The sequence below is a fragment of the Vipera berus genome, assembly GCF_964194415.1.
Source record: "Vipera berus genome assembly, chromosome: 1".
NCBI lineage: Eukaryota > Metazoa > Chordata > Lepidosauria > Squamata > Viperidae > Vipera > Vipera berus.
Window position 1 is genome coordinate 81,833,906 of NC_138202.1, and position 144,179 is coordinate 81,978,084.

Genomic DNA, 144,179 nt, shown 5'->3' on the forward strand with positions numbered 1-144,179 from the left:
ATCTCTGCAGTTTTATTTAAGGGGACATGTTAAATAAGATTTTTTTTAAAAAAAGTAATCATTCCAAATATCAATTTCTCAATATAAGTATCTTGGAGAATGATTGTTTTATTTTTATTTTTTGTCTAACTCTTCTATTTCCCTAGCTTTTGTGTCACCATTGCTGCTCATTGCAAATCTGCACTTTGCAATGCTCATTAAATAACAGCTTTCTTGTATTATGTGTATTATGAGCATAGCAATTCATAGGAAAAACAGTAGTATGGGAAATATATAGTAAAGTGGAAGAACACTATTTCAGTGTGTACTAGAAGAATCAAAGAAGCAGTAAAAAGTTGTATTTTCACAGCTGACTCACACAGCTTCCTCACTGAGTTCTAAAGGCAAAGGTAAAGGTTCCCCCACACATGCATGCTAGTCATTTCCAACTCTAGGGGCCGGTGCTCATCTCCGTTTCAAAGCCGAAGAGCCAGCGCTTGTCCGAGGACGTCTCCGTGGTCATGTGGCCGGCATGACTAGACGCCAAAGGCACACGGAACGCTGTTACCTTCCCACCATAGTGGTCCCTATTTTTCTACTTGCATTTATACATGCTTTTGAACTGCTAGGTTGGCAGAAGCTGGGATGAGTAACAGGCACTCACTCTGTTACGCGACACTCAGGATTTGACCCACCAAATTGCCGACCTTCTGATCGACAAGCTCAGCGTCCTAACCCACAGAGCCACCACGTCCCTTTACTGAGTTCTAGAGGAATGTTAAAGAAGTTAGTCTAGCATAAAAAGGGAGGAGAAAGAAACAAATCCATGTAGCCTTAAGTCATGAAACATTTAGCAGGATTTCTTCATATGTGCAAATGTTTACCTTCTTTTCCTTAAGGGAGGAAACTATGCATGTCATAAAGAAATACAAAATCAAGGAAGTTGCATTATACCATCTTAATAAAGTGTTTCTAAATGCTTTCTGTTGGTTTGGTGTCATCAGATTGTGACACATGTTCTCTGCCTTTGCACAATAAAGTTTTATTAAGATTTATTTTAATATGAAAATTAAACATACCGTGGAATTCTTGGAGTTCCCTCCTCTTTGATTTAATCCAGTTCCAAGCTACCTGTACAAAGACAAATTCCATTGACTGAACAGAAAAAAGAGTGCCCCTACAGTTGTTTCTCTTTGTTTCCTCTACGTAGAACTCTGTGGTATGTGAAGAAGGGTGTATTTTATGCTGCATGAATGTTTGCTGCTCTCATCCTGATAATCAATGAGATGTAAAATTGCAGCAATTCCATGCTGCCTAAAGCCTCTGCTGATAAACCTCATTTGGTTTGTCAGAAGGCATAAACCACTCATTAGACCACATCATTAGCTAAGCTTGCCTTTAATGTGAAGGAAATGTGAATGAGGCCTTTTTTCTCCCCCAAGACAAAGTTTTACTGTTATAACTTTAAAGAAAGTGCATTGAGAAGCTGCCTTCTGCATTCAAAATACAGTGTAAGATGGTGCATGTGTACCCATTTTTTTTCTTTGTCCTTCCAACAGCCTTTACTAGCAGGTAAAGTCAGTCAAATATGTGAACAACCGGTTCTCTGTGTGGACGCCATTTCCGGAAGTCCATTCTGGGCCTGGGCAACAAAAAAACTAGCTACTGTTTGTGCAGAACTGGTGTGAAGTGGCTGAATCCCACCACTGGGTAAAGTCTAGGAAGAATGTGAACATGTTCCTGGGATGCTGGCTACAGCTAATAGTATGACAAGAACTGACTTGCAATTTCCTGAAAATTTTCTTTTTTTTAAAGCTGTGTAAAAGACATCTATTTCTCCTCCTTGTTTTCGGATGCTTTAGAATTTCTTGCTGCACTCTCAGTAACATCTCTCATTTTCTGATCAGAGGGGGGAAAAAGATTCATAGGAGGAATTTCCGTAAAATTCAGTTCACATCTGAGCAGGAAAAAGGCTGCAAAGTGTAGGACAGGTGATTGCTCAGTGAAACACAAAATCTATTAGTACCCCTTTTAATGACTGAGCCATTGCACCACTTGTAACAAAGGGGAGTGTAAGAACCTTTTCTGTTGAGGGAGGGGATGGCTATTTTTTTCCTCCTCCTTTCTGTTAAAGAGTTGAAAAAATGCAAAAAGCAAATTGGAAGAGCAGGAAGAGTATGTTGCAGTTTAACTGCCTCTCTCCCCCCCCCTAATTTTTTTTAAAACACATTGTATTTGACACAATCACAATCTTGTCTTCCAAAGATTAGAACACATCCTATAACTCTTATTCCCTTGGCTGTTAATATGCTCCTGGGTTGGATTCACATGTTCCATTGTATTTTGTTCAGATATTCCCATTGATGTTTTCTAGGAGGTGGTGCAGTGGCTCAGTGATTAAGAAGCTGGGTTTGTCAGCTGGAAACTGACAAACCCAGGTTCAAGGGCCAAGGATCACATGACAGGGTGAATTCCTTTCATCGTCCTACCTCTTGCCAACCTAACAGTTCAAAAGCATGCAAATGCAATTAGATAAATATGTACCACTTCAGTGGGGAAGGTAATAGCGCTATGCAACGTCATGCTGGCCACATGACCACGGAAACAATTTTGGACAGCCCTGCCTCAATGGCCCTTGAAACAGAGATGAGCACCATCTCCTAAAGCAGGGGTAGGCAACCTTGGCTCTTTTATGACTCATGGACTTCAACTCCCAGAATTCCTGAGCCAGCTGTGCTCAGGAATTCTAGGAGTTGAAGTCCACGAGTCATAAAAGAGCCAAGGTTGCCTACCCCTGCCCTAAAGTCAGCAACAACTAGCAGAGTAAAATCCATAGAGGCTCATTTATCTTTACTTTCTTTTATTTCCATCTCTGTTTCTAGAAGGATGGATATGGCAAGAAATCAAAGTGATCTGGGACTGTTTGAGTCCCCTCAAGGGCTAAGCTGTAATGGACCCTAGGTTATAAACCGAACATAAGACAGTATTCACTGAGTCTCTGAGGAGAACCTAATGTTCCGTTTAAAAAGCTGAAAAGTGACTAATCACACACAGTCAATCACTGTTTTCCATAAGTTATAAGCGTTCATCAAATTATTCATGAATTCATGAATCATTATGAGTGAGGAAAAATGTTTGGATATTAACAGATTATTTCGTGGAAATATATCAGCTGGGGCAAATAGCTGAATCCCCTGCATAAATACTTGGATAATTTCATTCAGACTATTGATGCAGAATGATATATAAAGATGTTCAGGCATATGGAGAAACACTTTTGATCTTCAGTACCTGGGAATTGATTGTGGTTTCGATGGGTAATTTTTCATAATTTGTTTTACTTCTTACAGCCTTTGTCTTCTTGTCTGTTGCTTCGCTGTTACAGAGTATATTGAGGGTTATTTGGTAGCAGTTTATAACAAAAAAAGATTTAACCTTTGCTTTCTTGATCCTCCCTGAAGCACTTCTTTCTTGCTTTGCACAAAGCAAGCTATTGTATAGTGCTACTGAAATACTGAAGTTTTTACTGCTGCTATTTATTTTAATAAGAACAATATGTTTCATCTTTTTTGTTGTTGTTGTCCCTAACCTACTTGAATGGACTAGCTGCATTTTGATGATGAATTACCTGCAGTCTGTAACTCTAAACACATTTACCAGGAAATAAATCCCACATAGATTGTATAAACTGCTCCTTAGGACAAACCATTCATTCATTTTCTGAGGTGAAGAAAAATTGATCCAGTTTTTGAATCGGGATATTTTTTGGAACACCCTACATTTTTTTCTTGGAAGTGAGCAAATATGTTTAAATGTATAGTTTTACTGGGACTAACCTAGTATTCTTGTAGCAGTTCGAGATAGTAGTTAAGGCATCAGGCTAAAAAGCAGCAGACCATGCGTTAAAAGTTCTGCCTTAGTCAGGAAAGCCAACTGGCTGACTCACTCAGTCACTGGCCAGTTACTCTCTCTAGCCCAACTCACCTCACGTGGTGGTTTTCATGAGGAAAAGAGGAGGAAGGTGTGTTGGATATGTTCACTACCTTAGGTTATTCATAAAAATAGTAAAGGCAGGATTCAAATAAATAAATACTATAAACCTTTTCTGGACCTGATCACTAGCAGGGTACAGCACTAGCCAGTGGTGGGATTCAAATATGTGAACAAACAACCAATTCTCTGTGTGGATGCCACTTCCAGAAGTCTGTTCTGGGCCTGGGCAACAAAAAATTAGCTACCGGTTCTGCCGAACTGGTACAAACCAGCTAAATCCCACCACTGCGCAGAATCCAGCTTGCTTAGGGCTTGGATAGATAGAAGAGCTCCACTCTCCCATATACCACTCCTCTAGGCTTGTTTGGAAAGTCCAAAAGCATCTTAAGAAGAAAGCTGGGGCAAATCACTTCTGACAAGATGCCAAGAAAATATCCGGACACCTCCATAAAGTCACCAGAAGTTGAGTTGAATTGAAAGGGACCTTAATTTTTTAGTTTTACTGGAAAAAATGTTGCTATATAGACATGAAATAAGTTCATCTTTGCATTACGGAGCTCTCTGTTAACTACATTGATGCCCAAAGTGACTTGTGAATTGCAAAAGCTATTCATGGCCTATAAAACCCTTCATGGGATAGGGACGGGTTATTTGTGAGACCATCTATTTCAAATTGTTTTGCCCACAGAGAATGTACAAAGAATGGTGTATGTATCATGCCCACTCTCCGGTGATTCTGGAAGTCCTTCAAGCCTGGTTCTGTTCTCATTTGGGAACAGGGTTAGTGTGTTTGTGAAACCCGTGTTCTAAGGTTTTTTTAATTATTATGGTTGTTCTTTTTAAGGTAGGTGGTTCTGTTTTTAACAATTTTAGTTGTATAGTCCAATACTATAAGGTGAACAGAGCATTTTAGAATGGGTGATTATAAAGTTTTTATAAATATTATTATAATTATAATAGCAAGCGGTACCTTGGGTGCATTGCCAAAACAACTGGAGCACCACTTGAACAACATTAGCATTAGCAAATTCACTATCAGTCAATTGTAAAAGGCAACTTTGTTTGAAATAGCATACATCCTGCAACAATACTTAACACCATCAGACATCAACATCTGCCTATCACGGATCCTTAGAAAGGACTCAATAGGTGGATAAAAATGCTGATGCAGTCTAAACATCTGTGCAATAAACCATAATAATGAATAATGAAAATGGTCCTTGATACTAGTGGAGGAGACAGAAACCTCACATTCATATTATTTGACATAAAATACCTAAATATCCTTACAATAAGATAAATTATTAAATAATAGTTTGATTTTCATTCATGGATTAACTGAATTCATTTCTTGGATAAAAAAGGATTATTATTATTATTTTTTAAAAAAGATAACTAATTCTTTGACTTACAGACTTCATTTTTTTAAATGTGTGTCATTGATTTTTAATTAGAACCCATGCCATAAAGGGAATGTTCAGATTTTAAATCCATTGGTTCACTGTGATGGTGGTAGTGGGGCTGACATGATGATAGTAGTGATTGATGAAAACTTAATTGTGTTTTGAGTAGACACATTTAAACTGATTTAATTTTGCTAATAATTTTAAGTTTGCTAGTTATTAACTTAGTCCAAATTATTTCAATGAATTTAGTGTAGCATTTCTTTTGAATTTGCCTGCTTTGCAGTTTAATGAAAACTGCACTTCTACACAAAATATTCAATTTTTTCCAATTTTTGAAATGTATCTTAGATATAAAAATATGTACAAACATGTATTTGCTAGGAAACTGGAATTCTACAACAACCCTATTCTTAACTGCATCTATTTACCAGATTTCAAGCTTTTCTTAACCGTAAAGAACAGCTGATAATGGTCAAAGGTTTTTTTCTGGTTATCTGAGAAAAGCTTTTTTTGTTGTTCTTAGTGCACATGATTTCAATGTGGTTTCTAATACAAGAATGGACAATAAGCATGGACGATAAGCCATTTGTATGCAACTGCTTTCATATTAGGTGTGATTTTTTGAATTTTTGTGGTTGTAATTTTCTTAGAGAAGAAAAGAGATACTTAATAGAATATGATTAATGTCCCCCTATTAAACTGTGCATCTTAAATTTACCAAAGATTAATATAATGCTAATTTTGTTTTATATAAGCCAGTTTTGCTTTTATGACATGCAGTATTCTGTTAATCACTTCCTCCTTCCTTTTTTTATTGAAAAGTTTTACAATAGATTTTTGAATACAAAAAACCCCCCTCCTCCCCCTCCCCTCTCCCCAACCCCTCCCTCCCCTCCCCTCCCCCCTCCCCGACTTCCCAGAGCTGAATACAGGGTATAAAAATACAAACAAGCATAATCTAAAATATGCTAACAACAATAAAACATTAGATTCTATCGCACTTTAACTCTCCATCGTCAAAATATTAATAAAATAACTACTAACTACTTATACATCATATAGATCCACTACTTATTCAAATGCTAAATGAAACTTTTTAGTCCCATATTTATTCTGGATATAATCAATCCATCTCCTCCATTCCACAGTGTATCTCTGTTGCGATTGGTCTTTCAAATACGCTGAAATCTTTGCCATCTCCGCCAAGTTAGAAACTTCCTCCTTCCTTGATCAAATACAAATATAATTCAGTCTTTATGGATTCTTATACAATTTGCAGTGAATATTATTTTGTACACAATATTGAACTCAATATTCTCTTCCTGTTTCAAACAGATTAAGACTATGAAGAAAGACTGGCACTTTGACACAAGCGGGTTGGCTTCAGTCTTGCTAGTCCCCCCAAAAGAAGTCCTTTGTGTGTGTGACTCAAGCAAGTAGAATTACTTCTAGAGTACCTGCTTTACGGGCCAGGAATTAAGAAGGGTAGAAGATGGACTAAGTATTCTGGTAGGTTGTTTGCTTACTCTAGCAATTTCTATGAAATCTCTTGTTTAATTGCTGTACATAATATAATGTCCCAACTTTATCATACCGGTTGTATAGACATATATAAATCATTTACTCATATTATGAGAGAGCCCCTGCCCACCCTAATTTAGTGGCAATTTGGCATTAAGGAAAAAAATGTTCTTAATGCTTCTCTCTCTCTCTCTCTCTCTCTCTCTCTCTCTCTCTCTTTCCTCCCTCCCTCCCTCCCCCCTCTCTCTCTACACACACACACACACACACACACGCAATAAAACAAAACAGTGTAGTTTTGTAGCTACATTGTTTATTTGGAAGAAAACCCTACTGAGCCCAGTTTTGACTAGAATATGACATATTTTGAAATTCAGCAAGCATTTGAAGCAAGTATTATATGTTGCTTCATATGAAGCCAATCCTTAGTGATGTGATTGTTCAGCAACTGAAATATAAGGCGTAAGGAGTAACAATACAGGGATCATCAAAGCTTAGAATTGACATCCTGTGGATCTGACACAAGTCTCTGAGATGGACTCTGAAATGATGTTGTTAACAAATGAGAAACAAAACCTCTGCAATTGATGCTACTTTCTCCTCTTGAATCATCTACTCTGGTGGCAGTGATTTCAGCATCTGCATCTTTATGTATTTCAGTATGATCTCTAGTTTTTGAATTCTTCCTGGAAAGCAGACAAGAAAACCATGCCAACAGAAAACTCTCTCTCTGTGTGTGTGTGCTTGTGTATGCATGCACATTAGATGGCTTTTATCTGAAGCAGATGCTAGCATGGAATGCACATTAAACGGGAACAGAAATCTGTAGAGAATACTGACAGATTTGGTTGATGATCTCTTAGAGAAACGAGCATTTTATGTTGTAGCATTTACATGCTCCTTTATCTCATCCTCAGATTAGTGTCATTGATAATAGGTCCAACTTTATTTATTTGTTTGTTTATATTTCATGTTTCTTAACTGCCCATCTCCCTCAAGAGGGTGATGTACCACAGTACATGTTTTTTATGAAAAAAGATTCTAAGGTTGATCCCTAGCATCTCCATGAAAAATTGAGGGGGGAAATTGCATGCTGAAAATTACTGATAATGGTAATTTATTGGTAATGCAGGGCTAGATGAACTAAAGGTCTTCATCTAAACCTTATGTTGTGTTCAGTTGTCCTTGTTCCTTGGCCCCTCCTTCAATAGAAAAACCTCATTATGTTGTACAAGCCTATCAGGAGTGGAAAAAGTGAACATTTCTGTTTGTTTGCATCATCAATATATTTATGCAAGAATGAACATTCTTGAGGGTACACAAGAACAAAATCGAATTAAAGATGGAGGAAGGAGATGATCAAGGAAGGAGTAACATTAAAGGAGGATATGGCTGAAGGATCTGACCTCCTTTATATTGTTTCGAGGACCTGAATAGGTTGAGAGTTGTTGTGCCTAAATGTAAAACCAATATGCTCAAGTGGAGGCTCTTAGCAGATAGCAACATGCTATGTGAATGTGCAGAGCATGGAGCCCAGGCAATGTGCTGATAGCTCAGCTATTACCAGAAACATGTACTGATAATTACTTACTTTTGGCCAATGACAAAGCCAAGAAGGTGGCTTCATTCTGGCAGTTTAAAGTTTGATTTAGACAAGAAAGAAGAAGAATCAGTGTATTTACATCAATAAATATGTCTGCACTACCAACCCTTTTGAGTAAAAACAGGCTTCTGTATCTACTTTGTCATATACTTGGGAGGAAGCAAATTTTATTACCACTGATTTGGTTTTGGTCAATTAATAACTTCAAAATAATTCAGCCCTAAGGTTTATACTTATAGACAAAGATAGTCTCCTTTTCCTGAGCTTCCCTTTAATTTTCTGGAAAGCCAGCTAAATGTGTATTATCAGCAGTCTGACTTATGAAGAAGAATACTCCCCAAGCAATGCAAAAGGATAAATTAACTCAGATTCCAAATTAGTACATTTATTAAAAGATCCAGCAAAGAGGCACTACAAATGTTTAGCAGCTTTTTAAATTAAAAAAAACAACAACATTGATTCTGCAAACTAAAACTCAACTAATATTTATTATGAGCTATAACTTTTAAGGATCTTTGCAAGGTAAGAACATGGGTTTTACTGCTTTTTAGTGTAACAATAGTGAAATTATCTTGAGATATGGATTCATGTATAACCCTGGATATATGTTTCTTTAGAAAAATTATTTAGCAAGTGGCTAAAGAAGTCTGGGTTATTCATGTATATGGATTACATAGGTATCGAGCTGATCCATTTTGAATAGCTACATTTTTCAATGATAATGATCTTACAAGAGCAAAGAAAAAGAAACTCAAGATTTTAAATTGGTATCCTTCATAATATTCATAAAACATCTAGAACCCGTATGCCAGCCTCCCTACCTGGCTGTTGCTATGCCTAAGAATCAATAACAATTCGATGGAATCAATCAATCAATCATATGACCATCTTCCTCTAAGCCTTCACAATCTTTGCTCAGAGTGAGCAACCTGAGGCTTTCTATATATATTGCTGAATTATAACTAAGAAGCATGGCCAAAAGCAAGAATTATTGAAAACTGTCATTCATTAATATATGGTATACCATACCACATTCCTAGTACTCTATGTTGCTTCTATGAATAGTTAACCAAATCTGCCTCCCACCACTAGAGTTGTAAATGTAGGATCAGTAAACATAGATTTGCCTTGTGTCAAGATTAGTACCTTGACTGAGGTGCTGCTGATTTTGTAGTCATGGTCCTATACAAAGTCATCTCAGTGGATGTTGGGTTCCTATTCAACAGTATTGGTTTAAGGAGGAAGAATTCACAAATGTTTAACTGTTTCTTTTTTATTTAAAACATGGATTTTTTTTAAAAAAAGTACTGAACAACAGGTTTTTTTTTCCTTTCAAGTTACAACATGCTTGGTTATTATCAAAAGTTCAAAGATTTCTTGAGAAACAGCAGATATGAGATGTGTTCTTGCCATCAAAGTTTAATTTCAGTACCTTTTACTAGAGCTGAAACCCAGCAAGGCCAGCATAAAACAAAAGTTGTCTCTCTTGCTCTTTCCTTATAATTATAATTCTTATCACTTCTTGATTGGAGATCACAGCATAATGTATGTCCCAAGCTTTCCTATTCTTGGAGATTGTGCAGCATAGTTTTTACTTCATAAAAATAAAATAAAGTCCCCTCATAATCTGTACTTTAGAATTTACTTCATTGCTCAGATTCAGAGAACTAAATTCAGGAAGAAGCACAGATCCTTCATATCCATTCTTTTTAATAGATATATAAGGTCTTAGTATTGGATTATCCCGTGGCTATTTCTGTCTATTCAATGGGCGAACCTAATAAAAATGTAAAGTTTTAGTAGAGAATTGCCCCATGGATATTTCATTTTGGCAATAGGTGAACATTCCACATATTAAATCAGTGGGTGGAGACGTGTTTATGTGTGTTAATAAATGTATTTGAGTTGAATTCCATTATTATTTATTTAGCATATGGTGATATTACATTATCCAGGAGACTACAGTGTTAATACTGTTACTGGCTGCTAGTTCATTCAGTTTACTCTGACCAGAGTGTACCACAGGAGGCGAACTAGCTCCACACTTAGAAAGGTTTATCGGCCTTCAGCAGTGTCATCTGGGGCTTCTCCAAAGTCAACTTGCATTCAGGTGTCGCCTTTAGGCAGATCCGGCCCCTGTTGAATTCAAACTGCCACTTGAGGTGCCATTTTCCCCACCAAGTATCTATTTATCTACTTGCATATAACATTCCTTCAAACTGCTAGGTTGGCAGAAGTTGAGACAAGTAATGGGAGCTCAGTCTGTCACATAATGCTAGAACGTAAACCACCAGAGTACAGACCTTCTCTAAGCCCCCATGCCCCTTCTGTCAAACTCTATGATATAAAGCTATAGTTTTTTATCACAATTAGTGTTTTTCTCCTTTTTTGTGTGTGGTGAATTTGCCCAGGTTCGCCTGGTGCGCTAGTTGCGCCCCTGTCTGGACCGAGATGCCCTATGTACGGTCACTCATGCACTCGTTACCTCCCGTATAGATTACTGCAATGCTCTCTACATGGGGCTGCCCTTGAACACCACCCGGAGGCTCCAGCTGGTGCAGAATGCGGCTGCGCGGGTAGTGATGGGAGCATCCCGATACTCCCATATTACACCCCTCCTGCGTGAGCTGCATTGGTTACCAGTTACCCTCCGGGTGAGATTTAAGGTGTTGGTACTTACCTTTAAAGCCCTACGTGGCCTAGGCCCAGGATATTTGCAGGACCGTCTACTGCCGGGAACGACTTCCCATCGCCCAGTGCGCTCACACAGGGAGGGCCTCCTCAGGGTGCCGTTGGCTAGACAATGTCGGCTGGCGACCCCCAGGGGGAGGGCCTTCTCTGTGGGAGCGCCAGCCCTGTGGAACCAACTTCCCCTTGAGCTCCGGATGGCCCCGGATCTCCGGTCCTTTCGCCACAGCCTCAAAACATTCCTTTTCCATCAGGCTGACCTGGACTGACAGGGATTTTTAAAATGTTTTTAACTTATTATTGGGGCTGCTATTTTAATTCTTTTTTAACTTTTGTATTATTGTATTTTTATTGTTGTTAGCCGCCCTGAGTCCTTCGGGAGATAGGGCGGCATATAAGTCCCAAAAATAAAAAAATAAAATAAATATTGTTGAGTTTGTCAAACAATATCAGTCTATAAATGCTATAGTGAGACTAGGTCCCATTTTAATAAGAAAAGAATGTGACAGTCGGTATAGGGTCTCCTGCTTGACAGGGGGTTGGACTGCAAGACCTCCAAGGTCCCTTCCAATTCTGATGTTCTGTATTCTGCATATTGAAGTAGTGATTCAGTTACTTAAACAAGCTAACATCCTGTCAGCCCTTTGAGGTAGGCCATGTCAGTAGCACATGCAGCAGAGATTCCAAAAATGCTACTTTATCATTATAGACCATATTAACAGAATCTTAGAATTAAGTCCAAAATCTTTCTTCCCCTTTTTAAGAACAAGATTAAGGGGGTAGGGGAAGGGATAGGCTATTCTGAGGTGTTTTTTTTCCCCTCACATGTTCAAATCTCTCAGGGCTGAGCAACAGTTTCTTCTCTCCCAGCGTCTTCACAAGACAGATCTAAATTTCTTTTACCATCCCATCTAACAACAGGAGTTCTGAGCAATTGCAGATTATATCTCTTAATCCCCAGAATGATACGAACTGATTTGCATTTTCTTAGTGTTATATCAGGATCCATAAACCGAAGCTAACTGGAAGAATTTGTACCAAACCATGACTGTTGTAGTAAGGACGAAAACATGAGAGATGTCAGAGTTAATTTACATATGAAACTTTGGATAGTTTGTCAGTGAAGGAATGTCATGAATTGTCTTCAACAGCTTGAAAAAAAGACCAGGAGAAATGCCCCCACCCCCATACTTGTACAGATAAGATATTTATGTGTGATATGTCTGTGCAATATATTCTCTGTAAAATTTATATAAGATCTTTGTTTTCACTATTTCCTGTCTGTTCCTAATTTGGAAGTGAATGTTTTCTAAATCTCTTTTTTAAAAAAAAGTATGGTCCTCCCAAATGGGCTGAATTCTTCAGATTTTTTCCATTTTTTTTACAGTGCTGTGGTAACTGTATGCAACAATTACTCTTTCTGTGGCAGTAAAATATCTTCAGCATCTGTACCAGGGGTAGGCAACCTTGGCTCTTTTATGACTCGTGAACTTCAACTCCCAGAATTCCTGAGCCAGCTGGCTCAGGAATTCTGGGAGTTGAAGTCCACGAGCCATAAAAGAGCCAAGGTTGCCTACCCCTGATCTGTACATTTCTGAACTATTAACTGAAAAACAGTTAAAACAGTAATTTCATTGATTTCCATTTCCAGTTTGCTGTTCAATATTACTTACATAACTACTTCAATTCTCGCTTGCCTTGTTTGCATGGGAAAATCAGTTTTAGATTCTTCCATCACCATACATGCAAATAACTGAGTGATCTTCAGTTCAGCGTCTGTATTATAGAATCCTAGAGATGAAAATATTGTATATAGGTCATCAGTGCAGGAATCTAAATTAAATTAAAAGATGAAAGATCGCTATACAGTATAGTCTCTGCTTGAACATACCCTGTATAAAAGGGAGCCCACTGCTTCCCTGGGTAATTGATTCCAATGTTCCAATGTTTCTCATTTAATCAGAATCTCCTTCCTGTAATTTACATCCATTAATCCATGTCTTCCACTCAGAGATCATTATGACCTTCTTTGTGGCATCTTTTATTTATTTGATGAATGCTATCATATCATCCCATGGTCTTTTCTTCTCAAGGCCAAATATGCCAAAATCCTTCCATCTGTCTTCCTAGAATTTAATTTGTAATCCTCTGCTTATCTCCTCTTTTTTTTTATTTGAACCTATTCCAGTTTCTCTAAAACCTTGCTAGAGTGGTCAGATACTCACTCAAGTCTGACCAAAGAATGGTGAACTGGAACAATCAGTTCCTATTATTTAGAAACCAATCTCCAAAAGTAGAAATTATTTCCAGAGAATCATGTCCTGTTCTTTCACCACAATACCTCTTTCAGTTTCTATATATGGCAGCGGTGTGATATTACTCTGTCCATCTTTCCCAGTGGCTTATAATGATCTAGTGTGACTCCTGCTTTCTTCCATTTTTTTGTTGCTTTTCATATTGAAACAAAAGTAAAAGATCTCTAATTGAAGCTGAATTCTTGGTAACTTCAAGGACACAGACATGTAGCTTTCTGGGCAACAATTTGGAAGGGATTTGCCATTGCATCCCTTTGAGATATTTTTTTTTCACATCCCCAGTTTAGCCTACAGCTTTCTTAATGCCTAGGGATCTCCCATCCTAACCTAACCCTGCTAGTATTTATGCCCTGACATTTAGTATCTTGATTTCAACAAAATGCATTTTCTCCATGAGACAGCGCACCCTTTTAAGAAAAGCATCTGAATGAATATTCTGAACCATCTTCTGCATACATGCATAACTTTTTATACTTCGGAATCGTTGTGTCACATTGGACAGAAAATGCGTGCCCTTTTTAAATGCAAACTGGGTGTGTGTGTGTGTGTGCAAGAGCCAATACATTTATATGCAAGGGAAAAGCTCTCCAGATCAATTACAGTTCAAAATTTATTTTCTAATTAGCTGTTTCATTGTGACTAACACTTATCACTGGCCTTCATAAGCAAATTAATGGCAGTTCCACCCAACCTTACAGAAGGTAGGATTTCTCCACATTTCTCAGTGTGAACCCATGTTTTTTAGTCTCATGTGGTGGGCCTGAGGAGAGGACAAGATTGCATTTTTTGGCCCTGCCTTCACAATGCCTTTCCTTTCACCCCTATCTAATGAGGCAAGGCAATTGCTGCACTCTATTAATAGCCATGCTTCACACTGCCATGAAAGCTTGGTATCTCCCTGCTTAAAGGCTGCAGGGAAAAATCCTGGGGGAGAGGAGAAGGATGGAAACAGTGGAGACAGCATTGTGCAGGTCTTGAATGCTTTCTCCACACTTCCTTCTGTGTTTTTGCCAGATGGTATCATCCTAGCCTTCCCCATCTCTTGTTTCACTCTGGATTTATCTGTACCCCAAGAATCTCTTCCCCATTTCCCCAAAGGACAGTCCCTTTTGATGAAAAGGCAGAATCAAAATAAAGCTCTAGGCTTTTCTCCCTTACACCTTGCGCACGATGCAGGATCTGCCGGTGAGTCAGTGATGCGGCATAATCTCTCACCCTCTCCCTCATTCCCTCTCCCCAATGCCTATTACTCAGGAACTGCATGACGACTTGGAAGCAATAACAAAGCACAAGATATTCCAAGATAATGAAAAGTCCTCAGCTGAAATCAAGCGCTCTAAAAAGGGCAAGTCTTATTTCCAGATGGGGCAGTGGCAAGCCATAAATGGGACAGAAAACCAGAATATTATCCTAATAGAGTATGGGCACCAAAAAAGTAATGGGGGTGTCAACCTTTTCAGATCCCCAGCAAATAGAAAGTAGCTGGTATTGCTATTGGCAATGCACTGTTGGGTTGTTTTTTTTTTAAAGAGGGGCAGTAAAATACACAGGGTCCAATGTTAAAAGGTGAAGAACAAACACTTCTTTCTTCTTGCAGAAAAGCAACAACAGAAAAGCCAAATCTGTTATAGGCTTTCCAAAAGGAGAGAGGCTGTGGTAGGGATGAAATTCCTCTAGAATAAATATAGACTAAGAAAGCTCTGTGGAGGTTGCTAAGCAGCAGTGGCCAAAGAAGCAGAAAGCAGGCAAAGCTTTGAAGCAAAATTGGTGACATCTGGGTTAAGTGAAGTCAGTGCATACTCTCTTGTCTTCTGTTGGAAGCAGGAGATACAGGACAGAGGGTGTTTTCCAAGTTTGATATATCACCCCGGTCCCTCGCTCACACATTCTTTCCTTAGGGAATTGAAGATTATACATGGGATTTTGTGTTTGTATGTGTGTGTGTCTGTGTGTGTTAGGTTGAACTTACATATTCATACATGATTTGCCTAATAGTACATCTTACTCAAGGTGGCTTCAGATTTTATTCCTCAGATTTGCTGCTGCTGCTGCTGCTTCTGTTGATATTGTCAGATGTATTTCCATAGAGAAAATTCCTATCTTATACTCTCCACATCCATTACTTATAAAGTAACCATCACTTCAGACCTTAGGGATTGAGGCCATGAAATGCAGTCCAAAAAATAAGAACAATTATCTTTGCATAAATCTCTCTGGTGAGCCAGTTGTATTGTTCCTAGACTGAGAGGCCCTTCAAACAATCACTCATGCTCTAGTCACTCCCCAAATGCTACACATGGGACTGTCCTTGAATATTACTCAAAAGCTACAGCCAGTTCAAAATGCAGAGGCACAGGCAGTGATGGGCATGCTATGGTATATCCATAGCATGCCCGCACTATTGCTGCAGTGTGAGATGTGCTGGTTACCAACTTGCTTGTGGGTACAATTCAACATGCTGGTTGTTACCTATAAAGTCCTTCAGAACCTATGGCCTGGTTATTTGAGGGGACCACCTATCTCCAATAACAGTAGTTTATGCTCATCTAGTAAGATTGGATAGAGTGAGCACATTCCAACTACCTTTGATTATACAATACCATCTATTGGGACCTAAGAAACATGCTTGTCTGTGGTCGGACCTGCCCTCTGGAACATCAGTCCCCCACAATTTCTGCACTGCTCTTACCCTGATGAAATTCCAAAGGCCTTTGCCTTCCCAGACCAGCTGATGGGATGGCTATGAAGCACCCATCAGATTGTTTTTGGTAATATTCTTGTTTTTTTTATTTGTTTTGCTTTTTGCTGAATGTTCCTCCTCCTCCTCCTCCTCCTCCTCCTCCTCCTCCTCCTCCTCCAGAATTGCATGAGTTGGGCAGCTTCTAAATTTAAATGCTAGAAATATAGACCTTAATGGTTTTCCTTGAGTTAATAAAATGTAATCATCATAGCATCAGACCCTGAAGAAATAGGTTTACTCCTTATACAGTATGGCTTCTCTTGAGAATTATTTCAGTATGTTGTGGCCCCTTGGACTATTTTCTACTTTTTGCAGGTCTCATTTGTATGAATTAAAGATCTTCATTTTTAAAAAGGAATGTATACCATGTAAGGCAGGGGTGTCAAACTCGCCGTATCACGTGACGTGTTGTGACATACCGTGACTTTTTTCCCCTTACTGGAGCTGGGGTGGGCACCGCTTCCATGAGATGCATCCAGCCCATGGGTCGGCAGTTTGACACCCCTGACTTAAGGTATTCAGTAATATAAAATAAGCTAATTGTTGATTTGGCTTCTTTATATATTAAATTTAGGCATTTAAATTTGTCCTAAAATGGGATAATATAAGAGGCTGGAGAGATAATAGAAATAAAAACTTTTCTTCTGGGTAGCAAAAACTAAAACCTTAGCAGACAAAATTGATATAAGGCTAAAAAAAAATCCTTAGCAGACTATACAAAGACCCATCAATGATACACGTTCTTTCAGAAGCTGGGAACTTTCAGTTCAATTTCTATTTAATTTCCATGGAGCTAAGAAGTATGAGAAGGGAGCCAAATCTAATCCCCACCCCTGTGCCAAATGAGCCACATTGGAAGAAAAAGACAAACTTCATATAAATACCGATGGGGTGCAAATTGGTGGCACTATCCAAGAAAAAGAGAGATCACACTAGAAAGCTGACTGAAAGAATCAGATTAGTGTGTAGCATCATTGGACAATATAAATATGGCATTAATAATTAAGAAAATGTATAAAATAAAACAATGCCATGATGTTTGTTTGGTTTAAAAAAAAACAAAAAGTTACCCAAAAAGTTCTGATAACTCAGTTTTGGGGAAAAAAATCATGTAGAACTGAACAAAAGAGAGGAAAGGGAAATGAACATTTTGGTGAGAGAAAAGTTCGCTGAGGGTGGACTCCAGCACGAAAGCTCAGAAGACTAAACCTCTTGCCCCAGTGACTGACCCCAGATTGGATCCTGCAGAAATGAATATTAGCATGTAGGTTGGATTGCCACCAACTGATTGTGGTGAAGTTTTTTTTTTAAGAATTGACTGTACAAATTAAATTTATTTTGATGACAAGCTATGGAATTTCTTTCTGATAGAGGTGATATATATTCTTGGCTTATTTAGTTGGCTAAACTAAACTGTTTGTTTGTTTGTTTCTCTGATATTGAGCTATAACAGGAATACGCTGTGTGTGACCTTCTAAAAATGCTATTGAAGTCCAGACCCAATTAATCATACCAGTAAATGTGTGGAATGTAGAAAACAAAACCTCTGCACTTACTTATCTCTGAAAGTTGTGGGTTTTGTTAGATTAACTTCCATATTTCTTCTCTACAGCTAATGTGATTTTAGCAAGTGAGTTACTGTCTTTCTATCTGGAGCTGTCATTATCACCTGTTAATGAGTAGTCCACTCTGCCGGTTGTGGTTAAAATTGAAGGATTGATAATTACGATAATGTGGCATTTCTCCAAGATAGTTCATGAGGCAAAAGTAAGAGGAGAATATTGGGCACAGAAATGTATTTATACAGTAAAATGTAGATTTTTTTGTTTTGTTCCACCTGATGTTAAGGTGGTATCCTGAATTTTAATGCACATTTTCTATATTGTTTGTTTTATTGAAAAACCAGTCATATTTTCAAGTTATGTTTGTAAGTGTGTATGGAGTCTGAGAACCTGATTGAACACCAATCTCTACATTATTGTTTTAAAAATACCAATGACTGTATATTCCTCCTTCCTTTTGTTTTACTCTAAAGTTAAAAGTGTAGATTTGAACTACAATAGGGCACGACAGATGTAAAAGTAAAAAGTTGACGTTGTAAGGTTGCTATCTTATACTGTGCTAAAAAGAGTCAGAAGTCAACACCTTTTTCTTTCTTCCCTTGTACCTCATATTTTCTTTCTCCCTTTCTTTCCCCCCCCCTTAATTTCTTATTTTTATTTTTCTTTGTATTTTATAAATTGATAAAACAATAAAAGTTATACATAGACAGATAACACTCCTTGTCCTTATCATCTTTACAGTTTCTTTCAATAGTTCTTATTTTGGATCAGTATTGAAACAGGTAGCAAAAAATGTTACTATCCCTTGTCCTAAAATCCTATCTTTAGTATAAATGATCTAGCTGGAACAGAGAATGGAGCAATATTTTCATATGAATGGTCTTACATTTAGATCTTCCATTGCCTGGCTTTTTGGAGATGATTTTTGAAAACTTTAGACTGAAGAAGAGCAACAAAGATGATTAGGGGACTGGAGGCTAAAACATATAAGAAACAGTTGCTGGAATTGGATATGTCTAGTTTAATGAAGAGAAGGACCAGCGGTGACATGATAGCAGTGTTCCAATATCTCAGGGGCTGCCACATAGAAGAGGGAATCAAGCTATTCTCCAAAGCACCTGAAGGCAAGACCAAAAGTAATGGATGGAAACTTATCAAGGAGAGAAGCAACCTAAAACTAAAGAGAAATTTCCTGACAGTTAGAAAAAATAATCAGTGGAACAACCTGCCTCCAGAGGTTGTGAATGCTCCAACACTGGAAGTTTTTAAGAAGAGAATAGACAGCCATTCATCTGAAATGGGGTAAGGTTTCCTGCCTGACCAGGGGGTTGGACTATATGACCTCCAAGGTCCCTTCCAACTCTGTTATTCCTATTCTATTCTATTCTATTCTATTCTATTCTATTCTATTCTATTCTATTCTATTCTATTCTATTCTATTCTATTCTATTCTATTCTATTCTATTCTATTCTATTCTATTCTATTCTATCCTAGAGAACTACTTCCAGCATGTATTGATATTACTTGATTGGATCAAATGTTCAGAGTTCTGACTTAATGTAAGTTAATGTTCTCATGAGACTTTTTATCAAAGGACAGGTTGGACCATTCCTAAGTGCTGGGGAGGCATGGTGGGAAGGGACAATTGCTTGGAGACACATGGACAGACCCTCCTAGCAATTATTTTATTAAGATCAGCAATCAATCAATATTTATGTGGGATGGATTCTACCTCTAAGATAAACAAAAAAGTTTGACTTTTGTATGAGGGCCTTAGATATCTACATAATAGTACTCCAGTCCAGGCCAAAGTAGATAGTCTTTTATGTGGTACTTACATGATGTTAAAAGTATAACTAGAGACAATCTAGGAAGGAGGAACAATTGTACTATAAAAAAGAATGGGAGACTTGACTCTTATCATTTTGGATAGCTGGATTCCATATTCTCTGCTTCAGTGGAGAGCACTTCTTGAGGGTCTCTGAGCAGAGGTTATTTGCTTTCCTACATCTCATAACCCAACTCAGTAATATCATCTGCGAATGAGTGTGGAGTTTGTTGCCAATTTATATGTAGTAGCTTGCCTTGCCAGTAGTTATCTCCTTCACTTCAGCCTGGCTTTTATCAAGTCCCAAAGTGTGAGAAACACACTCAGCTTCCAAGAATTTGACAGAGTCATTAGGTGAAGCAGCAAGCAGTTTATTGAAAATACGTTCTTGCAAGAGTGGGTGGCTAGCAAGTAGGAGCACCCAAAAATAGATTTCAACAGCATTTTATTCCTTTGGCCCGAAGTGCAAGTCCCTCCCATGTCATCCCATTTGATGAGGATCACATAGTTCACAATCTTTCCGGAACACCTAGTTCCCCCCTTTGGGGAATTTCCCTACCTTTACAGTCCTTCCCACACCTTACCTACTCCCCCCCCCTTTTGACATTATCTTTGCCCTTTAAGTTAGTTTTTCTAGTAGCAATACATGCGATTTTGCTTAATCCACAGTTCCTGCTTTCCTGAATTTAGATGCATAAGCATAAACCGAAACAAGCAGTTTTGTGTGAATTCTTGTGATTAAAACTGCTAGCTAGCCTGACTTTGGGGCTGCAAAGATGTATAAATCTAAGCCCTATTACATTTCTTAGAGAGGGTCCCTTCAAATGTATGATTCTTGCAAAGACAACATCTAGCTATTATTGCTTTTTCTTACAAAAGTAATCAAGATAAGCAAACATCAGTTATGGAAAGGATTGATAACATTTTTCCTAGCTCTTTATTCAGGACCTTAGGCTGCAAGAACTAAAAATAATTAAAGAAATAAGTATTAGATTGGTGAGAGGAGGAAAGTGGTATGTCTATAAAGAAATGTTTAACTGTACTGATCTCAAAGCGTTGGTTGCAAATAATGTTTTCTTGAATAGCAAATCATAGCAAATAAATGGTAAAACATATTTAACTGAACATATTCCATAATGTATAGAAATTACTAACCAAAATATACAGATAGCTGTAAACCTGGATAGCAAATAAAGAGGAATACACAAAATAATTCTCTGATTTTGAAACTAAGCAAATTTACAATTAAAAATATTGGTGACATATCTTCCATTCAGAGAACAATATTATTTTATTCAGCAGAAACTGAATTTAGATACGTTGTGCTTTAAATCCTTAGTTTCATTAAATAGTTTCTATATTTTAAAAAGATCTAATTCCTTTCTCAAAACTATCAGAAGAAATGATGCCTTATTTATATATAAGACCGAAATGGAACTGCTACATTAAATACTACAAAAAACATAAAGTGAAACAAAATAGATATTTTATATAATGTATACTTTTCTCTATACATCAGCTTGGTTTTATTTGTTCCCTTTGAAATACATCAGTGTTGATGTCTTAATTTAATAATATTTATTGGTTTCTGTATTTTTTATTGCAAGAGTATCAGCATATATATGAAACATTTAAGTATATTTATTCAATACATAGCACTTCTAAGAGATTTTTTAAAAATAAAATACACTAGTACAGAATAAACAATACCTGGATCAAGAAGGCGGAAATTTAATTGATCCTCAAATTTATTCAAGCACTTCTAAGTATATTGCTTGGAAGAAAGAGTCCTTGAAATAACCATGACAACTTTTAAGTAACACTTCAGAATAATTGAATAATAATTAACATATAGAATCGGCTTTAGAACTGACATTTGAAAGATTCTCTTTTTTCCCCCCATGACTGCTGTACTGCAGATGGCTGCAGAACCTACTTCTGTGGTTAGATTAAATTTATGTTATAGTTTATCTAGTTCCAGAAGTAATCAAGTGATTGGGAATTATTTACAACAGACCTGGTAGCAGGATAAATCAGGGTTGCATCTTTGCTACAGAATTGTAGTGCTGTTATTTGTGGCAGTGGCTATAGCATCCCTTCCTTCGTTCTTGCTTGCATGCTTGTATTTTTGTGTACAGATTTGTTTCTAAAGACCACAAATGACATTCCCAATTGTCTACCAAAATTTCAAGCAGATAAATCAGGAGGGCCACTTCCTTTTCATTTCTCCAAGAGAAATGTGCTACACCGGCCACGGGCTCAGGGTAGGGGCGGAGGGGTGGCGGTGGTTATCAGGGAGACTTTATGTCTGCGGGAGACCACCATTGTCCAGACTGGCAGGAGTGAGACCCTCCTCCTGAGATGGGGCCCTCGGGTTCAGATGGGCTTGTTGCTCACATACCTGGTGCCCAGCTGTGTGGCAACAGCCCTGCCCGAGCTGCTCGACACCCTCTCAGGGTTGGCGGTGGAGTTCCCCAGGCTTATGGTGCTGGGTGACTTCAACCTGCCTTCACTGGGAGGGTCGTCGGAGTTAGCTCGGGAGTTCATGGCTTCCATAACAGCCATGGGCCTGACCCAAGTAATTCAGGGCCCGACTCATGTGGGGGGTCACACTCTCGACCTGGTGTTCCTGTCCGGACAGTGGTTGGGTGATCTGGGAGGGGCTTCACCGGTCATTGTTCCCCTGTCATGGTCCGAGCACTATCTCCTGCGGCTGGTCTTCCGTTATGCTACGCCCCGCTGCTGGACTGCGGAACCGACCAGGTGGTTCCACCCCAGGCGCCTAATGGACCCAGAACGGTTCCAGATGGCGCTTGGGTCTATACCCATCGCCCTCATTCACAGCCCAGTTGATGCCTTGGTTGATGCCTGGGATAGGGTGGCCACTGAGGCACTCGACTGTGTTGTACCCTTGTGACCCCTGACCCGGCGCAGATCCCATTGGGCTCCATGGTTTTCTGTGGAGCTCCGGGAGATGAAGCGTCGGAGACGGGGTCTAGAGAGCTGTTGGAGATCCACCCAATCCGAATCTGACCAATTGCAGTTAAGAATCATTATAAGGTCTTATCTTGCGGCGATGAGGACGGTGAAGGCTAATTACTTCGCTGCCCTCATCGCGTCCACAGATAATTGCCCGGCTGCCCTGTTTAGGGTGACTCGCTCCCTTCTTAACCAGGAGGTGAGGGAGGATCCCTTGCAGGGGTGGGCTGAGGAGTTTAGTCATCATCTGATGGACAAAATCGCTCAGATCCGGGCCGGTTTGGACTCTGACTGGGCAGAGTCTGACGTGGAGGAATCGGACGGTCTTGAGCATGTTATCTGGACTGAGTTCGATCCTCTCATTTGTGAAGTTCCTCAGGGGTCGGTTCTCTCGCCCCTCCTGTTCAACATCTATATGAAGCTGCTGGGCGAGATCATTCGTGGTTTCGGGGTGGGGTATCATCAGTATGCTGATGATACCCAACTTTTTTTCTCCACCCCGAACCAACCCAGCGATGCCCTCGCTGTGATGTCCTGTTGCCTGGAAGCGGTCCGGGTCTGGATGAGGAGAAACAGGCTTCGTCTCAATCCTGCCAAGACTGAGTGGCTGTGCATACCGGCATCTCGGGTCAACCAGATTATTCCATCTCTAACGATGGGGGGTGAGGTGTTACCCCCCGTTGATAGGGCTCGCAACTTGGGCGTCCTCCTGGATTCGTGGCTCAATTTTGAAGATCACATAGGAGCCGTGACCAGGGGGGCTTTTGCCCAAGTTTGCCTGGTGCGCCAGTTGCGAACCTATCTGGACCGAGATGCCCTACGCACAGTCACTCATGCGCTCGTGACCTCCTGTTTAGACTACTGCAACACTCTCTACATGGGGCTGCCCTTGCGGACCACCCGGAGGCTTCAGCTGGTGCAGAATGCGGCCGCGCGAGTTGTGATGGGGGTTTCCCGATACTCCCATGTAGCACCTCTACTCCACGAGCTGCATTGGCTTCCGGTTGCCCTTCGGGTGAGATTCAAGGTGCTGGCGATGACCTATAAAGCCCTAAATGGCGAGGGTCTGGGATATCTGAGGGAACACCTGCTGCCAGCATCAAGCTCCCTTCGTCCAGTGCGCTCCCACAGGGAGGGTCTTCTCAGGGTGCCGCTGGTTAAAGTTTGCCGGCGGGTAACACCCAGGGGGAGGGCCTTCTCAGTGGGCGCACCTGCCCTTTGGAACCAGCTGCCCGCGGAGCTTAGGACTGCCCCTGACCTCCGTTCATTCCGCCGGGACCTGAAGACCTGGCTCTTCGAGCTCTCTGGCCCAGGCTGAGAATTTTTTAACTTTAACTGGGGTTTTTATTTTTTCTCAGGGAATGATGTAATCTTTTTAAATTGTTTTTAGCTTTTGTATTGATTTTCTTTTAAATATCCTGTAAACCGCCCTGAGTCCTTCGGGAAAGGGCGGTATATAAATCTAAATAAAGAAATAAAATAAAATAAAATAAAATAAATAAATAAATTCCTCAGCAATTTTTCATTGGTAAGATTTACCATTAGCATCACTGATAAAAAGCCAAACTGAAGCATTTCCTGTAATGCCTTCTCTTGAGAGCCAAGGTCGGGAAACACAAGTGGCTGCAGCCTGCTGAATATATGATTATGCAGTGAAACTGAAAGAAAACAGAATGAGAGAGAACAAAAACACATGAGGAAAAAATTTCTATACCCCTCTTTACCTTGTATGGAACAAAGTTCTGGACTGGTATCACATTGCCCAGAGTTCAGTATCTTTGGACACTTCCTGAATTTCACTTCATGCCATGGTCATCCTGAAAAAGTTTGGCAGATAGAAAAATGTGGCAAATTCTCTTGGCTGCGGACTAATCAGGGAATTCTAAAAAAAAAAAAGGTACTGTGTTTTGAAACGTTTTCATATTCACTGCAACAAGAATGTTGAGTTTAAAAAAAATGGAAAGGAAAAGCAGGAAAATTGGTGCATGAACAAAGGGAATAAAAGTAATCTTGTTTAATATGAATTTTAGTTCACAGTAACTATTGAAACACAACCAAAACTGAGTGGTAGGACTTTAAAACTGCAATCAACACTGATATTTTCAGTTTTAATACACACACACAGACACACACGTATATATATATATATATATATATATATATATGTGTGTGTGTGTGTGTGTGTGTGTGTGTGTGTGTGTGTAAATTTTAGATTGCTAACAAAGAATTAAAGGGAGACTGATATGCATTTCAAACTTATTTGTTTTCATCAGTCAACCATACCCTTCTGAGATTCGAACCTGGGCTGATTGCACATTAGGCAGTTCTTTTAACCTCTAGGCCACAAGCTCTATCTTACTTTGTTAGCTGGGAAGCAAGGGAGATATGTGTTAAATGCTTGTTAACTATTTAGATTACCTTGCTAGGCCCCAAACATGGGACAAATCTTTATTTCCTGTTTCGGCCTAACCGAAGGCCATCAACAGGCAGTAGTCACAACAGTGACAGCTCATATTTGTGTAAATTTTAGATTGCTAACAAAGAATTAAAGGGAGACTGATATGCATTTCAAACTTATTTGTTATATATATATATATATATATATATATATATATATATATATATATATATATATATATATATATATATATATATATATATATATATATATATAATCTTTTTTCTTCAATTTTTTGTCATTTATAAAAGCTCTTTAATTGGCCAAAGAAAAATGTTACTGCTTTTTTACAAATTCAGGCAAGTAAATTGGTATGTATATTTGACTTTTGGAACATTTTTTCTATGTTCAAATCCTTATTTACATCTTTTAAATATGATTAAATTAGTAGCTTCCTAGATCAATGAGCTTAGGAGTCCTAATGAAGTATTTAGTGCCAATGAACTATTTACCTGTTACTGTCCCTCCTGTTCTATGTCTAGGTTTCCAGGCAAACAGTGGCTGCCAAAAGTAATTGAAAGACTGGATACGTGCTTTGGTAGAAAGCTACAAACAACTGTGCTGAGATTGACCAAATTCATTTTATTCATTGGTCTTTATTAAGCCATACAATTGACTGAATCTCCAGAGCTGAAAGCTTTAAACTGTACTTTTTAGAGCAAGAAGAACAATTTTGGATCCACTTGGCTTCTTGTAAATGAGGTTTCAGTTTGATGTGGATCAGTCTGGACAATGGGATTTCTCAAAATGCCAGCTACCCCTGAACAGCATTTGCAATGATAAATACAAAAAAACAAAAATGCCTTACTCTCCTTCACAACACCAATTGTTCATTTCAGTGAATATTGTTAGGGATTTTAGTAAAACAAATGTGCTTCTTGGAAAAAGAAAATTTATTGGATTGATAAAGTCTTGCATTTAAGTCTCTAGGTGTCTGGACAATTGCTAGAATTTGTGTTCTACAATATCTTGTTTTTATATTTTGCCTTATTTGCCACTGACTTTATTTATTTTTTTTGCTTCCTCCCAATCCATAGCACTTACGCTGTTTTCTTGACATAAAACAATGATGTTTTATTTAATATTATAAGCCGCTCTGAGTCATCTTGTGACAAGATGGGCAGCAAACAAATTGAATAAATAAATAAATAATGAATTTTATAAGCCATATTTCTATACATATTTGTTATCAGTTCAATTCATATCTAATATTTAACGTGAAGAAATTCTTGCAGAATTTCCTACTTTGGGAATGCGTCGTTTATATGAGTTTATATTTGCAGTTAGCAAGTTCCCGTATTCCTTGAAAGCAGAAGTTGCAAATAATCATGGAAAGTCACCTCAAGCATGTCTTGTTTTTGCTTGATCAAATTGAACATTGAAGTGAAGTATTGCTGTAAGATAGCAAATCCAAGTATGTTTTTACAAGTATGAGTAAGTATTCCTGAGTATGTAGGACATATGGCAGCTGACAAGGATTTTAGTCAAGTTCTAATCATGGGCAAATACATAGGGACAACAAAACAAGCAATAATGCTTTCGACTGTGTCAGTAGGAAGAAAGAGGCATTCACTTAACACAGCAGATGCTTAGAAATTGGAATGCAGCTTTCTGCTATAGAGCCCTCTAACTGTACCAACTAATTTATTCCCCTCCAGTTTGGTGTAGCAGTTAAGGGACCAAGCTAGAAATCAGGAAACCGTCCGATCTAGTATTACTTCAGGCACAAAGCCAGCAGGTTGACTTTGACCCAACATCTCTCTGCCACTCTTAGAATTAAAAAGGTAAAGTTTCCCCCACACATGCGTGCTAGTCGTTTCCAACTCTAGGGGCCGGTGCTCATCTCCGTTTCAAAGCTGAAGAGCCAGTGCTTGTCCAAGGATGTCTCCATGGTCATGTGGCCGGCATGACTAGATGCCAAAGGCTCACGGAACGCTGTTACCTTCCCACCATAGTGGTCCCTATTTTTCTACTTGCATTTTTATGTGCTTTCGAACTGCTAGGTTGGCAGAAGCTGGGACGAGTAACAGACGCTCACTCTGTTACGCAGCACTCGGTATTTGACCCACCAAACTGCTGACCTTCTGATCAACAAGCTCAGCATCCTAACCCACTGAGCCACCGCGTCCCTACTCCTAGAATTAGGCAATAGCAAATCCCTTCAAAAATTCTTACAAAGAAAGCTGCAAGGACTAGTCCTTACAATTGCCAGGAGTCACCCATAGAAAATACAGTAGTGATAATATTATTCCATTTTCAGGACTGAAATCGTCTGGATTTGCAACAGAGCAGATAAGAGAATAAGAGTAAGAATAAGAGTTCTAGCCCCTGCCTTTGGCCTGCCTGCTGCTACCAATGAAATTATTTTGGTTACAGGTTACATTGCAATTCTGAGCACTATTTCACCTTCTCTGGAGTAGGAGTATATGCATTGGTGGCTGTGCTTCATTCTTCATCATTTTCTCTAATTCTTCATTATAATTCTAATCTAACGGATTAGATGTGAATGGCCATTATTTTTCATACCAATGAGAATGTGTACCACAAGGAACATTAACTTCCTTATCGGCTAAAAGAGGAATAGGCAGCTTTGGTATTCAGAGCTCCAGTCTACAATTTGGCAGTTGTGTCAAGAAATCTACCAAGCTTTTGTTTTTATAAGCACTACCTTTAGTGTTCCAATCAGTAACAATTTGTTGAAAAGAAAATGCTGTTGAATTTGTTCTTGACTTGGTAAGAATACCATTGCAATATAGTAGAAAATTCTACTGCATTCTTGCATTTAATTACACCAATTAAATATTGATTCAGTTCTTCATGACAACTAATCATACAAGGAAAACTCATTCAAAGAGGAGAGTTTCTTTATTAATTCACATCTGGAAAGATGTTGTTCCAAGAATAAAAGAAAAAAACATATTTTTTTCACCAACCTTTGATTATACCTACCCCATGACATTCTTTTTTACAAGAGATCAAACTAAATATGTTCTACTCAAGCTTAAGTCAAAGTTCATACTATCCAAGGCTGGGCAAGGTCTTTAAAATCTAACATCTTATTATGGTTGATTTTCAATCAAGAGGGCTTCCAATCTCAATAAAGTATTTAAATCAAATGGTTTAACTTTTTCCAGAATTTAAGCTACTTGGTAAATAGACACCAAATGCTCTAAGGATAATACGTTGTACACTTCCAACTTATTTTCATGGCATTTCATGATTATGTGAATTCTTATGAAAAAAAAGTAATATTGTACATTACAATGTCTGTGCTAAAATCAGCTGTAGATTATGTTTTTTATTTTGCACCCACATTAGCTCTTCCTACATTATTTAAACCTAACTGTCCAAAGTATAGAACTATAATTCCATCCATGATAGATGGGTGGGAGTAAAATGTGTCCAATGTAGATGATTGCATAGCTTTATCCAATTCACCAATATGAGGAGAATGTATGCCAAGTATTTCAAGCTTCAGATTTTCTCTGCTAAAAATGGTAATTACTTAATTCATAACCTCTATTTCTTTTTCTTCCCTAATGTCACTCTCACATGGTTTTCTTCAAAAGTACCTTTTTATTTAAACCTAATATTATTTCCACAACTTGAAAGGAAGATTTATTATCTTTCCATTGATTCTCTCTCTGATCTGTGAAATTTGTACTCTTGATCTCCTTTGATACTCTCTTTCTCAATAAACATTAATAAATGTTGATGTATTCATTTGCTTCTTTAGATCTGTGCTTCCTTGAATTTGTAACTCATCATATTTATATCCTTTGAAAGCATTTATATTTGCATTCATTTTGTTCCCCTTGCTTTTGTATTCTTACAAGTCATAGGTCCTTATCCCTGATGCTGCTTTAAATAAAGACTGGAAGTTTATAAATACTTTTGTTCCACTTTATTATTCCATTGTCTTGTCATTTCAAAAAGATACTGAGTTAGCTATGGGTTCTTCTGGAGGGCTTCACACACACACCCAAGAGTCATCCTAAAGAAAGAATAAGTGAAGTCAGATTGGATGATACCAAAGACATGTAGGACACCACTTTACAGATATGCACACATATTCAAGCATCCCATTTACATACCATTTTGTTGCTTTGTCCTGATTCCAGTGAAGTGGTGATAAAAGCATAAATGTAATGCTGTGCCACTAGCAAACAGATGACTGGAGTGTGAGGCATTGTTACTCACTTCTAGTCCCAAATGGCTCACAAAATTCCAGAAAATGTAACAATCAACTCTCACAAGTTAGCTCTAGCATGCCACTTCTTATTCTACACAATACATATATATTCATATTTACTCACTTTTGCAATAAGCAATATCATTCATAGTGCAGAAAAGTAGTAAGAAATTGGAAGACACAATTAAAACACAGGATAAAAAATAAGAAAGATTGTTATTGCACATCATCACTAGTCATTATTTTCCATTATATTATACATTTTATTCTTTAAGCTTCTCAGTTTTCTCTTTTGTGGGATATCATCCATTTCATTCAAGTATTGATTGTATTTTCAATCTTATCCTTTCACTTGGGATGAGCCCACCCACCCATACACTTTTTACACATTTGTTTTGAAATTGACTTTTCATATGTTTATTTTTGCAATTCAAAAGTTATTCTCATTCATTTTTACACAACTGCTTCTCTGTATTCCGCTGTGTCATTCCCACTCTTCCATTCAGATAACAGAATAATTCCGCCATTTCTCCATTTGAATTGTGTGTTGCATATTTTCCCAAAATCTCGTATGTTTTTCCTCATTATTTTTATTCAATGGACTCTATTATCCATCTATTACTATTTTATTTTCATATGAGGTCATAATTTCTAGCATACATTTAACTGCTCTTTTCCATAATGCAATTTACAGCTTCAGTTCCCTATAGGTATTCATCAATTTTACTCCACAGCATTCAGATTTATTCAGATATATTACATCCTTTAGTTTTTGTCTCTGTAGTTTCCTGTAACACATCAAGGTATTTGTCTTTCATTTTATATGCTAATTTATTGTGGGCACTTGAGGGCACTCCTTTTACCTTAACCTTTTAGCCTTCTGAATTTTTTTAACTTTGATTTTCACTTTTAACTTATAAGTTTGTCCATAACTCTGTGTTTTTTACCCATGAGTTTATATTGTTTCATTATGTCCTTGTAAACCACCCAGAGTCACTTAGGTGGTTTGGTCAATCAGGTTTTTTATGAAGCACTTCTTGATAACTTGAAAAATGGACCCTTTAAATTATCTTAATTGCCTCTTGGCATATGCAGCGTTCTTTATAAACAGAAAAGAATATTCCCCACCAATTTAGATACATTCTGCTCAGTATGTCTTACCTGCAAGCAAACCTTGTTTATCCCAATCAAGTTCCTGCTATGCCATGCAAATTAATCTCTAACCCAAAGACTACCTTAGAAGTTATAAGTTAAAGTTGTTATTCAATCAACACAGTCCATGCAGCATGCTGATATATACTCATGATGCCTCTTTTCCAGTTTAACAATATACTCAAATCATTCGAGAAGTCATTTTAGATTTGCATACAAATAATTATTTCCATATGCATAGCTCATGCAGCATTAATTGGTGCATATAGCTCATTAATCATTTCTATTTTACCCACATTAAGCCTAGAAAAGTGATATTTTGGAAAGTTGAACTTTTGTAAACATTATAAATATTTTCTTGGGAGGAAAAATAATGGGTGTTTTTTTCCCTTCCAGGCTTAGAAATTCCTAGTCAAATCATACAGTATTTTTTTTACAAAGATTAACAAGCAAGGCATGTTTTAAAAATGCTTGTAAAAATAATTTGTGCTGGGATTTCACATAATAGTGGTGCCAGATATATTAAAAAAACCAGAAACATCTATTGTACTTTGCATTAAAGAAGTTATTTTGTATAGATGTTCTAGCCTTAAATTGATTTGATTGATTTATTGTGTGCCATCTAGTGACTGCATAGATAGATTTTGTCCATGACAATCTATCCCTAACCTGCTATTTCAGGTCTTCCAATGGTGCACTCATTGCCATCATAACTGAACCCATCCAGCTTGCTGCTACTTGTCCTCTTTCCCTCTTTCCTCCCATCTTTCCCAGTATTAGGGCTTTCTCCTGAAAAGGAGAAAAGTCCTTGCATAAAATGTCTGAAGTAGGATAATATAAAAAGGTACATGCGTGCTAGTCGTTTCTGACTCTAGGGGCCGGTGCTCATCTCCGTTTCAAAGCCAAAGAGCCAGCGTTTGTCCGAGGACGTCTTCTGTGGTCATGTGGCCGGCATGACTAGATGCCAAAGGCGCACGGAACGCTGTTACCTTCCCACCGCAGTGGTCCCTATTTTTCTACTTGCATTTTTACGTGCTTTCGAACTGCTAGGTTGGCAGAAGCTGGGACGAGTAACAGGCGCTCACTCTGTTACGCGGCACTCAGGATTCGACCCGCCAAACTGCCGACCATCTGATCGACAAGCTCAGCGTCCTAACCCACTGAGCCATAATATGGGTTTGGTAATTTATTCCTCAAATGAAAACTGGATTGATTTCTTCAATAAACTATTAGTTTGTTTTCTTGGCTTTCTACAGTTTGCTCAGAAGTTTTATAAGAAGTCTTATTATAATTTGCAAATATGAATATAACAGTAATAAAAATTATGAAAATTTTAAAAAATAAAAAGTGCAACAAAAAAAGAAAATTAAAGAGATGGCTCCTCTCTCCTTCTCATACAGCTATTGTTGTTGTTGTTGTTAGCTGCGAAGTCGTGTCCGACCCATCGCGACCCTATGGACAACGTTTCTCCAGGCCTTCCTGTCCTCTACCATCTTCTGGAGTCCATTTAAGCTCACGCCTACTGCTTCAGTGACTCCATCCAGCCACCTCATTTTCTGTCGTCCCCTTCTTCTAGTGCCCTCAATCTTTCCCAGCATTAGGCTCTTCTCCAGTGAGTCCTTCCTTCTCATTAGGTGGCCAAAGTATTTGAGTTTTAGCTTCAGGATCTGGCCTTCTAAAGAGCAGTCAGGGTTAATCTCCTCCTGACCGGTTTGATCACCTTGCAGTCCAAGGGACTTGCAGGAGTGTTGTCCAGCACCATAGTTCAAAGGCCTCAATTCTTTGGCGCTCAGCCTTTTTTATGGTCCAACTTTTACTGCCATACATTGCAACTGGGAAGACCATAGCCTTGACTATATGCACTTTTGTTGACAGGGTGATGTCTCTGCTTTTTAGTGTGCTGTCTAGATTTGCCTTGGCTTACCCCCTGAGGAGCAAACGTCTTTTAATTTCTTGGCTACAGTCCCCATCTGCAGTGATCTTGGAGCCCAGGAAAATAAAATCTGTCACTACCTCCATCTCTTCCCCATCTATTTGCCAGGAATTGAGAGGGCCGGATGCCATGATCTTGGTTTTCTTACTGTTAAGTTTCAACCCAAGTTTTGCACTCTCCTTCTTCACCCACAACAAGAGGCTCTTTAGTTCTTCTTCACTTTCTGCCATTAGAGTGGTATCATCTGCATATCTTAGGTTGTTGATATTTCTTCCGGCAATCTTAATTCCAACTTTTGATTCATCTAGCCCTGCCTTTCTCATGATGTGCTCTGCATATAAGTTAAATAGGCAGGGCGACAGTATACAGCCTTGCCAGACTCCTTTCCCAATTTTGAACCAATCAGTTGTTCCATGTCCAGTTCTCACTGTTGCTTCTTGGCCCACATATAGGTTTCTCAAGAGACAAATAAGATGGTCTGGTATGCCCATCTCTTTAAGAACTTGCCACAGTTTGTTATGATCCACACAATCAAAGGCTTTATCATAGTCAATGAAGCAGAAGTAGATGTTTTTCTGGAACTCCCTAGCTTTCTCCATGATCCAGCGTATGTTGGCAATTTGATCTCTAGTTCCTCTGCCTCTTCGAAATCCTGCCTGTACTTCTGGTAGTTCTCGATCCACATACTGCTGGAGTCTAGCTTGTAGGATTTTAAGCATAACTTTACTAGCATGAGAAATGAGTGCAATGGTGCGATAGTTTGAACATTCTTTGGCACTACCTTTCTTCGGAATTGGAATGTAAACTGATCTTTTCCAATCCTGTGGCCACTGTTGAGTTTTCCAAATTTGCTGGCAAATTGAGTGTAGCACTTTTACTGCATCGTCTTTTAAGATTTTGAATAGCTCAGCTGGAATACTGTCACCTCCACTAGCTTTGTTGTTGCTCAGCTTTTCTAAGGCCCACTTCACTTCACATTCTAGGATGTCTGGCTCAACGTCAGTGACCACCTCATTGTGATTATCAGGGACGTTAAGCTCATTCTTGTATAGTTCTTCTGTGTAATTTTGCCACCTCTTCTTAATCTCTTCTGCCTCTGTTAGGTCCCTGCCATTTTGGTCCTTTATCATGCCCATTTTTGCATGAAACGTTCATTTCATCTCTCCAATTTTCTTGAAAAGATCTCTGGTCCTCCCTATTCTATTGTTTTCTTATATTTCTTTGCACTGTTCATTTAAGAAGGCATTCTTATCTCTTCTAGCTATTTTCTGGAATTCTGCATTCAATTGGCATATCTTTGTTTTTCTCCCTTGCCTTTTGCTTCCCTCCTTTCCTCAGCTATTTGCAAAGCTTCCTCAGACAGCCATTTTGCTTTCTTGCATTTATTTTTCTTTGGGATGGTTTTGGTTGCTACCTGTTGTACAATGTTGCGAACCTCCGTCCATAGTTCTTCAGGCACTCTGTTTATCAGATCTAATTCCTTAAATCTATTTGTCACCTCTACTGTATATTCAACAGGGATATGATTTAATTCATACCTGAGTGGCCTAGCGCTTTTCCCTACTTTCTTCAGTTCATACAGCTATAAGCAACTTCAATAACACAGACACATAGACACACAAACCCATTTTGTATTCTGATTTATCAGTCTCTCCAAGAAATAAAGCAAAATAAATCTCTCCCCTCTTATATACAAATCTTTAAACAGTTATCATCCAGTCCTGTTTTTTTTTTAAAAAAACCTTCCATTGATAGCTATCAAAAACCACAATTATATATATTTTCCTTCCATATATCTTTTTAAAGTCCATCAATTAATCTCATCAAATTATGTCTCGTGTGTTAATTTCTTATCATTTTCTCTTTGCCTCCTCTCAGGAATATCTTCACTATGTTCCTTTTATAAATCCAATATAAGAAAGCTTTCAAAGTTATTCTTCTGATTTATTATTTTTATGTTCCTCTTAGTTATTAAGACAGCTGGTTTCATTTGTGAATCCATTGTGGCATCTTTTTCCCTCATAATCTGGCATTTTCAAAACCACAGCATATTTTCCCCTATCTCTCTTGTATTCTGGCATTTTTTTAAAAATAAAATCCCATTTTCAAATTCACATTGAAGTCATCCTCAGTCTCTATTTTGTCCAATAAAATCTGTCTACTTCTATAGCTTCTGTTAATTCCATTGTTATAGTGGCAGACAATCTTGAAAGAAATTTCTGAGTACATTGTTCTCAGTCAGTCTTAATTTATTCTATAGTCAAATAATATTGTTCCATTGTATTAATAGCTTTCTTGTCCTCTAATTGTTTGAAAGTTCTGTCTGGTTCCTCTGGTTAACCTTCAAAGTTCCCTCTTATCTTATGCTTATTTTCCAACCAGCAAAACTTTCCCACTGGGGGATTTCTTACAATTAATTTCAAAATCTTCATACACACTTTTATAAAATATTCCAATATCTAAGAGGCTGCCACAAAGAAGAGAGGATCAATCTATTCTCCAAATATAAGAAGCAACGGATGCAAACTAATCAAGGAGAGAAGCAACCTGTCAGGAGAAATTTCCTGACAGTTAGAACAATTAATCAGTGCAACGACCTGCCTCCAGAAGTAGCTCCAACACTGGAGATTTTTAAGAAGAGACTGGACAGCCATTTGTTTGAAATGGTATAGGGTTTCCTGCTTAGCAAGGGATTGGACCAGAAGACCTCCAAGATCCCCTCCAAATATTTTTTCAAGTCCCATCTGGCTCCCAAATTGAGGCTAGAATCAACATTTTAGTCTCCCTTTTGCTGATTTCAAAAATCAAAAATGTTCTTATTAATCTGTAAATATAAACTTTAGAAATTTCTTAATGTTTAAAAAATCGGGAACAAAACATTTCCTAAGGTGCTTAAGAAAGGAAGTGGGTGAATCCAGTGTCCAAATGAAGGCACTGACCTGTAGCTGAGGCAGAATAATTTTCCTCCAGCTCCCAGAGCAAACATGTGCACAATCCTAATTTTCTCCTTGAGGAGAGGAGTTCTGAGGAGATGATCCCTTCACCGGCACCTCTTTTCACTACAGCCATTGGTTCTGTTCTCAAGGGTCTTTTGAGAACCACACTATAAAAATGCTTTCAAAAGCAGTTTGATATTAGATCTAAGGCATAAGTGCATCCTTTGTTTATTCAGGGTGTGAGTGGTTTCAAAGGATTGTGCATGTAATTTAACACAGTCATTAATCCCCAGCATTAATTAACTGCAGCTAATGCAATATATGTAATATTCATTTTTTATTGATTATAGTTATTTCAGAGCCCCCTTTAAAATAATTTGCTACTCCTCCCATCTGTAAAAAATCTGTGATTTTTTCACCTGCAGAAGATACAGCCTCTTCCTCTTATTTTACCAACTAACCAACTAACCAACTAACCAACTTGCATTCCCTGAATGCAAAAGTCAGAGTGCTTGTACTGGAAGGATCTGTGGAGATTTCTGGAAGTGGATGCTTTGTCGTCTTTTCTCAGAAAAAGTCAGGAAATTGGACCTAAAAGTTAGAGAAAATAAGAATTAGGAAAAGTGGGGGAAGCAACCACTAATGGTGTGGGGGAAAAACTGAAGGCTGTAGTATAAAGAAGGACAGAAGGAAGAAATAGAACACCAATGCCTGAGCAAATATGTCAAGCACAAACCTTCACATCCAGTAACTGAAACTAAGCAGGATCTGTTTATATCAGGGGTGTCAAACTCAATTTCATTGAGGGCCGCATCAGCATTGCGGTTGCCCTCAGGGGGCCGGGTGGGTATGGCCAGGGTGGGCATGGCCTACTGGGTGGGTGTGGCTAAAGTGTGTATGGCCTACTGGGTGGGCATGGCCAGGTCTACATCGTTCGCATCAAGGGTTCCTATGAGGGCCTGGGCAGGAGTGGGACATATCTGAGGGTCTCTGGCAGAAGAAGGGTCTCTGGGCCAGGGCCAAGGCAGTGGGGGCCGTTCCCTCACTCTTTCCAGGATGGCTTCGCGGGCCACATGAAACCAGTTCGTGGGCCGGATCCGGCCCCCGGGCCTTGTGTTTGACATGTCTGGTTTATATCTTTCTCACACAAAAAAAACATATGTCCTTAATCAAAATATATGTCTGAAAAGTAGTGACTAGACTCATTCTGATTTTTGGCTACCATGCAGACTAACATTCTTCCCTTCCACAATACATGATACGCCAGTAAAAAGGTAAAATCTTGTTGATAATATATTTCTGAACTTCTATTTTTCAAATAGCTTTAAACTATGGAACCTGAGGTACTTTAAAAACCATTTGAATAAATGAGCTTGTTCTACATATGATTATAGATGCTTTATTAGACAAATATGGCATATGGTGTTTGCCAGAAGCATTTAGGAACTTTGAGCAACTAAACAGAGAGTTGAATGAAACCACCAAACATCTATATTATATTCAGAATTCAGTTAAGTGTGTGGATAAAATGCATTTTATTTACTTAGTTATTTACATACTTATACATTTTTAATGCCACCTATTTCAGTGCTGCTCCTATGAACATTGTAATTTTAATGGTTATCGCATATTGTGTCAGCATAAAACAGAATTTGTTAATTATTCTATGTTTAAGTTTATAGCAGAGTTTAATCCTGGAAATCATGTTAATGAAAGCTGCAAATAGGGGTGACTATATTCCCTGAGATGCTAGAGAATGTAGTATGATCTAGAACAGATCTAACTTTTCTGAACTCCACTTTTCTTTGCTCAGAATGAATTCAGATTCAGACTAATACAGAAACTTGATCTGTAGATGTATACTACACATTTTTGCTAACTTGGTTCAACAAGATTACAGGATAGAAATTGGCACTCATCTTTTTATTTCTCTTCAAGACCGGAATTTTTAATAGGAATAAAGTCCATTCATTGATATATACATTTGCAATTTACCTTTATCAACTGCTATGCATTCAGTCTCAACCTGCAAGTGTTTATTTGCTTATTTGTTTTTTTTATGTTGCTCATTTCACTGTTCAAAGCAATGTTGGCATGATTGGAACTATTGATTTTTTTTTAAACAACAACAACATTCTCTTACTATCTCCCTTTCTCCCAATTCAAAATGAACAAAAATATAGCACAGGATTTTACAATTTTACAAAATATAGAATATTTTTATTCTATGAAAGGAGTATTACTTTAAAAGGGGGAAAGATAGCCATATCTTGACTTGCAAAATATATATTATACACTGGAACTGTATTTAAAAATGTAAATATCTGGGTTTGTGTGTGATACATTCTGTAATGGCTTCTATGTTTTTTGTAATCGTTATTGTTTCTGGCTATTTTCTCTATTTCTCTATTTTGGTTCATCCTTCTATTATGACTTTTGTGATTTTTTTTAAAGATTCTCTTGATGTTTCAAGCTAATCTGGGATATGGCAATAAGTATAATAACATTTTTATTTTATCCAGCTAAATGTTTTAAATCTATAGCTCTGGTCTGAAAGAAAGTGAATCCAATCCAGATAAGAACTTTGCAACAAGAGATCCTTTGTTCCAATTTAGAACTGTTTTTGCCAGCTTCAGTCAAATCATAACCAAACTGGCCAGATAATGGGATTCATTGTTGGCTTTGTTCTGTAACTGAAAAAAAATGCCTCTAAGGAAGCACTTTTAAGTGTCTTCCTTCCAATGAAAGGACAGAAGTAACCCACTGTATTAAAAACTCTTTTTGCATTTGTGCATTCTTTGCTTTGGATTTTTGAGCAATGGGTTGTCAGCCCTGCATGCCTTTAATGGCCTTGCTGCCTAAAGCTTTCCTTGTCGCTCTTAACAGCAGGCATTCTGCTCATGTAGCAGCTACTAGTTTTATTCCTTTGTTCTTTCCTGTTGGATGTTACTATTCTTTGGGCTGCTTAATGGCAATTTTACTACAACACTCTATAGGGAAACATATCTCCCAACACTTCTTTAGCCTTGTGCAGGGGAAAAAAAACAAATTTAAGAGTGTTTTTTTCCCCTCCACGTTTGCCCAGTAGGAGTTTCCTGCTTGCTTTGTATGTCCCAGCTAATTCCCACATATTCAGGGTATGACTTGATTTCCAGGAGTCTACCTAATGAGCCATCACATGGAGAAGCTAATAGCAAAGCAGCCTTATGGCCTTTGCCTGTTGGTGTGCTCTCACTTTTGTACTTGCCGGCCTTGGACTGGGACGGAATAGGACAGCTTTCTTCAAAGAGTTGAAAGGAGGTTATGGAGAGAGAGAGAGAGATGGAGACATATTTACTATTGTTCCACATGGCAGGAAATGGAACAATAGATTTAAACTACAGCAAGACAGAGTCCGATTCAGTGTCGAGGGAAAACCCTTTCCAAATAGTGAGAACCATTCAGTAATGGAACCAATTACAACTACTTACTCAAAAGACTGGGTTTGTTAATTATTGGACAACTATGTATTACATACTACGTATTATGTACATTATGTATTTTGTATTATGTAAGTGTTAATTTGGATGTTTGTAGCAAGCAGGGAGTGAAACTGAGTGGTTTTAATGGCTCCTCCCCACTTTACGAATCTGTGATTCCAGCTTTGATTTTATATAACTAAAGTGCATGTTTAGCCATCTGTCAGAACTTGTCTGCCTCTCTTTCATCTATCATTTCTCCCTGCTTGAGCATCGGCTAACAGCTGGAACAATAGCCCGCACCTCAAACTTACATATAGCATTATATTGTGTGGTTAGTTCATTTTTAAGTGGAGTGCTAAATTCATTGTCTTTGGGATATCCTAGTCAATGTTGGAAAGAAGCCCAAAGCAGACCTGAGAAGCAGTGCACGTGTGTGTGAGAGAGAGGGTGTGCAACTGAGCCCGAGAGAGAGATGTTACTCTGTCTGCTCTAGGCTATTCAGGATGATTCAGATCTTCAAATAGGGTTTGATTTTGGGGGTTGGCTCAAAAAATATGGTGGATACATGGCAAGAATCTGCTTGAAAGATCACAATTCTGTCCCTCTGTCCCAAAGAGAATGTCCCTGAAGGACAGTATCCAGTGACTGGAGGATAAGGGGCCTCTCCGCCCCAACCTAAAATAATCAATAGGCTGACCACACTCCCTAGGGATTATTTCACTGTTACACAGAACAAATAGTTAATGAATTGTAACACTTAGTGGCAGCAAAACCATGTTAGAATCCCAACATTTTTATAATATTTGTCCAGATTTTGGTATCACAAGTATCATAAACTAGTCACGTGACTGTTTCTTTGCCACCGTAGAAATAGGTGAGAGGCCCATGAGAATCTCCTCACCAATTCCTCAGTCTTCCCAGCAACACTAAAATAGCTTTCTACCATTGTGACTGTGTAATAAACACACATAGTTATGTAAACCAACATCGTTTTGTTCTACCTCAATTTTTATTGTGACTGCTATATCAGATAACAGCACAGTTAACTACTTTTCTTGTTCTGTGTGACTTCATCAACATTCATAAATGAAAAGGATTCATAACTTATTCAGGAATCTGCCCATAATAGCCAGTCAGGGAATGCCATAAGCAGGACAAAATTTAACCGGACTTCCTACTCATGTATTCAGAATTACAAGAATTTGTGGAGATGAAATCATTATGACTAGGGGCTGGTCATTTCTTTATTCTCTGGATTTTCCATTATGTAAACTGATCTGACATCATACTGCAAAATCCTGTTTCTTTGACAGCATTCTATAAGTTCTTAAATCTCAAAGTAATTAGCTTCATGATGGTAACCAATCTGAAAAATGGAAGAAAATATCGACAACACCTTTCAGAAAAACTTAGAAATAAAATTTGAATTGAAATCACATACATTTTCCTTAGGAACAACTCCAGAAAATGTCCAGCAGAAATGGCTCCTATATGTAGGATACATCAAACAACAGGGCATGTTTATATATTTGGAATAGAATTCCTAAACCAAAGAATTAAGACACTAATGAAAAACAATAGACAAATCTATTAGAGAGAAGCCATAATCTCCAATATTTAAAAAGTACAAATACTTAAAGCAGTTAGTCATTGTGAACAGTGGAGGAAAAGTGTCTACAGAGATTATTAATCATCCAGATCACGGTTGTCCCAAAGGTGCTTTTTTCAAAAGTGAACTGGATTTTCTTGGGGTTTTTTTTCTTTGAAAATATTTTGCTTCTCACCCTAGAAGCTTCTTCAAGTCTCCATTCAAACTTCTTGGATGCAAAACATTTTCAAAAGGAAAGAAAAACAACAAAAAAAGTCCAGTTGCCTTTTGAAAAAGCACCTTTGGGACACTGCAAGGGAAGAAGAAAATGTGTTGTTGAAAGTTTCTCCTAATGATGTTTTAATGTTTTGTTGTTGTGGCTTTTAGCATTGTATTCTTTTCTATCAATATTATTTATCTTTTATCATTGGCTTAAAGCAGATTTTCCCAACCTTTCCAGGTTGGCGGCCTGGGGGTGCGGGAGAGGTAGAAAAAAGGGGATGGTTTTGTGGGAGGGGCAGGCATGTATGCGTGTGCACAAGAGAAGCCTCATGCAAGAGAAGCCGTGAACAGCCACAAAAGTGGGGCCCCGAGCCCCCATGATGCTGGTGCAAATGAGGCCCTGAGTGCCTGTGGCGCTCACAAGTGGGGCTGCACACTTGCACACACCAGCCAGCCATTCATGCAGCCCAGCTGTGGACCAGTAGTGGGCCACGTCCCACAGGTTGGGGACCCCTGGCTGAAAGAATGTACACTGCCTATATGCTTGTCATAAAGATTTTTCAACACCAACAATGAAATACAATTGGACTTACTTTCATTCCTTTTTCACAATATTCTCCTTACCTGGAGAGACTGTGTGTTCTTGGATTCATACTCAAGCATATTTGAAGATGTGTAGCATCTGTAAATACAATTTAATAAACTACATTGAAGCAGTTACTTAGAACTGTGCAGTGTAATTCATTATTAATTGCTTAAAGCTGAGTTCTATAAAATTGCAAAAGTTTTTGAGATAATTTATTTTCTGTAATGGTGATTTGTCATGTTTTATCACACATATTAGAGGGACGCGGTGGCTCAGTGGGTTAGGATGCTGAGCTTGTCGATCAGAAGGTCGGCAGTTTAGCGGGTTGAATCCCGAGTGCCGTGTAACAGAGTGAGCGCCTGTTACTCGTCCCAGCTTCTGCCAACCTAGCAGTTCGAAAGCACGTAAAAATGCAAGTAGAAAAATAGGGACCACTACGGTGGAAAGGTAACAGTGTTCCGTGCGCCTTTGGCATCTAGTCATGCTGGCCACATGACCACGGAGACGTCCTCGGACAAGCGCTGGCTCTTTGGCTTTGAAACGGAGATGAGCACCGGCCCCTAGAGTCGGAAACGACTAGCACACATGTGCGGGGGAACCTTTACCTTTACCTATCACACATATTTTGGTGTCACTCTGTTGCACATTATCTATAAGTCTGAACATGAATACACATAAAAATATAAGTCCAGGTTCTAAAGGTTTATATAATGGGTTTTATTTTTCTTTCTCCTTTTCTACCTAGTCAAATTATCCTTCTACTAAGAACTCCAAATTATGTAACAGACTAATTTTAAAATTGAAATTGGCTTTCTCAAGAATGCACACAAACTATTGCAAGATCTTTAATTTGCTGAGCACCATTATGTCTAATGCAAGCTGGCTAGTTTTCTTTAATATTAACGAGAGTCAAAGGTGGCTAGAAAAGCAAAATAATATCAAATAATAATACAAAACCCAACCAAATGAATTCCATTTTATAGTTGTGTAATATCAATGTGTAATATTTTCCTTAAAATTAAAAAAATACACTAATTATAGTCTGAATTACAATATTTAAATTGTTCTCAGAAAATATGTAGACTAAAAACAATAAACTCCAATAAGTGTAAGCAATTCTCCAGATTTCAGGTCAACATCTCTTTCTGTAATTATTATGACAATATTCTAAATAGGTTTTCAGATTTAGGGAATTTTAAAAAGCAACTCTTCAGTTAAGTGAGTAAGGATGTTTGAAGAAAAACTGATAGAAGTGCCTTTTGGGCATTGTAGACACAAATATATACAAGAAATAATGAGAGAAGGAACATTTAGTTACTATAATTCAATAAACGCTGCTTGGATACCTTTAAGTATTATTTCCAATGGGTTTTGCATAGACCAAGAATGTCCTATCAAGGGCTCTATTTAACACAATTCTAAATCCATTAAAACTGTAAAATTTCTATTCTATGGAACTTTAGCATAAAAACTCAATAAAATAACCATAGTATGTCTCATGCATTGTCTTAATTAAATCTAGAGTTTCTCCTTTGCTTATTAATGTCACCATGTAACGCCCATATATACACAAGTTCTTGCTTTCTATGTACTTTCTATATAGTTCTATAGACTGTGAACCTTGAAAGCTTTACATCCAAAATGTCCCAGTCCCAAAGGCCCAGATGATCTTTCCTGGAAACTTCATGTAGACATCTCAAAATACATGACAATTTTTCCCTTAAGTTCTAGACAGAGCACTACGGCCTCAGCAAGCTGTTGGTGATGGTTTGTTTCCCAAGCTTTACTATTTGGCTTCCAAACATTTTGGCACCAGGCTAGGTAACATCCTCAGCAGAACATCTGTTGAAGTGTCTTGTTTCAGTTCTCCTTTGCCACCCCAGCTACAAATATTTTCCATATCCTCAGCAAGCTCTCCTGTGAAAGTTTCATGTAATTTTCACTCAACTCATAATAAAAGAGTGTCTTCAAGCCTTATGTTAGCTAAGTGTCAGCATCATGGTGTATCTGATCAAGAATTTTGAAAGGATGGGTCAGATTGAGAATAAATGAAGTTTTATGGTGGATAAAAATTCAGATTTTCTCAGAGAAAACTAGTAAAAGAGCTTGAATGCCTTTGGTTCAAAATGAGGGATGAGGCAGAGTATGAACAAGAACTGAGAAACTGAGACCCACAGAACGGATGGATGGAGTCATGAAGAAAACACAGACAGAGTCACTTGCAAGACATAATTGCAACTCTTTCAGTAAGTGTGGTTTTCCTTTGATAATTCATGTCAGAATGCAGTTCTTCAGTCCATTTTGAAAATGATGTCTATCCTTCTTAAAAATAACATTAATCCAATCCAATAAAACGTTGGAGTACAATTATGCAATGGACTACATTTGTCTGTGATAGGACCTGAAATTCTTCCAGTACACATCTTTCTTTCTCCCTTTAATTTGGATAAATATGGAGATATCTTCTACTTACAGCAACCTTAGAACAATCCTTTTTTTTAAAAAAAAAAGCATCATTATAATCCAATTTTCCATCTCATGATAAAGAAAAAAAACAACACACACACGCACAAATATAAATAAATAATTAAACATGGCTTCTGGTATGAGTTGGCCTAAATGAAGTATCTGAATGTTTTCTACTACTTACTAATCAAGCTGAATCTTCATTCCCCTTGATGAAGACAATCTCATGGACCCAGTTAAACGATACACTGTTCTTATGTAGCTGTGTTTTGATTAGGCACAGATCCATTTAATTAACAGTTTGTTTGATCAATTAGAAAATGAACCCTAAAGTCACCTACTTTCTTAGATCTGCTTTGAACAAGGATTTTAATCTTAGTGATGGCTCTTAAAGAAATGAAGAGGAAAGAATATAATTAAACCATTAATGGATGAGGGAGGGGAAAAGTACTAGCTAGGTATGAAACAAGGCAAGCAAAGTAGACTTACAACCTAAATATATAGATTTCTAAATAAAGCAGAGATCCAAATGGCTCATGAGGTTTGAGCCTCTAAACTGAACCTCTACTATTAGTCTTCCAGTAACTATTTTTTACAATTACAAAGAATTGATTGTTTCCTTTTAATGAAATCACTAGTGAAACTCCCATTGACTTCATCATTGGAGCAGAGTTAGTTGCTAATCAAAAACATTATGCAAACTTTATTCTTGACCCCAAATATTTTCACTCTCTATCTGTGTCTCTGTGACTTCTCTCTCTCTCTCTCTCTCTCTCTCTCTCTCTCTCTCTCTCTCTCTCTCTCTCTCTCTCTCTCTCTCTCTCTCTCTCCCTCTCCCTCTCCCTCTCCCTCTCCCTCTCCCTCTCCCTCTCCCTCCCTCCCTCCCTCCCTCCCTCCCTCCCTCTCTCTCTCTCTCTCTCTCTCTCTCTCTCTCTCTCTCTTCATGTGTGTGGTGCATTTTTAACTTAGGCATTGAGATAAAATAATTTTGTTTTCTTCCCTGAATATGTACCAATACACGTACTAAACGTTGTCTCAAGCCATGCTTTCTTTTTTATTAAAAAAATAAAATCAAGAGAAGCAGTGTGTGATTCCAATTAACTTCAGTATGAAATGTGTGGTAATGAAGCACTGAAAAAGAAAAGGGAAGAACTATAAACTTTTCTAAATCAAGCAGATTTTATCTTTTATTTAGTCCAATGTGCACAAGGCTTCATTCCGGAAAGGCACGAAAATTGTTCCTAGGCACTTGCAGCAAATATCTCCTTTGAGTGCAAAAAAACTGTGTAATTAGTTGTCATGCTTAAGGTTTTTTTACCACTTGCATTCTATATTTACTTAATTCAACGCATTGTCTGGGTCAGGTTCTAGCTTGCTAAAGCTTTTGGATGCTCATACTGTGAAAAAGAAAGCCCGTGATGAAGACAGAAGTTCTTGATGGCAATTTTCCACTTGTGAAATCTCGAGTTATGATTGTAATGGAGCCTGCCCATTCCATTCATAAGTCAAAAACTCGTGGGAGTGAATCTCGTACCTCGAACGAGATTACTCCCTGTTCGTTAAGATGCATGTGGCTCGTTAAGTGCACATGAGGTGGGGAAGGCCATGGAGGGCCTAATGTTGGAACACTAACACACACACACACACACACCACACACACACACACACACACATATATACATATACATATACATATACATATACATATACATATACATATACATATATATAAAGGTAAAGGTTCCCCCCGCACATGCGTGCTAGTCGTTTCCGACTCTAGGGGCCGGTGCTCATCTCCGTTTCATAGCCGAAGAGCCAGCGTTTGTCCGAGGACGTCTCCGTGGTCATGTGGCTGGCATGACTAGACGCCAAAGGCGCACGGAATGCTGTTACCTTCCCACCATAGTGGTCCCTATTTTTCTACTTGCATTTTTACGTGCTTTCGAACTGCTAGGTGGGCAGAAGCTGGGACGAGTAACAGGCGCTCACTCTGTTACGCGGCACTCGGGATTCGACCCGCCAAACTGCCGACCTTCTGATCGACAAGCTCAGCGTCCTAACCCACTGAGCCACCGCGTCCCATATATATATAAACAACCGCCTAATGTGCAATCAGCCCAGGTTCGAATCTCAGAAGGGTATGGCTGACTGATGAAAACTAATAAGTTTGAAATGCATATCAGTCTCCCTTAATTCTTTGTTAGCAATTTAAAATTTACACACACACACACACACACACACACACACACACACATATATATATATATATATATATATATATATATATATATATATATATATATATAACTTTGTACCCTTTTGAATGTTTAGGGGTTCTGATCTTTGCTACTAAAGCTTATCAAAGCTTCATGTGGGCCCTACAGGAGTCTACATGAATAAATAACACAGATGTGTTGTTTATTTCATATACATATACAAATGAGTAGTGAATACCATGCAATTTCATTTTCAAAGCAATGTACAGATAATGCAGTTTCCATTAAAGTGCAATGGAATTGTACAATGTTGCATAGGATTTTAATCTAAGAATTATGTGTATTTTCTTTGAAAGCATCACTGAAGAGTTTATACTCATTTGCCATCTTTGAGTTATGGAGTTATTACTATGGCACATGTAACAGGAATGTCGAAAGAATATATCAGCTATTTTAAAGCTACACAAAAAATCTTGTTGAAAAATTGAGAATGATCCATTTTAGAAGCAGAAGAAAATAATTTGTACCTGAAAATTCCTTGCTGAAGTGTATTCACACTCTTTTTATAGGATGCATGTACAGTATATCTGGAAACACACTTTTTTTTTCTCCCCAACTTATTGTGGCCTTGACACTGATACAACCAATCTTTTTTTTAGGAGTCCAGTGTAATATTGCCTACTGTTTGCCTGTAGTGTTGGAGCATTTTATTAAGCTGGTATTTTTATTTTCCCGGAAAGTGATATTGGCAGGTTCTAGAATTCCCTTCCCACAGGCTATCTGCAAAGAATGCTCTTTGCTGTGCCTGAAACTATGTCTTGAATAAGTGCTTCTTTATGCACCGCTGGGAAGGGCTTCCTGTTACCAAGCTGAGACAGGAGAACCACTCAGCTCAGAGTCAAAATTAAAGGCATGAAAGGAAACACCATTTTGACTTTGAAACATTGGGGCCTCCGGACAACCATTTTGAGTATTTTGATCATGCAACAAAACACGTTGGCTAGGAGAGTGTAAATTAGAGATGAACAAAGAAATGGATATGTTTCTAGAATTTTGTCTCAAGGCCAGATACTGTTTTATTCCAGGTGTGAATCAAATTTTGTGGGTGTTTTTTTTAAAGACATAAGGTTTCTAAGTCTGACTATTCTGACTTTCTATTCTATTGTCAGGGGCCACTTCAAGGTTTCTAAGAAAAACTGGTTACATACAACCAAAGGTAATTGTCTAGAAGTGTTTTATCTGTACATCACTACAGCCTACAGCAATTAGTATTACTAATTGGAAGTAATATTAATCAGAGAGTAACCCCTGACTCTGTTATGCTAGCTATGGTCATTTTTTTTCAAGACATGAGGCTTCTAAGTCTGACTGTTCTGAGTATTGTAATTGGGCTGTTGTCTTCTGGCTTATGATTGGATTGCTTTCCCTTCCTTCCCTGTCCCCAATCTTACCTAATAAATATTTTTGTTCCTAATGCCATTTGTTTAGATGGGATGGTATTGATGGCAGAGGTATCTAGTAGAGTGGAGTGAAGAGGGGAAAAAAGTTGGCAGTCACAGCCACGTGATTGAAACCTCAACCTTTTTCTCAAAACACTTAAGAAGTGGGACTTCAACTGTCATAGCCACCATGTTGATTTTTTTTTAATCCTCCCATTTGGAAAATCTTGTGTGGGAGTGGGGCATGCAGATAAAAGCTGTCATGACCAGACAAAAGAAGAAGACGTCAGTTACTGCCTTTTAAAACATTGTTTTGGGATAGTTAGATTTCATGAGAGTAGATTCCATATGTGTTGCAAAAGAAGCACTAGTCTAATTGCATTTTGTTGTACTGTTTGGCTTTTATATGTGTTCTGTTTGGTCCTCTTAATATTGAATTTCAGGCTACATGTAAAAAATGCAAAACTTCTCATTTGTGAATATTTGTTGGGCTTTAATATGTTTTCGCAAATCCTTGTGTTTTGATATTCTTTTGATATTCTTGTGTTCTGTGCATGTGTCTTGATGTCACACCAGCCTTTTTTTTCCTGACAGTAGACACTTCTGTATGCAAGCCAAGCCATCAGCAAAGAGCAACATAGCTGTTTTGCTGCATTGTGCTTAGTAGACAGGCTGCAACACCAAGACAGAGATATCAAATCTGTTGCTTTAATCTTGCTAAGTAAGTGAGGTGTCAGTGCCTACAGAAAAATTGGCCAAGGAGGTTATATTTATTTTTATTTAATTTATAGCACTGGAAAACATCACGAGAACAGGAGAAAGTACAATTTGTGTCTGCCTGCTTGCTAGCCTGGCTTTTTTTCCCCCCAAGCCAGAGCTTGTTTCTCTTCAGGTCAGGATATGTTCTGATTAAAATAAAACTTTAAAAGATTAGCTAGTTTCTTTGAATCTTAATCTGTTGAATGAACAGTGCAGAAGGTTTATTTAAAGAATTTTAGAAGACCTCTGTTTTCTTTTGAAAAGAGGAGGAGATTTCTGATCATAGGCTCCAATCGAAAGAGTAGACAAATTTTTCACCAGTTAAGAAGAACGTTATGTGTTCCATTGTAGGTTATGGTGATTTATTTTAATGTTTTTAAGAATGACCATATATATAAAAGTTGGGATAATTATTACTATTATTGGTATGATACACAGTCATCCAGATGTTCAAAATGGATTTAGCATTTTTATCCACCTATCCAGTGCTTCCCAAGGACCTGGGATAGGCAAACGTGAATCTTTGAGGATTTTAAAGGTTTTGCCATAGGATGTAAGCTATTCCGAGTAAAGCACCTATTACCGTACTATTGGTACCATGTTTGCTTTCTTTTGAAACAGTGATTCGATTTCTATTTGAAAGTCTTGCATTTTGTTCTCTTTTCTTCTATTCTGCTTTCTTCAGGTATTAAAATATTTCAGCACTAAGAATGAGCTTATTTTATTCTAACCTAATAACAAATGTTTCCTAATTTTTGTGCATCCTTACTGTATACCTTAACTGGGCAGGGCCACATTTGAGAATATCTTTGGATAAGTCTTAATCTTAACAGACGTACAACAGGCTTTAAGAGATGAATGCAAATAAGTATTATAAATAGGTTTTTTTCAAAACAATCTCTCATTTTCCACACCTGTGTATAACTTGCAATTTAATCTTTACATGATATTAACTGCTTGACAGCATAAATGTTATAATTATATGGCATTACTGCAAATAAAATGCATTACCACTGTTACTTTTGTAACTACTGTAGTAGACAGGATTTTGAGATGTATCTTTGCTGGGCTGGTCTTTTTAAAACTACAATAAAACTGACTGATTGACAGAAAAAAAATCTAAATTCACCTCCTTATCTTATATATCTTCAGTGCACAGCATGTTCACTCACTTTAGCATTTGTCAGGGGCCATCTCAAGGTTTCTAAGAAAAATTGATTACATACAACCAAACTCTACAAAACCATTATACACTAATGAAATCCTGTTATCAAACAGTACAGATGGGAAACTTCTGGACAGCTCTAGAAACCTTGAATAAAAAGAAAGAAATGAAGCTGAAATGTTATATTCACGGAGAGGCCAAAATATTTGCTCTTATATTTTTTTCATTGCCTACGTAGTTTCAATGCCCTACACTGAAATCTCTGATGGCCATATAGTTTTTTTTTTAAAGCAGCTTTGGAAAGCCTACCATTCTCATTTGTTTCTGAGAAATAAATATTCAAGCAAGCAAACAAACAAGCTTACATCTCCCGATTATTCCAGCAGAGTTGCAAAATCAGGAAAAGAACTTAAAACTGTTCCTATCAGAATGTTAAAAATCTTTGCCAGCGTAATGAGGGGATTTGCATAATCAGGCACCTCTACATGCTTTTAGGATTATAGAATGCTCAATATTCATGGTTGCTTTGAATGAATTTCACATATATTGAATTTCCAAGAACCTGTTCCTTCTTTCTTTCTCCTATTTCTGTTTATTGTGAAATAAAATAACAATATAGACAAGAATTCTGATAATTCAGTAAATCTTCTCCAGGTCCTTTGTGTAAATACTGTATAACCAATATATAAAATATTTATTCTGTCTGTCTTTCTATTTAGCTATCTTAAAATGCCTGTGCTATATTATCTATATAAATGTCCTCTCCAAGTCCATTATAAATCTAATGCCCTTTGATATTATCTCCATCTAATAATGTCTGTATTATGCTATCTATATAAGTTCAGGTCATTTATTTTTAGTAACACCCAATACAATTAGCAACCTGTTTTAGAAGCATCAGAAGTAAGAACAGAAGTAGATGGATTTAGAATGGGGGAAAATCATGTAATTTTAAGCAAAAGTAAGAGGTTAGAGTAAATATGTTGTTTAGGGATGGAATAAGAAATGCTTTGCATCTTCATGAACAACATACCGTATATACTTGAGTATAAGCCGACTTGAGTATAAGCCGAGACCCCCAATTTCACCCCCAAAAACTGGAAAAAGTTGTTGACTCGAGTATAAGCCGATCCGCCGTTCTGCAAGCCTCTGCCGCCAGCAGAGGCTCGATCCGCCATTTTGCAAGCCTGAATACACAGGAATACCCTGTGTGGCCGCGGCTCTCGGGGAAGCCCTGGCTGTCAGCTTCCTTGCTCCACGCTGCCATTCGGGGCCCGCGCGTTCCCCGGGCAAATCGCGGCGCCCAGCAGGCGAGGAAACACGCCCGCTCCAGTCGCCCCCCCTTCCCTCAGGAGACGCGAAGGAAGTGACCGCCCGGAGCTTACCGAGGACTTGCTTCGGTGCTTCCAGGATCGCGCGCACCTCTCCCAAGCCGCCGCCGTCCGGAGACCTGCCGAAGTTTGGGGAGGTTTGGGGAGGTGCGCGCGCACCTCCCCAAACCTCCCCAAACGTCGGCAGGTCTCCGGACCTCTGCGCCCTGCCTGCCTGCTTCTTTCCGCAGCGGAAAGAAGCAGACAGGCAGGGCGCGGAGGAACGGACACCTGCCGACGTTTGGGGAGGTTTGGGCGCCTCCCCAAAAGTCCCCAAACGTCGCCGGGTCTCCGTTCCTCCGCGCCCTGCCTGCCTGCTTCTTTCCACAGCGGAAAGAAGCAGGCAGGCAGGGCGCAGAGGAACGGACACCTGCCGACGTTTGGGGAGATTTGGGCGCCTCCCCAAACCTCCCCAAACGTCGCTGGGTCTCCGTTCCTCCGCGCCCTGCCTGCCTGCTTCTTTCCACAGCGGAAAGAAGCAGGCAGGCAGGGTGCGGAGGAACGGACACCTGCCGACGTTTGGGGAGGTTTGGGCGCCTCCCCAAACCTCCCCAAACGTCGCGGGGTCTCCGTTCCTCTGCGCCCTGCCTGCCTGCTTCTTTCCGCTGTGGAAAGAAGCAGGCAGGCAGGGCGCAGAGGAACGGAAACCCGGCGACGTTTGGGGAGGTTTGGGCGCCTCCCCAAACCTCCCCAGGTCTCCGTTCCTCCGCGCAGACCTGCCGACGTTTGGGGAGGTTTGGGCGCCTCCCCAAACCTCCCCAAACGTCGGCAGGTCTCCGTTCCTCCTGCCGACGTTTGGGGAGGTTTGGGCGCTTCCCCAAACCTCCCCAGGTCTCCGTTCCTCCGCGCAGACCTGCCGACATTTGGGGAGGTTTGGGCGCCTCCCCAAACCTCCCCAAACGTCGGCAGGTCTCCGTTCCTCCTGCCGACGTTTGGGGAGGTTTGGGCGCCTCCCCAAACCTCCCCAGGTCTCCGTTCCTCCGCGCAGACCTGCCGACGTTTGGGGAGGTTTGGGCGCCTCCCCAAACCTCCCCAAACGTCGGCAGGTCTCCGTTCCTCCTGCCGACGTTTGGGGAGGTTTGGGCGCCTCCCCAAACCTCCCCAGGTCTCCGTTCCTCCGCGCAGACCTGCCGACGTTTGGGGAGGTTTGGGCGCCTCCCCAAACCTCCCCAAACGTCGGCAGGTCTCCGTTCCTCCTGCCGACGTTTGGGGAGGTTTGGGCACCTCCCCAAAAGTCCCCAAACGTCGCCGGGTCTCCGTTCCTCCGCGCCCTGCCTGCCTGCTTCTTTCCACAGCGGAAAGAAGCAGGCAGGCAGGGTGCGGAGGAACGGACACCTGCCGACGTTTGGGGAGGTTTGGGCGCCTCCCCAAACCTCCCCAAACGTCGCGGGGTCTCCGTTCCTCTGCGCCCTGCCTGCCTGCTTCTTTCCGCTGTGGAAAGAAGCAGGCAGGCAGGGCGCAGAGGAACGGAGACCCGGCGACGTTTGGGGAGGTTTGGGCGCCTCCCCAAACGTCGCCGGGTCTCCGTTCCTCTGCGCCCTGCCTGCCTGCTTCTTTCCACAGCGGAAAGAAGCAGGCAGGCAGGGCGCAGAGGAACGGAGACCCGGCGACGTTTGGGAAGGCGCCCAAACCTCCCCAAACGTCGGCAGGTCTGCGCGGAGGAATGGAGACCTGGGGAGGTTTGGGGAGGTGCCCAAACCTCCCCAAACGTCGGCAGGAGGAACGGAGACCTGCCGACGTTTGGGGAGGTTTGGGGAGGCGCCCAAACCTCCCCAAACGTCGGCAGGTCTGCGCGGAGGAACGGAGACCTGGGGAGGTTTGGGGAGGCGCCCAAACCTCCCCAAACGTCGGCAGGTCTGCGCGGAGGAACGGAGACCTGGGGAGGTTTGGGGAGGCGCCCAAACCTCCCCAAACGTCGGCAGGAGGAACGGAGACCTGCCGAGGTTTGGGGAGGCGCCCAAACCTCCCCAAACGTCGGCAGGTCTGCGCGGAGGAACGGAGACCTGGGGAGGTTTGGGGAGGCGCCCAAACCTCCCCAAACGTCGGCAGGAGGAACGGAGACCTGCCGACGTTTGGGGAGGTTTGGGGAGGCGCCCAAACCTCCCCAAACGTCGGCAGGTCTGCGCGGAGGAACGGAGACCTGGGGAGGTTTGGGGAGGCGCCCAAACCTCCCCAAACGTCGGCAGGAGGAACGGAGACCTGCCGACGTTTGGGGAGGTTTGGGGAGGCGCCCAAACCTCCCCAAACGTCGGCAGGTCTGCGCGGAGGAACGGAGACCTGGGGAGGTTTGGGGAGGCGCCCAAACCTCCCCAAATGTCGGCAGGAGGAACGGAGACCTGCCGATGTTTGGGGAGGTTTGGGGAGGCGCCCAAACCTCCCCAAACGTCGGCAGGTCTGCGCGGAGGAACGGAGACCTGGGGAGGTTTGGGGAGGCGCCCAAACCTCCCCAAACGTCGGCAGGAGGAACGGAGACCTGCCGACGTTTGGGGAGGTTTGGGGAGGCGCCCAAACCTCCCCAAACGTCGGCAGGTCTCCGTTCCTCCGCGCCCTGCCTGCCTGCTTCTTTCCGCTTCTTTTGCGCGCGCACCTCCCCAAACCTCCCCAAACTTCGGCAGGTCTCGGACGGCGGTGGCTTGGGAGAGGTGCGCGCGATCCCGGAAGCACCAAAGCCTCGGCCGCGCACAAGTCCTCGGTAAGTTTTTTTGTTGACTGGAGTATAAGCCGAAGTGGAATTTTTCAGCCCAAAAAGTGGGCTGAAAAATTCGGCTTATACTCAAGTATATTTTATTTTATTTTTTTATTTAGTTACATTTATATACCGCCCTATTCCCTGAGGACTCAGGGCGGTTTACAGGAAATTAAAAAATCCACCATACAAAAGTTAAAAAACCAAATTAAAAAATATTAAATTGACCCTGTATACTTAAAACCCCAATTAAAATTTCTCCTCAGCCTGGGCCCGAGAGCTCAAAGAGCCAGGTCTTCAGGCCCCGGCGGAATGATCGGAGGTCGGGGGCAGTCCTCAGCTCCACCGGCAGCTGGTTCCAGAGGGCAGGCGCTCCCACTGAGAAGGCCCTATCCCTGGGTGTCACCCGCCGGCAATCTCTCACCGGCGGCACCCTGAGCAGACCCTCCCTGTGGGAGCGCACTGGGCGAAGGGCGTTTGATGCCGGCAGCAGGTGTTCCCTCAAATATACGGTACAAATTTTTAGAGTGCTGAATTATTTAAAATTTGTACCTTTCCAAATATTGTAACATAATTTCAGATAAAAAATTCATACAGAAAACAATACATTAAGGCACAAAGATCAAAACTATCATCAGGGTGGGAAATTGTGATAGAGCAACCACCTCCCCCAAAATATCCAAAACAAAACAAAAAACTAACAATCTAAATCCCCCAAAACCCCACCCCCCAAAAAACCCAAATTGAGAATTTTTTCCATGCATATGCTGATGTATAAGTCTTCAGAGTGTATTATTTTAAACATTGAATGCAACATTTTCCTCAGGTGTGCAGCTTACCAATCAGAAAAGAGTCACAAGGCTTATTTTCATAATTCCTCAAGAGAAATTTGGCTTCATCAATAAATGAAGTAAATGTAATTATGTCTATTATAATAGCACACCAGTCTGTTGTCAAAATGAGAAGTGGTAAACTGGCAAAAAAAAAAGAGTAGCTTCTATCCTATTAGATCCCACTGGTGATCCCACTAGCTCCACAATCTATCCCACCAGACATTTGGCTTGTTTCCAAACCAGCCACTCAGCTACCCAAGCTTTCCACAAAAGATACTGCTGCATGGGGGCCTGTTGCAGCTTGTAGGCCTTGGTCCACTCCCCATTCAGCCATCCAAGGGTTTTGTGGGACTCAGCCCACAAACTCCATAAAAAAAGGTGACTCCTTAAAAAAAGCAGTGCACTTACAGGCTAGTGACAATAGTAGCTGCTTGCAGAACAACACAAGGTTTCCATGAGGCAGCCTCTGTAGGAAAGCTGAGCCTCCTATTGCATTGTATTAGCCAGGCCTCTCTACCAAAAATAAAAAATAAAAAAAAATTGGGTACTGCTGTGCTCAAGTACTAGGGAGTACTTGTGGTGAGTGCTGCAAGTCCCAACCTGTAACAGGACCTTGCCCGCTGGTAGCTTCTGGGTAGAGATAGATAGATACAGTGATGGGACTCAAATATGTGAAGAACCGGTTCAAAAAATTAGCTACTGGTTCTGGCAAAGTGGTGCGAACTGGCTGAATCCCATCACTGGGTGGACAAATAGACGGACGGATGGATGGATGATGGATGGACAGCAGACAGACACATGACAGATAACAGATACAATTTTGTTATTCTGTGTATGAGAATGTTCGGATGTACACACATATGACACAATGTACTTGAAATCATACCCTGAATTAGGGCATAAATAAATGATAATTGATCGGCTTGCAGGACAGCCTTGCAAGCTTGAAGCTTACGAGTATCTTGCAAATTAAGGACCTTCAGGATTGCTGCAGCAGTTTTGAAGATAAGGGAACACTTTTGTTTTTTAATGCTCAGCATCTACCGTTGTTGTTTTTTTTACATTGGCTTCTGTTAGACTATGTCAGCTGGAAAAACACTGCAAAACACAGAAGCATCATAAATAACTAGTGTAACCGCTTCAGGGTCTATGTTAGGAATATTGCTTCATTTCTCATAAGAATAACAGATCTTGTTACAATAGAAAGAAAACACAGAAGTGTTCAGTAAAGGTAAAGAGATGAAGAATGGACGTAGTATTTCTGACAACAACTATAATTTTGCCTTCTAAGTAGAGATCTCTATACTAATACTTCATAGGAAAACAGTGATAAAAAACCCTCTGTTTAACTTTGCTGTTTAATACATGTTCACTAATGCATCAGCAAAAGCCTTATTCATTTAATGCAGAATCATATTTCTTCTTCCCCAGGGGGCTGAGAGTAGGATGTTAAATATTAAGTAAGATGGTTTTGAGATGAAAACATTGTCTACTAACTCAAAATTCATCCCGAACTTAATCTTACTCAATCTGAACTTGCAGCTGTATCAAGACTGGCTAACATTATTTCTGTATAAAATAGGGGGGAAAAACCCACACATGTCTGTTAAATACTCTGTTCCATAGGTTCTCATGTCATGTAGAAGCAAACACAGGTTGTGTATAACCTTTCATAGTAAATGGCAATGAATTCTCATGTTGTGTATGTAGGCAAAGGTTTGCTGTTATTTTGTTTTGTTTTTTATTTTGCAAGTGAAAAATATCCCTATAAGAACCTGAATGAAAGAGCATATTGTACAAATAAATGACTTCCTTTACCAATCAGGGATCTGCAGAACCTTCTGCACTCTCCTTTGAATGAAAGCAATTTCACTGCATAATAAAATTCATGCAGCTTCAAACAATCTTTATATAAATATCTTGCATAGGAGCAATCTTGTGCCTGGAAAAAAGGAAGACTGTGAATTAGCCTTATGACTTCTGCTTATTTTGCTCCTCGGTTATATTGTCATAACAATCCTGTGATTAGGAAAATGTGTGTATCTCTGATATTTCCTAAATAGTAATGTTTCCATGCCAAAGTCTAAGCTTTTTATAAACGATACAGATAGGTGTCCCCATTCTGAATGACCTCAGCCTAGAATGCATTTTTTCCCTTGCTTGCTTGATCTACCAATTTATTATTTTCATTATTTCTTGCATCACAGAGATATCCTTTGACACACAGGAGAAATTAATAGTTTGTGACTGCTCTTTTAATGTCCTTTCATCACCACTCAGTGTAGTTTTATTGTCATTGCTGTAAAAAGAAAGGGTTCACGCAAGGTATGGATTGGCAGATAGCCAGCTTTCCTTCCTTCCATCTTGCCGAGTGGGGATTTCCAGCCTTTTGAACATGTATGCATCCCAACTGATCTGTTATCATCTTCAGTACACACCATAAATCCCTGAATCAGTTGTATCATTACACAGAATACAATTTGCACTGCAGCAACTGGTAACAACACAGAAAGATTTTACTGGATTTTGCATAGGAGGCTAAATTTTCTTGCATTGGATCAGTCCAGTGTACCATTAAGTCTTACTGTATAAATTGTCTTTGGCCGTAGCCAAACATTGTTGGTTTGAACGAATAAATACAAATACATAGCTTATATGCAACATTTAGGGAACTACTTCTAACACCATTAATACACAGCTTCTAATAAAATTGGAATTATACACAGCATAAATGTAAGTATGCATGAGTGACTGGATGAGAACTGACAGTGTCTATGAAGATTCTCAGTCATCCAGATCATAGTTGGCTTTTTTCAAAAGGCAACTGGACTTTCTTTATTTTTCCTTGAAGACGTTTTGCTTCTCATCAAAGAAGCTTCTTCAGTTCTGACAGAAGCATATTGCTGAGTGTTAGGAATGTGACATGTGTTGTATGCATATTTTCCAAGTACATATTGGTGTTTAATCTGCAAACAGCAGTCTCTTATTATTTAAAAATCTTTGAAATCAACAGTTCTTTTCTCTCTCTCCAATCTTACTTTGTCTGATTGAAGAGTCCTCCTCAAATGAGAAAGACCTCCAATCAAGTAATTATCACAGATAGTCTCAGCCATAGCAACATTTATGCGGCATCCAAATCTGATACAGCTGACTCTGGCACTTTGAACCAGATTCATGTTTATCCAGAGCATAGGAGATCACTACCTCCATGTCAAAAGGAAGGAACTAGAGGAATATTGTTACAAAAGGAAGCATCTAACCCAGGCCACTTTCTTGAAAGCTTGAGACTGAAGCTGGAAATTTGGATTAATCAGTGCCACTTGTACTCAAGCAGAAGATAAAGACTTCCTCTAGTCAAGTTGCCACTTAGATGCAGCCAGATGTTAGAATCACTCTTTGAACAATCCAATCTTCTATTTTGTTTTAAACTACCATGTAGGTTGTTATGAAGTTTTCTTGTCCCTGGAGATTTAATCCCTTTGAAGTAAATAGATGTTCTTGGATCAGTCTTACCTCTTCATCCTTCTCCTGGGTCAATACCTCTCCTTTTACCTAAGCTACAGTGGGAGATGAATAGTCAACCATTCACAATAATTTGTATGCTATCTACTCATCAGCCTTAAGGCCAAAACATACTTCAAAGACCCTACCAAAGACAGCTGTTTTTACTCTCCTTTTGAAAGATAAATGAGTGTACAGGTGAAACTCAAAAAATTAGAATATCGTGCAAAAGTTCATTTATTTCAGTAATGCAACTTAAAAGGGGAAACTAATATATGAGATAGACTCATTACATGCAAAACAAGATAGTTCAAGCCGTGATTTGTCATAATTGTGATGATTATGGCTTACAGCTCATGAAAACCCCAAATCCAGAATCTCAGAAAATTAGAATATTACAGTACATGCAATCAATAAAACAAGGAGTGTACATAGAACAATATCGGACCTCCGAAAAGTATAAGCATGCATATGTACTCAGTACTTGGTTTGGGCCCCTTTTGCAGCAATTACTGCCTCAATGCAGCGTGGCATGGAAGCCATCAGCCTGTGGCACTGCTGAGGTGTTATGGAAGACCAGGATGCTTCAATAGCGGCCTTCAGCTCTTCTGCATTGTTTGGTCTCATGTCTCTCATCTTTCTCTTGGCAATGCCCCATAGTGTTGTGACTCAGGGCCAGCCTGTGGGTCCGACAGCCGGCTCCGATGTATCGGAGGACTCAGATGTGGGGGAGGAGGGAAACGAACCGGCTGATGATGATGATTTGGAGGCTTTGCAGAGCCCTCAGCCGGGGACCTCTTCTCAGCTGTGTGAGCCCGAGAGTGCGGAGGATGACGACCCACAGCTGGCCCTGTTCAAGGACGCCCGACGCAGGAGGCAGACGAGCAGGGACAAACAAAGAAAGACTATGGGACTCCTCGGGAGGAGGCACAGGGAGACCACGCCCTGAGCTCTCTATAAAAGAAGTGTTTGGGGAGGGGCTGGTTGCTGAAAGCAACTTTTCCCGCTTGAGAAGACAAGCTCTTGTGTTTTTGTTAACTGCGTAATTAAATCTTGGCAGAAGCCTTTTAGCCTTGGACGCTTTCCAGACTCTTCTTTTGATTAGGGGTGCGAGAAGAGGGCTGGTTCAGAACACATAGATTCTCTATGGTAGGAGTGTCAAACTGCCGGCCCGTGGGCCAGAGCATCACGGAGAAACCGCGCCCATCCCATTTTTGGCAATTTTTTAAAAAATCCCATTTATATCCCGCCCTTCTCCGAAGACTCAGGGCAGCTTACAATCTAAGCACAAATCAATGTGCTTAGCAATAGGAAAAAGCAATGGGAAAAAGTTCCGATACATCGCGTGACGTCACGTGACATTGCGAGTTTGACATACCTGGTCTATGGGGTTCAGGTCAGGCGAGTTTGCTGGCCAATCAAGCACAGTAATCCCACGGTCATTGAACCAGGTTTTGGTGCTTTTGGCAGTGTTGGCAGGTGCCAAGTCCTGCTGGAAAATGAAGTCAGCATCCCCATAAAGCTCGTCTGCAAAAGGAAGCATGAAGTGCTCCAAAATCTCCTGGTAGACGGCTGCGTTGACCCTGGACTTAATGAAGCACAGTGGACCAACACCAGCAGATGACATGGCTCCCCAAATCAACACAGACTGTGGAAACTTCACACTGGACTTCAAGCATCTTGCAGTGTGTGCCTCTCCATTCTTCCTCCAGACTCTGGGTCCTTGGTTTCCAAATGAGATGCAAAAGTTGCTCTCATCAGAAAAGAGGACTTTGGACCACTGAGCAACAGACCAGTTCCGTTTTTCTTTAGCCCAGGTAAGACGCTTCTGACGTTGTTGTTCAGGAGCAGCTTGACAAGAGGAATACGACATTTGAAGCTCATGTCCAGGATCTGTCTGTGTGTGGTGGCTCTTTTTTTTATTAAAAAGTTTTAGAATACATTTTAGCTTTAACAAACAACAAAAACAAAACAAAAAAAAGGGAAAAAAGAAACCCCCCCAGCCCCCTTCCCTCCCACCCTCTCCAACCCTCCCCAACCCCACCCTCCCTTTCCCCTCCCCCCCACTTCCCAGAGCAGAATACAGGGTATAAAAATACAAACAATCATAATCTAGCTTACGCAAACAATCCTGAACTATATAGACTATCGAACTTTAACTCATATAGATAAACTCCAAACATATATATATATCATATCAATAATTATTCTAAAACAATATAATACTTTTCAATCCACCCAATAAAAACAATCACAAATAAAACAATTTATATCAATTGTCCAACGCTGTTCTTCTTCCCAACTAAGCTTTAAATTCATATTATCCTGATATATTATACAAATTAAAATACCATAGATTACTTCCAAACTTAATTTTTTTTAATATAATCACATCATTCTTATATTCTTATATTCTATTACCTACTCCAATATTGCCCATAAAAGTATTACAAATTAATTTCAATCACACATAAAACAATTTTGTATCAGTTTTATAAAACTATTCTTCTACCCAACTAAACTTTAACATACTAAAACCAAATTAATACAACCTTTCCTTCTCCTAATATATTATACAACTTAAAATACCATACACTACCTTCCAGGCTTAAAACTTTCCATCCAAATAACAAAGCATAACCTACAGAATATCAATAAACACTACTACAAATCTTCCCAATTAAATTTTCATAATCATCTTAAAACTAAAGCAACACAAAATATTATATAATTATTTTATAAGGGTGAAAAATGAATCCCCACATACTTAATCCTTCTAGCATCCTTATTACATTATCATCTCTTGCAATTATGCAACTAAATCCTCAGGTTTGCTTCATTCTTCCAGAAGCAGCACATCTCTTCCAATTTCTGGCCTTCTCCTGTGGTGATGAAATTTGACCCACTCCTGTAACTTTCACATCTGTCTGCGTTAACCCTTCAACATCTTGTGGATTCTCTCTGGAACGTTGAGGCTCTCTGTCACCTTTTTTCTTTGTAGACTCCAAAGACGATATGGGGACTGCTTTTAAAACATTACTGTAAAAGTCACGTGCCTGAACCACCGTGGTAAGACAATGCCTCGTACCTTCATAAGTCACCACCATACCCTCTGGTATTTGCCATCTAAACTTAATATCACGTCGTCTCAATTCTTGTGTCAAAAAAGCAAATTCCTTCCTTTTTCTTAAAATTCTTGCAGGAATCTCTTTTAAAATCAAAACTTTTTGCTCATCCATTACAAAATCAATATTATAGGAGGCCTGGATAACTTCATTTCTAATCTTTCTCTTTGTGAAATAAACCACCACATCTCTGGGTAATTTCCTTTGTCTTGCAATCCACGAATTAACACGGAAGATTTTATCTATATCTTCCATTATTTCATCTGCTGGTCGCTCCAACACCCCTTCCAAAACCTCAGAAACCATTTTCGTCAAATTTTCCTTAGGATTTTCTTTTAAGCCTCTGATTCTCAAAGCAAGCTCCATCTGAAAATACTGTGTCGAAATCAAATCATAATCCATTTTCGCTATCATATTTTCAGTTTCTGTCATTTTGGCTTCCATTCTAGTATCATTTTGAACAAGATCTTCCACTTTTTCATCCAAAATCTCAATGCTTTTAGCCATATTTAACGTTGCAGATGTGATGTCTGCTCTCATTTCTGCTAATTTCTCTGTAAACTTCTCCTCCAACTTTTTCTCCATTATCTCAACAAATTGTTGCATTTGCTTTTCCATAGTTTCTTGGAGCAAACTCTGCAAATCTTTTACTGTAAAAGCTGATACAGATTCAGATGCAGAGGACAATAAAGTTTTCGCCGAAGACTGCTGCCTCAGGGCAGGAACTTTAGAAGATATAGTCGCCATTTTCACCCTCTATTGTTAACTACTCACTTTCACATGCAGATTCAGCAAAGTCCATTGAGTTAAAGATCAAAACATCATCTTCACCAAAATTTCCTGCATCGCTCTGCCTGCGTCCTCGTTCTCATAAGCTCTTCCTTGCTAGCAGGGATAGTTGCGAACACCCTGTTCTCCAAAAAAAACCGGAGCAGAGACGCCTCGCAGTCCGGAGCATGCCCAGGCTTTGGGGGGGCTCAATCCTTCCGCCACCAAAACTCTAAGTTCTGGCGGCCCTGGAGAGCTCTACCCCTACCTGGACGCTCACCCCCTCCTCTTCTCCCGAAGTGGGGGCTTCCAAGCCGCCAAACAGCTGATCGGCGCTGTTTTCGGCGGCTCTATGGAGCCACGAGGCTGACAGCCAAGAAATGGCTGCCTCCGGCGTCGCCTTGCCATCCGGAAGTGTCTGTGTGTGGTGGCTCTTGATGCACTGACTCCAGCCTCAGTCCACTCCCTGTGAAAGTCCCCAACACTTTTCAATGGCCTTTTCCTGACAATCCTCTCCAGGCTGCGGTCATCCCTGCTGCTTGTGCACCTTTTTCTTCCACACTTTTCCCTTCCACATAACTTTCTATTAATGTGCTTTGATACAGCACTTTGGGAACATCCAACTTCTTTTGCAATTACCTTTTGAGGCTTTCCCTCTTTATGGAGGGTGTCAATGATGGTTTCCAGCACAACTATCAGGTCAGCAGTCTTCCCCATGATTTTGATTCCTACTGAACCAGACTGAGAGACCATTAAAAGGCTCAGGAACCCTTTGCAGGTGTTATGGCTTAATTAGCTGATTAGAGTGGGACACTTTGAGCCTAGAATATTGCACCTTTTCACAATATTCAAATTTTCTGAGATTGTGGATTTGGTGTTTTCATGAGCTGTAAGCCATAATCATCAGAATTATGACAAATCACGACTTGAACTATCTTGCTTTTCATGTAATGAGTCTATCTCATATATTAGTTTCCCCTTTTAAGTTGCATTACTGAAATAAATGAACTTTTGCACGATATTCTAATTTTTCGAGTTTCACCTGTATGTAAGAATTTACAGGTATGTTATACTAGTGATTTGAATTAGGCCTTGAAGCTTGCCAGCAACCAATGCAGCTCCTGAAAGACAGGTGTTATTCTGCTGTACAGGCTGAAGCTGATCAACAAGCCACATTCTGTGCTAGCTTCAACTTAGAAGTCATTTTCAGGGGTACCTCTATGTGGAACAAATTGTAGTAATCTAATCAGGGTTTGACAAGGATGCAACATAAAGTCTTTAAAGTTTCTTAGTCTAGGAAAGAACACAAGCAGAAGACTCACAGAAGCTTTCTTGGCCATATTCTGTACTTATTGCTTTAGCCTTGAGTGCAAATTTATCATTACTCTGAGTTTAAAACCTACATTTTTGAATTTCAAAATACATATTCAACTACACACAGCTTTGGTTTCCCTTAAAAGCAAAGACTGCAGCATTAAATGATAGTTTGATATTGTAATGTTCATACTATTTCATTTCTTCAAATAACATGAGAGTTTGTATTTTAATGGATGTCAATATAATTAATCTCCCCTACATGGAATCCAGTGGAACCCATAACATTACAGTGAACTAAAGAAAAATGACATGAATATTATTATGGCACTACTTAAGGACTCTATTTACTAATACTACTCATGTCAACTGTACCCGAACACACACACACACACACACACACACACACACACACACTTACATCATACAGCTTTCTTTCAACAAATATTTGATTGATGATAACAGTAGGTACCAACATAAATATTCATTTCTCCATTTTTTTAATACAGATGCTTTCTTAACTGATGAAGTTCAGTCACTTGGCTTTCTAAGCAGGACTAGATACCTTTAATACAGGCTAAATAATTCAGAGGAAATTTCATTTATCTATTTGGATGACTGTGGTATTGGATAATGGAGGGAGTAGGAGAATAATTGTGCAAGCATCATTTCTAGAGGAATAAAAAATCCGGATTCAAATTCACAAGCTAAAATTCATTCACTGATTACATTCCCAACATATATAAATGCAGACTTTCTCTTGAGGTTTATGTTGCAGGAAGTTTCTGAATATAAAATGAGTACATCTCTAGGATAAGCTTATGAGATCTTCACCAACAAATTAACCAATTTTTGCACCCTTGTGCCTAGATGAACAGTTGGATACATTATAATTGGATAGTACTTGTAGGTGAATGTGTTTATATTCTTAGTAGATTGGACACAGTGAACTCCATCTTTTATGGAGCCTTTATGGTAATATTATTATAGATAATCGTGCAGGAGAAGGCACTCAAATGCAGCAATTAATGTCCAATTTCCTTTTTAGCAGCCCAAGGCAGATCTGTTATGGTTGTAATAAGTGCTTCAGAAACAAAAAAAAGTCCTCTGATTTTTATTTTTTATTTTTTGCTTTTATAAGGGGCATCTTAGCAATCTTTGCAGTTGCCATCACAGTATAAAGGAACTAAAATAATAGAAAGATATAGAACCAGGGATAAGCTAAGAAACTGTTTTTAGAAGGATGACATACCACAGCATTGAAACACTTTGCTACCAAACGACAAGTGGAAATGATTACCGATATCCATATAGTAAATACCCCAAATAAGTAAGATGAAGACAGCTGACTAGGAATGGTCTAATATAGCTTTATAAATGGCTTAATATCAGGCTTTGAACACTATGTTGGCAAAACTGAGGTGAGATATGAATTGGAAAGATCTTATTCCTTAATTATTTCACAAGATATAAAATTATCTGAAGATTTTTTTTTACTTTTATATATAACCTCTTTTTTATGTAATTGCCAGTAAAGAACCATCTCTATTTTGGGAATATTCCAGTGGCATTCTTTTCTTGGTCCCTTTGAAAACTATTTCATTTCTATGTAACAGTTCTGATGAGGTGGCTATAAGAGTGCATACACAATTGCTGGTGTTAAGAAAGGAGAATCTCTTCTGTAATTAAAATCTTAGATAATTACATGATTATTGTGCAGCTACAACAACACTTCTCCAAAATATTTTGCATCAAACCTTAATTTGGTGAAATTAATTATAGTACTTGGTTAACAGTTTCCTACAGATCATGGAAGCAGATCAGCCCGTCATCATATAAGCACAGTTGCCTCTGTATAGCTTCAAGAGGTAAAAAAATCTTTTATTGTTCAAATATTTTTTGTAACCACATTTAATCCTGGAGCACCAGGGAACTAACAGGACTATAAAAGAAATGATGTGGTTTCAATCTTCAAAAAGAGGGAAAAAATGGATCCAGGAAGCTACAGACCAATCAGCTTGACATCAATACCTGGGAAAGTCCTGGAAAAGGTAATCAAGTAGCAGATTTGTACCTAGAAACAAGCAAAGCTATCACTGGAAGCCAACATGGGCTTGTTAAAAACAGATCATGCCAGACAAATCTGATTGCCTTCTTTGACAAAGTGATTAAATTAGTGGATCAGAAAAATGTTCTTGACATAGTTTAAAAAGGCATTTAACAAAGCCTATTTCTTGGTAAGATAGAAAAATGTGGAATAGACAGCATCACCACTTAATGGATTTGAAATTCACTGTCCAATTGGTCTCAATATGTACTTAATGGAACTACCTTTAAACGGAGGGAAGCATGCAATGTGGTACTTTAAGTTCTGTCTTAGGCCCAGTAGTCTTCAATATCTTCATAAACGATTTACGTGAGGGAATAGAACGGGAACTCAACAAATTTGCAGACAATACCAAGCTGGAGGGAATAGCCAACACTTTAGAAGACACACTCAGAATAAAGAAGGATTTTGACAAACGTGAACAATGCACAGGTATAGAATAAGTGGCACCGGGTTCATCATTAATGACAGTAGAGAAATTTAGGTGTCCTAATGACCATTTAAGTATGAGCCAGTGGTATACTGCAGCTTCCAAAAAAGCTATTGCACTCTCAGGGTGCATCAACAGAGGGATAGTATCAATATCATGTGAAGTGATAGTACTGCTTTATATTGCACCGGTAAGACCACATTTGGAATACTGCATCCAATTCTGGTCATCATGATATCAAAAAGATGCTGAGACTCTAGAAAGAGCACAGAGAAAAACAACAAAGATGATAAGGAATCTGGAGGCTAAACAGGATCTAGGCATGTCTAGTCTAATGAAGAGAAGGACTAAGAGTGATATGATGTCTTCCAATGCACATGAATCAAGTAGGTGTGAATATAGGGAAGGAAGAGATATGCCACGCTAATATTTTGTTACATATTCTTTGTATACAATTGGATTTCAGATTTGAATTCAAAATACATCTCTTTCCACCTGGTTCCTATTGTGCCCACTATGACAATATTCTGTTTGAGATACCTATGTGTTTAGATTTCTCCTTTGGACTTTCGACCTACTACCAGATCTGTTGCATGCATATGACTTGTTTATAGTGTTTATGTTGCATTCAAAGCAATATACTTAATAGCTGCCATTTGCTACCAAGTTTCTAACTTTATAGCAAATACAGGGGTTAAACTGCCATATAACTGGCAAATGAAGTTGTAAGATACAGCCCAAAGATAAAAGCATTCACATTATATGTGTGTGTGTGTGTGTGTGTGTGTGTGTGTGTGTGTGTGTGTGTAGTGGGTTTGAGTCAAGAAATATAAAATGAAGGGGAAACTGCCCTCCCCTATTTTATGAAATATTCTAAGATACATATTAAGTTTTGTTCTAAGATATAATTTGAAGTCTGGCATACTTATGATCTCTTAATGTAGATTCATTATTTCTTATTGCTGATTGCAAGCCCCATGGTATGGAATCTTTGTTGTTCAGATAATGCATTTCTGAAGGAGCAATTTATGGAAACTGCAGAACTCTGATAAGGATATACATGTTTAAAATAATGTAATGGGTTGTAACAGAAGTGTCCATCCTGAGGCTATTCTTGGAAACTGATAGCATATTTCTACAGTCATAAATGGTGGGTGTTATGACAGCATTTCAGCCTTCCTTACTGTGGTTAAGGAAGACTTGCTATTACGGAGTTTCTTGTAAAAAAAATTAACCTGTACTCCAATGTCTTCCCATTTTAGATTTTTTATTAATGATCTATTTTAGGGGATGGGGGGAAACACAAAATAGACATTTTTCTTTTGGGAAGAGTCTTGAAAGTCCTTTCCAAAAATCTGTTTCAATAATAAATTAGAGGCTTTAAAAAGTCAATCAACATTTTAAAGAATTATTTTAACCATCAATTTCCTACTTTGTTGGATTATTTTTTTTCTTTCTTAAGCAGCATAAATATAGTAGCATGTAGCTATATCCACAAGTACTGGAGACTGTGTAAATGTAGTCTATAATTTTATTTCACAGTTACAACCTGCAGTTGTAAACATTTGGTCCATCTTATTAACTAATGAGGACAAACAGGATCTACACCTGAAAATAATGGTAGCAAATGACACAGGGAGTTCTTGGTTAAGAGTTATCTTGTTTAGCAACCGTTTGAAATTACAACAGCACAAAGCAAATGTAGCTTCACAGCCAGATTCTGAAATGCAAAATCAATAGAGAAGTTGGCAGTAACTGATGTAAATCTGGTGTAGTCCTATGATTTTTCATTGAATGACTGTGTTACTTAGTGACTGAGTTACCAGTCCCAGTTGCAGTCATAAGATGAGAACTGTTTTTTAAGTGCTTGGAGTATATTTAACTACAGCCTCAAGTCCTAAAATGCCAGTCATGTGACTTTGAGACCCAAAGAGGTCTCTTTCCATTCCAAGTGAAATATTCCAGGAAATCTCTTAAAATTTAACACACAAGTCATTCCCAATACCTGCATTGTTCACCACTAGCAAGGAAGAAGGCTCCAACTTTTAACTGCTGAATTCTTTCCAATAGTTCTTCTCCATATCATAAGGAAGGCTTATGGTGGGGCTTCCAGAGGAAGAAATGGTATCTGCGGCAAAGAATGAAGATCCAGTGGATAGACCATCTCTTTGTAATTCCTCACCAAACAAGCCTTTTACAAATGGTCCGTACATTTGCACCTTGTGAAGAGACTACAAGGCAGTGGTCTCTGGTGGGTTTAAAGTTCTGGGAGAGAAGGGGTTATCTGATAAGATCAAGATGGAGTCAAAAGTGGATTTAGAAATGACAGGTTATATTTTCTTTTCAAAAGAAACATTAAAGTTTAAAAGACTCTTGTAAAAGGAAGGAATATAAAATTGGTTCATTTGATCAAAGTTGAAATAGATATGTTATTTCTGGTAATTCTTAATGGACTTTTACTGACACTGGCACTTTAAAATGACAATTCTTTACAAATTTGTTTATAGATGAGATCATTTGTTGCATTTTAAGACAAGATGAAAAGTTACTAAAGTTGTTTATATTTTCTTGTGTAAAGGCAAAAACCACTATATTTTTACTTTCTGTTCTTTTTTTTAATATTTTTTATTAAACTTATTATTTAAAAACATTGGATACAGTACCAGCGGGCTGACAAACCTTTTTGTCTACAATGTTCAAATATATATATATATACATGTATATATGTACATCAAATAAACACTTAGATACACTTAAGTTACAAATCATTAAGATAACAGAATATTTAAGACAATAAGCTAGTCTGTAAACCCTATTAAAGACCTTTCTTTTTTATCCCTCCAAAGATACAATTTGTTCCAAATTCTATAATATTCTGATTGATCTTTATTTTTTAGTTCCAAAGTTAGTTTGTCCATTTCTGCGCAATCCCAAATTTTCCTAATAACTTCTTTCTCACCTGGGATCTCATTCTTTTTCCATTTTTGCGCAAATGACATTCTAGCTGCTGTGATAATATGGATCGTTAAATATAGCACATCTTTAGGGTATTTCTCTTTCGTAATTCCCAACAAGAAAAATTCTGGACTAAACTCAATATCTTGTTTCAATATTTCTTTCAGCCAGGTCCAAATCATTCTCCAAAATTTTTGTGTTTTACTGCAAGACCACCACGTATGGAAGTATGTGCCTATCTCTTCAGAGCACTTCCAACACTTGGGAGATGCTGTTATATACATTTTTGCTAGACGGGCTGGGGGAAGATGCCATCGATAAAACATTTTAAATAAATTTTCTTTGTACGAAGAGGCCAGTGTTATCCTTTTGTTTCTGTCCCAAATTGTTTGCCAAGTACCTAGATCAATGTTATGTCCTAAATTGTTAGCCCAGATCAACATGGGATCCTTCATTTGCTCTTCAAACAGTTTATATCCCAAAAGCAATTTATATAAATTCCTTATTTGTTTAGAGTCTGGTCCCAGTAATATTTTGTCCAATGCTGTTTCTGAGGTATATATCCCCCATTCATTTTTATCCTTCCTATATCTCGATTGGATTTGTAAATAAGCCCACCAATCGAGTTTTATACCTTGTAGTTCTAGTTCATTCCTAGTTTTCAATTCCCCCTCCTCATTCAGAATATCCTTGTATGAAATTATGTTACCCAAATCAAATAGATTTGGGTAAACGATCGCTTCAAGGGTGGATAGCCAGACCGGTACTTTAGTGTAGTTATGAGATCTGATTTTTTTCCAGGTATTAAATAACGCATGCCTAATCTGATGTCTTTGAAAATGTGAGAAAAGACCTTGTTTCTCCGTCCATAGGAAAGCATGCCAGCCATATTGCAAATCGTGACCCTCTAAAGTTAGTAGTCTTCTATTTCTCAAGAGTACCCATTCTCTAATCCAACTCAGAGCCGCTGCATGGTAATATAATTCCCAGTCTGGCAATCCAAAACCCCCATTTTCCTTCGTGTCCTGTAGATATTTCAATTTAATTCTTGGTTTTTTTTCCCTGCCAGATGAAATTTAATGATAATTTATTCAAATTTCGAAAAAATTTAGAATCGAGTTGTATTGGGATATTCTGAAATAGAAACAGGATTTTAGGCAGAATATTCATTTTAATGACAGCGATTCTTCCCAATAATGAGAGGTTTAGATTTCCCCATCTTTCCAGATCCCCTTTTATTTGATTCACTACGTTATCATAATTATCTTTTTTGAGTGAGGTGCATCTAGCCGTAATGTTAATCCCTAGATATTTTATTTTCTTAACTATCTCTATATCCATAATTCCAGCCAAATTTTCTTTTTGTTTATTGGTCATATTTTTAACAACCATCTTGGTCTTATTTCTATTTATTCGCAGTCCAGCGACCTCACCATATTTAGATAGTTCTTCCAATAAATTTGGTCCCGTCTGACATGGATCCTCCATAATAAAGACCAGATCGTCCGCGAAAGCTTGAAGTTTAAAGGTTTCCTTTTTAATGGTTAATCCTTTTATCTTTGGGTCATTTCTTATAGTTCTCGTTAATACTTCAAGTGATAATATAAACAGCAGTGGTGATAAGGGGCAGCCTTGCCATGTTCCCTTTTGAATTTGAAACTTCCTGGATGCTTCCCCATTAATAATTATTTTTGCTTCCTGGTTGTCATAAATTGCCCTAATTACATTTATAAATTTTTCACCCATGTTCATGAAGCTAAGTTGTTGGTGCAAGAAAGACCATTTAACATTATCAAATGCCTTTTGGGCGTCTAAAAAAAGCAATGCCATCTGTTGACCACTATGTAATTCATAGTACTCCAACGTATCTAATATTATTCTAATATTGTGCTTAGTGTGTCTCTTAGTGAGAAAACCATTCTGGTCTGCGTATATGAAGTCGTTCAGAAATCGTTTCAATCGTTCCGCTATAATTGAAGTAAATATCTTATAGTCCGAATTCAGAAGTGATATGGGTCTATAATTTTGGATTAATGTATGGTCCGTATTATCTTTCGGGATAAGGGTTATGTTTGCCTCCGACCAAGATTTAGGCGTTCTTGCGCCTTCTAATACTGCGTTAAATACCTCCACTAGGGGTTGCGCTAAAATATTTTGTAATTCTTTATAGATTTCTGACGGGAGACTGTCAGGGCCCGATGCTTTATTGTTCTTTTGTGCATTGATAGCTTTTATCACCTCAGATAGCCGAATTTCCTCGTTTAGCATATTTCTAGTATCTTCTGTGACTTTGGGTAGTTTGGCTTTTTGAAAATATTCCTCCAATTTCTCCACACTTGCCTGGCTATCTTCTTTGTATAGACGCTCATAGAATTCCTGGGCTATGATTTTTTTTTTCTTCCTGGTGGAATATTCTCCCTTCCTCATCTCGTAATTCACGAATCCAGTTTTTCCCCTTTTGTTTTCCCAATTTATATGCGAGCCAACGGCCCGGTTTATTTGCATTTTCAAAGAAATTTTGTTTCGTGTTTCTCAGTTGTTGTGCTAATTTCTCTTTATCTAAAATGTTAAGCTTGTGTTTAATCAAATCCATAGATTGCTTAATATTCTCTTTTTGTGGGTCTTGTTGGAGTATAACTTCTAAGCTCTTATATTCCCCTTCTAATCTTTCCCGTTGTTGTCTTTTCCCCTTGTTTTTGTATACCATGTATGCCCTCGCTACCCCTCTCATCATTGCCTTGGCCGTATCCCAATTGTTTTGTACTGAGGTGTCTATGGCTTTATTTTCCTTAAAGAAAAAACTTAGTTCTCTCTCCATCTTAGATTTGAATTCGTCCTCTTTTAAGATTGCTCTTTGTAGCGTCCATCTAGGTATTTTTTTGGAACCTTTCCAGTTAAGTTTAATAGGATTGTGGTCTGCCCAAGTACCTATCGCTATATGCACCTCATCTATTTCAGAACTAATTTCTTCCGTCATCCATACCATGTCTATTCTAGACCATGAGTTATGTCGATTGGAGTAATGTGTATATTGTCTAGCCTTACGATTTCTTTCCCTCCAGACATCTTGAATATTTAGATTGTTAGCCAAGTTGAGAAAAGATCTCGGTAGAGTTCTTCTCTTCTTTTTCCTGAGCGTCTTACCCATATAATCCAAATTTATATCTAGGATAGCATTAAAGTCTCCTATTAAACAGATCTCCTCCTAATCAATGCTACATATCTTATTGTGAAGTGTTTTAAAAATTGTTCTTGATTATGATTTGGGGCATATATCTCTACCATCATGACCTTCCTGTGGTTTATTACAACCTCGACTATCAGTATTCTACCCTCTTTATCGTTATAAATTTGTTTTGCTATCAATTTTCGGTTTACATATAATGCCACTCCTCTCTTTTTCTTGTGTTGGTCTAAGGAAACGAATAGATCCCCTATTTTTGGTTGTACTAACAAATATTTTTGTTGTTCCTTTATATGGACTTCTTGTATTGCCACGATATCCAATTGTTGATGAATGAGCCTATTAAAAAATTTCCGCCTTTTCACTGGCGAGTTTAGTCCATTAATATTCACAGACATAATACTACACTCCCCTCCCTTCATCTCACTTATTTCTAGTTTTTGTGGATCTTGTGATTCGGGGCTCTCTCTCTTCCTTGTCTCTGATCCCATGTTTCTCTGTTGGCTCTCCAGGTTTATTCCTTCTATCCTCTGTTGCTAAGACCTTCCCATCCATTGTCCCTCGTATCGTATCTCTTTCTCTTACCTCCCTTCCATCTTGATCTTCTAAATCCACTTCCTCTTGGTTATGGAAGTGGAGTTTGTAAAAATCTTCTGCCTTCTCTATCGTGTCCAGTCTATGCCTTCTGTCCTGCCACGTAACTAGGATACCCTCTGGGGTTAGCCATCTAAAGTTTACATTTTCCCTGATTAATTTAGATGTTAAGAATTGATAGCCACGTCTCAGGTCCCTCATCCTTTTAGGTATCTGTTTAAGGATGGTGATTGGTTGGCCCCGAAATTCTAATGGTTCCTCTCTAGATCTATGCAGAAGCTCATCCCGAATTGATTTCTTAACTAGCCTTACATGTACTTCTTTTGGGAGGTTGTGCCTTCTCGCATAATTAGTTTGAACCCTGTATGTTTCATCAATTTCCGCCAGCATTTCCTCCTTCCCTACACCGAGTGCCTTTGCCATCAATTCTGCCATCATGACCAACAAATCTTCCCCTCTTTTTTCTTGAACATTTTGGAAGCGTAGATAGTGAGCAGCCTTTTCTGCTTCCAGAAAAATAACTGTTGTTTCTAACTCCTTATTGGCCTGAAGAAGTGTTTCATTTAAATCATCTACTCTCTTTTCCTCTTTTTCCATTCTAGCTTCCATATCTTGAAGTCTTTGTTCATTTTTGACTAATTGTTGTTGAATCCCTTCGAATTTGTCATCTATCGCTTGAATTTTCCCCTTTAATTCACCAGTGTCATTTCTTATTTGGCCTATTTCTCTCTTCATCTCCTCATGGTTTTTGGCCATTACCTCGTGTAGGTTTTGCAACAGGGCATGTAGATCTTTAAAGGAATTTGAGTTAGATCTTTCCCTTTGTAGCATATCCTCTATAGACTTCTGATTGGAGGGACTTGAGGCCATCCCTTGTCCCTGTGTTGCCACCTTTTTGCCAGCGCTAGGCTTAGTTGCTCCCGAAATACTTGTCATGGTTCCCCGGTTGTAACACACGTTTTATCAATATATAGTACCCTGGGTCTTGTATAAACCTCTTAATTCTATGACAAAAGGTATGTAAAACAGTTACCACCAGATACTTATTACCAACTAAGCAATTTATATAATAGAATTCTATAGTATATATGTCTGAATATATTCAAAGTCACGTTCTTTTTTTTTTCTTCCCGTTTCCGGCGCAGAAGTTGACACCTTTTCCGTCTTCTTCTACTGTCAAAGACCAGTAGGTGTCCCACTAAACAAACCTCCAATTACTAAATTGCTATATCAAATGGCCGCCCGTGACAAGTAGAGTACAATTTCAAAAGTTTCAAAAGTTCAGAAGTTCAAAATTTACCAGGAAAGCCCAGGATAAACCAAGCTGGTCACTTTTCACGCCCGACAATCCAGAGTTCAGTCTCTAACAGTCATATAGTCACTATAGTCCTCGAATTTCTTTTCCTTGCTGTTTTTGCCAAACGCCTCCCTCGAGACTTCTATCGCCGCTTATTCCCTCTCCGTGAGGCTCCCACTTCAAACCAGTACCTCTTTCTTAAGCGCTTCCTATTAGATATTCGGATATACTCTCCGTCAGCTCCGCTCCACCGTTGTCCCGCTGCTTACGTGCTGGCTCCGTTCCTTTGTCAGATCTTCATGTCGGCCATTACTGGCCTCCTTCTCCCCGGTTCGCTTGCATCAGACTTCTCCGGATTTCCAACACGAACCGCCGCTCATGAAGTTTCTCCGGGCTGCCTGCGACTTCGGATGCCCCTACAGGACCTCCTGAAGCTCCGAAAAGCCCCCGCGAACACTGGGTGAGAGGTTGTGCGTGGAGAGAACTCCGTTCACACAGCCGCCCGCTCTGACAGCTTTTATCTTTCTTTTTTTCCTCACCTGCTGCTCTTTCTTTCTATTCTTTTAATTTGTATTAGTTTTTACTATTGTGATTATAATCATTAATAAAATTGCTGTTTAAAAGGAAAGGGTTATAATTTGCAAACTAATTGGCACTATTCCTTTCTATGACTATAATATTTTCCCAACAGTAAAATGTCCACTTTTACAGGTAGAAGGTAGAAGTGGCACTTGCTGGATGGCAGAGATTTTTTGATGGAGCTATTTAATGTTAGTGGACTTGTATATAAAATTTTAACATTTGCTTTCTGTTTCCTCCAAGGAGAAACCAAATCATATGTTTCTCATTAACTAATCCAGGAGTAGACAACCTTTCAAGAACAGCTATTTCTGAATCTTGTGATTGGATTGATATCACCTTAGTTGAGTTGGGCTTAGATTGCTGAGGAGAGCAGTTAAGACAATCATACACTTTGCTTTTTTGGGTTATTTGTTATTTAAAAATGAACTGATGGCAATCCTATTATAAGATTATTTTCTACCAAATTTTGTGTGAGTGTGTGTGGGGGAAATAGAGATTTGCTTAAAGGACTTTGGGAAAAGCGTATGACCTTTGGGCTGTAGGTTTCTCAGCTGTGGATTAAATTTCAGATTCTATTTTCTTCTTTCTCTAGAAAAGTATATCACTGGAGACAAAAATGAACCTACAGGTTTTTTTTTTCTTAAATGTTCAGATTGTATGTATATTCATTTTACGGTGTGGATGTATGTGCTTCCTATAGTCAAAACAATGGCAGCACATTTGCTTTATCAGGATGCTGTTACAGAAGCAGAAGGCATTTTGTTTTGTCGACAGTGATTGAATTTTTAACGTTGCTCAGATATCAGCTACTTCACTGGGGCCAAAATGCCATTAACCACATTGTCTGAGGCAGTAAAACAGATGAACTTGCTTTTTCTGATACCAATCAGCTTCAGTAACTAAATCTGTGAGCTAATTGCTTCATTTCTTAAAACAACCATTTGTCAATCACTTACCGCAAAAATTAAATACACTGTTTAAAGATTTTGATGCTACCTGGGGATTGAATGGAATTCTTCCCTTATGCAGTATCACTAATTAGAAACGTGCTCTTTTAGTTCACTCTGCTGAGATTAATTTAATTTCAGGGAAGACATAATGCTGTTCCTTTGATTTAAAAATTGTTAATACAGATGTTTCTACAGAGAAAAATATTCTAAAATATCTCCTGACTGCAAGGTTCTCTGAATTTGTGCTTAGCAGGGCAGCATGACTACATTTTATAATGAAATATAAATTATACATGTATATTTATATTTATATGTATATCCATATGTATATTTATACATATAAATTATTTATTTATATATTTATATTAATTAGCAAGGTACATTCAAAAAGCCTTGACAAATACTTAACACACACACACACACACACACATATATATATATATGTATATATGTGTATATATATATATATGTGTGTGTGTGTGTGTGTGTGTATGTATGTATATATATATATATATATATATATATATATATATATATATATATATATATATATATATATATATATATATATATAAACAAACAGCCACATGCTTCTCCCAGAAGAAGGAAGCAGAAGCCACCAGCCTGATGATGACGGATGGGATTCCGTCGAAACGTCGCCCCTACACCTTTAGTTCTACGCGGGGAAAAACCTGAATGACCAAACATCCACATACAAACACCCGCGAAAACCTCAGAAAACAAATATATATATATATATATATATATATATATATATATATATATATATATATATATATATATATATATATATATATATATATATATATATATATATATATATATATATATATATATATATACACACACAAAATCATGTGTGGGAAAGACCTTATGAGATTAGGCAAAGAGATGTTGCCAAAGGAAGAGTCAGATAAGAGACAGCATAGTTTACAACTGGATAGTAGGTGGGGAAATAGGCATGGAAGACACTCTCCCTAGTTTTTCAACCTGTAAAGCAGATGGGGTGGGGAGAACATTGTACTTTGAGAGTTGCAAGATGGATGTTGTCCTTGCAGGGTAAACCAGATTGGAATCATAACCAGAGGAGCTAATTTTACATTATTGTAAAGCTACATTGAAATGATTTTTCAAGTCTGAAAGTACAATTCTCCTCAACACACACACACACACACACACACACACACACACACACACACACACACAGAGAGAGAGAGAGAGAGAGAGAGAGAGAGAGAGAGAGAGAGAGAGAGAGAGAAATCCTGCCTGCTTTGCAGTCTGAGAAAGTAGAAAAGAGTCTTTTCTGAGCCTGTTGCCACACCCACCTTTCAGTTTCAGGCTGTGCTGTCTCTCACCTGACCATTCCCTTGGCAGTGTCTCTCTTCATCACTATGTCATATGACAGTCCTAAAACAAATTGGAACCTTTAGTGACTCGGTCAGCAAGTCGCTTCCCCTTTCAAAGCTTTGTTCATAACCCTGTAGATTGTATTTATCTTGCAATATAAGCATATAAAAATTTTTCAGAATATGTTAACTCATGAAATCAATCACAGAAGATTAGATTATATGTGCTTTTGGATGACCTGTTTCAAATCTTGTCCTTTGGGATCCAGACATGTTTTTTTAAAATCATAATTACAAGGAAGGGGGCTGGGATTTGACAATTAGTTCAGCAATTGCCCCACTTTTGCATTTTCAAGTGCTTGACCTATTTTTTTTAAATCAGTATAATCATTGATAAGAATTTCCGCTGTTATCAGTTGCTCTTTTTAAAATAAATAATCCTAATTTAATTTCTGATATGTTCTCTTTTATCCCTTTTATATGTATTACTGTCACTACCTTGAAATTAAGGTTGCTAAGGCTAGGAGAAGATGCCTCTCTGTCATGACCTCTGTTTTGTGGAATAGCCTCCTGTAGGAGGTTTGAGCTTTTCCAGCCCTGCTGACTTTTCGGAAGTTGGTCACAACGGAACACTTCTGAGTGTTCTTAATGTATTAATATAGCATTGTTGCAGTTGCTAATTGTTATCAAGGTACTATTTTAATTTTACGTTAATGATAATGTTGTTATGTTTCTACTATGTGCTTTATATTGCTGTACTGCTGATGTTTTAGTTTTGTAACCCAATAATAGTCCTACGATTGCTATACCCTAAAGTCTAATGAAAATAACTGTATAGCTAGCTATCCAACTAACTGCACAAAAAATCAAATTCCATACAGAAATGTCCCATTTCCTCTTCAGAACAGTAATTTTTTGAGCTACAAACTGGATTTTTGGGATCAAGATGTTTCACTGTTAAAACTGTGCACCTTTAGTTGTTAAGAAAAGTTTGATGTTGCAAAAATATTTAGAGCAGTGGTACATGGAATGTCAGAAAAATGTGAAAACTGTGAACCAAGACAAAGTGATACTGTCAAAGACAAAATGTTAAAACTGAATGTTGACATTCTTGGAATTAGTGAACTAAGGCAGAGTTGGAATGGTTTACTTCACATTGAAGAGCACCAAATGTTCTAATGCTACTTAATTATTGCTAAAAATTCACCTTTTGAAATAAAATAAAATAAAATAAAATCTATAAGATCATTTTTGGGGGCCTGTGATGCTGAGATATGTGGCTAGGAAAATAATTCCCTTCTTTCCCTTCTTTTTTCAGAAGAAAAAAGAAAGAAAAAGGAAAGAGAGAGAGAGAGAAAGAAAGAGAAAGAAAGAAAGAAAGAAAGAAAGAAAGAAAGAAAGAAAGAAAGAAAGAAAGAAAGAAAGAAAAAAAGAAAGAGGGAGGATTCAATGGTGAAGAAGATAGATGTTTAAATTATACTTCATGACATAAAAGGATTTATAAAAACAATACAGAAATAAATAGAAAGAACCACAAGTTTAAGTTTAAGTTTTATTGAATTTTTATACCGCCCTTCTCCTGAAGGACTCAGGGCGGTGAACAGGGCATATAAATAGAAATACAAAAGTTAAAAAAGAATTAAATTATTGCCTGAATTAAAACAATCAAAGTGTAAAAATATTAAAACCCTAACATTCCCCCATCAGGCCAGGCCAGCTTGTTCGAATAGGTGGGTCTTTAACCCACGCCGGAAGGAGTGAAGATCCGGTGCCATCCGGAGCTCAACCGGCAGTTGGTTCCATAAAGCCGGGGCGCCCACAGAGAAGGCCCTCCCCCTGGGGGCCACCAGCTGGCATTCTCTGACCGGAGGCACCCTGAGGAGGCCCTCTCTGTGGGAACGCACAGGGCGGAGGGGAGTCGACGCCAGCAGCAGGTGGTCCCCGAGGTATTCCGGACCCAAGCCATGTAAGGACTTAAAAACCATCACCAAGACCTTATTGGTCTCTACTCATAATTTAGAGTCAATTCTTCTCTAAACTGGTTTCAAGTTGCATAAGGCACAGCATTATTGATCATATAAGAAAGTGAAGATATAAGCAACAAAATAAGCTTATTATGGTGACTTCAGAGACAGATCATCATAACTGTATATACCACAGAACTCAGTTCAGATGATAGTCCTGCTAAAGAGTCTCTCCTGAGGTTTTAACAGAGTTGGAATATAGATTTCTATATTTAAAACTTCTATTATTCCATTTAAGCTGGATATTTCTGAACTGCTAAAATCAGAAATATTAATACATCTTAATTTTTGCACAGTTCCTATAAGGATTTAGCAGAGGAACGGACAGTGTATTGGCATTCAAGCTTCTGTGCCATACCAATATTTTAAATGTGGGTCTGAGCAGAAAAAAGTGAGTAAAAGCAAAGATGAGAGATGTTTATGCTAAAGGAGGAAAAAGAAAAAATAAACTTTTTCTAGAATAAGATATAATCAAATCAATCAAACAAACAAGCAAGACAGAATAAATAATCAGCTGAATGATTTGCCTCCAGAAGTTGTGGTGTTCCAACATAGCAGGTTTTTAAGAAGAGATTGGACAGCTCTTTGCCTGAAATGGTATAGGGTTTCCTGCTCGAGTAGGGGGTTGGACTAGTAGAGGGGGATCAAACTCGCAACATCACATGATGTGTCGCAACGTATCATGACTTTTTATCCATTGCTGGCAATGGGGTGGCCACGGTTTCAGCATGACACATCCAGCCCGTGGGTCGGCAGTTTGACACCCCTGGACTAGTAGATCTCCAAGGTCTCTTCCAACTTTGTTATTCTGTTATTCCATTAAAATAAGTATTCTGATTTTAGAGATGGTCAGACAGACGTTTCTAACAAACTTCCAAGAATGTATTTATGTCTTAGGAGACATACTGGTCTACTCCTAATTTGGAGTCAACTCATCTCTAAAGTGGTTTCACATTGGCACAGCATTTTGCTCTTGTAAGAAAGCAAAGGTACAAACAACAAAATGTTGGACTGAAGTACAATTTAATTTATTTTTTATCTAGCCGTCGGCTAGACAATGTCGGCTGGCGACCCCCAGGGGGAGGGCCTTCTCTGTGGGAGTGCCGGCCCTGTGGAATCAACTTCCCCTTGAGCTCCGGATGGCCCCGGATCTCCGGTCCTTTCGTTGCGGCCTTAAAACATTTCTCTTCCATCAGGCTGACCTGGACTGACAATAGGGATTTTTAAATAGAATATTTTTAATATTTTATCATTTTATCATTGGGGCTTGTTAGTTTAATCTTTTTTAACATTTTGTATTATTGTGTTTTATTGTTGTTAGCCGCCCTGAGTCCTTCAGGAGATAGGGCGGCATATAAGTCCCAAAAATAAATAAATAAATAAAATAAAAATTAACCTTATATAACTCTAACTATTTTAATCCATCCTTTCAGAGATAGCTCTTCATATATTCATATATTACTTTAATCTGAGACTTATTCCTCCAGACACCTGGAATTAGTTAATTTTGATGTTGCTTTTAGATGAAATGAACTCAAGGTCACTTCTCATCTTTTGTCTTTATTTTAATAAGACAAAGTTTTTCTCTTTAATAGAAAGGGAGAGTGGGTATGTGTGTGTATCCCTGCATGTAAAGCATCCCCAGCTATGCCTTAGTCATATGTGTATGGAAGTTCAAATGTATTTGGCTACCCACAAATGTAGGATTGCCTGTCTGTTCATTGGAATATTATATAAATGCAGTTTTTATTCACTAGATCTGCAGACTGTGTATTAGATACCATGAAAGATGAAAGAAAACTCTGAGCATATTGCTGAGAAACATCTAATAGTCTAAATTTATCCTTGACTTATTATATTGTGTGGGAGCATTCTGCAGTTGTTTTTGTTGCTTTAATTGCAGTGGCACTGTAGAAATTATTGTGCCTGTTCTTTGCATGATGAGAGGGCTAATTTGGTTGTGAGTATAGGTAAAGTGTGAAATTAAAGACAAAAGATAGCTTCAGTTACAACATCCAAACCAAACTGAAACAACAGGAATATATTCTCAGATTCTAAAAACAATACAATCTCAAATCCTTTTTTTTAAAAAAAACACAGCTCTTTTATTCTCTTCACATTTGGAATAAACGACTTCCATGAAAGGGAGAAATTAATAATCTCTTTAGAATGATGCTATTATTCTGAATAAACTTAAAACAATGGAAAAGTATTAACCACCTCTTGCTAGAGTGATAAATCAGTTCAACAATGCATGAGTGATAGTTCTTCACTCCCTCACAATAGACTAAATAACAAAGAAAGGAACAAAACAAGAATTTATAAAGTCAGCCAGAATTATCTAGAGACTACTGTGTTTTTCTATACATCTAAGAGACACATAGACTTTCCTATTGTGAAAATGTACATGGTATTCTAAAATGCTTCACTAAGCACAGTTTTCCACAGTTTTTTTAATATTTAATACAAGCAACTACAAAGGTGCTTTCACAGCCTTAGAATTTTGCAAAGACACGATTGGTTCAATTTTTTGAGAAGGTGTGGTTTGTTCCCATTAACACAACTCTTCCCTATGTTAAAATGATAAATTTATCAGGCATTAAAATCAAATGGGGGAAGACCCTCGCACAGCTTAGTATCATACCATTACTACATGTTTTACCAAGCTTGAACACAATTTATTCTATGTTCAGGTTCTTCTTGCTACAAGTGACAAGATTGTAGGTAAGTGTGATGGCTCCCTCCGACAACAAGGAAGAGCCAGTTCTGAGGACATCAGAGACAGACTATGGGGAGCACCAGGGGACATGGAAGGCTCTGTGGATGGATGGTTGAGGCAAATCTATGCTGGGGAAATCAGAGAGAGTGGCTGGATTAACAGCTTGCTGTGCAGGCTAGAGAAGAGGCTTATCTGTAGTTGGTCAGCACAGAAGAGGAAGAGTTGCTGTACCCATCTGATCTCAGGCTGCACAGAGCTGAGCAGAGGGAGGTGCGACAGAGGTCAGTGAAGGTACTCACAAAGAGGCAACCGTACCCCTCCTAATGAGGTGCATTGGTTGGCACCTATTTAACTCCGCACTTGGAACCTGATGGCTGTCAGAGACAAACATTTGTAATCCATACATCTATGAATGCTTGCCTTGATCTCATTGAGACTGTGCTGTGCCTTGCTCCCATTGAAGTCAAGTTACTGTCATCATGCTTGAACCTGTGGGATGGTGTGGCCTTTGTCATGCCTTGAAGCCAAGTTGCCTTCCCCATGCCCGAAGTCCGAAGAGTTGTGGTTGCTTTCATTGGGCCTTGAAATTGGCAGTAGGTGTCATCCTGCTTGGAGTTTATTAGTTCACCTTGCTGTCATCCTGTCTAAAGCTCATTGATTCACTTTGCTGTCGTGTTGCTGGAAGTTCTGAGTTCGTCTTGATGGTGTTGTCCCTGTGCCTTAGGTGGAGAAGAGTCTGTGGTTTGTCTTGCTCCCATTACTTTTGCTATGTCTGGTTAGTGTTTTGGGAGAGGTCGTTTGGATCTGACTCTAAGGATACACACAGAAAGTTGGACCAGGATAAGGATTATGGGGTTGCTTGTGTGGAATATACATGCTTAATCCCACTTGCGCTCTGAGTGGGAATCTGGACAAGGCAATACCCAAGACAAGCAGTAATAGTCAGTTTATTTACATACCTGCCTATCTTCCTATAAGATAGCCACCAAATACAGTTGTTGGTGTTACACAAATGTTACAGTGGTAAACTAATGAATTCTGGGTTAATATTACTGTAAGCAAGTGTCTGAGAATATTTTATATTGCTTAACTTTAAAGTCATTTCTTGTTGCAATGGTCTTCACCTGGTTGTAATCTGTAATTTGCGGATGACACTCCAGGAATTGTAACTGATGGGTTTTTTGGCCAGCTATCAATAGAGAGAAGAGCGAGCACGGGGAAATAACATGAAGGGGGCAGAAGTTGAATCAGCCTATATTTTGTAATTAGTGTGATCTAGTTAATGAAATAGACTGGTACAGTTTGTGTTCCACTAAAAGATAAGATACACATATGGTAGTATGTGAAAATAAATGTGAGGATAAAGAGTCACTTTTCAGAATGAGATGTGTAGCATATGTCTAATAAATAAATAAAATTAGACAAATAAGAAATTATGTTTATTTTGATGCCAATCTCAAGGCTATTATTGCTCCCCCAACCTTTCTACAGTGTGTTTCAAGTTGCTCTATTTTCTTACAGCATGATATTGTTTCTGTGTTTGCTTTTTATATCAAGCTTTAGATAAAATAGATCAGAACTTTATCTTTTATGGTGATAGAAGTCAGCAAACTTAATCTTATGTTAGTTGTGTCAATAAACCTATTTATGCTATTTTAAATTGGTTTATTTTTAGGTAGGCTTTCCAATCACATCTACTACTTGTACTGTAACTACAATGACAATATCAGTATGAAAATTGGGAGGAAAAAATACTTACAGTACATGAAACTGAAAAGGTTCTGAAGAATGAAACTCTAGTTCCCATTTTGTCCCTCTTCTGAATAGTGTTTCCTATTTAAAACCCACAGGATTCAGTAAAAGTATAGCAGACTTAGGAGTAAGCTGGTCAATCAAATCGACCCTGACATCTGGTATTTACAGGAATAAGTACCTGCTACTTTCTTGGCAACATTTTCACAAAGGGCATTCATAGAATCATAGGGCTGGAAGAGACTTTGAAGGTCTTCTAGTCCAAGTCCCTCTCTATGGCAGGAGACCTTATATCATCCCAGACAAATAGTTGCCAAGTCTTTTCTTGAAAACCTTCAGCAAGTCAGAGAGGCAAGCTGTTCCATTGGTTAATTGATCTCACTGTCAGGAACTTTTTCCTTAGTTCTAGGTTGGTTTTCTCTTTAACAAACTTCCACCCATTGCTTCTTGTCCTATCCTCAGCAGCTTTGGAGGAATAAGTTGGCCCCCACCTCTCTTTGGCAGCCCCTCGTGTACTGAAAGACATCTATCATGTCACTTCCAATTCTTGTCTTCATTAGGCTAGACATACCTAGTTCCCTTAACTGTTGCTCATAGAATTTCTCCTGCAGACCCCTTATCATCATCTCCGCAGACCTTCTGTCTAGGGCTAAGAGAGAGTGACTAGGCTAAAGCCACACAGCTGAATTCATGCCTAAGGCAGAACTAGAATTACTGTTCCCATTTAGACACAAAACTCACTTGTTTTATAGTACTGACTGAGTGTTTTAGGAGTATCCATGTGTAACTGAGTGTTTCTGTGCACATCCAAGGACATTTTAGAAAAAAACAGAAAAAGGAAGGTTAAAAAACATGTATCTTAGCAAACAGATGAAATCTAAGAGCATAACATGTAGACAATTAGGGTGTTCAATTGGTACTGGCCTTGCAGTTAAACTTTAGCTGATTCTGATGGCTTAAACAGCCTGTTAACAAGGGTTCTACTTCATTCATAATTATTAAGCAGCATTTTGTTCAATATAATCAGTAAGTTCATGAAGGTTTTACCAGGAATGTTTTCCACATAAGCAATTGGCTATAATGACTCAGCTTTACTTTAATAATTAACTCTAAGTGGCTTATTTTCCATCTCCCCCTGACCTTTTATAGAGGAGGGCTATTAAACGGGGGGGGGGTATCTTTACAGTACAACTAATTTATCTTCTGATGCAGTTCAAAATCCTACTGTAATCAGATGTGAACTTGGGAAATCCAATGTCAGGTAGAAATAAGAATTGCACAGTTAGAAAGAACCAATGACCATCTGGCGTACCTCCTCTTGGTGAGCATAACTTATTGCTACAGAATTTGTCCTCTAAGAAATCTGATCAGTGGAGAATCTATCACAGCCATTATATTTCATTGCTAGTCCTTTTCTCATTTATTATTTGTTCAAAGCAGAATAAGGTTTTTATAGTTTTATTTTTGCATTATTTATATTCTTTTTCCAGTGAAGCAATTTAAAATAGCATTGTTCGTTTGTTGAAGTTCAGGCATGATAATGTTGGCCTGTGTGTAGCTTGTGGTCTATGAAGACCTGTGTTATATACAGAACTTAAAACTTCAAAATATTTCTACTTTTTGATTTTATATCTTAATTGATGTAAAATAAAAATTCAAACATGTTAAGGGCTGTGTGTTTTTATATAAACTAGCTTGAATTACAATTTTGGGATTAAGATACGGCTAAAACATTTTAATTTGCATCTTGCAGTTATGCAAGTATCCCATAACTCATCTCCTACGCATACACAAATAATATTTCAATTCTGGTATCAGCAAAATGTCCAAACAGAGTTCTCAATTTTTTATAGAAAAAAAAGTCTTATTTTATTCTTGGTCAAATAAACCAACTTTTTACTCCTTCCTTTTGCTTCTCTCTATCTTAATCTTTAATTCATTCAAATGTTCTTATAGTATTTGATTCTTCTCAGTTTTACTTTTTTCCCATCTCAAGGCTTTAGCAAATGTATTTGGTAAATCCAATAAGGAGTAATTATCCAGGCCATTCTTTTAGCTCATCATTTGTATTTGTATTTTACTGTAATCTCTTTTATAATATACATTTTTTAAAAAATAAATCCATTATTTCTAACAATTTTTCTTTTTATTCTTTCTACAATAAATCAAATGAAGTTAGTTTCAGCTCTTTAGATCTTTCAAGGTATTCTCTTTCACATCTGTCATTGTTTAATTGACATCTTTTTGTACAAAGTCCTGTCATAAAAACAGACACCATTGCTGACAGTAAAAATGGTACTTTCTGTCCCTATTTTTCAAATATCTCCTGGAATATTTTGGATGTCATACCATTTTCTACCATTTTGTCCAATGCTGACCAAAGACAATCCCCTTTCCCTGTTTCTTTTACTTTTATGCTCAAATGTCTGAAGAAGGTTCTTGGATGAGAAGCGAAATGTCTTCAAAGAAAAACAAGAAAGTCCAGTTGCCTTATGAAAAAGTTGGGATCTCAAATGTCTGTTACAACTTAAAGTAGTCTAACAATTTGGTCCACATAAAGAAACCATTTATTTATACAATTATTTCCAAGAATGTCACTTGGAGACATAGGACATGCCAAAATTCTTATTTGTATTTTTAAAGAAGAAAAGATACGTTGATGAGTATTGATAAGGAAAAGCCACAATTTTGGGGTAGATTACATTCCTATGATAATACCTAAATAGGTTGAAACTAATATTCTCCAGAGTTTAAGCATGAAAAATAGGAGTAGAAGACTTTTAGTATTCATGGTATTTTTAATTTCATATCTTTATTAAAGATCCCAAATTTATTGTGAAAATCTCAAATGGTGCTTGAGATATATTTTAAATATTATAACCTTGAAGCATCAAGATATTTCCCTAAAGCCTAAAGTCATAGTTAATCAACACAAATTAATGTGCTTTAATATTCTCTGGGCCTAATTAATCATTTGTTTCAGAGACGAAAATGTCAGATATTGATCCATGGACATTCATATGTTACTTTCATGTGTACTATTAACTTTAACTACTGTTAGAATGGTAGACTTTTGCAAATAATAAGAGAGGAAAGTGAAATTGTCAAAATGGCTTAGCCTTTTCACTTCAATACTATTCAAGTTTGCAAGAAAATAATTGCAGCTAAATCAATAGGTAATTGGAAATTTGATGTTAAAAATTTATCATGGCAATAATATATGAACTCCCCATTCTGTTGTTATCCAATAAAATGAATTTAATTAAAGTTTTGCTACTAAAAACACATTCTGCAATTTTCCTGAAGTTAATTTCTTAATTGTACATTTGTTTTCTGTTTTTCAATGCTGTTTTTAATTGCTGTGAGCCACCCAGAGTCACTTAGGTGAGATGGGTGGATACACAAATTGAATAAGTAGCATAAAATAGCATAAATTAAAATAAAATACCATTCACGTTTTCTGTTCACACTAAATTCAGTGGAACTTTTAACTCGGATAAAAGAGCTTAAGATTTTAATTGTACTCTGCAGAATTAGTTTAGATTCACAATCTTTCAGTTTCTCCTGTGAGTAAAGAGATTGAAGCATGAAAGTTTGAATTTATTGTATTATAAATGCAGTCCTGGTTTCTTTGTGTACTTTGTTCTAGCTGATTTGATGTGTACTCAGTCTCTCCATTGCTAACTCATCTATGAGATTAAACTTTTACACTCAAGAGAATGATAACAGTGAGATATAGAACATTACCTGGAGAGAATTAGTTCCTTATGTTAGATGAGTTTTAATCATCACTCTTCAGAGGTTTCTCCAGGGTTTACCCTAAGCTGGTACCCAAAGAGATATAGGAGCAGGTTGTAACACAAAACAAATATATATTTGATTACAGTGTAGTTTAAAAGCTTCCAGGTTATTTAAATCACACAAATGTATCCCAGAAGTCTTTATCTGCCAATCATACTTTGGCAAATGAAGAAAATTATTCAATAATATCTGTACATCTCAAAAATAGAGTGCCTTCTTCTAAATGGTATGTCATCAATTTAAGTTGTGAAAATAATTGCTATGGCTTCCCATATTCTTTTTTTTTCTTCACAAGCCCTGTATAACAATTATAGTACTTAAAACCTATGTTATGATAAACCTATTCAGTGACTAATTCTGCTTGCACATGTCCCAAGTTTCTTTCCCCTATATACAACAAGGAAAAAATTAGACGACTAATCATCAGCATCACAAATTTGATAAAAGAAGACATGGTCAATAGCAAAACTGTTTTAATCCTTGATAGGAATATGTGCAATATCATCCAATCCTGAGATATTTTATTCTGGAGTCTCCAAAGATCAGCCTTGACTCAGATAAAATAAATAAGCTAGAGATGAGATGACTAAATTAGACCTAAACTGGGCAAAGCATTGCTTGCAGAAAATCTATTGCTTTAATAGATTTTGACAAAAATAATAACCAGAAATATGTCATTTTTGTTTAAATGCATTTTGGCAAATACTAAGGCCAAGGGTATAGTATTTCAGATTCATGTATTTTGATTGAACAAAAGATAAGGGGGGAAATCTAGAAAACAGCAAGCAATTGTTTTTAGGCAATTACAGTTTGGTGAGGGGACAGGCTTTCTCAAGAGTTATGGCTAGTGCCATAATAACGCTACCAAAATGGGGAGAACATAAGTATCAGCACTTTCCTGTGATGGGCGGGAGAGAATATGGGAAAGGATTGTAGGAGATTAAGGGCCAAAATAGGTTCACTGTTTAATCATTTGTTTATTTGTTTAGCTATCAACCTAAACACTTCTTGTGGGTTAAAATCAGTAGATTTGCTGCTACATTTCAGTCACTTGGTCCAAAAATACTTTGAAGTTACAGAATGAAGATTTGGCAACTGAAATATACACTATTAATGGAATATGTGTAACTCACTACTGATCTAGGGTCCGTTTAGGAAATTTTCAGATTTACTTGTGTAAAAATGTACATCCCTTCTCATGAAATGAAAGGACTGATATACATTAACATTCACCTCTATAGAAGTAAAGACTAGCAATGTAACCTATATGTGTGACTATTTACAAATATGTGAATATTTGATGTTAAGAAGTGAAAGGAGGAAATTCCAAAAACTATGCCATATAATTTTTAAAAAATCCCATAAATGGTTGAAAAGTTATTTTGGGTGACTTTCAATTTTGTTTTCAACAGACATGCTTCCAGTCAATCCATATATCCAAATCAGAGCAAACACACACACACACACTCAATTCAACTAGCAACAAAAGTGGCCTTATGTTTTATTTATTGTATTAAGCATTTAAAAAGTGGCAGCAATGCGATAAAAAACAGGCAAAAGAAGAGAGAAAGTAGTAAACAGGCAGCCATTTAAATTATCTGTATCTATCAAATGAACATAAAATTTCCACAACTGCAAAAAAATAAAAATGAATGTTTAGCATGGACAGTCCCAAAGAGTGTATTTTTTTATTATTCCAGCTTTAACCATTTTATGTACAAAATAGAGATGGAAAATAGGATACTGGGTAATTCCTCCTCTATTATGCCCCATGTTACACCACTCCTGCATGAGCTACATTGGCTTCCGGTTACCCTCCGAGTGCGAATCAAGGTGTTGGTAATAACCTTTAAAACCCTGCATGGCTTAGGCCCGGGGTACTTGCGAGACCACCTGCTGCCATTGTCAACCTCCCATCGCCCGGTTCGCTCCCACAGAGTCGGCCTCCTCAGGGTTCCGTCGGCCAGGCAATGCCGGCTGGCGACCCCCAGGGGTAGAGCCTTCTCTGTGGGCGCGCCGACCCTCTGGAATGAGTTGCCTCCGGAGCTGTGGACGGCCCCTGACCTTCGGTCCTTCCGCCATGACCTGAAGACGTGGTTGTTCCAACAAGCGGGCCTGGACTGACTACGATTTTTAATTAGGCTTTTACTGGGTTAAATTGTTTTGTAATTTTGTATTTATTGTTTGATTCTCTTTTAAATTTTTTACTCTGTGTTTTTAAATTTTTATTGTTGTGAGCTGCCCTGAGTCCTCAGGGAGAAGGGCGGCATATAAATTTAATAAAATGAAAGGAAATGAATGTATGGGAATTATGCAGCAAATGCATATCATACATTAATTACAGCTTTCTCACTTGAATTAATGTTCCTTCTATTTATTTTGAACACATTGTTTGAAATTTTGATTCCTACTCTTTAGAATCCTAGAGTTATGAATTATTCAGATGAAAGTGGGTGAATGTTCCAGAATAGGAAAGGAAAATTAAAAATAAGTGTTAACCAAACAATCTAGAATGATATCTTGTGATTTTCTTAGGATGGGAAATACTAATTCCTCATGTTTCCCTTTTTTATCACTTCTAAATATAAATAGAAAAGGAAGGAAGAAATGTGACAGGTTTTCTGTACTAAGCTCTTTTACCATTCTCAGCTGATATTTGTTAAATTTAATTAAAAAGGAACCTTTTTTAGAATTTGTGCAAGCAAACATGGAATAAAGCATCCTGAATCATTTCTGTACAGCTTTTTGGCACTGTACAATTTTAAAATAGCTAAGCAATCTGTAGAGTGTTTAAAGTAAAAAAAAAATGTAATGAAGCTGACAACTTGGACAGCAAACCGAAGGTAAATGCAATTTAAAACAGCAGATTTAATATCCTGGTTTTGGAGAGGGGGGAATGAGGTTTTAGATTAGAAATGCTTGGCATATCATTAATTAAACTGAAAGGTGCATTCCTGTAGTACTCTAATACCTTATAGAAAACCCACTGAATTTATGTGAGTATAGAAATTGGTAAATGTTTGTAGTTTGTAGTTTCTGGCTCATTATTGCTTAGAACTCCTGAAAGTTCTTGTTTGGTTTGGTTGGAAAGCTTGCTTTCTGTTCAGAGGAAATCCAAAGTAAAGTTCCTGTTGTAGAAGGAAAAGTCTTCATCATGGTTCAATCCAAGCCGGGAATGAATAACATGGCGACTGCTTTAGAAAGAAGGTTGCAGTTTATTGAAGAAGAGAGCCAGACAGAAAGATGGCTCTGGAAGAAAAAGAGAGAGAGCACATGTAGGGAGTGGGTTTTATACCCTCTTGGGCTTTTGTTTGGAGTTGTCTCCAGTTCCAGTATGAGGCTTTGTATTTCCTGTCTCATGTACTTTGACCTGAGTCTAAGTGTGTCCCTTTGGCATCTGTGGGTTAATCCTATTATGTCCTGTCTTAGAGTTTGGGTGGGGTATGTAGATTTTAAGGTTCTTTGTCTTCCTAAGCTTCTAGCTGGAGGGTTACAACCTTCCTGAATGGATTATTAATCTGCATTTCTACAGAGCTGGTTTCTGCTTGTGGGAGGGAGACTTGGGGCTATTAAGAAAAACAGGGCATGCTTTTCTGCCTCTTTAAGATCCTTTGAGGAAATATAATTTTCTGCCTTTTTAATATTTCCTTCTCTGGGGGGTTGACTTCCCACACATAATATTCTTATAGCTAAGGGGCAGCACTTGTTATTAAATCAAGGTTCATATCAGATTATAGTCGTTGGCTTTTATTATTATTTTTACTTCAATGGCCAAGGATGGAGAGATGACTGTATGGTATCATGCCAGCAGGCAAGGCTGGGATTTCTCTCTCTCTCTCTCTCTCTCTCTCTCTCTCTCTCTCTCTCTCTCTCTCTCTCTCTCTCTCTCTCTCTCTCTCTCTGTGTGTGTGTGTGTGTGTGTGTGTGTGTGTATGCACGTGCTACATGCTTATATTCTTTTTTCCTCTTCTTCTCCAAACTAAGTATGAAATTGTGTTGGTGATGTTTAGCAGTTTTCCCCTTGACATTTGGCAGTGCTACCTCCCAGGACTCCAGGAGCCAGAAAAAAAAATACTGTAGGAACACATGCATGTTACTAATTGTCTAGCTGAGCTTGGTATCTATCAATAAGTATAACATAAACTACTGCTGGAGGCATTGGGAGCTGTTATTTTCATACAGAAGCGGTCAAGTACATAGGACCCAAAATTATGGTGTTTTATTTTTTTATTCTTTGCTTACCTAAAAAGAGGGCTCATGAGTTCTTACAAATGAAAGTGTTTGGGTGTTGGTGACATCTTCTCTTCCAATCCAATATGATTTTTAATACAACCATTAATCCATATATGGTGTGATAACAGAGATGCCACACAATTTATCTTCACTCGTGATAAAGAGATGGTCTAACCAAGCAAGCTCACTTCCAGCTAAACCCGATCTCCCCATTTCATGAATACAAATGCCATAATAGCAAGGTTCGGATGTCAAGAGTCATTGTAGCTACAGATAGATAGATTAGGTATCACTGTATGTTCATGTTACTCTTGTTCTCATGTAATAGAATTGTGGACATACGACCTTGAATCCTGATATCGTTATTTGTCTTATAATGAACTGCAGCATTATGTCTGATCAGCACTTGGAAATCACAATGTGCAGGGGAATACAAAGAATTGCAGGAAATAATGTTTTGATTCATTAAGTGCTGCTTCCCCACCTCTTTTAATTAGCTAGGGCTACAGCTTAAAGCCAAAGGACACTGTACCATTTGAAGGACTTCTTTGGAATGAGACCCCAAGGCAGCATCTTTAACACTTCAGGTCATCAATATTTTTGTGATAATTTATATTTTTAATCAAGTCCTACCATGCTGTTATATTTTCCTTAGTTGCTAATATTAATCTTTTCCCAGGAGACAGGTGCCTTTTAAAGAAGGGGTAACATGATACGCACGTTATATCTAACCTAAATAAAAGCTTATGAAATTCCTTTGGGACGTTTTCAGATTAAAAATGAAAAGCAATTCCCCCCACACACACGCACATTATTGCTCTGTTGTTGTAACTACCTTACCTTAAAAAACTATCTTACCTTAAAAAAGAAGTGTGCAGGGTTTTTTTCAGGCTAAATACCACAATTGGCCTTTAGGTAATGGGTCATGAGACATCCTAAAAAATTAAACAAACAAGGAGGCAGTATAACCAAGAGTTAGAACAAAAAAACTGGATTTAATTTGAATGTCATTTAAATTGTTTAATATAGTTAAAAAGATTACTAACAATAGATCAATAATTTTCCCTTCTGGTCTTCCTCCTATGGAATAGGGAAATCTGCCTGCAAAGACTTTTATTCTGTTTTGTTTTGTTTTTAGTGCTTTATTTCAGCATAGTTCCTGGTGGCACTATTTTTCAGATTCACAGCCTGTCAGTGTCCAATAGTTTCATGGCATGAAATTCTAAAATTGTGCTTAGCACCCTGCAATTTTGCCAGTCCAGAGATGCTGGCCATGAACCTCCTGAATCACACAGCATCCAGTTTAGGGACCTAGCTGGCACTGTCTCCTTGTTCCTTGGTATGCCCTTTATTGGGTCCAGCTGATTGTTCCATGGTGCCATGCTAGGACCATGAAAACTTGACAGATTTATGATAATTGATTCCTGCACTTATATTTTTCTTAACTAAAATTCTAGTACCTGTTTTTGTGAACCTCGTTAATATCTTAATTGATGAAGCTGCGTTAGCTAAAATCCCAGAATGTTATATATATTCCGGAGCGCTGGGAGTATTATAAACAGTATGAGGATTGCTTGCTAGATCTTTTTTCCCCCTTGAAAGGGATTATGAGAAGGAAATGGTCAGGATATACATTAAAGCTGAGAAAAATAAGTTAATGAAGAAGAGCCAATTCATCTAATCTACCACGGGAAGGATGGACCCAGGTGCAGACCGAATTGTTAATTCTGTCAAAACAACATGCAATGATGAACATACTTAGCTGGAGTCTTCATGTTCTACAAGGCACTGAACACTATTTATTCCACCATGATTTTTATTCTGATAGATCCTAGGTGGCCATTATAATTAACACCTATTTATTTTGTATTTTATTACTGCTTTTATTCTGTTCCTTTATTGATATTTGTTGCAAATTGCCCAGAAACATGGATTGCCATTTAAAAGACAATTCATCTCAAAAGAACCTTCAGATAAATTATCTGAAAAGAAATACATGGTAGTAGGAAGCACATTAAAGTAGTGAAAGCATATGGAAACTAATCAAAGAGAGAAGCAACCTAGAACTAAGGAAAAATTTCCTGACAGAACAATTAGTCAGTGGAACAACCGGCTTCCAGAAGTTGTGAATGCTCCAACACTGGAAGTTTTTAAGAAGAGACTGGACAGCCATTTGTCTGAAATGGTATAGATGATCTCCAAGGTCCCTTCCAACTTTTTATTGTTATTATTATTGATCATCACACAGTCAGCCAGATGTTCAGACTGGATTTGGCATTTTTGTCTACCTATTGAGTCCTTACCAAGGACCTGGGATAGGCAAATGTGGATGTTTGATGGTATTATAGATATTGTTGCAGGATGGAAGCAGTTCCTAGTAAGGCCGCCTTTTGCCATTGACTAATGCCGAATTTGTCAATGCCATTGGTGTTCAAGTGGTGCTCCAGTTGTTTTGGGATTGCATCCAAGGCACCTATTACTATTGGTACTACCCCTTGCTTTCCTTTGCCACTGTCTTTCCATTTCTATTTGTAGGTCTTTGTATTTTGTTATCTTCTCCAGTTCTTTCTCATCTGTTCTGCTGTCTCCAGGCACTGCCACATCCACTATCCAGACTTTTTTGTCTTTCTTATCAACAGTTGTTAAATCTGGGGTGTTATGTTGCAGGTGTTTGTCTTTTTGAATTCCCAGAGCAGTTTAACTTTCTATTTTATGATCCCACCAGTTCTTGCTTACAGGCAAATGATATTTCTTGCAGATCTTCCAATGTACCATTGTTGCTACTTTGTCATGTCGCTGCTTGTAGTCAGTCTGTGCAATCTTCTTGCAGCAGCTTACCAGGTGGTCCACTGTTTCTTCAGCTTCTTTGCATAAGCGGCACTTACTGTCTGTTACTGTCTTCTCAATTTTGACTTTGTATGCATTTGTCCTTAAGGCTTGGTCTTGTGCAGCCAGAATTAGTCCTTTGGTCTCTTTCTTCAACTTTCCTGCTCTTAGTCATTGCCAGGTCTTGTTATTATCTGCTTTCCCAGATATTCTTTTAATGTACTGGCTATGTAGTGCTTTGTCTTCCAATGCCTCTATTCTGTTCTTCATTTGGTCTTTCTTGTAGGCCAGTTTGGTCTCTCCAGTAGTCAGTAAGTCTTCCTGATATACTAATTTCAGTGCATCTTCATCATCCTTCAGATATTCTTCCAAAGCCATTTTTTCTTCTTCAACCATCTGATGTACTTGCAGCATTCCACGTATACCTGTTTGCCTTGGTAAACAGAGTCTGTCGATGTCACTGCGTGGATGAAGGGCATGATTCATTGTCATTATTTTTCTGGTCTTCCTATCCATTGCTTTTAGTTCTGCTTCAGTCCAGTCCACTATTCCAGCTATGTATCTAATGACTGGAATTGGCCAGGTGTTGATTGCCTTCACGGTATTTTATCCATTGAGCTTGGACTTTAAGGTCTTCTTCACTCTCTTGATGTATTCACCTCTAATCTTTTTCTTGACTTCACTGTGCTTGATGTTGTTAGCTTGAAGGATACCCAAGTATTTGTAGTAATCTTCCTCATCCAGACTCTTAATGTTATTTTCGTGGGGCATCTTGATTCCTTCAGTTTTCACTATTTTTCCTTGTTTGAGAGTAAGTGTGGCACATTTGTCCAAGTCAAACTCCATTGCAATATCTTGGCTATAGATACGGACAGTGTTCAGCAGCAATTCTATTTCAGATGATGTTTTTCCATACAGCTTCAGATCATCCATGTAAAGGAGGTGGGATAGTCTGGCAGATGTTTTTTGATGTTTGATAGCCATCTCCTGAGTTATTCAATATTGTTGACAGAGGAAACAGTGCAATAACAAATAGTAGTGGTGATAATGAATCTCCTTGAAATATTCCTCTCTTGATATTAACCTCTCTCAGTCTTTCACCATTGACCTGCAACTGTGTCTTCCATTGTGCCATCATTCTTTGCACAAATTTTCTGATGTTTCTACTGACTCCTGTTATTTGTAAGCACTTGATTATCCAATCATGTGGCAGAGAATCAGATGCCTTTTTGTAGTCAGATGCCTTTTTGATCTTTTGTTCCTCTGCTATTCGGGCGGTTTCCTTTCTGCTCAGGTGGAAAGAGATTGTTTTCAACTAGATGCTGTTGTATTGCATCAGCTGCCACACCAGTTAGCAATTTGAAAGTTGTTGGTAAGCAGGTAATTGGTCTGTAGTTCCCTGGTGTTGCCCCTTTTGCTGGATTTTTCATTATTAGGTAGGTTTTCCCAGTTAGCCACTTTTCAATTTCTCCTCCTTGTAGTATATTGTTGAACTGCTTGGCAGTGAGAGGGTATATAACAGTTAGATGTTTCAACCAAACCCCATGCAGTTCATCTTCACCTGGTGCTGACCAATTTTTGATCTTCCTTGCTCTTTTTTCTACCATTTTTGTTGTTATTACTAGTTCTATAATTTCAACTTCTGTTTTATTTGCAGCCACCTCTTTTAACCAAACCACATCCTTGTTGTATTTATTTATTTATTTATTTATTTAATTAATTAATTAATTAATTAATTAAATTTAATTTGTATACCGCCCTTCTCCCGAAGGACTCAGGGCGGTGAACAGGGCAATAAATACTAAAATACAGAAATACAAAAATTAAGAAGAGATTAAACCATAATGCCCAATAAAACAGATAAATTACATAAAAACATGATAAAATCCCAAAACCCATCAGAGCGGGCAGGCTTGTTCAAACAAATAGGTCTTTAGATCACATCAGAAGGAGCAAAGGTCGGGGGCCATCTGGAGCTCAACCGGTAAATGGTTCCACAGATCCGGCGCACCCACACAGAACGCCCTCCCCCTGGGGGCCACCAGTCGGCACTCTCTGACCAGTGGCACCCTGAGAAGGCCCTCTCTGTGGGAGCACACTGGGCGGAGGGAAGTTGATGCCGGCAGCAGGTGCTCCCTAAGGTACTCCGGACCCATGCCATGTAGGGCTTTAAAGGTCATTACCAGCACCTTGAATCTCACCCGGAAGACAACTGGAAGCCAATGCAGCTCACGGAGCAGAGGTGTAACATGGGAGTATCGGGAGACCCCCAACACAACTCTCGCGGCTGCATTCTGCACCAGTTGGAGCCTCCGAGTGGTCCTCAAGGGCAGCCCCATGTAGAGAGCGTTGCAGTAGTCTAGACGAGAAGTCACGAGCGCATGAGTGACTGTACGCAAGGCATCCCGGTCTAGATAGGGCCGCAACTGATGCACCAGGTGAACCTGGGCGAAGGCCCCCCTAGTCACAGTTACTATATGATCTTCTAAAGAAAGCTGTGAGTCTAGGAGGACTCTCAAGTTGCGAGCCCTATCTATGGGGGGTAATAACTCACCCCCCATAGTAAGAGATGGGATAATCTGAGTTTCCTGAGATGCCGGCACCTACAGCCACTCAGTCTTGTCAGGGTTGAGCCGAAGCCTGTTCCTCCCCATCCAGACCCAAACTGCCTCCAGGCAATGGGACATCATGTCGAGGGCATCACTGGAGTGGTTTGGGGTCAAAATAAAAAGCTGGGTATCATCAGCATACTGATGATACCCAACTCCAAAACCACGAATGATCTCACCCAGAGGCTTCATGTAGATGTTGAACAGGAGAGGCGAGAGGACCGACCCCTGAGGAACTCCACAAACGAGAGGCCTCGAGGTCGACCTCTGTCCCCCTGCCAACACCGACTGCAAACGTCCCAGGAGCTAGGAGGAGAACCACTGAAGAACCGTGCCTCCCACTCCCAATCCCCTGAGATGCCGCAGCAAGATACCATGGTCGATGGTATCAAAAGCCGCTGAGAGGTCTAATAGGACTAGGACAGAGGAATATCCCCTGTCCCGAGCCCTCCAGAGATCATTCACCAGAGCGACCAATGCCATCTCCGTGCTGTACCCGGGCCTGAAACCCGATTGGTATGCGTCTAGATAATCAGCTTCATCCAGGACCAAAGGGAGTTGATGTGCCACCACGCTCTCAACAACCTTCGCAAGAAAGCGAAGGTTGGAGACCGGACGAAAGTTGTTTAATACAGCTGGGTCCAAGGCAGGCTTCTTGAGGAGAGGTCTCACCACCGCCTCCTTCAAGGCGGTGGGAAAACTACCCTCACTCAAAGATGCAGATATCACCCCCTGGAGCCAGCCTCGTGTCCCTTCCCGAGCTGCATAAACCAGCCAGGAAGGGCACGGGTCCAATAAACACGTGGTGGAGCTCAACTTCCCCATAATCCTGTCCACTTTCTCCGGAGTCACAGGATCGAACTCCTCCCAGATAACATCGACAAGACCACCCATGTCCTGATCGTCAGACTCTGCCCAGTCGGAGTCCAAACTGGTCCGAATCCGAGCGATTTTGTCCGACAGATGTTGGCTAAACTCCTCGGCACAACTCTGCAAGGGATCCTCTCTCACCTCCTGGTTAAGGAGGGAGCGGGTCACCCTAAACACGGCGGCCGGGCGATTATTTGCGGACGCGATGAGGGTAGCGAAGTAATTAGACCTCGCCATCCTCATCGCCGCGAGATAAGACCTAGTAAAGGATCTCAGTCACAATCGGTCGGATTCAGACCGGCTGGATCTCAAACTGCTCTCTAGGCCCCGTCTCTGATGCTTCATCTCCCGGAGCTCTGCAGAAAACCATGGAGCCCACTGGGATCTGCACCGGGTCAGGGGCCGCAAGGGTACAACTCGGTCAAGTGCCTCCGTGGCTGCCTTTTCCCAGGCTTCCACTAAGGCATCTACCGAGCTGTGAGCAGAGGAGGCAGGTGGGGACCCCAGCGCTGCCTGGAACCTCTCAGGGTCCATTAAGCGCCTGGGGCGGAACCATCTAGTTGGTTCAACAAGCCCACGGTGGGGAGTGGCAAAACGGAAGACCAGCTGCAGGAGATGATGATCGGTCCATGACAGGGGCAAAACAATTGGGAAACCCCCACCGAGATCATCTAACCACCGTCCAGATAGAAAAACCAAATCAAGGGTGTGGCCCCCCACATGAGTCGGTCCCTGAATTACTTGCGTCAGGTCCATGGCCGTCATGGAAGCCATGAACTCCCGAGCTAACTCAGATGATCCTCCCAGGGATGGTAGATTGAAGTCACCCAAAACCATAAGTTTGGGGAACTCAATCAACAGGTTATCCCATATCTGCTTCCAGAACTGCACTGTTTCTTCCTTGTCAGGTACTGACTGATTCATTGCAGTTTCTCCATTGATGGATTGGTAGAAATGTTTCTGATTGGATTGAAATTAGAGGTTCTGCCTATAATTTGCAATTCGAGCTTCGTATCTACTGATTTTCCTGGCTATAGCTCTTATTTGCTGCTTTATTATTTCCAGTGCTTCCTTGATCTTCCTTGTTTCTAAGTGGTATTTCTTGATTACTTCTTTGGTCTTCTTGTTCTTCAGCTTCTTTTCTTTCATCTGTTCTAGCTTGCTTATATGTGATCTTAACTTGCTGATCTTATTTTCTAGTATAGCCTTCCATTTTTGTGGTGTACTGTTTGTTTGTTTTTCTTCTTTGTTGATTTTGCATCCTAGATATTCAGTTATAATTGCAGCTGTGCTGTACATTAGTTGGTTTGTTTCTTGCAGTGAATTGGTGCTTATACTTGATATTGCAGTATTTGCATCTTTTAATGCTTGTGCTAGCTGTTTCTTTGGAGCAAGCTTCAATGCAGGCAGCCTTATTCTGTTGTTTTTATGCTGTTCTAGATGCTCAGTTATTCTTTGTTTCAATTCTTTTATTTCTTTAGAGGGCTTTGTTCTTCCTGAGGAAGAGGTGCCTGGTTTCCAAAAGAGAACAGTTGTATATCTCTGCTGGATTCCTTCACTGCCAACTCCCCCTGGCTTGCCTCTACATTCTGAATTACATCTGGCAAGGCTTTTATTTCTTTGCCCTGGGTAAACCTTTGCAATTCGTCCAATTCTGTTTCTGTAAATACTTTATTTCGTATTATAAATTGGCGTTGATCTGCTAGTCTCTGTTCTGTTATTTCTGATTTTGGATGTGGTTCTTTCCAGAACTCGTACATTCGTTTTAGATATCCTCTTCTTGTTGGACTTGATCTGTAATAACAGATCATTATTCTTTGTTTTCAATCACATGTTGTTATTATCATCATCATCTGAAATATTCCCAATACAACAGTATCCATGAGGTAAAAAAGGTAGAAAAAGTAGACAATAAACTGAAGATTAAAGTTTGAACATTCAGTCTGAATGTGATTCAATCAATTTCTTCCTTTAACTTGGCTTCAAAGTGATTGTATATTGATATGCTGATTCAACTGGGTGTTTTTAGAATGCATCAACAATTTATAGCATGTATGTTTATGGAAAACAACACCTTTTAATGAACTAAATCAATAATTTAAATCAAAGCTATGCAATTCTAAGATTCACAATGATAATTGGATTTGAGTGGACTCCTTGCCAAACCAACAATCTGAATCCATATTAGATTTCATTTAACTTGTTATCAAATCAAAATTGTGAATCAAATATTGGCACACAGCCTTAGCATTTAGCACAAATAAAGTTGAGTCAAGGAAGTTCATTTTGGCATGAAGCTAGAATATAATATACTGGTCAAGATATTGTATTGGTTACAGGATCAGACTGAATGGATAACCTGGGGCCAGTATCTATCATTCATACTAAAATCTCACAAAATGATTGTTGTGGGGTTAAAATGAGGAGACCCATCTTCCCTAAAAAATCTTAATAACTCAGAAAGCAGGTAGGATAGAAATGTACTAATAAATGAGAGAGTGCAATTAAATATGTAGACAGCCACTTTAATGAAATAATATCTTTCTAGTAATGGCTATCACCAGGTTTCATTCAAATCTTATTTTCAAGATTCTCTTCAAGGAAATCTTAATAACAATTTTTAGGCAAGTCCTAAGAGTTTGATAAGATTACTGAATTCTTTTTGGGAATTTTTGCAAAAAACTATAGAAGGATCAGGCATGTCTTTAAAAAAAACCAGTGTATATATTTCTTTCTCATGCAAATAGTTTATAAATGAATCATTATTTATACATCAAAGTCTAGAAAAATATATTTTGCTGATATTCCAAAATTCTGAGATACAGCATGGGATTGTGAGGACAGGAGCAAAATAAAATACCATTGATTATATTTGTAGATGATAGATGATAATGCTAGATAAGATAACTTTTATTGTCATTTTGTTTTACTGTGGGCCCAATGGCACACATCAAAAATAAAAAATGTTTGCCTGCTCTCAAAGTGGAACACATACATGACACACACCTAACCATACTACCGTATATACTTGAGTATAAGCCGAATTTTTCAGCCCACTTTTTGGGCTGAAAAATTCCACTTCGGCTTATACTCCAGTCAACAAAAAAACTTACCGAGGACTTGTGCGCGGCCGAGGCTTTGGTGCTTCCGGGATCGCGCGCACCTCTCCCAAGCCACCGCCGTCCGGAGAACTGCCAAAGTTTGGGGAGGTTTGGGGAGGTGCGCGCCTCCCCAAACCTCCCCAAACATCGGCAGGTCTCCGGACTTCCGCGCCCTGCCTGCCTGCTTCTTTCCGCAGCGGAAAGAAGCAGGCAGGCAGGGCGCGGAGGTCCGGAGACCTGCCGACGTTTGGGGAGGTTTGGGCACCTCCCCAAACCTCCCCAAACGTCGGCAGGTCTCCGGACTTCTGCGCCCTGCCTGCCTGCTTCTTTCTGCAGCGGAAAGAAGCAGGCAGGCAGGGCGCGGAAGTCCGGAGACCTGCCGACGTTTGGGGAGGTGCGCGCCTCCCCAAACCTCCCCAAACGTCGGCAGTTCTCCGGATCTCCGCGCCCTGCCTGCCTGCTTCTTTCCACAGCGGAAAGAAGCAGGCAGGCAGGGCGCGGAGGTCCGGAGACCTGCCGACGTTTGGGGAGGTTTGGGCACCTCCCGAAACCTCCCCAAACGTCGGCAGGTCTCCGGACTTCCGCGCCCTGCCTGCCTGCTTCTTTCCGCAGCGGAAAGAAGCAGGCAGGCAGGGCGCGGAAGTCCGGAGACCTGCCGACGTTTGGGGAGGTTTCGGGAGGTGCGCGCCTCCCCAAACCTCCCCAAACGTCGGCAGGTCTCCGGACGGCGGCGGCTTGGGAGAGGTGCGCGCGATCCTGGAAGCACCGAAGCCTCGGCCGCGCGCAAGTCCTCGGTAAGCTCCGGGCGGTCACTTGCTTCGCGTCTCCTGAGGGAAGGGGGGGCGACTGGAGCGGGCGTGTTTCCTCGCCTGCTGGGTGCCGCGATTTGCCCGAGGAACGCGCGGGCCCCGAATGGCAGCATGGAGCGAGGAAGCGGACAGCCAGGGCTTCCCCGAGAGCCGCGGCCACACAGGGTATTCCTGTGTATTCAGGCTTGCAAAATGGCGGATCGAGCCTCTGCTGGCGGCAGAGGCTTGCAGAGCGCGGATCCAGCCTCCGCCGGCGGCGGAGGCTTGCAGAACGGAGGCTTGCAGAACAGCGGATCGGCTTATACTCGAGTCAATAACTTCTTCCAGTTTTGGGGGGTGAAATTGGGGGTCTCGGCTTATACTCGAGTCGGCTTATACTCAAGTATATACGGTATATACTCATATGTATAGATCCACACCTCTACATATACATAACAAATAAATATTAAATACTGTTCATCTTGAATATATAATGGAAGGAGGAAACTTGAGAGTTCACAAGGTTAATGTTGTAGGGAATGAAACTATGGCTGAATCTGGATGTTCTGCGGATATCACAAAGCCTCCTCCCAGAAGGTAACAAGGAAAACAGGTCGTGAAGAGGATGTGTAGTGTCCCAGATAATCTTATGGACCCTGCTCAAGCAATGTTTCTGTGCTATGTCCTGGATGGGAAGGAGGGAACTGCCAATAATCTTTTCGGCCATTCTCACCACTCTCTGCACTGCCTTCCTGTCTGAAGCAGTGATGCTTCCAAACCAGACTGTGATGCTGTATGACAGGATGCTCTTGATCGTTCCCCTGTAGAAAGTGGTCAGGGCAGGGGAAGGAAGATGTGCTTTTCTCATGCGATGCAGAAAATGCAGCCGCTGCTGTGCCCGCTTCACCAGTTTCTCACTGTTGAGCGACCAAGCCAAGCTACAATTTTAATTGTTGAAATTATACACTAATTGGAAATGTATCCTCAAATAATAACAATGAACCTCAATCATGATTATTCCTTCAGCATTCTTTGAGAACTTATGAGCATAAAGAACAAATGCAATTGAAAACAAATTTTTATTATACATAAATTCTGTGGCTTTACTTTACAGTAAAGTAAAGTGGCTATATTTAACACTATATAGTAGTAATATTGATTGTATAAACATCAGAGAGTATGACCATCAGTTAGTGGGGAAACAACAGGTTTTACCTAATAAATGTGATCCTTCTTGCCCCCATTAATCAACAAACATTTCATTTAAACATATTGCCATTGTTTCTTATGAGATGTTCAGTCCTACATTCACAAAGTCATTTATGAATGTTGATCAAGAAAAAAATAGAATTTGGATATAATTTAAGTCCCCAACTTCTTAGACTTGGGCCTCCTTTCATATTACTGTAGTGTTGACATTTTCCGATGAGATAAAAGTGACTTCCTTTATTAGAGTCCAAATTTAAGATGATTCAATTTTCATTAAAATAAATGGGATGCACTTTGCAGGATTAGAATTATTTTTTTTTGTATTTACTTTAGTGAAAACTCAAACATTTCCCCTCCCCCTTCTTTTTAATGGGAAAATTGTTTAAAAGGCTTTGAAACTCATCAAATTTAGTACACAATGCATTTTGACACAAACTTTTTTGTCCCAGTATTCATCATTTGTGTGGTACTTGACTCACAAGCTAGAACTTGTCAATGTCAGCTGCCTTGTGACACACTACATTATTCCTTGTGGGAAATGTTGTTTGGTACTCATTGTTTTTGGCCTCATTGTGCCTCCTGGAATCAATTACCAATCAGTACTGAGGTACGACAACATATCCTTTGGCACAGAAATCCATATTTGATATTATTCCAAACATTATTTCTCAAGAAGCTAAATTGTAAGGAAAGTTGTAAACTTTTCTAGTGATGGTTAGATAAACTGAAAATTTGTTATCAGTACATTATTTAGGGAGACTACCTTGATCATTTTCATTAGAAATTAAGTATATATATTAAAGCCCCTCTATGATAGGAATTTGAGAATGAGATATGATTAAAAAAAAGCTAAAATCAACAATGTAAAAGACAACAGGTTAATAAAACATAAAAAACATTAAGAATTTAATTAAAATGTTTTGTTTATAAAAAGAATTATGTGGCCTTTCTATGAATCTCCAAGAAATGGACACAAAACTATTGATCAAAAAAGGGCAACACTAATTAGAAAAAAAAATATGGATTTCCCTTTTTTAATATGATCAGTGAAGATCCTTATCTTCAACCACACATCTTTGGATCCATCAGTAGTATTATGTATTATCATCCACCCCAATTTTGAGAGCCACCATCTTTAAATATGCTTTTTTTGCGGGTTCATTTTCTGATGCTTCGTGATCCCTTCTTTCTGATTTTCTTAGTAATTCTAATTTCATTTTCTTTGCCCATGTAAACTCTTCGGATGAATTAATGTACTGTACTCACCGGCAATAATCTAATATCATAAATTGGATCAGATTTGGCCTCCTTACTAATCCAGGCATTGAATAGTCTTTCAATGTTATATTAAAATTTCTTCTCCTGTGAAAAGACATCTGAAATATCTTAGTAAGTAGCTCTGGCTACAAATCTACAGTGGAGATTTGCATTATCTCATTACAGAGATCCAAATTGAATTGATATCCATGTTGCTGTAGCATAATTTCTGTCACTTAGAGAAAGTTAACTGGCATTTTACCAGTTGTTCCTTCAACCTTTGTACAAGAATCTTTGACATCTATGTTAAGGCCTTTGGCGGGCTTTTCTAACTCCCAAAGAATGTCTCCAGCTTATTCAACCAGCAGTCGGTAGGGTTTCTTCTGAGTTATCACATAGCTTTGATCTTAATTTTATGTCACTTGTTTCCTCAGCTTTTTATGTGGTAATAATCACACGTGTTCACATATAATATGGAGAAGTGCCTGTAAGCTATTCATTGCTCAGCAGTGATAATATCTGTTGATAATGTGCTTGCAGTTCTCACTGTGCTGTACTTTGCAACACCCGGAGTTTAATTGAAAATACACTCTGACCTTGGTTTTCTTCACTGGGCACAGAAAGGACATAATTGCTGTGAAGCTACTGAGAGACATTATTCCAAAATGTTATATTGCTAATTTTAGCAGTAGAAGTCCCTCCTACTAAAAGAAAAATCCCAAAATCCAAATATAAATGTGCAATGTGTCACTGTTCTGTATTGATAAAACAAGTATTTTTTTAAAAAGAAAAAAATTATCTTATTTCTCTGAACCACTTTGTTGTTTTCAAAATGCCATGGGAGTGTATGCATTTGATTTCTTCTAGTGATCTATTCCTCATTTATTATTACATAAACAGCTTGTACACTGCAGACCACAAAAATATCTACTCCATTTTACCTTCAAAAGGTTTCCATAGATACAAAGGACAAGATTATAATTAACATTTGCTGGACAGAGGATTCTTAACAGCATTTCCACTTTCATACATAATTGTGATTTTCCTCCCAAATATATTCTGTCGGATAAACTGTGATTTTAATGGATTTTCTATATGTGATTTTAATGGATTTTCTATACTGCTCTGTGAATATGTAGAATGTTTCTATTACTGGAGGTTTTAGAATTCCATGATTAGTTTTCTTACTTTGTTTTATTTCCTTCATGTATATTCCTTCAGGTGAATGGTTAGGCATCTAAAACAGTAGAAAGACTTCAGAAGATCAATGCCCTTTCAAAAACTACTGAAATGAGGATTAGATAGGCCAAGGATCAACCATCTATTAGTATAATGAAACAGCTGCTTTGTAACTTTCCCTAATCAGTAGAGATTACAAGTTTACAAGACCTGATTTAAAATGTCTTGCAATGAGGTGGAAAAGTAAGTTATTTTCCAAAGGTCAAAGTAAGAGATACCGGTTAGTTTTGTTGATGACAGTGTTTACTCAATTTTTCAATAGAAGTAAAATCTAAGCAACATATCTGATATTCCTATATAAATTCATAAGTTAATTATTTTTTCTAAATGGATTGCTATCTGAACAGTAATATATTTTACCCTATTTTTCAAAGTACAAGATTTCTCCCACTGATATAAAATTAAACTGTTTGAAGCTTTAAAGGAAAGTCTTCAGCAGATAATATTTTTGTTCTACTAAACATGTGTATTGTATATCTGTACACTCTGGGTAAGTAATGTGCTTAGAGTTGCTGTAATTTATAAGACTTCACTTTGGGCTGATTTATAGGAAATTTCATTAATCTCTACAGCACAGGGACCTTGCAGTGAGCAATAGATTCAAAATGAATCCAGAGCTGGGTTTAGGTACAATCACAAATGAATCAGCACTCAGAGACTTTGAATAGTAATAATAATTTGTAAGTTGAAAAGTGAAATAACTGAAAGAAGTAATTTTGGAAGGTAACTTTGAAATTGCCAACTCTTTATTTTTGCATTTGGGACACATTAGTAATGACAGTTTCTGTCCTGCAGTGGTCAAAATATGAGGATTGGGGAAAATGTGTAACCACTTCAAACTTTTTTATATCTGTTTTCTGAAGTAAGCAAACAATAAGTATTCTGTCAGCAGATGTATTCAAGAAATAAAAGCTTTTGGACATCCCTTGGCATAAATAATTAAAGACATTTTCCTCCTTGGAGGAAAGATTTGCAAACCTAATCTGATTCATAGAAGAATTTTCCCCCTAAAACAATTTGTTTTGGGTAACTTAACCCACCTCTCAAAACTTCTGAAGAGTACCAGCGTGGGGAAGTATGATATACTAAGTACTTAAATTACATATAAAAGTGGAGTGTATATTAAAAAAAATGCAGAATGAAGACTGCATTTAAACCTGCTTTTTTAATTTTTTACTTTTGGTCATTTTGTGGCTTAATGAACTAGAGTTAAAAACATCACAACACATTTAAAAATCATATATACAATCAATCTCTTAAACTCTATTTCCCTTTATGTATGGTTTTGCCTATCGGTAATTGCTAAAAAGATTTCAAACCTAAGCATGCATGGTAAGGGTTTTATATTTGTGTGCTTTAGGGCTATGCTTTGTTACTTTTGCATGTGCAAAATGGCATACTGGCTTTGGCATACACTTGATCATGCATAAAAAGTACACTTGTCAAGGTCTTATTAGACTGATTCATCATTTCTGAATGTTAGGCCGGTATGGAACTTCTGCAATAAGGCTATTATAAGCTATTTGCTCATATTTTTCATTTATCTTGCATCCAAATGTTTAAACAAAGAAAAACTGGTCAGATATTTTATTTTTGGCGGGCATGGACAGTTTGTATGCTAGACTGCTTTACTTGAAATTCTTGCCAAACCCTAGATGAAAAATATAAATCTCATTTTGACAATTCAGTCATCATTTTATCCTTATCCAAAGGTTAATGTTATGGATCTCCACCTTCAGTTTTAGAAGTTCTGCTAAGAATGGGTGTTAGTTTCCAATGACCTGTACATCCAATAATTAAAAATCTCTAAAAATAAATTCCAGATAAAGGTTCTGAATGTTCTTCTTTAAGTAATGTGATTACAGTAGTGAATTATCCAATAATATACTGTTGTCTTTAAGTTAATTATAAATGTTTTAACAGCCTTTTAAATGGTGTTATAATTAGACTTAGATTTATTAAAATGAATAATTTAATTCTGATAATTTAGCTTAATTTTCAGATTGATTTTATAAGTGGATAATTCAATCTTTGGCTGGTTACCTTCAGATGTGTTGGACTCTTTTTCTTAATTCCCAGCCAACATAATAGTGGTTGAGAATTGGATCAGAAAAGTTCAGTATATCTGGAATGTCTGTTAAAAACAGTGAATTGGCTTAAAGTAATGTTCATAGTTCTGTAATCTTGGCCAAAACAGTAGTTTCAGTAGGCATTTTCCTTAATTGTTAGAATTAAATTTAATTATACACTTTATTTTCTTTTACAAGATATTATTTTACACGCAAAAGAAAAACCTCTATTGACCAAAGGGTAATTTTAATTGTCAACTTATATTAATAGTTAATCCCTGAGAAGTTTGTTTCTAGGTAGTCGTATATACTGCTTATGTGTAAACATATTTTTTAAACAAATCTGTGAATACACAATTTTAAATATGAAATCAAAATGCAATATTTGATACTAATATTGCTGTTTTCTTTTTTCTTTAGACTATTGGAACTCCTGAAGGACCAACTCCAAATAAATTATGAATGTTGAACAAGATGAGCTTACATCCACAGCAGATAATGATAGGTCCTAGGTTTAACAGGGCCCTATTTGACCCATTGCTTGTGGTGCTACTGGCTCTTCAACTTCTCGTGGTTGCTGGTTTGGTCAGAGCTCAGACTTGCCCTTCTGTCTGTTCCTGTAGCAATCAGTTTAGCAAAGTAATTTGTGTGAGAAAGAATCTGAGAGAGGTCCCTGATGCTATATCTACTAATACTCGGTTATTGAATCTCCATGAGAACCAAATTCAAATAATCAAAGTGAATAGCTTCAAACACCTGAGGCATCTAGAAGTCTTGCAACTGAGCAGGAATCACATTAGAACAATTGAAATTGGGGCCTTCAATGGTCTGGCTAATCTCAATACTCTGGAACTCTTTGACAATCGTCTTAGCACCATTCCTAATGGGGCATTTGTGTACTTGTCAAAATTGAAGGAGCTTTGGTTGCGAAACAACCCCATTGAAAGTATACCTTCTTATGCTTTTAATAGAATCCCTTCCCTGAGGAGGTTAGATCTGGGAGAATTAAAAAGGCTTTCATATATCTCTGAAGGTGCCTTTGAAGGTCTATCTAATTTGAGGTATTTGAACCTTGCTATGTGCAACCTTCGGGAAATTCCTAACCTCACACCCCTTGTAAAACTGGATGAGCTAGATCTTTCTGGGAACCACTTAACTGTTATCAAGCCAGGGTCTTTTCAAGGATTAATGCACCTGCAGAAATTGTGGCTCATCCAATCCCAGATTCAGGTGATTGAAAGGAATGCCTTTGATAACCTTCAGTCACTGGTAGAGATCAATCTGGCCCACAACAATCTAACACTACTGCCTCATGACCTCTTCACACCTCTCCGTCTGGAAAGAATCCACCTGCATCATAACCCTTGGAATTGCAACTGTGACATCCTATGGCTCAGCTGGTGGATTAAAGACAAAGCACCCTCCAACACTGCATGCTGTGCCCGTTGCAACACACCTCCCAGCTTGAAGGGAAGATACATTGGCGAGTTGGACCTAAACTACTTCACATGCTATGCTCCTGTGATTGTGGAGCCCCCAACAGACCTCAATGTCACCGAAGGCATGGCTGCTGAGCTTAAATGCCGAGCATCAACATCCCTGACCTCTATATCTTGGATTACTCCAAATGGATCTGTTATAACACACGGGGCTTATAGGGTTCGGATTTCTGTGCTCAGTGATGGCACATTAAATTTTACAAGGGTGACCGCGCAAGACACAGGCTTGTATACATGCTTGGTGAGTAACTCTGTGGGGAATACAACAGCTTCTGCAACTCTTAATGTAACAGCACAGGAGTGTATTACTTATTTTTCAACCATCACAGTAGAAACTGTGGAACCTTCTCAGGATGAGGCACGGACCACAGAACAGGTTTGGCCCACACCAGTTATTGATTGGGACACCACTAATGCGACAACCTCTCTCACACCACAGAGCACAAGGTCAATGGAAAAAGCATTCACAATTCCTGTGACAGATTTAATCAATGGGATCCCAGGAATAGATGAGGTTATGAAGACTACCAAAATCATAATTGGTTGTTTTGTGGCAATCACTCTTATGGCTGCTGTGATGTTGGTCATTTTTTACAAAATGAGAAAACAACATCACCGGCAAAATCATCATGCTCCAACACGGACTGTAGAAATCATTAATGTGGATGATGAACTTACAGGTGATACACCTATAGAAAGTCATTTGCCCATGCCTGCAATAGAGCATGAGCACTTAAACCACTATAACTCTTATAAATCTCCTTTCAACCACACAACAACAGTTAACACAATAAATTCCATACACAGTTCAGTGCATGAACCATTATTGATCCGAATGAACTCTAAAGACAATGTACAAGAGACTCAAATCTAAACCATTTACAGATTTAAGGGGGAATTTAAAACAAAAAAAAGACAGTTTATTAAAAAAAATGACACAGATGACTGGGCTAAATCTACTGTTTCAAAAAAGTGTCTTTACAAAAAAAGAAATTTATTTATTAAAAATTCTATTGTGAGCGAAAGCAGACAAAATTATGTGTATTCCTCAGAACCTCTTTTTGCTGCATTTATTTACCCTACTCCTGATTTCCCTTTCCTTCTTTCCCATACCTTCCCTTCTATTCCATTTGCCATATTTTTCATAGAACAACTTGATTCACTAAAGAACTGGTCTAGGAATTTTTGTAAGAATTCTGTTAATGCTTTGGGAATTTTTATGGTGAATTCTAGTGGTGAGATTCGGTCTATTTTGTCTTTCTTATTTCATTTTCTTCTCATTCCCTTTTTGAAATGGTTCAGAGGGAAAATGGATGTTAGCAGTAGATTTACGAGAACAATCAAGGAACAGAAACAAACAAAACAAAATATTTTATTTTTCTTTTATTTTTTCACATTTCTGTATTTCCTGAAGGGACAATTCTGTGAAAGGGGAAAAAAAATCCAAGAAATTAATTTTCATGTGAGCATCTATAAAACCCATGATCTTTTAAACAACTCTAGAACCAGGATTTGTAGTTCAAACACTAAAATAAGATTATAAATAAAATATTGTTGGTTTTTTTCTGTACTCATTTTTAGTGTGATGTTAAAATGTCAAAAGGTCGTTCCACATTTTACATTTTTTTCCATTCATCATTCCATGGCTTTCCTTCAAAAACATTCAAAATAATGGTAACAAAAATACTATAATAACATTTTGAATTTTAACTGAAAGTAATAATACACTTTTTTTACTTAATAACCAGCATACCATGCCTAAACGTTAATGATCACAGACAATAATTCAGGAAAATTACTGGGGTTAAATAAATGAAATGAATTGATTGATGAAATGAATGAAATTTATCTTCACATTTGATCAGAATTTTTTATTAGAAAAGTCATTTTCTCTGTGGAATGCTCTAAAAATTCTTCCTCAAAATTTTGGTTCAGCAATTTGTTCTTGATTGGACACCATAGGATTTGCTTATCTTGTTAACAAAAATATGTGTTGGGGAGCATCCATTTTATATGTAAAGGTAAGAAAAAAGGAAGGAAGGAAAGAAAGAAAGAAAGAAAGAAAGAAAGAAAGAAAGAAAGAAAGAAAGAAAGAAAGAAAGAAAGAAAGAAAGAAAGAAAGAAAGAAAGAGAAAGGAAGAGAATTGAAATGGCATTTTCTATCCAAAGTTCTAAAACCAGTGGTCCAAATAATTTGATCCAGCACTAATCTTAACTGTGTTGGAGTGTGGCCTTAATTTGTAAATAAAGGTTATAATTAATCACAAGTATTATTTATCTACTTTTTCTGGCTTTGTTGGTGTCTTCTATAGCAAGTCAAGGACATCAGCAAAGGGTTCAGATTTCACAAGGCTTGTTTGAGAATATATTATTAACCTATAGTTCTAGCCAACTTTTTGTTAGTGTTCATATGAAATGAAGTTTTCATTTATTTTGATTGCATGAAAACGCAGCTGCAAATATGGATGTTGTTTGCTATTTAGCTCAACTGAAATATGGTTGAGCAAGATAAGCTAACAGATAAAATTGTGACACTGAAAACATCCAGGAACAGTATTCAACAACAGGAATTAATCGGGGTGAAAAAACAGATTCCCTTAATTCTTTTTCCTTTTATCTGATGTAGACCAATGATAAGTATAAGAAATTCAAGTGAGAAGTAAACCTCAATAGGAATTTTCAGCCATGAACTGAATTCCTTAATTAAAACAATATGAAGTGTGTTTCAGAAGATCCATTGAAATTGTTCTACCCAGAAGATCCATTCAAGATCATGCTTTTCCATGCCATTTATGAAGCAGTTATTATTTTTCACAGTTATGATGCAGAAACAAAATCAAAACCCAAGCCACTACAATCCAAATCTCTGAACTCACCAAGGTTTGTCTTAACTCATCAAGGTTCATCCCAACATTTCTTATAGATTAGACCTCAGCCTGGACAGAAAATTGGCATTTCATTAAACCCTTGAAAAGCTGATCTCTGTTTTCCTTTCTAATCATTTTTTTAAAAAAAAATGTTCAAATGTTGGGCTTTATGGCTATTCTCATTTGAAAATAGTTGTGGCTGAGTTACAGTACAATAATTTCTCCTCTACAATATCCTTAAATAATACACCTGACTTGGGTAATGGAAAACAAGTATATATTAAAGTTCCTTATAGTAACTGTAAATCTCATATCATATAATAATTTGTTCTTCAGCAAAGTTTGGAAATTTACTTGTGAACTTTTCAAATCTTGAACCAAATAAGATGAGCCTTTAAAAGGCTGAATGTACCTGAAGCATTTATTGTTTTCCTCCCTATTGCACCCTTAAGAACCTTCCTCTACAAGTCATCAAATTTGCCAACACTTTTTCCTTAAATTTATTGTTTCAGGCAAGAAGAGCAAGTGGAGAGCATGAAATAAAAGAAGCTTTTTTCCTGTTGTCTCTCCCCTCCCCATGACACCAGTATTTTATGTTCATTGGCATATTACAAATTTCCCTTTATTCTTAAGTGAAATTACATCTCCAGGAAAAATTGTTCTTAAACATTGGTTGTGTGTGTATATATATATATTTGTGGCCATTTCATGGCATGGAAAATAGTGGTTAAGGTATTGGAATGGAACTGGGAGAAAACAGTTCAAATCTGCCTTCAGCCATAAAAGCTCTCTGAATGACTTTGAGCCAGTCACTCTCTCTAAGCCCCGTCAACCTCACCTGCTTTTTTGCTGTGAGAACTATGAATGTCACTTTGCACTGCTAAACAAAAGACAGGATAAAAATCAATCAAATCAATTCAAGTGGTTTCAAAATAGAATAACTTATTTAGAAAGTAAGCAGCCACAAGCCAGGCAGACAAAGAAGCGCACTGACAAGGGTAGTGATTTTGTTTTTCTTTGTTCTCGTATTTGAATATGGTCAACAGAATCAAACTAGCCACCAGCAAAAAAAAGAAAAATATTCTAAGAAACTTCAGTTCTGCAAAGGAATCCAGATCACTTTAGTTTCAGCATGGATTCTGTTATGGAATTTTCCAAAAATGAACTTTAATGTCTGTATCCTAAATTAACTGTTCAATTCGGCTTAATAACATAGTTGTGTGACTTGCTCCAAAAACCTAATTTGCACCATATCAAGGACTGTTTTGCATCCAACAATTCCAATGTGGTTCATCCATTTGCATCTTTACACAAACCCAGAAGGTCAGTCATAAGCCTAATATTATCAGATACTTGATGTCCTTTAATGAAACTGAATTGTCTAAGGTTTGAAAGATTTCTTGTGAGCCTCTGGCTAGCAGAATGGCTGGCATGCTTTCCTTATATTCTTATGCCACTGAGGAAATTCCAACTGTCCTGGGGACTGCTGAGAGGGGGGAGCAGGGGCTTTCCAAATTTTTTGTTACAGTGACGTCAAATAGTTCAAGGTGCAGCTAACTCTTGAGAGAACAAGATCTCTGGAAGATTTTATTCTATCTGAAAAATCATTTTTCTCAATGAGCATGCTTACATTTCTGGAATATAAAGTTTTATTATATTTCAGAAACAGAAGGCTAATTTTGTTGTTGTCTCTGAATTATTCCTCCAAAATCTCTTATTGTGGATATAATCATACTTTGTTTGATTCAATTGTTTTGAATAAGAAGCTAATAGTTTACCAGAATTTTTTTTTCCTTGTTCCCAATAGAACTATTTAATATACTTTAATATGTATTTAGTATTTAAGAGACCTAATCGATCAAGTTCTAATTTAAACAATCTAACAGGGGGATATGCTTCCAAAGTATGCTTTCTACAGTACATATTAAAAGTTTTATGTCTGTTTCCAGTATTTTACAATATGAGATTTTTATTTTTATCTTTCAAGAGGCATTATTTATTGTCTTATGCTGTACAAATGCTTTAAAAATTGGCATTACACCATTCCATCCACCTACCCTAATGATAATGGACTTGTAGTGAAATATCTTACTGGAAAGACCAAATACATTAATCTTTTTAATCTTTTGTTTATCTTCCAACCAACCAATTATTTATTGATTTTTTGCCTAGTATGTGGAGAAAATCCATTGGAAATCCAGCGGAAAGTACAGGAACGAAGTCCAGGAATATAATTTCTATCTTCAGCTACAGGACTATATGTTTTCTTAAAATTTCAGTTGAAATACATCTTAATCCCTTCAAGAAAGTAAATCAAAAATCATTTCAAGGAATTTCAAAGTTGGGTTTGTTCCACTGCAATGAAAGCAATATATTCAGTTGCTGGAAATCAACATCTACAAATAACAACATTCAAAATGTGGCCTTGTTATTTACAATAAATTTTCTGTCTTCATTGATTTTCATTATTATGATTCTCATCATCACAGAAGTAGGTTTTTATGTAAAAGGTGAATGTGAGAAAGCCTTATGTTTAGAAATATGAATCTAACATTCCTTTTATTGAAATCAAGTGAAGAATGATTGGATCTATGCCGAGATGACACATAAGGAGAAAATATGAACAATACAGTATAAGCCTGATTGAATCTCTAGGTAAATCAATATATTTCAGTAAGCAGTAAATTGTGGCAATCAAATCTAGTAATCCAAATAATGATGATGATTTCAATGATTTCAAATCTAAAGTTGATTTCAAATTGTTTTATTTTCATCAGTTTAATTTGAATTTCACACAGGTGCTTTAAGAAGAACAGAAATATAACAGAACACACCTATTTTTATTTATTTATTTACTTACTTACTTGCCTATTTACTTTGTATGAGGAGTCATTTGTCAAGGCTGTCTGCCATAATTGTAAATCTGAAGGTGACAAATCTCATCTGGTACATGATGTCTTTATTAAATGGTCACTCATAAGCTCAGACAATAACTAGCTTTTGTGGACCCCAGATCTAATCAAAAATGCAAAAAAAGTCTCTTAAACCTTATAATTTAGTTACATGTATCTAAATCTTCTTGAGCAAGCAGCTATGGTATGTTTTTGAGGTGTGGCTATGAAAATTGTCACAACACAACCAATCTTGAGCATTAGCAAAACCAGCATTTAATAGAAAAAGTTCATCTGCTTGTAATTCAGCAGAAATTTTATGGAATATGTAATTCTGATAATCTGTGATATGAAATGTGTTGCTTCTATAATAAACAGAAACTCAAGTCTGAAAAGGAAGGTAAGTATGAACTATCCTGTACAATAACATAACAACAGATGTTTCAATAGTTTCGTAGAATTTGTCATTTATTCTTTTTTTTTTATTGAAAAGTTTTACAATGCATTTTTTTTAACAAAACAAAACCCCTCCCCACCCCCTCCCCTCTCCCCAACACCTCCCTCCCTTCCCCCTCCCCCCTCCCCGACTTCCCAGAGCTAAATACAGGGTATAAAAATACAAACAATCATAATCTACCTTATGCAAACAACAATAAACTATTAAATCTATCGCACTTTAACTCTTATAAAATAACTACAAGCAATGTAAATATCACATCAATACTTATTCAAATGCTAGGTGAAACTTTTTAGTCCCATATTTATTCTGGATATAATCAATCCATTTTTTCCACTCCACAATATATCTCTGTTGCGAATGATCTTTCAAGTACGCCGAGATCTTTGCCATTTCCGCCAGGTTGGAAACTTTTAAAGTCCATTCTTCTATAGTCGGCAGTTCTTCCTTCTTCCAATATTGCCCTACTAAAAGTCTTGCTGCCGTAATTAAATTCAACATCAGCTTAGTGTCCCCACAGTAGTATCAGTAATAATGCCCAGTAGAAACAATTGCGGACAAAACTTTATCCTTTTCTTAAATATCTTTTGCATATTCCACCAGATTTTAATCCAAAAAGCTTTAACCTTTTTACAGGTCCACCATATATGAAAATACGTTGCATCTTCACCACCACACCTCCAACATTTAGGCTGACAGTTCGGATACATACTTGCTAATTTTTTAGGATCTAAGTGCCACCTATAAAACATTTTATAAAAGTTCTCTCTTAAGTTTTGAGCTTGCGTAAATTTTACATTTCTCACCCAAATCTTTTCCCAAGTATCCATTGTAATGACTTCTTGAAAATTCTGAGCCCACTTTATCATACAGTCTTTAACAAGTTCTGTCTCTGAATCAATTTCTATCAATGCACGATATATCCTTTTAATATGTGCTTGACCTTGATCTCTAATTTGCTTTACCAGATTTTCATCAGTCATTGAAAAACCAATTTTCTGGTCTTCTTTCCACCTGGCCTGTAATTGCCCATACTGAAACCAAGTTTGTACAATCTTTTCTTCTCTTAAAATATTATACGGCTTCAAATGCCATACATTCCTTTCCAAATTTAAAATTTCCTTATATGTAGTCACATCATGTTTAAACCCAACACTTATATTTTCTATTGCGTGTTTCGGTATTGCCCATATAGGTATCTTATAATTTAACTTATGTCTATACTTTTTCCAAACTCGCAACAAAGCATGTCTTAAAATATGCACCTTGAACACATTGTCCACCTTCTTATCATACAATAAATATGCATGCCAACCAAATAACAAATCATGGCCTTCAAGATTTAATAATCTCCCTTGTGTTAAATTAATCCAATCACTTATCGCTGACAAAGCAGCAGCTTCATAGTATAGTTTAAGATTAGGCATTTTAAGACCACCTCTCTCACGCGTATCCTGCATAATCTTAAATTTAACTCGTGGCCTTTTCCCTGCCCAGACAAATTTATTAATACCCTTTTGCCATTCCTCCAAGTTTGAATCCTTTTTAAGAATAGGTATCATTTGAAATAAAAATAAAAATTTCGGCAAAACATTCATTTTCACTGCTGCAATTCTTCCCAATAAAGATAATTGTAGTTTTTTCCAGCTATCCAATTCTTTTTGAACTTTTCCCCATAACTTTTCATAATTATTTTTATATAGCTTTACATTTGAGGGTGACAAATATATCCCCAAATATTTAACCCTTTTAACAATTTCAAATCCCGTTAGCCCTTCTAAAACTAACTTAAATTCCAAGGATTTTAATTTCTGAATAAGTGTACTGAAATCTTTAAGCACAATAATTTCTCTATTTCCTGAATAAGCAATATGTTTATTTTCCTTTCCCACTCATATCATAAAAACACATTCATGGTCCTGCTCAGCAACTGCTTATTCATTCATTTCAGGACTCTTGCTTCTCCAAATAACTAATGCAACTCATTTACTCTGAAATCTAAACTAAAATATTACTTTTTTAAATACTGTGACTTGTTTCTTATTTTCATTACCAATTTTTCTTCTGATTTTACTATTTTGATGTTTCCTTAACATTTAGATTACCCACGTGTAAATTGGTACTATTAGTTTTATTTTTATTGTTCTTATGACCTGCACATTATATAATATGATATAGTATAGTTATAGGCACCTTAAAAATACAAGTGTTAAGAAAGGAAAGCATTACTGTATCCATAAAAAGATAGCACATCATATGAAGTAACTATATTAGGCAAAATTCTGATCAATTCACTGCCTGGTGAACACTCTCCATAAAGCCAATACAATTGGATGAGATTACAGTTAATCTTGTGGAAGAAAGACAGAAAAGAACGGCTGGGGACAACCTCGGGAGACAGGTGGAAGGCCCACAGACTATATCACAGACAAACAAATTTATTTATTTATTTATTTATTTATTTATTTATTTATTTATTTATTTATTTATTTATTTATTTTATTAGACTTATATACCGCCCTTCTCCCATAGGACTCAGGGCGGTTCACAAGGTTTTTAAAAACAATACAAGAAGTTACAAAAATTAAAAACAATTAAAATAATTATACTAACCTTGAACTAAAAACCCCAATTACAATTAAAATACTATTAAAACCCCAGTTAATACTCTCAGTCCAGGCCAGAAAGCTCGAAGAGCCAGGTCTTCAGGTCCCGGCGGAATGAGCTAAGGTCAGAGGCAGTCCTAAGCTCTAAAGGCAGCTGGTTCCAAAGGGCCGGCGCACCCACAGAGAAGGCCCTCCCCCTGGGTATTGTCCGCCGGCAATCTTTTACCGGTGGTACCCTGAGAAGACCCTCCCTGTGGGAGCGCACAGGACGAAGGGAGCTTAATGCCGGCAGCAGGTGTTCCCTTAGATATCCCGGACCCAAGCCATTAAGGCCTTTATAGGTCATCACCAGCACCTTGAATCTCACCCAGAGGGCAACCAGAAGCCAATGCAGCTCGCGGAGTAGAGATGTTACATGGGAGTATCGAGAAATCCCCATCACAACGCGCGCAGCTGCATTCTGCACCAGCTGGAGCCTCCGAGTGGTCCTCAAGGGCAGCCCCATGTAGAGAGCGTTGTAGTAGTCCAATTGGGAGGTCACGAGCGCATGAGTGACTGTGTACAATATGAGCCTTGGTGGAGCAGTGGGCTAATGCCTCCTTAAGTAACACCAGCTGCCTGCAATTAGTGCAGGTTCACATCCCACCAGGCTCAAGGTTGACTCAGCCTTCCGTCCTTCCGAGGTAGGTAAAATGAGGACCCAGATTGTTGGGGGCAATTAAGCTGACTTTGTAATAATGCCGCTTGGGGCGTGTGTGAAAGCCCTACTAAGCAGGCATATACATAGAATGAAGGCTATTGCTAAGCACATTGGTTTGTGCTTAAATTGTAAGCCGCCCTGAGTCTTCGGAGAAGGGCGGGATATAAATGGGATTAAAATAAAAAAAAAAATCTCGGTCCAAGTAGGGCTGCAACTGGCGCACCAGGCGAACCTGGGCAAAAGCCCCCCTGGTCACGGCTCCTATATGGTCTTCAAAACTGAGCCGCGAGTCCAGGAGAACGCCCAAGGTGCAAGCCCTATCGACGGGGGGTAACACCTCACCCCCCATCATTAAAGATGGAATGGACTGGTTAGTCCAAGATGCCGGTATGCACAGCCACTCAGTCTTGGCAGGATTGAGACGAAGCCTGTTTCTCCCCATCCAGACCTGGACCGCCTCCAGGCAGCGGGACATCACGGCAAGGGCATCACTGGGTTGGTTTGGGGTGGAGAAAAAAAGTTGGGTATCATCAGCATACTGATGATACCCCACCCCAAAACCATGAATGATCTCGCCCAGTGGCTTCATATAGATGTTGAACAGGAGGGGAGAGAGAACCGACCCCTGAGGAACTCCACAAACGAGAGGCCTTGGGGCGGACCTCTGCCCTCCCATCAACACCGATTGCGAGCGGCCCAGGAAATAGGAGGAGAACCACTGCAAGACAGTGCCTCCCACTCCCAACCCCCTGAGACGCCGCAATAGGATACCATGGTCGATGGTATCAAAAGCCGCTGAGAGATCTAATAGAACTAGGACAGAGGAGCAACCCCTGTCCCGAGCCCGCCAGAGATCATTCACCAGCGCGACCAATGCCGTCTCTGTGCTGTACCCAGGCCTGAAACCCGATTGGTACGGGTCCAGATAATCAGTTTCCTCCAGGAACAGAGGAAGCTGTTGCGCCACCACACTCTCAACAACCTTCGCCAGAAAGCGAAGGTTGGAGACAGGACGATAGTTGTTTAAAATCGCTGGGTCCAGGGCAGGCTTCTTGAGAAGGGGCCTCACCACCGCCTCCTTCAAGGCGGCGGGGAAGACACCCTCACTCAAAGAGGCAGATATTACTGCCTGGAACCAGCTTCGTGTCTCCTCCCGAGCCACATAAATTACCCAAGAGGGACGCGGGTCCAATAAACAGGTGATGGAATTCAGCCTCCCCATAATGGTAACAGCTTGCAGAAGGAATGGGGATATGGCAAATGTCTCAGTAGGGACCCTCCATTCTACATTGTATTGCCTTATGCTTCTAAGTCTTGAGCTCACAAAGGACACCATCAGCTGACACATCACAGACACAACAGGCAAAAGCTGAGCCTAGTAGGAAGTGAATTAGTTTCTAGAGCTCCCATTTGCAAATATATAGGCAAGAGTCCATATTCTGGTGATTTGCAAAGAGATGCTGCCTGTAGATTGAGATCAATTTTAAAATCTAAAGGTTTGTAAAATACCTTTTCTGCTTGATGTAAAATGAACTGTACTAGAGGATGCCCCAAAGGTGGGGGAAGAACAAAGTCCAGTTGCATTTTGAGAAAGCACCTTTGGGACAACCATGACCTGGATGACTGAGAATCTCTATAGACATTTATATTAGAGGATGTTCCATACACTACCAGGGTAAAAGGAACAACTAACTTTTTACAAAAAGGGCAAGAAAACAAATAATTTGACAGTTTGCAGAATGTCATCATTGACTTGTTTTAGTACTATATTTTGATGTATGCTAGATCTTGTATAAGCTGGGCTGAAATTACAGTGTCCCGATGTATTTGAAAAGCATCTGATATAAAAAAGGCTATAGATGAAAATGGAGAATTTGAATGGAAATTTGTGTAGATTTGGGAAAGTAATATTTCTATTAAAATAATCATTAGCTGTAGATTTTCTGTTACAAATAAGGGCGAATGGATTTTATTATGTAAAGTTCAGGCCTATGAATGCATTATTTGACAGTCAATAATAGCTATTACTAAGATGAAGACATCCTAAAGAGATAAAGCTAACCTTATTCTTTATCCATAGACTGGCTATCTTGATATTAGTGTTATGAGAGCTGAGAATTATAATTGAAAATAAGACTACACAGTCTTGCCTATAGACCAGAAGGATTAAATTCTATTAACAAATATGAAAGGGAGATAAGGCTTCCTTTTCTGTCTGCTTTCTATTTAATTTTTACCTTGAATTTTCCATGGGCTTTCAAGGAATTTGATATAAGAATGCTAGTAACAAAGGCATGTGGATATGCTTGGAGTGATATACAAGAACAATTTATGTATCAGTGCAGATTTACTCTTTTTTACTGGCAGAGCTTCCTTGGGTTACAGGCAGAGTCTTTTCTATTCCTTATTTCCAAGATCTTCTTGTGATGATGGCCAATGTTTAGCATATTCCTCACACAAACATGAAAGAAATATTATACATATGTGAATACTTATTTGAGTACTGTAGCTATAACTGTACGCTGCAAGTGAACTTGCTCTAATTGATACACATCTAACAGGATGTGTTAGATGTGTATCAATTAGATGTATATCAACTCAACTGAGCAGCTTATAATAGGAAGATTTCTGAGATTGTTTGCACCATTCAGGATCCTTCAGGAGAAAAAAATAGAAAATATAAAAATTATATCGGAGGGCATCATATTTTAACTTTGAGAATATCTATGAATGGTCAGATCCTTTTGGAGCTCATCTGATAAAACAGCAAATTCAACATTTGGGGGTAACATAATTCCATCTTTCTAAGAGATACTGTAGATATAGATATACATTAGATATACAGATGATAGATGATAGATGATAGATGATAGATAAATAGATAGATAGATAGATAGATAGATAGATAGATAGATAGATAGATAGATAGATAGATAGATAGATAGATAGATAGATAGATGGATGGATGGATGGATGGATGGATGGATGGATGGATAGATAGATAGATAGATAGATAGATAGATAGATAGATAGATAGATAGATAGATAGATAGAGAGATAGACAGACAGACAGACATGTATGCATGCATGCATACAATAATAAACCAGTGAGTTACATGCATACTCCCTATGTCAGTGGAAAGCTTCATTTCCAAGCCTAAATTTGCCAGTGCATTTCCAAATTTTGCAGATGAATATCCATTGTTGCCAGATTAGCAGTGATTGGATTGTGCTTGTTCAGTGGAATATCTTAAAAAAACTGATCCTGGACAGACATGTTAAGTGAACGCAAGCAGACAAAGGCATGGAGTAAGTCCAGAAAAACAAAACAGCTTATGAAAACTCCTAGTTGATACCATATTAAAATACTATTTTGATGGACACTGTATTTCAAAATGATATAGGATCTATAAACCATATAAGGCAGCCTGCTTCTGTGGCACAATTTCATGGACCATCTTAAGAGGGACACCTAACATGATATTGGAGTGGAGTTCAATAGGAAGAAAATTATGATCTTAGACACTAGTCAATTAGAAAGATGAAGAGAGAATTTCCTAAATATATTTTGAACAAAAGGATTCTTTCCTGAGAATAAATTATGGATTTTTTAGATGCTTGACTGCTTCTTGCTGAGTAGCAGACACTGCTGTAGGGACTGTGGGGGAATATAAGACATCAGTTTCCAAGTGGCAAGCTCGTTGAGTGACTGAAGAGAGAGATCTAAGAAAGTTTGGAAATACAGTTTGTCTGGGGAATTAAAAGGAATAAATTCCCTCTAATATAAAGAGCACTCAGCTAATCAGATTCCCTAATAAGAAAACAAGAATAAGTAAAGGTCTTTCAATTGTTGCCTTAATAAAGATGATTTGAGTTTGTAGGTCAGAAAGGTGAATATAATTCAACAGATATAAAGGAGAACTGACAGAATGTCTTATGTAAATGCTGAAGCTAGCAAGCCAAAAATAGAGTCTTAGGTCACAGAGGTCTGTTATCAAAACATTGCAAGTTCCCTCAACCTCCAAAGCTGAAGACGGGAACAAAAGAATTGTTTTGCTTGTTTTGTTTCAAAACACAGGAAAAGAGTTTTCTCCTTCTCGCAGTACACACTCAGGAGGAATGAAACTCTGGTTTGCCCAAAGAAGAAATGGAAATCAGTTCTCCTGAACAAGCAGGAGAAAGGATGACCAGAAAATCCAAAGGTGGGGAAACTCTGGACTTGTCCACATTGCCCAGTGGCACAATGATTAGCATTTATTTTTTGAAAGCAACAATGAGTGACATTGTCCTTGATTAATCCTACACTCCCAAAACAACCCCAAGCACATTTTTTTTCTATTTCTCTTGAGTACTTGACCATCTTATATTCTTCAAATGCTCTTGAACAGAAGACATCAGTTTCTTGCTGGCTAACTCCAGCACTTCTTTGCAAAGGAAGGAATGCTTCCTCAGCTGTGTCAATGCTGTACATATTTTGGAATAGCTTTTGGAGTTACATAAATAGCATGGTGTCTCTAGCTATTGCCTTGTAAATTGAAAGATGGTGGTTTAAATGCTGACAAAAATGTGTGGGGTTGTTCACTTAAGGAAGAAGGGTTTCACCTTCAGCTCCCAGATAACTCGTGGGAAACTCATGAAAGCCTTCTACCTTGACTGGAAAAATGATGTAACTGCACCAATGAAAATATACAGATATTTTAAAATAGTGCGTAGAAAATGAAGACGTCAAGGGAAAGAAAGAAAAAATTGAAAAGAGAAAATCATGGATTTCTAACCAGCAAGGTTTTACAGAGTGAGTGCCTGTTACTCGTCCCAGCTTCTGCCAACCTAGCAGTTCGAAAGCACGTAAAAATACAAGTAGAAAAATAGGGACCACTACGGTGGGAAGGTAACAGCGTTCCGTGCGCCTTTGGTGTCTAGTCATGCCGGCCACATGACCACGGAGACGTCCTCGGACAAGCACTGGCTCTTCGGCTTTGAAACAGAGATGAGCACCGGCCCCTAGAGTCGGAAACGACTAGCACACATGTGCGGGGGAACCTTTACCTTTACCTTTAAAGAGTTAAAGCCATTGTGCTACTACAGGAGTAATGGAAAATGTATTTCTAAAAAACTATTTAGAAAGTAGTAAAAAGGGCATAAAATCTTGCTGTGCTTGCATTTTGCTGCTTTAATTCTATTTTAACTACACACACACACACACACACACACACACAAACACAAACACACACAGAAATAAAAAGACACCTACCTAAATAAAAATATAAATTGCTTTTCTACAGGTAACAAAGTGATTGCCTATTACTTGTAATAGAAAAAAGAGGGGAAAAGGCAGCAAGGACCTATTTTAAGACTGAATATCTTGCAAACTGTTGTTAAATTCAATCCAGATAGATTTTTTCTTAATCTAGTTTAGAATTGGCATGAATACTGAACAGAAGTAGCTTAATGGTAAGTGTTGATATGCTATTAGATGGTTGGAATTGATGGCTGGATGGAAAGAAAGGGTGAAATACAACCCTTTCCAATGTCCTTCTTCTATGACCAGTAAAACAAAAGCTCCAAGCTATGGGAGGAAAAGGGAAAAAATAATATGTAGGCTGAAGCTACAAAACTTAGAAGTAAAGGCTGAGACCCAACAAAACTACTGCTAAAATATGCAGAAATAACCTCATTTAAGGTTGAGAAAGGATATTAAAAAAAAACATTACTAGGTAAATTTAAATTTAATTTTTGTGGCTAGACTTAATTTAATTTATTTTAATTTTATATTGGATTGTTTTTAAATTTTGCCTTCTAAACTGCCCTGAGTCCTTTGGGAATAGGGCGGTATATAAACCAAATAAATAAATAAATAATAAAATAAATAAATATGAGAGAAGAAGACACAAGCCTCAGGACTTAAAGTATCAACAATAAAATCAACAGTAGCTGATCATACCATAGTGGAAAATTTATTTATTTATTTATTTATTTATTTATTTATTTATTTATTTATTTATTTATTTGTTTGTTTGTTTGTTTGTTTGTTTGTTTATTTATTTATTTATTTATTTATATCTTTAAATCTTCTGCTGCTAAGTTCATGACTCTGTGTTTGTGCAGTTAGAAGAATATTTATTGCTGTGTCCAATAAATCTCTAATATCTCACGTGACTGAGATATATCATTTGAAGTACACATTTTTTGAGAAGAATAAAAGTAATAGAGGAGGAGGAGGATTGTTAAAAGTATCTAAAAACATTCCCAAAATCAAAGTGAATTTGGCAGTGCTACATGATGGTAAGATAAGTGGAGGAAGAAATAATAGTATCCATCTAACCAAAAAGAAAGTGTGGAATATATGTTGAGTTCTTGGTGCTCTATGAGCTAGTTTATTTGCTTAGAGATGTTTTATTAGCAGGATAGGTAACATTATCAGTGTGCAAGAGAGTGAGGTTAGCTAGGTATTTATACTTGTATATATGCTTACCCTGACCATCTTGGTTGGTATCTGTTTCCTTTACTATTATGATTATGATTATTATGACTTCCTTGATTAGGGTATTATTTCCTCCCTGGTTATTTAGCTGGTGCTGCTTCCTGGTAATCTGGGTGTTGGTTATTAGGGGGGATGGGACGTGTTCTAGGCTAGTTGTTGTCCTAAGCTTTTTTGATTGTGTCTTTTTCTCTTAAGTTTTTATTGATGGCTGATTTCTCTGAATGGCAACCTTCCAGAAATTACTTAGCTGTTTTGGATTATATTTATCTGAAATATTAACACTTACTGGTTTGTATACTGCAATTTTTTAAATAATCTATTGATTGACTTTGAAGTGTTTTCAATGTATGGAAGAATTATCTTTCTCATATAACCTCTCTCAGGTTATAATAGTTGTGTTGCAGGGGGTTATGTAGTCATATATATTTGATAAAATTATGTGAGTATTTGTTATGTTGGAAGTCTTATTTCTGGCATTCCAGAATACTACTGTTTGTGATTGTTGCAAACCCAAGAAGCTCATAAAATACAAATAATTTAACAGTTCAATCTTGAGCTACATATATTATCTTCAACTGGGTATAGATTATGTTTTCAAAACCAACCTGCAGTTATAAATAATTATAAAACAGTAATGACTGAGCAGCTTAATTATCCAAAATTTACTACCATCCCTACCACCACATGGAAACAAACACAAACTTCTTTCTTGAACTTTTTGACTTCCCTTATAGACAAATTTTGCCTTCAGTGAATGAACGAAGAACAAGAGAATATGCCACTCTCAGTGGCAGAAAGCAATAGGGAAGAATTAATTAAATTAGTGAAAGTAGCATGAATATTAGAGGAAAAGTATTCTGATGCCAGAGTTGCTGATTTTAAACAAAACTAAAGTTAAGTGAAGTTGAATGCATACAACAGCCTTTAGAAAAGTTGATTTTAAGAAACTTAGAACTAATTGGTAAAGAACTCAAATTGGGTAGGATGTATTTTTAAAAAAGAAATAGTAAAAGTACAATTAAAAACATTCCAATGAAGAAAAATAATGATTTTCCAATGAAGACATCATAAAAAGATAACATAGCTGCACAAAAATTAGTGCAGGAACACCCGTAGAATGGACACATAAGACCCTGGGACTATAAAAGTAGTTACAGTTTATACTGTATATAAAAATAAAACTACCAGATCTGAAATACAACAATCCAATTTATTACTATATGAAACTAAGAAAACAGCCCTATGAAAGGACAAAAGCTTCAAATGAATGAAGGTTGGCAAAGAATGTCAAGAATAATGAAAAGGGGTTATTCAGAAGACAGATTTACTAATCTATTTTGGTTCTGCCTTTTTCCAACAAGAGGGCACCTCTTTCACCATGTGGCTTCTAATTTTGTACCTTATAATTTATATCATGTCTCACAGATCTGAACTGGACCATTGAGGGAAAAATGATGGCATCGATCCCCATCCTACAGATCAGAATGTTTGAAATTAGTCAAGTGAAGCAAGAAGGAGCTAATCAAAGAATACACACAGTAACTCTACTGTAGCAATCTTAGCATCACAAGTAGGGGAAAAATGGCATTACTTTCTGGAAAATGACTGGAAAGGATGTCTAATAATGTTAGACATAGTCACATATTTTAAAGCATTTGCAGAAAAAGAGAGGCTTATATGATTTTGAGCACATCAAGTGTGAAAATGCCCTATTTGCTAGGAACTTGTGATTCATGTTTATATTAGGTTCCAATTTCCTCTTGAGAGAATATTTAGTGGTATCATAAACAAGGACAGAGAAATGTGAATGTTTTTTAATGATTTGGATATATATACACTATTTAATTTACTCTGCTAAGTAACTGTGTTGGCTTCCCTGGTCTTTCTTGTAAATCTTGTAAATTTTACATAGTTATACGTAATCCTCTTGTTATATTTTTTTTCTTCATTGGAGCATTATGTTCTTTTAAATTCAGTTGTGTTTACTGACTGTATTTTCATGACATGTTGAATCCAAAGTAGCCAACCTAGCTAAAATGCACATTGAACTTAGTTCCTATAGTTAATTTATGGTTCAGTGCTAGTGAATCCAAATACTGGGCTGATTCAGAAAACCTTGATTAGATAATACAAACACAGTCACTTCTAGGTTGATTTTATGGAATTACACTCAAAACAATATGGAAGGAAGGAAGGAAGGAAGGAAGGAAGGAAGGAAGGAAGGAAGGAAGGAAGGAAGGAAGGAAGGAATCTGCTCATTATAATCACATTTATTGTAATGTTCCCCTGTTTTCAATTAACATGTTGTATTGGGCTTGAATTTTGCTCATTCTAGAAGATAACTGATAACTTGCCTTAATCGTGTATAATATATTATGTTGACAATGCTATGGAGAGAAAATTTAAAACATAAGTCTGATGTTCTTATTTAGCTGGGAAATTATTTAATCAAGTATCTTTGTTTCTGATCATAATAATACAATAATAATATTCATACATAACATAATAATACATAAGATCTCTCTCTCTCTTCCCAACTTCAACAACCATTTGATACACTAAGTGCTTCTACATTAAAGATATATTTAAGAACTTACACACAAATGTAAACTTTATTGAAAAAATAAAATAAAAAGTAATATTTTATTATTAGCATATGTTATTTTACACAGTTATATAAATATTAAAAAGATAGTATGTTCAATAAATTAAGCAGAAAGCAAAAATAACAGCTAACTCCTGTGTGACAATGACATATTTTGCAAAAACAACAACAACCAGGATTAATGATCAGAAAAAAACATGCATACCTGTAGGTAGCACATACACTCAGTGATAAATACAACAATTATAACAATTGTATACGATATATATTTTCTTTTTGTTTTTTATAAAATTGCAAAAGCTAAGATTGACCTGTGAGGAAGTAGTACTCCATGGATATTACATGAACTGGATCTTTGCATCATTCAAAGCAGCTTTTTATCCTTCTATGTATCTATACTACATTTATGTTATTTCCATAGTAACACAGAGATCTCCCTTGAAAACACTCCCTCCTCTCCTATATGTATAAGCTTGTCCTGCTTTTTCAAAGATATGCACATGCTGAGGAAAAGAAGTATATTCAACTTCTACATTTCCCACTAACAAATGTGAGTCATTTCTCTCGTCTGACTTTCAGAAACAGTATTACTAAACTGGAGGAGAAGAGATAAAAACAGATGTTTTCCTTGAAAGCCTAGTAACGCTAATGTTTAAATTGGAAAATTGTGTAATCTGCTTATTCAGAAACAATAAGGTAAAGGTAAAGGTTCCCCCGCACATGCGTGCTAGTCTTTTCCGACTCTAGAGGGCCGGTGCTCATCTCCGTTTCAAAGCCGAAGAGCCAGCGCTTGTCCGAGGACGTCTCCGTGGTCATGTGGCCGGCATGACTAGCACGGAACGCTGTTACCTTCCCACCGTAGTGGTCCCTATTTTTCTACTTGCATTTTTACATGCTTTCGAACTGCTAGGTGGGCAGAAGCTGGGGCGAGTAACAGGCGCTCACTCTGCTACGCGGCACTCGGGATTTGATCCACCAAACTGCCGACCTTCTGATCGACAAGCTCAGTGTCCTAACCCACTGAGCCACCGCGTCCCTTCTCAGAAACAATAAATGTGGATAAATAGAGATTGGCAGTGACATAAGATGCTGATATTTATGGGCATCTATGCTCCCAATGCAGTTTGAGCTATAATATATTTATTTACTTGTTTGAGAAAGCAGTTCTAAGCAGCTTTGAAAGAGTCAGTTTATGGTCTGGTGTCCTTCATTGCAATATTAAATGTTATTTCCTATTCTTTTCTCACTTCCAGGTGTTGTACCTTGCAAAGCAGTGCTATTATTTGTTTGAGAAAGTTTGTTGTTTGATAAAAGAAAAGCATAAATCACTTCTTCAAAGATTCAGCAATTCTCCCACTGAGGCATCATGCTTGTATAATAGGCCATGATTCCCATACTTCTCTGGTTTCTCCATAGCCAAATAACTTAATGGGGTTTCATGAGACATGATCTCTGTATATATTCTTAAATTAGGAATTTCACATTTGAGTGTTAACCATACCCGTTCCCAATATTACTGCAATACTGCTCAAAAATTTACAGTTTGGTTGATTAGATTATCTCCCTTGAGACCATTCTTACCACTTTCAATTGCACATAAAGTCATTTACCCTTTTTCTTTATCTTCCTATTCATAGTCTCTCCTTTCTTCATGAAGTGATTTCTCATACTTGCCTTCATCAACTCTCAGAAAAACTTTGGTGCACAGGCTTGATGAATGAGCTGCAGACCAAATTTCCAAATTTAGATTAACGTTATCTGCAGGATGCAAATAATTCAACTTATATTATTTCCATTTATTTCCATCAATTATATTTGTATATATTGTGATATGTACAATATTGTGATATGTACAATATCAAAAATGATCTCTCCAGTGCTCTTTTTGTGATTCAGTGGACATTACTTAATAACGGACTTCTCTTTGCCCCATTGGTCTGTCCATCAGTAGTGCCACTATATGAAAATAAAGCTTGGCTCTGAAGAAGCAAGCTAAAAAGATTACTGGAGCTTTTGAACTGTGATATTGAAGAAGGCTCCTGAGAACACCATGAATACCAAAGGAAACAATTAAATGGATTGTAGAACAAATCAATTCAGAGTTTTCACTCAAGGCACAAATGACTAGACTCAAACAATCGTATTTTGAATACAATATGCAAAGATTGAACTCCCTTGTGAAGTATGTATGTATGTCTCTCTCTCTCTGTGTATACACATTTACCTGCATACACACATAGATACATACATATATTTAAACACCTGGTATTTTATGGCCCATGTAAATGTCAATGTTTTATGACATACAGCTAGACTTTCTCAAGGTTAACATCTCAATCTGCAGATCTTCTTGAAGATGATCTACCCCCCACGAAGCCTTCAGAACTTCCAATGATGCACCCTAAAATTATTAAAAAGTGATAATATATAATAAGATAATGTGTATAAAGGTAAAGGTAAAGGTTCCCCCGCACTTGCGTGCTAGTCGTTTCCGACTCTAGGGGCCGGTGCTCATCTCCGTTTCAAAGCCGAAGAGCCAGCGCTTGTCCGAGGACGTCTCCGTGGTCATGTGGCTGGCATGACTAGACGCCAAAGGCGCACGGAACGCTGTTACCTTCCCACCGTAGTGGTCCCTATTTTTCTACTTGCATTTTTTACGTGCTTTCGAACTGCTAGGTTGGCAGAAGCTGGGACGAGTAACAGACGCTCACTCTGTTACGCGGCACTCGGGATTCGACCCGCCAAACTGCCGACCTTCCGATCGACAAGCTCAGTGTCCTAACCCACTGAGCCACCGCGTCCCTTCATAATGTGTATAGATTTCCTCTAATAGGCTAGGATTTATGTTATTACTCATTTGTACAGGATTGCAAACTTACTGAGATATTGTATTTTACAACAACGTCCAGACTGATCGGTTACTGTTATGTTATACAGCCGTGGTGACAGAGTGGTTAGAATGCAATATTACAGGCTAACTCTGCTCATATTGCCAGGAATTTGATTCCTTCGATCCTAACTGGTTCAAGGTTGATTCAGCCTTCCATCCTTCCAAGGTTGGTAAAATGAGGACTCAGATTGTTGGGGGCCCTATGCTGACTCTGCAAACCACTTAGACTCTGCAAAGTACTGTGAAGCGGTATATACGTCTAAGTGCTAAGTGCTATTGCTATTTCTAAACAAAACCTGATTCCTTATCATAGAAAGTACCAGCTTTCTGTGTATGTATTAGGCCTATTAGAAGTAACATGAAGGTGACCTAACTCACTTTCTGAAATGGAGAAGCTGTCTAATTCAACTTGATGAAGCAGTTTCGGTGTCCCTGAATCATTTCAGATTAGTGCTTTGAAAAGCACTCCTTAATTTTTCCCCCCCTCAGTGCTGTCTGAAATGCTTCTAGAACTGACAGCTTCAAGAATGTTTACTAATGCCTGAAAGACCTTCAATATGTGTAGCCTGGAAGATCTTTAGTAGGCAGGTGACAGCAGAGGAGGGTGAATATTCCTCTCAGTATTTCATCCAGTGCTGGCTGAATGGTTTTATCTTGCATTTTCAATTACCCAAATTTTAGTTTTTGAACTATTGCAAAAGTAGCTTATTTTTTTCTAGATAATACATCTTCCCCCACCGTTGTACACATTTATTATAGTGTTGCTAATAATGCAAATAATATCAACCAGATCTTGGAAGTATTTCTTCCCTTTTCCTCCTGATTGTGGTTATCTGAATTACAAGATCTTCTCAGGTTTAATTTGATGAATGGTTCCAGATGAATTGCAAAATTGTAGGTGTGTAAAACAATGTAATGTAATTGTTTAGTGGACTTATAATCAAGGGAATACAATTTGAAATTTAATTACACATGAAACATACTGCACAAAGCTGAACTAGTCACTAACTCTTAGTCTAATTCCCAGAATTGTACATATATTAGAGAGAGATGATGATGATGATGATGATGATAGATAGATAGATAGATAGATAGATAGATAGATAGATAGATAGATAGATAAACATTAACCATTAACATCTAACATTTAGCCATTTATAACATCCATATAAATGATTTTATAACTAAAAGTAACTCAAAGTCAAATGGGTTAAAGACTGTACAAATTTCTTACTGGTATATTATTTATTTATTAATGATCAGATATCCACAAAGGTTTCTCTTTGGCCATAAATTATAGGTGCACAGACATACATACATAGATATGCATACATGATTATTAGGGATGGAGGGTATAATGTATTGGGCTTGTCTTGTTAAGGGAACACCACGTGGGTTAATTGATGGAAGGTTCCTTGAGCACGGGGGGAGGCTCAGCTAATCTCAATGTACACATGTTGTACTTTGACAATAAAGGTTTATTATTTCAGGGAAGCTGGCTAACGGCTCCCAGCTCCCCAGACAACCCATCTCCAGTGCCGCTATTGGTCGGCAATAAGTTGCTCCTGCAAGCAATAAACAATGATCTTTGCTGAACTCACTCGCCTCGTCTTCGTCATTGAGCAACGAACCCAGTACACAACAGAGGGCATGATAATTATACATCCATGTAGCAATTATAAATAGGCAAGTGAAGAATTAAACTGTTCCATTCCTTTTGTTTTTGTCTTGAACTACTAAGAGCAATTAATGGCAAATTGCACTTATTTGGGTTTATTAGGGATAAAATAAAATACTTAAACCTATTACAGGTAGACTATCACCTACTCAGCAGATCTTAATAGTAGTCATTTCATTTTGCATTAATATAGCTTTTTCATTAACTACAGAATTTAAAATATGAAGTCCAAATTTATAAATTCTAATTATTGGTGGGCGTTTGCATGTCTAGCAACAGTTGAAATGAAGGGTGATATTATTTCCTTGATTGCTCTCTCTTCCAGATGGAAATAGCTCAGGAGGAAGGAGATAATAGATTTCAGCATACATGCTTTACAATGTAAAATGAACTGTATTCTAGACCAAAAGATGTGCAGACTTAAGCATACAGCAGAACCATGAATCTGGGTAGTTGTTGAATAGAAATTGTGTGAAATTCTGGAATAAATTCATAGCAGAATCAATACAGAAGAATCAATCACAAGCAAAGTTTTAATATTCATCTGAGCAGAGGTGAATAAAATAAGAACTGAAATAACAAGGATCTGTAAGCAGAAAAGTAAAGATACTACAGGCAGAAACTAGGAATATTAAACATAAACAGAAAACTTAATGAATCTGAGTTCTGATTTCAGTACTGCTTGGCGGTGCATTCTGGGTTTAGCTTAACATATTGTGTGAACTGAGAAATTGGGGTTTGAAAAATATGATTATGTTTTAATACAATGTGTAAGCTTAGTCATTTCAATCTAAACTTATTTATAGCCAAAGAACTGTTGAGCTACCTTGTAAGGAATTTTTCTTTTATACTTCAGTGGCCATAACAAAGCAAGTCACTGTACAGATAAGAAGGCGCTTGATTTTTCTTAATCACTGATCCTGTGGCATGCTGTTTGATTTATTCATTTAAAAGCCTTTTGAAACAACAAGAAAATTAATTAATTGGATTTATATACCGCCCTTCTCCCGAAGGACTCGGGGCAGTGTACAGGGCAGTTAAAACACAATATACAAAGTTAAAAATAAATTACATTAAATTAGCCCCAACAAATAAATTACATTCAAAAATTTAAAATTCCAATCCCTCAGTCCAGGCCTGCAAGCTCAAATAACCAAGTTTTCAGGTCGCGGCAAAAGGAGCGAAGGTCGGGAGCCATCCGGAGCTCAACAGGGAGCTGGTTCCAGAGGGCAGGTGCGCCCACAGAGAATGCTGTCCCCCTGGGGGCTGCCAGTCGGCATTCCCTGGCCGACGGCACCCTGAGGAGGCCCTCTCTGTGGAAGCGCACAGGACGATGGGAAATTAACGCTGGCAGAAGGTGCTCCCGTAAATACAAGAAAACAGCCAACATTCCTACCTAACTGTTGGTCTAACAATCCTAACAGTTAAGATAACCAAAATCCTGTATTTGAACACATACATACATGTGCATATAGTCATATGCTATATGTAGGTTCCAACACACATAAAATATGTATATGTATGCATACATGCATGAACGTGACATATAGATGCATACACATACACATATATGCATATATTCATATAGAGATGTCTGTCTGTATGGAAGTGGGGAGGGTACCCAAATAGTAGCCACTAGGAAGGTCTTCCTTTGCAGTTCTTTACTTTGCCCAAAGTTGGAGAATATACACATTTACTAAATAAATATATTTTTCTTGGAAGCACCAGTGATGGTGGCAAGTTGAACAGAAGCAAAATGCTAAAGAGATTATTATCAAATGATCGCAAATACATGTCTGGCTTTCTATCAACTAGAATGAGCTATGCCAGAGTGGTAGTAAGTAGAATTGTGTGGTGGAATGTAATCTGGAGTCCTTGAAGGGAAGGGCTGCTTCCCAGAAGGAAAAGAGACAGTCCGATAGGTAGAGAGTTAAGCTAGCCCCTCCCTAGCAGTTTACAAAATATATCTGTAGTTATGCAGATAGTTCCTTTAGTCCGGCAAGATTCTGTCTATGGGTGAACGATAATAAACTATTCAGAGAAACTCCTCATGTCATCAGTAGTTCTCTTGTTATTGTTCATCCATAGACAGAATCTTGCCAGACTAAAGCAACTATCTGCATATCTATAGAAATACTCAGAACTGCTAGGATCACAGGCCTGACAAATTTCTCCCTCTATATTACCCCTATCAATTAGGATTCTGCATGATTAGGAAGAAGTGTTTCAGTCTTCATATGAACATATCCCTTTTCTGCTAATAATTAAAGCAGCTCTGTTATATTTCAGGTTGCTTTGCAGGTCTGAAAAAAAGATGCAGCTGCATTGATAGATCAGCTCCTTACAATTATTCTTAACCTATTCTTCTTTACTTTCTCCTCTTCTCTCCTTGGAAGTGAGATTAGCTCCATCCCTCTCAACATACCACAAGTTCCTCAAAACTAGACTATATAATCATAGCAGGGAGATTTTGTGATGACTCCCTTATGTGACTAATATCATACTTTCTTGTTCTGTATGCCTTTTTACAGGTTTTGAAACGGAGATGAGCACATGCGTGCTAGTCGTTTCTGACTCTAGGGGCCAGTGCTCATCTCCTTTTCAAAGCCGAAGAGCCAGTGCTTGTCCGAGGACGTCTCCGTGGTCATGTGGCCAGCATGAATAGATGCCAAAGGCGCACAGAATGCTGTTACCTTCCCACTGTAGTGGTCCCTATTTTTCTACTTGCATTTTTACGTGCTTTCAAACTGTTAGGTTGGCAGAAGCTGGGATGAGTAACAGGCGCTCACTCTGTTACGCGGCACTCGGGATTCGACCCGCCAAACTGCCAATCTTCTGATCAACAAGCTCAGCGTCCTAACCCACTGAGCCATCGCGTCCCTTAGAATTTGTCATCTCCCCCCTTATATAAAGCAAAAAAGGCTTTATAGACTTTGTGACTGTTTCTGGTTGCAGTCAGCCTAAAGGGGAAAACTCTTTAAACTAATGACACTGTTATATCTAACTACTGTGAACAAAATGTAGAGCCCCTATCAAGCCTGCATCACCACACAGATTAACTTCAATGGGGTGCTTTGTCTGTTTGGATCCTCTGGTTCTTGATGTATTCCATAATTGTCTGGGGTTGCATTTCCCCATTCAACAATTATCAACAATCTGGGAATTTTCTAACTCTCATTTTATGCTTGTAAAACAGGCAGAAGCTGGGTTCAAGTGGACTTTTGCACAGGTACATCAGCTGTGCCCTTTCTTGGATGGGAGGGGGGTATACACAGTCACTCATGCCCTAGTTACCTCACAAATGGATTATTGTGATGGACTTTACATAGGACTGCTCTTGAAGAAGCTACAGCTGATCTAGAATTAGACAAGATGGGAATGATGGATGCTCTGCATTATATGTATGTGTGATCCCACTGCTTTGTGAGCTACTGTTTGTCAGTTGACTACTGAGTGCAATTCAAGTTGCACTCAAAGTTTTCAAAGACTTTCACACCATAGGGCCTGGCTTATCTTAGGTACCACAAATCTCTACTTGTTTGTGCACATATAGTTGGTCCAGCAATGTGGCTATGTTTCAAGTTTCATCAATTAAAAGATGCCATCTTGCAGAACACATTAGATATGCATACCTTATTCTTATTCCTGCCCTCCAACCAAAGATTTGTGTGCTTCTGAACCTTAAGACAATCAAGAAATTGTTGAAGACTTGGGTGTTGTAGCAGACAGGGTGATTGTGGCAACATTTTTGATCTGGGTTTCATTTTCTTTTCTTTTGCTTTGGTTTGTGTTTATGTGTTGTTGTTTTAATTAGTTTTCGCACTTTACTCTTTTGGTCTTTTACATTTTTATTTTAATAAGTTGGTTTTTACTTACAAGGCTGATTATTAGCAGACAGCCAGAACATGCAAAAATGAAGTCTGGAAAGCAGAGGTTTAGAATGAACAAAGACTTGAAACAAAAATCAAGGATAATAAAAAAAAGTTTCTTTCAGCATATTAATAACAAGAAAAAAGTCAAGGAAACTGTAGGTCCACTAAAGAGAGAAGATGGCAAGGAAGTAACAAGCAATAGGGAGAAAGCAGAGCTGCTTAATGCATTCTTTGCATCAGTCTTCACACAAAAAGAAATTATAGCACAACATACCAAAAAAATACTGCAAAAGACAAACTAGAAACAAAAATTAAAATAAGCAAGAAAATAGTAAGAGAACACCTATCCAACCTTGAGAAATATAAATCACCAGGACATGACAGATTACATCCCAGAGTTCTGAAGGAGCTGGTAGATGTTATCTCAGAATCATTGCATCATATCTTTCAAAAATCCTGGAACACTGGGGAAGTAACTGAGAATTGGAAAATATGGTTTCCATCTTCAAGAAAGGGAAGAAAAAAACACCCAGGAAACTATTGAACAATCAGTCTAACATCAATAACTGGGAAGATTCTGGAAAAGATAGTAAAAAAACAGATCTGCGAACAACTAGAAGCAAGCAAAATTATAACTGGTAGCCAGAATGGGTTTGTTAAAAACAGATCATGCTAAACCAATCTTATTTCATTCTTTGATAAAGTGACCAAATTAGTAGATCAGAGAAATGCTGTGGACATAGTATACTTAGATTTCAGTAAGGCATTCAACAAAGTAGACTATAATCTACTGCTTTGTAAGCTAGAAAAAGGTGGGATAGACAACATCACCACCAGATGGATTTGTAGCTGGCTGACAAACCGTACTCATTGAGTAGTCCTCAATGGTACTACATCCACATGGAGAGAAGCAAGCAGTGGGGTACCACAAGGCTCTGTCTAAGGCCCAGTAGACTTAGATGAGGGAAATGAAGGGGAACTCATCAAATCTGCAGATGACACCAAACTGGCAGAAGTAGCACTCAGTATCCAAAAAGATCTTGACAAACTTGAACAATGGACTCTATCCAACAAAATGAGTTTCAATGTGGAGGATAGCAAAGTTTTACATTTAGGCAGGAAAAATCAAAGGTACAAGTACAGATTAGGCAACACCTGGGCTAAAAACTGTAACTGTGAGACAAGCCTTGGAGTCCTAGTGGACGATCACTTAACCATGTGCCAGCAATGTGCAGCAGAGGCCAAAACAGCTAATGCAATCCTGGGTTGTATAAACAGAGGCATAGAATCAAGATCACATGAAGTATTAGTACCGCTTTATAAAATTCTACTAAGACCACACCTGGAATACTGCAGCCAGTTTTGGTCACCATATCACAAAAAAATGTTGAGAGTTTAGAGGAAATTCAGAGAAGAGCAACTAAGATGATCAAAGGCCTGGAGACTAAAACATACGAAGAACGGCTGCAGGAATTGGGTTTGGCTAAGAAATATATGAGACATGGTAGCAGTGTTCTAGTATTTGAGGGGCTGCCACAAAGAAGAGTGGGTCATATTATTCTCCAAAGTACCAGAGGGCAGGACAAGAAACAGTTGGAAACTGATCAAAGAGAGAAGCAACCTGAAATTAAGAAGAAACTTCCTGACAGTGAGGATAATTAACCAGTGGAACAGCTTGCTTCCAGAAATCATGGGCCCTCCATCACTGGAGACTTTTAAGTCACTTGTCTGAGATGGTATATGTTTTCCTGCTTGAGCAGAGGGCTGGACTAGAAGACCTCCAAGTTCCTTCCAGCTCTATTCTATTCTATTCTATTCTATTCTATTCTATTCTATTCTATTCTATTCTATTCTATTCTGTTCTGTTCTGTTCTATTCTGTTCTATTCTATTCTATTCTATTCTATTCTATTCTATTCTATTCTATTCTATTCTATTCTATTCTATTCTATTCTATTCTATTCTATTCTATTCTATTCTATTCTATTCTACAAATTAATTTAGAATTAGTTGGCCTATACATTAAATAAATAAATGGTATCCTTCCCACCAAGATTTAGGTCACCTTAACCAGAGCTGCTGCAGCTATCAGCACACATTATAAGAACAGAAAAATATTGTTGTTTCACTGCAATATAATGAATAATCCCTGATGTGGATTATTTGTGATTGGTTGGTTCTTCCAAGTCTACCTCCAATAATGTCCTAAGCATCTCCTTTTGCACCTCATCTCCAAGAATTGGTCCTGCTCCTGATCTTTGGCCACTGCACTGACTCTAATACCACCACCATTTTTTCCCCTGCTCTCTTTGTTATTATTGGCCCTGCCTATTTCTGCAAGCTTCCTTTTCTGTCTAATGTCTCTATTGATAACATCCAGGCATCCAGTGGTGTCTGAGACTGCAAACACTTTGCAAGGGTCAATAAAAGCTATACTACCAGCCCCTGTACTCAGTAAAGCATCCCCAGGTATCCTCAAAGGAATCAATCTGCCCCCACCAACAAATCTCAAGAATCTCAAACCCCATACCCACTTTTGTCTGCCATTTTAGTTCTATGTTGAATATAGTCGTGTTTAAAAGCCTTATAAATGCATTCATTAAAAGCCTTATAAATGCATCACTATCACCCTTGCATCCACAACGTGAGCCCTGTCTTTCCAGCCTGTTGAATGTGTACATACTAAGATACCTGTTTGGTTGCCGAACAGGAATAGTCTCAGAATTACCTTATTCCTAGAGCACAGATGCTCATATGAAGACACTTCTATACAGCTGATGGCCATTTCATTTTTTTATTTTTATTTTTAGATTCATTGGTGTATTCCTTCATATTATAGATTTCCTTGTGTGCCTGCAATACAGCTGAATATGGTGAAAGTTAAACATTAGGTCTTCAGACTTTAGGATGAATTGAGATGCTGATCACAACATCAGAGCTGACCTTATGTAGACTGAATCAAATTGATCTGACCTCATTGCCTTGGGCTTTTCTCTACTGTCTAAATAATATAAATAGGTTGCCATAGTGCACACTATTCTGTGATATAACCATCATCTGTCTTCCAGACTCCTACAGCTCCTCTTTTGTCTGTGGGATTTATAACAGCTTTTCCTGCTTCTTAAAGTATCATAGTAAATTAACAAGAAAGGCCACCATGTGAAATTTTAGAACAAAGAAAACTGCAAACAAGGAGGAGACAGACAAGAAAGCCAAAACTGTTCTTCATAAAAGTTAAGTACCAAAGTTTTCTTTTGTCACTTGTAATTGTTGTTTCTTTATTTAACCAATATTTATGGCCTCATTATGCTTGCATATTTTGATTTTCTAATACACTTAAATATTGCATTCCTGGACATATTTTAATTACATTTTATTCTCAAATAAATGTGCATAGAAATTTTAAAAAAAATACATTAGAGAGCAAAAAACACAATTTCAAAGATTTTTTAAGGTGGTTCTTTCATATTATTGTTCAGAATTCCTGTATGCACATATTTACTATATTTCATGTTTACTTCACTTTATCTACAAGTACGAGGAAGTTTGTTATGTTCTAGTGAAATGTTCCTAAGAGGTAAATATTTTGAAATAAGACATATTCAGATTTAATACTATAAGGTTACTTTTGTTTGATTGATGATTTCTTTTACTGTATAAAATAATTATATGCCATCTTCTACTTATAAATACAGAGATAAATAAATAAAAAACATAAAGGAGTGGATTTCATTTCTTTATTTTTTTTTACTTGTTAATGCTCCAAGAAATTAGAAAGACATGTTGTGATGGCATGAGTAATCCATTGCTCAGTCTTTGAAAGTATTTTGTTATGTGACCTCTGAAATTGTTCAGTTTCTAACTGCATGACTATTCAGTGCTTGAAAAAATAATTCCCAACCATTTATTGCTGTTTTTTCTTTTAGGAGGTGATTAGAAACAGATACATTTCAAACATGCTATGTCTGGCTTGGCCTTTTTCCTCCTGTGTGATATGTGGAATTACAACAGAAGTACAGTTCTACTGACCTTCCAGAATTTAGAATTTACAGCAGTCCCCACCAGTGTGCCCATTGCTAAATATTACATTTCAAACATGGAAGAATACTTGTAATTAACCTGCAGACAAGGCAATCTGAGCAAACATGGGGTAATGTTTAAGGTTTTTGGCATCTTTCTATCACTTGGTGATTTATTTATTTATTTTGGATTTTCATAGATCAATTCTAATACTTCTAGATCAGAGGTGGAAAACTATGGCCCTTTTATGACTTGTGGACTTCAACTCCCATGCTGGCTTAGGAATTCTTGGAGTTGAAGTCCACAAGTCATAAAAGGGCCATAGTTCCCCACCCCTGCTCTAGACAAACTCAAAGCATGCTGTGAAAACAATGGAAAAACTAACTTTCAAAATACTTTAGTGAGATTTGAAACATTTTTAACAAAGATTATAATGTGGAAAGGTAGACTCAGAGAGAGCAGAAAGGATGATAGACAAACATGAAGCTTTTTATGAACTGAAATCTTTAGTAACATTGACTGCTTAATTTTAGCAATTTGTCTTCTTATTCCAAAACCCCACAATGATTCACAAGCTCAGATCTCCAAATCTTAGATCATATCTCCTGTTATTCCAGAGACAATGGCCATAATAGAATTAGGTATCCTTTGTAGGTAGCATCCAATAGAAAAACAATACTCATAAATCATTTATCAATTTGTATTGACAGTGGATGATCCTGTGAATACTACTTTCTCACTTTTCACACAGTTCCTGGTAGCAACCAATAGCCATTTGGAGGCAGGGAATTCAGTATTTGCACTATAAATTGCTATTACCCAGTGGTGACAGTTGCTCAGCATGTATCAGTAGGGTGAACTACACTGAATTTTTTTGTCCTTGAGAGCTTTCTGGTTGATGTGTCTATGGATGAATGGGTTTATAGAACTTTTTAATAAAGTATTTCAGCAAAACAGGATTTTCCAGCTTTTTGATATGTGGACCTGGAGAGGTTAATATCCATAAAAGGATTTTTAAGCTGGCTTTATTTACAGTAGTTCACACATGGAAGACAAGAAGCTGAAGGTTGCAGTACAGAAACGTCCTCCTCAGTATATTGTCAGTTAACAAAAAAACCAAATGTTGGTCTTTGTCAGGGGTCTTCAAACTTGGCCCTCTTATGACTGGCTGAGGAGTTCTGGGAGTTGAAGTCCACAAGTCATAAAAGGGCCAAGTTTAAAGACCCCTGGTCTTTGTGATAGTGGGAGAGGACCATTATGTAAAAAGCTTTGTAATGCTTGGAATCTGTAGAATTTTTTCTTACTTTTGAGCCAAGTAAAGTTTCTCATGTTTTTAACATATTTGGGTTTACATTTCTTTAGGGGTTTGCTGTGCTTTGAAGGGGTGCTTCAGTTCAATAAAAAGAAAATCACTGAAACACTTTTTCAAAACAGATTCTTGGAATAAAGTATTATTTTCTTCAAAGCAGCGGGTTATAGAGGTTGTACTACTTGAATCAAGATACTTGTAAGGGAGCACTGTGCAGGCACAGAAGTCTCTCCACCAGTCAAAATGGCCAGCTAAATTGAATCAGCCCACTTATTTCAACCCTTATTTTTTCTTCCACCATCTGACTGATGAAGTTGTCAGTAAGAGAAGACCAAAAAAAAAAAAGTTGGACTCTTGACTCTTGGCAAAATAAGATTTTTCAGCATTTGTCAATATCTCTTTGAACATTTGGTCATTAGATATAAAAAACCCTCCTCCATATCTTCTGCTTGTCCAGGTGGGTCTGTAATAAACTCCCTTAATGATGCCATATTTGTTTCTTCTCTTTTATTCTTACCCAAACACTCTCAACAGGATGCCCATACTGTTGTTTTCTGAGTTTCTGTGCAGCACGTGGTTTCTTTATATATACAGTGCAGCATTCCCACCCTTTCTGCTAAATCTGTTCCTTCCAACTAAGTTGTAGCCTTCCAGGTTCCTTCAGTACCCTGAGATGCAGGCCATCTGGGCTTGAATTCTTTGAAATTGGCTACATTTTCTCTTGCCTTCTCCTGCAATGCCTTCTTTTTTCCCCAATCATCAACCATGGTAGACTAGGGTTTCATTTCCCTTCTGAGAAATATGACATCAAAATAAAGATGAGAATTCTGCCTTTTGACCATTGCCCATATTGTTCATTCACCTTATTTTCTTCACAATAGCTTTACAGTCTTTTCAGATTTGTGTTTATCTATAACACATCCACATGTCTGTGTTTCATCATGTTTTTCAGGGCTGTTTTTTTTTTCAGGGAAAGGGAGAAAATAATTTTGGAGAACTAATATAGGATAATTTTGGATAGCTATTTTAGCTTCAAGGGAGTTGTACAGGTGCTCCCCATTTTTTAATCACTGTTTTTAATGAAAATAATGTATTTGCACTGAGAATTACCATTAATTTTAATGGCAGAACAGAAGCATTCACATTAATTTTGAGTAGGTTGTTATTCATGTTTGTTATGGAATGATTTAGATTCAACCCGGAAGAGATGTTTTTGGAACGTTCAAACCCTGAAACAGACATGGCTGTTTTCACCCCCTCTCTCCCTCCTTCTTCCCTTCTTTGGCAATTTATATAACAATGGCCATAACATAAACATGTCATTAAGTGAACGCTGGGGACAGGGAAAATGGAGTGAGGCTATTGCTCCTCCAGACAGCAGCATTTTGGTTTCACTTCCAGTAGAAAATTAATGGTCATGAGAAACATACAGGAATAAATTAGCCTTGGTTGTATCTTCAAACATTGTTTTACTCTAAAATTAAAAGCTAAGTTAAGCTGAATTGTGGAATGGCATAGCTTCTTTCTTCCACACAATTTCTGTGATTTAATCTACCCTTTCTTAAACTATTTTCAGTACCTCATGTTGGAAGTACATGGCACAGCACTTCATTTTATTCAGTACCTTTAGGCAACTTCAAACAGTGAGTTTCAGGATTGTGATTATGGCCATGATTAAATGAAGGAAATATTGATGTGAAAACACTAGAAACAATATCAGTATTATGGATGTTTTGCAGGCATATCAAAAATTATTATCATAGGTAACATAATAGCTCTGTGCACTAATATGCTCATGGACCACATCTTTAATATCTACTCAGTTGTCTAACCCACTATTTATATTGACAATTTTTTTCTTAAAAACAAACAAAGAAACAAACAAAAACTAAACAGGAACAGGAAAATTGGAAAGCAAAATCCCAGTCTTTCATAATATTCTTTTGCATTTATTTTTTAACTGGCTACATCTGCTGGGTCAGCCATTTTAAAAGACAAAGTGTACCTTTGACATCATTTTTTAAAGTACCCATAAAATGGTCTCAATATGCCAAAAAAGGCCAGAGGCCCTAGTAGTTACCAACTTTTGCTATATAGTTCAATTCAATTAACATTTCCCTGTGTGCTTTTATTCATAAGGCTCCTTGAGAGAAGGAAAAAGGCCCTGTATCAGTTATCTTCAAACTTTGCCCTTTGATGACTTGGTTTGATGACATGGTAGCCAATAAGATTTGTCATCTAATACATCTGGAAGGCAGAAAGTTAGGATTAGTCAGACAAGCTGTCAGATGCTTGACCATGTGGCTTTCCCACCCTCACTTAGTGTCTGCTGCATATTATAAGACAGGGGTCTTCAAACCTGGCCTTTTTATGACTTGTGGACTTCAACTCTCAGAATTCCTCAGCCAGGGTGCCTGGCTGAGGAATTCTGGGAGCTGAAGTCCACAAGTCATCAAAGGGCCAGGTTTGAAGACCCCTGATGTAGACTTTTACTTTCCCAGTGTGATGGATGTGCATTGACAGTGTTTAGACATAGATACCTAGTTTAATCACATACTGTATCTTTCATCTCCTTGTAAATGGAAAGAAAGAACATAAAAGAGAAAAGAAGGAAGGAAGGAAAGAAGGAAGGAAGGAAGGAAGAAAGAAAGGAAGAAAGGAAGGTAGGAAGGAAAAGAGAAAGAAAGAAAGAAAAGATTGCTGGTCTAAGGATCTATGTCTGCTCCGAGTACCTGCTATTATACACCTCCAGGAAAAGAAAGAGCTGCATCACAATTCCCTTGGCAACAGCAGTTATCCTTACAAAACATGTGCTACCTCATTTCAAGCCACAAGAGTTCTATTCAGCCACATATGAAGGATAAAACAATGGGTTCTTTTCTTTAAAAGAAACTGTAAGGAAATTGTTTCTGAAATGTATAGCTCCTTACAACTCATCACAGCTAACTCACCACAGAGAACAGCTTGCTGCAGGACAATTCAGTGCTATATTAATCATTTCATTCAGTCACTTTTATTATTGGTGATCATGTTTTCATCAACATTATTCTAACTCTTGTATTTCTGGTTTGACTTTATTTTATTATCAATATTGGCTACAGTACTGTCAAAATTAATTTAACTTTTGGATTTGTTGAATTGTCCCACAGCAAGTTGTCCAGTGGAAAGTTGGCAATGGTGAGTTGGCCACAGCAAGTTGGCCATGGGAAATTGTCCCATCCTGGATGGAAAGTGCCTTTCCAATGTTTAGTTTCAATAGCTCTCCCATTGGAATTTGACCAGAATAGTGATCAGCCATACTTCATGAGGAATAACTCTTGCATACAGGGTTTCCCAAAGTGACAGGTGAGCCATCTTTTGATGTAGGTTGAAAATTAAGAGATGACCAGGAATCTTTCTGAATAATTAATCTTTTTCTGGGCTAAGTCGCTTGGCTGGTAAACAATTTCTAAATCCCAGAGGTGAACAATGATTTCCCAGACTAATGCCTGAATTGTAATTGGTGAAAAGAATGACCAAGCCATCTCGTCCCTTGAAAAAAATATCAAATGGGCTAA

At 38.2% G+C, this 144,179-nt stretch overlaps 1 protein-coding gene across 1 annotated transcript; it reads left to right on the forward strand.

The window, feature by feature from the left end:
* The first annotated feature begins 6,784 nt into the window (after positions 1-6,784).
* Positions 6,785-109,201, forward strand: LRRC4C (leucine rich repeat containing 4C). Its single transcript, XM_081314889.1, has 2 exons — positions 6,785-6,887; positions 107,169-109,201. The coding sequence occupies exon 2, from the start codon at positions 107,211-107,213 to the stop codon at positions 109,119-109,121; it is 1,911 nt and encodes a 636-aa protein (XP_081171015.1). The 5' UTR covers positions 6,785-6,887; positions 107,169-107,210; the 3' UTR covers positions 109,122-109,201.
* Positions 109,202-144,179: the final 34,978 nt, after the last annotated feature.

What these genes read in the sequence shown, in the direction of transcription:
- LRRC4C (XM_081314889.1), top strand. Translation starts at nt 107,211, where the DNA reads ATGTTGAACAAGATGAGCTTACATCCACAGCAGATAATGATAGGTCCT.